Here is a 134,062-nt window from a genome sequence, read left to right as displayed (position 1 = left end):
CCTCCATCTCCCACCCTGTGCTCGCTCGCTTCCCTCTGCCTGGGCTTGATGGGAGCCCGACTGGGTCCCGCAGTGACCCCCGTCGCCCCCGCGCCCCGGGCCGCGCCCTCTGACAGGTGAGCGCGCGCATCCAGGCGCACTCCACGCCGCGAAGTGCCCGCGGACCCCGTGGGGTTCCCGCCTCTCGGCTCAGCTTTGGGGCTTTGCAGGCCTCCCTGGCCAAGCCCCCTGCGATCTGCGCCCCCATCCAAACCTCGGGGCCGACACCCGCCCCGGCCCCCCAACCCCCACCCCGCCCTGCATGGGTGATCTTGGGCAAGGCCTCCATCCTCTCTGACTTCCGTTTCCCCCTGTGGCTTTGTGCGCTGCTGAGCCAGACAACAGCCGCTGCCCCTCCTCTCGAGCTCCCAGAACTGGGCTGTGCTGGGGGTATGGCGGGGGCCCCAAGGCATGCTCCACATCCCCACACCCCGCAGACACTCACCTAAGGGGAGCGTTGATCCTGGCTGATCCTGGGCAAGGTGTTTCAAACCCCGGGTTTTCTCATCTGCAAGATGGAAAGAACTAAGGTTTGAGGAGGCACCAGGGAGTGTGGCCATTGGTGGCCTGGGCCCAGGACACCACTTGGTGGCTGCCCCCGAGCCACAGGACCACTTTCCATTGAACCTACTTCAAAATGACACCAGAGTCTTCTGGGACTACAGGAGGCCAGGCATTGGTGTCTCTGGGATTTATGGCAAAGATTCCAGCTCATCCTGGACAGGGTGACGAGTGAGCATCCCTGGAGGATTACCCCCCTCCAGAGGCCTACGGGGTGGCCCACCCCCCTTGGCACAGTACAGAGGGGTGGGCAGAACGGTGGTGGTGTTGGCCTCCTGGCCCAGAGTTCACCATCCGACCACCCCTTCTGAGACACCAAGTCCACTGAGGCCTTCTGCTTTTTTTATTTCAGATGCTGGGAGACCACCCCACCACCACCCCCTGTCAAAAGAGCCCTGGCACTCATAGAGGCTGGGCTGGGTCTAGCTGCCACCCCGGCCTGGGACCCGACCACCCTCACCCCCAAATGCTAAAGAAGTTGCCACATAGGCATGCACACACAAGAAAGCAGGAAGCACAGCCCAAGCCTCCAACAGCAACTTGGCCTAGGCCTTCCAGGTGAAGCCCTACTGAGTTGGCCTGGACCCTGGGTGTCTATAGGGGCCCTTGGGAAGGAAGGGGGTCCCCATGGGGTATCAGATGGTACCCCCAACTGCCTGTACCAACAACACTCACTGGCTTCCTCACGGCTGAAGGTGGAAGGTACACCAGCATGGGAGGGCATCTGAGGGGGTGCAGGGCAGAGCTGCAGAAGGGAATCCCTCACCCGTGCTGGTAGTTCCAACCTCTGGGGTGGGGCACCTCCCTCCTCTGCCTCAGATCATTTAGACCCACACCCTGCCCTGCGTGGGCCCCTCCTGCCACCACCTGGATGCCCTACCCATCTTCATGAGGCTTGGCAGCTAGTGCCCCTCACCCCAGGAACCAAAGATTCCTGTTAGGTAGGAGCTGTGCAGCCCTCGAGCCCCGACCCCCCCGCTCCTGCCCCCACCCACCCCAAAATGGAAGAGCTCAGAGCGGCCCAAAAAGGGAGACAGATGTGGGGTGGCTGGGGTCTTCCGACCTGCTCCCGGCCTCCCTCAGACTAGCTCTGGGTCTTCTCTGAGCTCTGCGACCGGGGAGGGCCCCCGAGGGCCCCCACCCAGTGATCTGAGGGAGTGCCTGGGATCCACCCTTGCTCCCCAAGAAGGAAAGGGACACCAAGGCTCCATCTGGGAGGGCTGGGGGTGTTTATCCAGAGATACTGTGGTCCTGCAGGAGCCCCGAGGAGGGAGAGGACAGTTCCCCAGACCCAGGGCCCCTCAGGCATGGTCTTCCATGGGTGTGGGCCCCAGGGCCAGCCTGGCTGCTCACGCAGAGCTGAAGTGTGGGCTCCCCCCTCCCAGGGACAGCGGGGGCAGGCTGATCAGGCACCGGCTTGCCAGCCCCTGCCCCCACCCCAGCAGGGCTCCAGGGAGTGTGCTTTGACTGGGGAAGTGGAGGAAGACCAAAGTGGGGTGGCAGAGTGATGGCCTCTGTGTGTGGCCCTGCGTGGGAAACCACCTGCTGACAGTCAGCGGCAGGGCAGAGCAGGCTTCCCCCAGGGCCTCCCCTGGACCAGGGCCCTGCAGGGGAGGACCAGAAACCTCCACAACCTGAGACCCTCGGCCTTCCAGACCCCAAGCTCCCCCTGGGTGCTTCAGTCCACTTTCCAGGGCCAGGAGCCCTGAGCACAGCAGGGAAGGAGCGGGTGCAATTCTGTGGTGCAGGGGAGGGGTGGAGAAGGCCAGGGACACCCACCCCAAGTCTGACTCCGATGCCTCGTCCCCCGCAGTGGCCCTGGGCTAGCCCCCCAACCCAAGCTCCCCTTTTCTGAAAGGGAGGGGGTGGGTGACCCGGGGAGGTGCAGCCACCCCTGGCGAGGTGGGGGGGATGCTCTCCCTCATGACCCAACCTGCTTCTGGCCCTGCCCTTCCCCACGGTCCACCACGCCCCTGCCAGTGCCCCCACCTGCTCCATCTCCTGGATTCTCATTCTTCCAGTTGTTCCAAATCACAGCTGCAGGTCCCATCAGGCCCTAGAACGTGCTCTGAGGGGCCTGCAGGCCTGCCTGTACCCTCTCGCCGGCTGCTGCAGCTCCTGGGTGGGGACTGTGCTCCACCCTCCCCAAGGAGAGAAGATGGATATGGAGCAGGAGTGTCTACTGGGCCCATCACCTTCTCAGAGTCTGATCTCCATTTTCCACCCAGATGGTGGATGGGAGCCAGGCTCCGCCGTGCCACTGTCTCTGAAAATGATCTTGGAAACCTGGAGAGACTTCAGAGGGTCTCAGTGGCAGCCCCCTGGGGAGGATGGTGGGACAGGCCTCCTGCTCCTACGCAGGGCCAGATCTCGGGCATCAGGGAAACTTCCAGGGTCTGATGGGGCCATGCAGAGGCCCCATCCTTGAGCCCTGGGCACCCCCACTGGGCTCCAGGCCCCAGCCGGGCCATTCATCCTGCCCCTGGACTGCCTGTGCCACCCAGCATCGGTTGCCAGCACCCCGTGGACGGGTTCGGGGCCAGCACAGGCTGGGTCAGTTGAAGAAAGCCGAGTCATGGGACGGACATTCTGGCTGAGCCTGGAGCCCCCAGCCCTGGGGTCCAGCTCCTGACCCCACCGTCCTTAGGGACCTGGAGGCAGGCAGGACTGTCGCAGCCGGTCCTCACTCACACCACAGCTGGGCCACACCTCCCATGATTCAGGGTGGAGAGGCCGCCTTTCCGGAAGACTGAGGCCAGTGGTACACAGGCCCCTCCCCAAGGTAGGCCCCTCCCCTTCCTCCCTGCTTGCCCCTCGGCTTTTCCTCAGAGTCAGTTCAGGCGCCCTGAAAAATAAACATATTGACCACTTGGCTGGCCCAGGCTGTGGGCGGAGGTAGAAACAGGCGGCAGAGGCCAGACTCCTGCCCAGCCCAGCCTGATTCACCTGCCCTCCCCACCCAGGGCTGGTGTTGGGCACTGGGGTGAGGGTATGGGTGGGGCTTGGGGCTGTCTGTGGGGGGTGGGAGTGTCCGGGGTGGGGTTCTGTGCGGATATTGGGGTGTCTGTGGCAGGAGTTTGAGGTGTGGCTGGGATTGGGGGTGGGTGGGCTTGGCTTGGGCCCTGGCGGGTGATCCCTCTGATAGCCGTTGGCTTTCCCCTGCGGAACCCGGCTGGCTGCTGCCCCTCGGGCCAAGGTCAGTCACAAGGGGGGCCGCCCCAGCTGCCCACTGCTCCTGACCCTGCAGCAGTCCTGAAGCGAGGGTCTCACCTGGGAGGTGAGGAACAGCAACCCAGCATGGGAGGCTGGGTCCAGGTGGTGGCAGCAGACTTGGGGCAATGGCCCCCCTCCTCGGTGGCCGCAGTGAACTCACCCATGCCACTAAGAGACAGGACTGAGACAGGGTCGGTGCTGCTGCCGAAACATTCAGCACCCAAGGTCAGTGGGGCAGCTGGGCAGGCGTGCCCAAGACTCTTGTCGAGGTGGGGTGAAGGGGCCTAGCAGAGAGGAAGTCGTGCCGGCAGCCCGGGTCAACCCTGACACGCTCTGGCCTCAGTGTCCTATCCGTGAAGTGGCAGTGAAGCCCTCCTGACCACTCTTGGGAGGGTTTGAAAGCTCACCCAGCTCACCTGTTAGGGGTGTCTCCCCAGCCCCATCGTCCAGCCAGACTGGTCGGGGGGGCTCCCATGTGGACAAGCCCCCCCGCCCCACCCACGCCAACATCCATCCGCCGGGCTTCAGATTGAGGCCTGCCCCAGCTCGGCATCTCCCTCCACCTTCCCAAAGTCACCTATCACCCTGCACCCGTCACGCCCACCCCGGTCCTCAACTGAGCTCTGCTTGGACAGCCAGTGAGGGCATCGAGGGTGGGGCACCTGCAAGGGGTGAAAGGGGGAACTTCTTAGGGCCACAGCCTCTGAGGACAGGTAGCCTCTGTCCTGAGGCTGCTGCCACACCCTGTGGCACCCTGTGACGCCCTCGGGAGCTCTCCTCTCCCCCCCCCCCACCCCCATAGATGAAATGGGCCTGGCCTGGAGGAGGCGGGACTCAAGTGCAGACCTGAGCTTAGATGTGGGAGGGCACAGGCAGAGGCAGGGCATGGGGAGCGGGCAGGAGGCCCCTGGCCTGGCCAGGTGTGGATGACACGGCTGTGGAGGCTGGAGACTGGGGGTGCAGTGGAGCAGCGCCTGCCCCGACCCCACCAGGCTGAGAGGCTCCTGGGACTCCTGTCGGCTCTCCTCCAGGCCTCTGTGCCTTTGCACGTGCTATGCCCTCTTCCCGGGGGAGGCCAGTGAGCCTGTGCTGTGCCTTTGTTACCTGGATCGTGGCTCCTCCCCAGGTGAGACTGGGGGCCAGAACTCAGGGGCCAGGTGAGTGCGGGAGGATCCCGGGCAGGTGGAGGCAGGCCTGGGCTGTCCGAAAGTGCCCGGTGCTTAGCCATGACGTCCCTTCTGCAGGATCCTGTCAAAACACTGGTGTCCAAATGTCCTGCCTCCCCCTGCCCACATCTATAGATGTGGAGCCTCGGCTCCAGGGGAGACCCCAATGGGAGAAGACAAGGTGCCTTGTGTCGGGGCCCCCTCTCACCCCCCACAGGCGAGAGAGGTATTCGTTCTCTATTGCTACACAAGAAATCACCCCCAAAACTTAGCCACTTAAAACAGTAAGCATTTATTACTCGCCCTGTGTCGGAGGGTCAGGAATCTGGGGGCGCCTGAGCTGGGTGGTCAAGGTTTCAGGAGGACCCGCTTCCAGGATGCGGCTGTTGGCAGGGGATCTCAGGTCCTCTGCAGATAAGCCTCTTGGGAGGGCTGCTGAGTGTCTCACACCATGGCAGCTGGCCTCCCATGAGTGAGTGGTCCAAGACAGCCAGGGGGCTTTGCGGACCCAGTCCTGGAAATCCAGCATCATCCCTCCTGCAGCTTCCACTGTTAAAGTCACTCTGTCCAGCCCACACTCAAAAGGTGGGGAATTTGTCTCCACTTTTTGAAGGAAGATTAAAGAATTTAGAGGCCCCAGAGGACACCAACCCTTGACCCTGGAAGGAAGGGGTGGGGGGCAGGTGTGGAGCCAGACCACAATTGCTGTCAGGGCTACGACCACTGATCCCCTGGGGAGGGGGCTGCTACTCCTCCCTCCCCACCCCTAGCCCAGAAGTCTCCAGGCAGGGCCCTTTCCAGGTAGGTCTCAGCGGGGTGAGTGGACTTGATATTTGGACCTGAGGGCTATGCAGACTGCCCCCACCCCGCCACGCACCCCTCCAGCTGCCCAGCCCTGATGTTGGGGTACAGGACGCAGCTACAGGTCTGCCCCTTCACCTCTTCTCCTGGGCCCTGGGGGTTCAGGTGTGACGGTTCTCCTACCCTCGGCCACTGAGAACAGCCTGAAGGATGAAGGACGCTGCAGTCATCCTCGTTTTACCTAGCCAGTCATGTTTCTGAAGGCGATGACTGCAGGTAAGGTTTCCGACAGACTCTGAGGTGGAAAGCAGTGTGCAAAGTCGAATCAAAGTAGGTCACGTGATTGCTCTTAGAAATACACACATGCCTCGGGAGAGGTACACGCCCCAAGCGGGATCAGGTAAGGCTACATTCAATTTCTCCTCTACACTTTTCTAGAATTTCCCAGTTTTCCTGCAGGGAATATCTATTAGTTGACTTTTTTTTTTTCAATTGAGGTGATATTCACATAACATGCAACGGATATGTAAAGTGTACAACTCAGTGGCATTTACTTTATTCATAATATTGTGCAAACACCAGCTCTCTCTAGTTTCAAAACTTTTTCATCACCCCATAAAACCCCATAAAAATACCACCCTGTACTCATTAAGTCATCATTCCCCATTCTTCCTCCCCCATCCTCTGGGAACTGCTACCCTGCATTGTGTCTCTGTGAATTTGCCTGCTCTGGGTATATCACATAAAAAGCATCACATGGTATGTGGCCTTTGTGTCTGGCTGCTTTCACACAGCACAATGTTTTCAAGGTCCATCCATGTTGTTGTCTTTATAACTTCATTCCCTTTTATGACTGAATAATATCCCACATTTGGTTGTCCATTGATCTGTCAATGGACATTGGGGTCATTTTTACCTCTTAGAGATTGTGAGTAATGCCGCTATGAACATTCCTATAAGGTCTCTCTGTGGACATAGTTTTCATTTCTCTAGGTCATATACCAAGGAGTGGAATTGCTGGATCATGATAATTCTATGTTTAACTATTTAAGGAACTGCCAAACTGTTTTCTGTTTTCCACCTGCACCATTTTACATTCCCACCAGCAACGTATAAGAGTTCCTGTTTATCCACATCCTTGCCAACACTTGTTAGTTTCTGTTTTTTAAAAATCAAAGTCATCCTCATAGGTGTGAAGTGATATCTTATAGAAGTGGTATCATACTGTCATTTTGATTTGTATTTCCCTTATGACTAATGACAATGAACATCTTTTCATGAGTTTATTAGCCATTTGTATATCTTCTTTAGAGAAATATCTGTTCAAGTCCTGTACCATTTTTTAAAGTGGATTCTCTTTTTTTGGTTGAGATTTTTTTGTTTGTTTGTTTGTTTTTAGCTGTGCGGGGTCTTAGCTGCGGCATGCGGGCTCTTAGTTGTGGCATGTGGGACCTAGTTCCCTGACCAGGGATCAAACCCTGGCCCCCTGCATTGGGAGCTTGGAGTCTTAGCCACTGGACCACCAGGGAAGTCCCTTGGTTGAGTTTTAAGAGTTCTTTATGTGTTCTGGAGCCTAATCAGATATATGCTTCTCCTATTTCCCGGGTTGTCTTTTCACTCTTACATTGTCCTTTGATACAGAAAAGTTTTATATTTGTTTCTTTGGTTGCTGTGTTTTTGGTGTCATATCTAATAATCCATTGCCATGAAGATGTACCCCTATGTTTTCTTCCAAGAATTTTATGGTTTTAGCTCTTACGTGTAGGCTGCTGAGTTTTGAGTGGATTTTTGTGTATGGTGTGAGGCGGGGATCTGACTTCATTCTTCTGCACGTGAAGATCCAGTTGTCCCAGCACCACTTGTTGATCTATTACTTTCATAATTACAAAAATAGGTAAAATATAAGCCTGCTCCTGTGTTTAAATTGAAGTAGGCATTGCTCGGCATGGGCCACCCTTTGGGTCTAGAGGCTGCCCTGGTCTCTCCTTCCTACTCCTGGGGCAGCAAAGCCCTGCCCTAGACCCTTGCCCCCTCCAGCACTCGCACGTCAGTGGGCAGATCACCAGCCTCAAGCCAGAGGCCTTAGTGATGGGCATGGAGTAGGAGGCAGGCTCACCTGGGTGCTGGGGGAGGAGCAGCCCACCCTGACATAAAGGGCATGAGGTGTCTGGAGCCTTGGCTGCAGCAAAGGCCACTGGCTCTGCGGGGCTGACCTGGCCTGGGGAAGCCAGGCCAGGTCGGGTCAGGCCTTCAGAGAGACCCATCTCTCTCTGGGATCAGGCTAGTGATCAGCTCCTCCCCTCTCAGCTCAACCTTTCAGCCTGGAGGCTGGATAGGGCATGGCCCCTAGGGTTTGGACTTTCCCTGCCCCCACCTGCTGCCCCAGGCCCTTTGGATCCAGTCCCCCCAACTTTTCCTCCCATTTGCTTCATTCCACCTGCCCTTGGTCCCACAGGCGGCCACTTGGGGATCTGCCATCTCTGCCCCATCCTGAGCTGTGGGCTGGGGGCAGGAGGAGGGTCAGGTCTCCCTCTGCCCCTCCTTGGAGCCAATCTAGGTCCTGGGGGTGGGATTGGGTCAGGGTTGGAATTGTCACTTCGTGCTTTCCACTGGCTAGAGCCCCTTAACTCCCTCTTTGCTCCTTGTGTCCACACCCCCTCCTCTCCCTGGGTCCTCCCACACCTGTGCCCTCCAGACCCCACAGGCAGCCCTTCCAGCCTTGCTCCCTGTGGTCCCTACTACCCATTCCTCCCTCCCCTCCTCCTGGAGGCCACACAGTCCAGGCGCACAACATACGGCTCCTCTGTCTGCTGCCCGCAGGCCTGTTCTCCCTCTAGGTCCCGCAGGCTTGGGGGCTGCTGCTGTGGGACGTTACCTCCCTGTGCCCCCTTCTGCCTTGCCTGTCGCCGTTTGCCCCCACCTGTGGCCTGAGTGAGGTGTCGCTGAGAGCAGTGGAGTGGCCAGCCAGGGAAGGACTGGTGGCCAGAAGACCACTGGGGGCTGGCGGTGGGAGCCTCCCTGCTGTCGGGTCTGGCACAGCCTCCTCAGACGGGGGCCTGGAACAGAGCTGGCGACCACACAACCTCTGCTGGCAGTGGCTGCTCCCACGGCCTGTGCACAGCCTGAGGGCGGCCGGGCTATACCTGCAACCTCACCTGCTCTCCAGGTGAGGCGAGGTGCCCCTTCACAGGTCGGGGCCGCTGAGGAGGCTGGCTGAGCCCAACACTGCACAGACTCCCGCTCAGTTAGGTACCTTGCCCAGGGGGCATCTGGCAAACGCCCACTGTCCACACTTCCTGTCCAGGTCCCCAACCCCCAAGTGCAGTGGCCGTTTCTCAGACCACAAGCCTCCAGGCCCCCTCTTCTCTCTCTGTCCATCTGGGGGGGTAGCCTCTCCCCTCTCAGGGCCCTCAAGACAATCCTTGTGTTGGTGACCCCAAGGCACCCCTGCAGCCCAGACTCCCTGAGGACCCTCAATTCCCTGGGCCAGTTGGAACTCCCTGCTGCCGCCCCCTGCACCGGGGGCCTTCCTCTGGGGTCCTCTCTTTCCCTCACTCCCACATCCAGGCCTGAGCAAGTCCTGCAATTCCTCATGCCCTAGGCCGTGGACCCCCAAGCCTGGGAGAGCCTTTGCCCACCCTGGTGCCTGGAACAGAGTAGGAACTCCAGGAATGCAGGTGAGTGAGGACATTCGGGAAAGGGCACCTTCACACACCATCCAGCCTCCTCTCCACCCCTGCAGCCCATTTCCCACACAGCGGCCAGAGGCAGACTCCCAAACCACCCCTGGCCCAGGCTTCTATCTCTCTTCCTTGGCTACCATTCAGGTCTCACCTGCTCAGGTGGGCTGCCTGGTGGCCCAGGTAACTTAGCCCTAGCCATGTACTCTGCACCTGACCTTGCTTTGGCTGCCTCTCCCGACCTTACACTCACCGGGGATCTGCGTACCTTCTGGGGGGTTGAGCTGGGTGTGGGCCCGCCTCGTTACTTGATTTTGCTCTCTAGGGCTCAAACTCGGCTCACCTGGGCTGCCCCCTCCCAGATGATACCCGGATTTACAGCTTCCCACTAATACCCCTAATCTCAACTTGGAGCATCTCAGCCCCAGGGGACAGAGGTCATGACCCAACCTGGCACACGGAGGCCCGGGAAAGTTTTCCTGAGGTGGAGGATGGAAGTCTCAGCCTGACCCTGCCCTTGGCCTTCACCAGGCCAGAATGGACGGCTGGAGGACACAGCCAGGCCTTGGCAAGGAACCAGGCCCGGGAACCACCAAGGGGGCCGAGAGAGTGGGCTGGGCTGCGTGCCAAGCTCTAAGCGTCCCTGCAGCCGCCGGGAGGGCGAGGCCTTGCCCAGCCTTCCTGTGCTGACCGCAGTCCTCCTCTTCCGGGTGACTCAGCACAGCTCGGCGGAATGTCTGGGGGCACTCAGGAGAGGGTGGAACGAAGCCAGTCCCTTGCCCCTCAAGCGCCAGCTCACGGGTGGTTTCCAGGGAGGCATGAGGGTGGGTCCTGTCCCTGCTCTGCTTGGCCACTCGAGCCCCCGTCTTCCCTCACCTTGGTTTCCTCACTTTCACTCCAGAGGGTGGACCTCACGGTCTCTGGGGATTCAGTTACTGGAATCCCTCAGCCCCACCGAATCCCCTCAGAGGCCGCAGTGGGCAGCAAAGTGAGGTGGACATCAGCCCCCCGGGCAACATGGCTGTGGGGGTCGGTTGACCTGGCGAGGTGCACCCCCTCTTGGTGCCCACTTGTTGGGCAGCTTGTCCTTTTGACCATGGCCTCACAGGGAACACCGCTCTCTGTCCCGCCCATGTCCATAGCCCTGCCTCTGCCTCCAGGCCTCAACCTCTAGGAAATGGCTATGTTGGGCCCCCTGGTTCTCTTGTCCCTTCCAGGAGCACTGTACTTCCCACCAGAGTCCCTTCCTGGTTGTGGCGCCATGAGGACGCCCTCCCCTGCCCCAGCTTGCCGCCCGGTTCACAGGGCACCCCTTGTTCGGCGGGGGCAGGGACCATCCAGCTGGCTGTCCGTGGCCTGGCACATACTGGTAGCGAGGGGGCGGTGAAGGACATCTCTCCCACTGAAGCCTCCCAGCTGGTCCCTGTTTCCTCAGGACCCCACCAGGGAATTTGCCCACCTGCTTCTGGTGGTCCAGAGGGGCACACAGAGGCCCAGGCAGCAGGTGGCAGCCTGGCCTTTCCTGCCCTGGGGCCTGTGAGCAAGTGGCTAGGTCATTGCAGCCTAACACAGGCACCTTCCTAATCCGAGGGGGAAGTGACTTGCTCAAGGCCATGCAGGTTGATGCCTAAGCTGGCCCCACCCAGATCCCTGTGCTTTTGGGACCCCATGAGAGGCCTGCAGCAGGGCTCTCACAGTGAGGTCAGCTCCCAGCTCTATGAGCCCCACGGCCAAAAATTGAAGGAAGGACCTGGAGTCATGGGCAGTCAGAATGGGGGCCTCGTTGGGCAGCCCCTGGTACTCCCCTGGGGGGCACTGTCCTGGGAGGGCATCCAGCTGCCAGGCCAGGCTGCCCACACAGGGGTCACTTGATAATCACCAAGGTCAGGCTGTATTCTGGGATCTGGGAGCCACAGCCCAAGCCCAGCCCTCTGATGCGTGGCCGTCCTGGTTTATACCACCCCACAACGAGCCAGCTTGCCACCCAGTGTTGACATCTGCTCTAAGCTTAGGTGCTGGGGGCGCCAGTGGGAGCAGGACAGCTGACCACGCCCAGGCCGGCAGACTTGGCCCACTCCTGAGCCCCCTGGCCTCAGTTTCCCCATCTGTAAAGTGGAGAGAGTTCTAGAATCACCCGAAGTGTGGCTTTGAGGGCTTCATGTGATATAGGGACCACCCCACATGACAGGCCGGGAAGCAGGGCCCCCTCAGAGCCCACTGGCTTCTCAGGAAGGTCCAGCACTAGCCCTTTGCTGGCCCTTTAGTGTCCCTGCAATGTTGTTATTATCCCACAAGCATTGTACCCTCACAAGCTCCAGCTGTATGCTTGGCGTGAGGGGGCAGTTTGACCCTGGCTATGCTAGTCACGAAGGGGCTGGGCAGGGTCCCTTAACCTCCACTGTTCTGTAACCACATCTATGAGGGGTGACCACAGGGTGGCCTGTGGGGAGCTGGCCCTGGGCAGATATCAGCCCAGGGAAAGCAGTCTGTAGCAGGTTGAATGGTGGCCCCAAAAAGACGTGTTCTGGTCCCAGTACCTTAGGATGCGACCTTCCTTGGAAATAGGGTCTTTATAGATGTAATTAGTTAAGATGAAGTCACATGGGAGAAGGGTGGGTCTAACCCAATAGGACTGGTGTCCTTAGAAAAGAACACATGTGAAGACAGACACAGGAGGAAGGCCACGTGACGACGGAGGCAGAGAGTGGAGTGATGCATTGATGGGCTGAGGGGCACCAAGGACTAGCACCAGTAGTCACCTGAAGCTGGAAAAGGTGGGTCAGGAGTCTATCCAGGGCTTTTGGAGGGAGCAAAGCCCTGCAGACACCTTGATTTTGGCTTGTGGCCTCCAGAACTGCTGTCTCAAGCCCCCTGTTTGTGGTCATTGTTATAGTGGCCCCAGGACAGACACACGGTCAGTCAGCATTGGCAACAGTGGGGATGCAGTAAGCTGGCCGAAGGGTCACCTGCCTTGCAGTGTGCGCAGAGGGCATTCTGGGTGGAGGAGGGGGTCTGGACAGGATGGTGGGCAGGTTGGGGGAGACAGACTGGGAGAATGTGGGGTCTGGCCTGACCTGTGTGGAGACCAGGCAGAGAGCTGGGTGGAGAGTAGTCAACATGTCCCTCCTCCCCTCCATGGGCATCTACTGGGCTCCCGGACGTGGGGCACAGATAAGGGGCCGAGCTCCAGAGCCCAAGTGGACAAGTTTGCAGACCTTAGAGGGCCTGTGGGGCCCGCCAGGAGTGACAAGGCCCCTCTTGGGGTGGTGAGGCCCTGAGCTCTCAGCAGGGCCCACTGCCGGCCTCCATCATTTTGTGGGCTGTGTGATGTGCAGTGGCAGGTGAGTACCATACCTCTCTGGGCCCAGCACCCCAGAGGCCTTAACTGGGGCTCAGGTGAGGGAATCAGAAGTTCTGGGATGTTGGGCGATTGAAGTGGTAGAAGCTGGCCCTGCCACAGGAATCAAGGCCATGCTGCTCCTGGGCCACCCTTAGGGTTAGTGCTAGGGTCAGGGTCAGGGTTGGAGTTATTGCAGGGACAGGGTTACGGTTGGGTGGGTCAGGATTAGGGGTTAGGATTAGTGTTGGTGTTGTCACAGGGTTAGGGGTTAGGGTCAGGGTGAGGGTTGGGGTTAGGTTTAGTGTTGGGGTCAGGCTCAGGGCTGGGGTTAGGGTTACTGTTGGGGTGATTGCAGGGATACGGTTATGGTGGGGTGGGTCAGGTTTCGGGGCATAGATGGTGAGGTGCAGAGCTCATATTTATTGTTAGGATTTGTCTTTATTCAAAGAGGTGTATCCTCTTGGCCCTTTGGGTTTACATAGATACACCCCAGAGGCCCTTCACTGGGGCTGAACTAGCACCCATGTAGTTCCCATGTTGTTTCTGATCCTCAAATCTATGAGAAATGGAGGGTGTTATCCCTAGTGTATGGAGAAGCAAACAGAGTCTCAGAAAGCTGTAACAAGACGAGTGGAATTGGGATTTGAAGCTGGACTGTCAAGCAGGTTACCCTGGTCTGGAGGCAGTGAGGCTGCCCAGGGCCTATGGGATGTAGGTTAAAGGTCATGGGGACCCTCTGTGGCTCCTCCAGGCAGGCAGGACTATTTTCACGTGGTTTCTGTGCACTGATAGGATCACATCTTTCATTTTCCATGAGGCTTGAATTATTGATCTGCCTGATATTTAATAACCTCTGGACCTCCCTCCAAGAGCTGCCTCCTAAAACAGAGGGTTGGGACTTTTGTCCAGCACTGGCAGGAACAGCTTGGCGACTGGCTCTGGGCAGCCAGAAAGCCATCAGGGTGGAGAAAACACAGATGGAGAGGCGAGGCTGGACCAAAGACTATGTCCCCCCCGCCTCTGTGCCCATCACTGCCTCTGTGCAGCCCGGGCCCCTCCCCTCTCAGGTACAGTACCGCCCCCGCTCCGTGCAGTCCCACATCCCGACCCGTCGGAGCCGCCAACAGCTTCGGGGCTGCGAGACGGGCGGGATCGCGGAGCCCAGCTGGACGAGTGGGGGGGCTGTCGCGCCGGGAAGCCTCGGCCGCCTCCCGTCCACCCGCAACCCACTGATAGTCCTAGGCCTTCCTCCCTCGGCTGCACCTGAGCGCGGGCGGGGCGGGAGGCATCCGGAACCTGGCGTTGGGGCTCGCGTTTCCAGCCGGCGGGACCCGAGCAGTGCACCGAGCCCCCCCCGGATAGTGGCAGACGGACTCGGGTCACCATGGCAACGCGGCGGGACCGGAGGCTGCTCGTAGCAGGCGTTCTGGGTGAGGCGCGGACGCGGGGGCGACGCGGGGGGCCGCCGAGGGACCTCAGGGGCTCGCAGCGCGGGAGGCTGCGGCCTCTCGGCTCGCTTTTCACGGGCGTCGTCGCTTTCCTTGGAAAGACCCGAGACGTTCAAGTCCTGCCAGACGCAGTGCGCTCGCGCGGGGCCCGCCGGCCAACCCCGCCGGGCCCGCGGAACCCCGTACACCGACCCGGGGCTGTTCCCTGTGGGGCTGTTCGCTGCAGCGCCCGTGCCGCCGGCGGGGTGGGAGGGCCGGGGGCGTTCGCTGCCGGCACGCTTTGTTTCGAGTGCTCTAGTGTTTATTCGACCCCTCCAGGAACCTGAAGAGGTGGGCGCTGCAGAGATGAGTTTACCCGGGTTCCACAGCCAGTGAGGACGGGTTCAAACCCCGGCAGCCTGGCCCAGAGTGATTTTTTTTTTTTTTTAATTATTTGAGACTTACAAAAGAGTTGCAAAAGGAGTACAAAGATCGCCTTTGTACCTTTTGCCGGGATTCCCCCAAATGCTAACCTTTTATGTTACCATAGTTCATTGTAGCAAACTGAGGAAACTTAACACTAATACAAAACCACGATCTAATGTATAGGATTTATTCACTCAGCAATTATCCCACGAATGACTTTACTCTTTTACAAGATCCAATCCAGCACCATCCGTGTTTTCTTTGTCTTCTTATTCGTTAATCTGGAGCACTTCCTCTGTCCTTTCTTGACTTTTATGAGTCAGTTATTTTGTAGAATGCCCCTCAGTTTGGGTTTATCTGATGTTCCTTTATGATTACTTTTAAGTTACGCATTTTTATTAAGAAAAACCTTACCAGTGAAATTGTGTTTTTCTCTGCATCTTATTAGGAGTCATCTGATGCTGATTTGTCCCATTACTGCTGATGCTAACTTCGGTCGTGTGTTTTAGGTGATGTCTACAAGGTGTTTCCCTCATCAAGTTACCATTTTTCCCTTTCTAAATAGTAAATATCTTGTTTATAACCATACTGCCAACGAGTAATTTTAGCATCCAGAAGTGAGCATTTTCTGAAGCAATTATAAGTGTTGCATTTGCCACATGGTAATTTTTCCATTTCCATTATTTCTGCTTTTATAAGTTGGAATTGTACTGTAAGGAAGAACTTTCCATATTTTAATTTGTTCAGTTATTTATCTTGGTATAGGCATTTTAATTTTATTTTTATTTCATAGGTTATAATCCATTACTATCATTTATTTTGTTGCACTGTTGTCCAGATTTGGCCCATTCAAATTGGCCTCTGTCCTTTTAGCCTGTCCTCAACATTTTGAGCACACACTTATTTTCTGACACCACAAGATATTCTGGACTCATTTTGTGCTTTCCTTGACCTAGCCTGGAGTCAGTCATTTCTCTAAGGAGTGTTGGTTCCTTTTAGTTTAGATTTTTTTTTAGAAACCAAGATCTGGGGGAGGTATGCTCATTGCTACTGGAGTGTCATTGCTTTTTGGCTTTCTCAAAGGGTGAGCTGGGAAACATATATTTGTGTACACTATATACATCCGTATCTATTTCTGTATCCATATATCTGTACATATTAAAAACTGAGTTTATATTGATACTTCCAATTCCAATCCATCACCACAGGGTTCATTCTACATTCCTTTTCTTCTAACTCTGGCTCCTATTGTCCTCAGTACCTTTACCTTTTTGCTCAATCCTAGACCACATATAAAGTAATTTCAGTATTGCCAATCCATATTTCTGTGAAAGACAAACCTACTAAAGTATAATATTTGCATGTGGTTGTTTTTGTTTTTTTCCTTAGAATATATAATTAAAATGCTGTTTACAAAGTTGTCTTAGTGTGTTTATGTTATTAATTTGTAATAAAATGATGTTCATTTGTTTCTGATTATATTTCACTTTGAGTCCTTATTGATTTTTTTTTTCTTTGTTTTTTTTTTGTGCTGCAGTGCGCGGCTTGTGGAATCTTAGTTCCCCGACCAGGGATTGAACCCAGGTCCTTGGCAGTGAAAGCACGGAGTCCTAACCACTGGACCGCCAAGGAATTCCCAAGTCCTTATTGATTTTAAGTTTTGGTATGTGAAACATTTATGTGGTTCTGAAAGTGAGCACAGTGTCAGCTCTTAACTACAAGACTCTTCAAACTTCTATTTTATCATTTATTTGCTTTTTTGGGGGGAGAGGCAAGGGAATTTGGCAGCTGTAAATTCAAATAAAAAAGCACTCTGTTCCCCTCACTGTAGCAGTATCCCTCACCCCAAGCAAGTACCAGTGATTGAATTAAGATCTATCTGCTGCTCATCTCTCTCAGGTTTTACAAATGGTCATGGGTACTGTTTGGCAGTCAGTGAAGGACAGGAGAAAAGGCTTGGGTCATAGGCCCCTAATTTTCATCCCCTCGATCCCCTTAAAAATTGTCCGTACCGAGTTTAGTTCATGCTGGGATTCCAGAGGGTGCACTGAGTCCCCTGTCCTGAGTGCAGAGATGAGCCACCTCTGGACTTTATTTCAAGTCCCCCCAAAATGTTTTATAAATTCAGCTTATTGAATATATTTACAGAGCACCAGTAAGACAACATGCCTTACCAAAGTAGATTTGGGTTTTCTGCATTAGGAATGATGGTTGAGTGGAAAGCCAAATGTATCTGGAGCCATAGTCCTTCAGAGGAAGGGAATAAAAAGAAACCTCTGCTTTCGGTGTCTCTTTGACCAGCCATTGTGCCTAAATGGCTTGTTTGTGAGCGTCTAGGCACTGACTTGTAGCCTTTACAAACGGTCCTTTTTTGTACATTTTAGAGTTTGCAACTGCTTATGTTTTACTGAGGTGTTTTTTCAGTAAAGTACTTGTCAAGTGTTTATTCTAAAACAATTGCTCCAAGTTTTTGGTCAGACAAACAAAAGTGTGATTAGTTCTACTGTCATATCTGCAATTGGGTAGCCTGTGGGTTCCTCTCTGATTTGGTCATCTTGTCAAGGGGTGAGATTGGCAAGGATGAAGTCATCCTCCCAGGCTCCTTCCTGTATATCCAGCTCGTAGTCACTGCAGCCAGCTTGCTGGAGAGGTGGGGCCCCGCCAGGGCGGGGCAAGCCCCTCTGCAGAGCCCACTTGGCTTGGAAAGCTCTTTCTCTTCCATGGATCTCCTTTTCATATATGGTTTCTTAGGCCTCATCCTTTGCCCCAAACTCTTTTAAGTATGATGTTGGCCGTTAGGAGATGCTTGGCTATAGATCCTCCTTGCAGCCCTGGTCCTGTCGTAATCTGTGAAGACACACCTCAGAGTCTCTCACTGCCTGGACGTGCCAGTTTCTGAGCCTCTTTCTCAATGCTCCGTTTGATCTGACAAGGCTGGGCCTGCATGGTCAGGGTCAACTGCTGCAGACCACTGCTGGGTTTTGGGTGAGAGAGTAAGTGAGTGCCCGAGCTCTTCCACACCCCACTGTATAATCTGTGGTGGCGTCTTGACACCAGGGGTGCATTCGAACTCACTCATGACTGATGTGGTCTTCAGATAGGGCCTCTGCTGCTTGTGTCTGTTTGCAGCCTGCAAATTTTCCATGTTTGGGAAACCATGGCTTTCATGAGGAGTAACTTCCATCTTCCTAAGACCCAGAATTTCCAAGTGCCTTTCAGAACTAACTAACTAACTAACTTTTTTAATCTAAGGTAAATATCCCCCTTAGATTAAAAAAAATAATAAAAAATAAAAAAGTTTAGAAAGGTCAGCATTTTACAGATGAGAACATCAGAGTGATGAGATGACCTAGCACGGTCCTGGTCCATCCCCTGCTGACCCCACTGGTTCTCTTAGAAGACTGTGAATGCTGTGGGCCAAGACAAGTTGACAGTGCGCTCCCCCTGCCCTTCCCGGAGATTTCTCCAGTTGCCCCAGAAGTTTTGTGTGGTCCCTCCTGAAAACTGGGTGCTTGCTGGGGATGCCTGCTGGCTGACAGACAGATTGGGTCCAGATTTTGAATCTGTGACCTTTAATAAAAGCCGATTAATCTCAGCCTTGGGGCTTTTAGGATTTGTGACGGATGCAGGGCAGGCTGTCTGTGATGGGGTGGGAGGGAAAGGAGCATGAGCACAGGGCATGTCGAGGTCCAGCGGAGCGTACACCGTAGAAGCTCGTTTCTCTCTGGGGACCAGCTGGAGGTCCAGAGGGAGCTGTGGTGGGCAAGATGGGCCAGGCCCCATCCTAGGGGTCTTCATATACTGTGCCAAACAGGTTGAACTTTCTTTTGAAAAGGCCACGTGCCATGGGCACAGTATCACGTGGTCAGATTTCTGTACTAGAAGAGTAATTTCCATGGGTGGCTGTGTGACCGATGCATTTAAGAGGCGAGCGTACGGACGGTCCTCAGAGGAGGGAGGCCCGTTGACCTCACAGACCTCCGTGTGCTCTCTCTGCAGAGAACCGCAGTGATGACTCATAGGCATTTCATCAAAGGTCACAGTAGCATCGGCATCATTTAAAGTTGTGTATTTGCTTAAATTCTGATTCTTTGCCTGTGAGTGTGCACAGGCATGCGGGTGGTCTGTGTGTATGCCGATTTCTGTTCACAAGACTATGCCAGACCCCAGAACTCACTAGGCCATGCACCAGCTCGCACTCACGCAGCCCCGCTGTAGTCAGCTGGCTTTGTGCATATGTTGGGGTTTGGGGGACCAGCCATTAGACGTCAGTTAGTGTGGGTGAATGCCCAACTGTGGAGGTCACCGAGTCGCCTTGTTATTCCACTCCGGGCTTTTCTTGAGCTTGGTGGCCAGGCTGACCTGCTGGAAACCTGGTTTCCCAGTGGTCCTGGGAAGCTTGCAGCCAGGGCAGGGGCCACGGACTGAACAGGATGTGTAAGCCTCCTGAAGGCTGAGCAGAGCCCCTTCCTGCCTTTCCCTCTGGGTAGGGCCTCCCTGACCTCTGACCCGAGCAGCCCTGCGTCTCCGGCCACGCTAGTGATGTGGGAAGTTACCTCCTCTGCCCCTTTGTTTCCGTGCATCTCTGTCTTGTCCCAGCAAGGATGACAACCCGTTGGTGTGGGGACCTGGCCCCTATGTCTCCAGCAGGTGAAACAGCACCTGACATGTAGTAAGTGCTAAATAAATACTTGTTAAATGAATAAATGAATAAATTTAAGAAAGTTTGCTATGTCTATGAGAATTGTACATTACTTAGTATCATTTTTTTTCTGGTTACAATGATATACATCCTAAATGGAGTAGTAACAAACATTTGTTATCTCCTTCAAGGTGCCAGGGATTGGGGTACAGAACAGAGTGTGGTGACCTCAGGACATACCTGGGGAATCCCCTAGGCTGTCTACCTGGGGAAAATACTTGGCAACTGACTGAATTGGAAGCCAGTAACTCCAGTTTTTACTGAATTCAAAACTTTTTAAAGTGAATGTCCTTAGTTTTCCTGTAGTTCATTGATACATCCAATAACACACTTAAAGATCAAGTTATTGTTGATCTAGAGTGACCGAATCTGAAGGGAGAGGGCTGGCCATCAGAGTGTGGGGTGCTTGGGTATTTTGGAGTGGGGGAAACCATGGACGGGGTAGCAGAGGTGGGCCAGGCACCTCACGGATGCAGGGCCATCCTCTGTGGTAGAGCCACCTGGGCTCTGAGACCACCTAGCACACAGGGTTGTGGGTACTTTAAGGAAGCCGAGCCTTTGGAGGAGGAGGAGGAGTGATTTGGAATGGCCCTGGAGGAACAAAGATACCTGCCTCCCCAGTTCCTCTGCTGTAGCCCCAGAGCCCCATGTTTATGTGTTGTCATGTGATAGTTTTTACCATTTAGTTATTTAGTACATACTTTTGAGCGCCTCCTGTGTGCTGGAGTTCCAAGTATGGGATACCATGTGGAACGTGTAGGGAAGAATGATAACATAAGTAATAATCCACCCGCTCCTGATAAGTGCCATGCAGAGAATTTGGATAGGGCTATGGCATTGCACCAGCTTTAGTCGAAGTTTAGGGAGGATTTCCTGCAGTGATCCTTGAGTTGGTCTCAGTGACACGAAGGAGCCTGTATGTGGGTTGGGAGGAGCATTCCAGGCAGAGGGGCAGCTGGATTGAGATTGACTGACGGGGTGGGAGGGGGAACCATTCGGCACATCCCAGCCCTGAATGTAGCGATCCAGTTGTAAATGGACCGAGGAATGGGAAGCCCTGCTGGGTGGGGGGCAGTTAGGCTTTTTTTTTTTTTTTTTTTTTTTTTTTTTAAGATTCTTTTGGTGGCTCTGAAAGGGCAAGTATGGAACAGAGGGGCCAGTTCAGGGTCTGGAGTCAGTGAGACTCCAGGTGAGGGATGATGGTGGCTGAGGTGTGGTGGGGGGATGAGAGACAGCAGGAAATCCAGGCTAGTTCCAGGTGTTCAGCTTGGGCAGCTGTGTGGAGAGGGGTGCCATTGGCGAGCTGAGGGCAACGGGGGCGGGGGCGGGGGCGTGCAGAATTGAGGGTGGCGGGCTCAGGGTTTCTGTCAGCACCCTGTTAACTCGAGATGGCAAGCAGGCCCTGGATGGATGCAGCTAAGGAGAGGCTGACATGGCCGCACTGGGCCTATGGGTGCTGGGCGAGGCAGGGTGCGACTGCCTAGCAGGAGAGGTGGTGGAGACCGGGGCTGTGCCCAAGGTCTGCCCCGGCAGAGCTCTGCTCTGCCCCAGAGCCCTGCGGGGAGGTCACCCCTGGTTAGGACAGCTCTATCAGGACACTTGTGGAGTTCGGCCGTCCCTTCTGATTAGGACCCTGCTTCCGAGTTCGTCCTCCCTCCCTGCCCTCACACTCAGAACGCTTGCTTCCTGTCCGATGCCACATGTCAGGGGGCGCTTCTTCCAGCAAGCATTCTCAGGTTCTCGGTGGACGCCGAGTGGGTGTCCTACATTTAACTCAGTTCCCACACTAACTGCCTGGGGTTAGTGCTGATCCCACAAGATGCCCCACTTCTGGATGCCAGTTGCAAGTCCAGGTTGTCACCTATGCTTCTGCCCGACTACTGTAAATCAGGGTTCCCATGACCCTTCTCCTCAGGTTCAGTAATGTGCTAGAGTAGCTCACAGAACTCTGGGAAGCGCTTTACTTACTAGATCACCAGTTTATTATAAGCGGATACAACTCAGAGCTGACAGATGGAAGACACAGGGTAAGGTGGGTGGGAGGGGCCGGGAGCTCCCATGCTCGCTTGCCCAGCACACTGCCCTCCACATCTCCACGCCTTCGCCAGCCCAGAAGCTCTCCAAACCTGCTGGTTCAGGGATTTTTATGGATGCTTTTGAAACCATGCATAATAATTAGTCAAACCAATTCACCTGCCTTCACTAATCAAGGTAGTTTTAAGACTTGCATGTCCTCCGAGCAGCACGTAGCCTAAACAGTAAGATGTTTGCCCGAGTTGTTTTCCAGGAACTTGGAGTCAGCTGCGTCTAGTTCAAGCTGAGCCAGTTAAGACTGGATAGGACCACCAACCCTCCAACTGGGCATGTAGGAGTGTCCGCTTGGTGACCTTTTAACACTGGAGGGTCGAAAACTCCACCCTCAAAACGTGCAGAGGCCTGTAGCCTAGTTGTACCTGTGCAGACCGATTACCAAACCTTTTTTCAATCACCTTTCCTCATGACCTTGCCTCTGACCGCCCTGCTTCTATATTCCTGATCCCATAAATACCCCGAGCCCCTTGCCTCTGGGGAGGTGGATTTGAGATCCATTTTCTTCGCTTGATTATCTTTCAAATAAACGCCCTCTTTGCTGCAACCTCGGTGTCTAAGTGAGGCTTGTTCTGTGGGGGGCAAAGTGAACCTGGTTGCCAGCCACAAGGTAAGTCCAGAGGGACTTTTTGCCTGTGCCTCGTCGGCCCCTTGCCAGTACTGAAAGCCTGGGGATGAGTGAGCAGCTGCCTGGTCTGTTTGTTCCAGGGACCGTCCCCTGGATTTCCCCAGGGAGGTGTTGCTGACCTTCAGTGCTTAGTGTCATTTTGCAGCAAAGAGACAGGTTTTGGGTTTTGAGTTTTTGTGTTCAGAAGATGTCTTTTGGGTGAGTAACCTCCTTAAAGAAACGCACCTGTGCCTGTTGGCAAAAACCTTGGCTCCCTGCGCACCGATGCGGAATAGAAATACGGAGACAGAGATTTGGAGGAAAAGAAATAGAGAGGCTTTTATTTCTCTGCCAGGCAAAGGAGAGACACAGCATGCTAGCGCCTCAAGAACTGTGCCCCTGCTCCTCGGGGAATCAGAGAAGATTTTACATGTGGGGCTTGCAGTCCAGCCTATATGATAAGGATCAAAAGTAGTGAAGGTCTTGCATTCTTCTTCTTCCTGCATTATTTCAAAACAGTCACAGCTGGCGTCAGGCAGCCTGGTAATTGGGTTGTTGGGTCCGTTTGTCTCTTGGTTAATGGCCTGCAACCTTCTTTCTGAAATGCAAATGCTACTAGGGAGTGCAGGATGTCATTCACATAGTGTTAAAGAGTGATAGGTTAGCTTTGTGAAGTACAAACCTAGTTACAGACACTACAGATTAGTAACAGTTAAAACTAGGAGTGATTAACTCTTTTAGGCCAGGTTATGTTTCTTCTCTAGCCTGTTCACTGTTCCCTTTATTTTTGTTGTTCTCAGGAGAGGGAAAACTTCATTTCTGTTTTTGCTGCAACATGCCTAGATTGTTTGCCAATCCTGTCCAGATTGTGGGTTAGAGGCCCACCCGGCAGTATTTTTAAACCTGATTGATTAAACCATTAGCCACTGGTGATTGATTCAGCCTCCAGCTCCTCTCCATTCCCTGAAAGTTGGGAGGTGGAGTTGCAAGTTCCAACCCTCTGGTTCCCCTGGCAACCAGCCCCCAACCATTGGTTATCTAGGGGCTTTCCAAAATCACCTCATTAACATAGACTCAGGTGTGGTTGAAAGAGGTTTGTTATGAATAATGGGAGACATCCTTTCACCTGGAGTTATTTCAGGAACTAGGAACAAAAACTAACTAAAGATGCCCCTGTAGCTTCTGTCACTCAGGAAATAAGGGTTTTAGGAGTCTTGTGCCAGAAACCATGGATGAAGACCAGTGTATGTTACTGTATCACAACACCACAAGACCCTGCGGTCTCCTCCTGCTCTCTCAGCCTCTCGTGTCTGTGCCCTCTCCCTCTGCTCCTCATCTCTGGTGCAGTCACCCCGAGATGGGCTGGGCTGGAAGTGCATGTGCCTCCTCCCCTCCATGAGGCTGGCCTGCACCCCCAGTGGACACCGGGGAGTTGTGGACGGATGTTTGTGTCTAGATTGAGATCATCTCGGACCCCTGAGGATTAGGGGCTGCGAGGACCAGCCTTAAGAAATGATAGTATTTGTCACACAGGTGCTGATAAAAGCGTCCCCTGCACAAGTTTCTGGGGGTCGGCACAGCAGGCCTGTGGGAGAGACTCAGCCTATACTTTTTCTGTCCTCTGTGGCTGCTTTCACGCAGAGTTGAGGGGCTTCAGTAGAGACCCGATGACCCACCAAGCCCTAAATATTTACCGACTGGCCGGTAAAGGGAGAAAGCTTGCCAGGCCCTGTCCTGCACAATTTGTTTCCCTTATAGGAAAAACTACGTAAGGAATTCATTTAGATCTAAATGCCGATGGCTTCACCTGGGAAATTGCCTTACTTTTTCCTTATGAAAGACGCAAATCCTGTGATGGATCCTGTTTTCCTTTGTGCTTTACCTTCCAGCAAGCCCTTAGTCAGATGCATTGCTCAATACTTAATAATTACCTGGCCTTTATTGCCCATTCCTAACGTTCATCGTGTGTTTCTTTTTTTTTAAATCAATTTTATTTATTTATTTATTTTTGGTTGCGTTGGGTCTTCGTTGCTGCACGCAGGCTTTCTTCGTTGCTGCACGTGGGCTTTTTTAATTGCGGCGAGTGAGGGCTACTCTTCATTGCAGTGCACGGGCTTCTCACTGCAGTGGCTTTTCGTGTTGCGGAGCACAGGCTTTAGGCGCGTGGGCTTCAGTAGTTGTGGCACACAGGCTCAGTAGTTGTGGCACACTAAGCTCACGGGCTTAGTTGCTCCGCGGCATGTGAGATCTTCCCGGACCAGAGATCGAACCCGTGTCCCCTGCATTGGCAGGCAGATTCTTAACCACTGCGCCACCAGAGAAGTCCCTCATCGTGTGTTTCTTATTTTACTTTCTGTGTTCTGAGCACTGTTCTGCTGAGCTGTGAGAAACAAATGTCTAAAAAGCTTGTTTCATGTTCCCACTATCTACTGGGGTAGCCCAGCACATAACACGCATCTTCTTCCAGAAAATGCACCCTTATTGTTTCTTTAGTCCTGACGGAATATTTTGGGAGTCTCTAAATACTAACCTAGACCACTTTGACGATTTCTACTTTACTTTTTTTTTCATTTTGTTTCCAAGATGTTAATAGTAATAATTTTGATTACATAGATAATTTTTTGGTGGGGGGTGTGTGTGTGTTTGTTTTTTGGTTTTTTGTTGCTTTTCTCTAGAGTTTTATGTGTTCTATTATTAGTGATCACCTTTCACAGGGCAGAGTCCACAACTCATAAGCTAAGCAAGACTTGGGCTGTCTGAGGACAGCAGTGCTGGTGGCAGCAATTCTGCAGATGTTTGAATTGAGGTCCTACGAAGAGTTCAATCACAGTAAACCTGATGCCATCAAAACGTTGTGTAAAATGAAAAATTTGTTCATTTCTTACCTCCACTGGGTTTTAGAAAGTAAGGTTTCATTGTAGAACTTTGTTTGTTTTTCTTTTAATATTTATTTATTGGCTGTGTTAGGTCTTAGTTGCGGTGCGCAAGATCTTTCATTGCGGCACAGGGGCTCTTTGTTGTGGTTCGTGGGCTCCAGAGTGCGCAGGCTCTGTAGTTGCGTCACGCAGGCTCTCTGGTTGTAGCACGTGGGCTTAGTTGCCCGGCAGCATGTGGGATCTTAGTTCCCCGACCAGAGATTGAACTGGTGTCCCCTGCATTGCTAGGTGGATTCTTAACCACTAGACCACCAGGGAAGTCCCCCTGTTGTTGGTTTTTGTTATCAGTAATTTCAGGAGTGAAATGAACTTCACGTCTCTAAAAAAGTTGTGCTCTTTCTGGTTTAGAGAGTGTTTGCCGTAAATGTAATGTTAAAAATAAAAACAAAAAAAGACCCTCAGGTTCTCCTGTTCCTGTTTCTGAGTTAGTTTGTGGATATTTGCTTTACATTGACCAAGGGGGACCAGCATTGATGCTGATGGTGCCCCTTGGGATGGGCTGCATGGAACCTCCACACCTACAGGGTGTCTTCACAGGCCCCTGAAATCTTGTTCCTCTGTCCAAGAGGGTTTCTATGAATGTGTATTGACCCTGTGGGTTGAGATGGCCTGGGACAGTTTGTCTTTTTCATCTTAAAAAAGACCCACTTAAAATGAATCAGACATTTCAGACTCTTTAGGGACAATGATACACAAAAGTCACTGCTGGACGCCTGCCTCAGACCCCACCTGGCCTTCCTGGAAAATCACTCTCAGAGCCAGGCATCATTCACATGCCACCCTCTGCCCCAGAAGATGCCAGTGGCACCTGTGCCAGCCTTTATGCTTTCTGGGCCTGTTGTGTAGCTGGCGGGGCCTGACCCATGGCCTCGGACCCATTGCATAAGTCAAGCCCAGGAGATCCCCTCCCCCGCCCCCACCAGCGGTTTTGCACATCAGAATCCACCCCATCTCTGCCAGCTGATGGGACCAGGACAGTGGTGGAGGTGCCCCGGTGGGGAGCAACCCTCACCAGCCCTGCCCCTTGTGGGCCATCCTCTGTGGACACGGGAGGCAAGAGGTCTTCAGACACTTGTTGGCAATTTGACAAAGTAGTTTTATGCTGTTGAATCAAATAATTAAAAAATCGGAGTTGCGTGTTATATATCTTCGTTTTTTAAATTTTCATTTGTTTTCTAGCACTTTTTTGTGTTTTACAAAAGTATCAGTGCACGATGGACTGGAAACACAAGAACAGAGGAGCCTGCATTCCAGCTCCGGGAGTAGAGCATGGGGGTGGGAAGGGGCATTGGCTCAGGGGCCACCTGCGGCCAGGCACAGCTCAGCTACTGAGCGGCCTCATTTTTTTATTTGCAAAATGGAGAGAGCACTTTATGAAACTATTTTAAAGAACCTAGCTTTTGTAGGTGAGCAAACAACACTCCCTGTCTTTCCTTCCTCTCTTACCTCGGTGATCCTGCACTTACTGTCTGTTCCCTCTGCTGTAGGGTGAGGATAGGGTAGAAAGAGCCTTGGGGGTCTGGGCCTAGTATGCCCCTGCCCTGCTGGACCCTAGGGGAGCTGCCTTTGGCTCTCCAGAACTCAGGGTGTGACCAGAAAGCCAGTAACTGGCCAGAGCATCCTCCTGCTTTGGTGACAGCGATCACTTAGTTGGGGATCTGAGGTGTGTGTTGTGGAAGACAGGGTCCCTAACGGTGAACCCGTTGCCCGCCTCCTCTTTGCTGCAGCTGCCGACATGCTGCCCCCGCCCACAGAGCAGGCCCTGAATGCCCTGCTGGCTCGCAAGGAGGAGGAGTGGCGAGCACTGCAGGCCCAGCACTCCCAGATGCAGGAGGCAGCCCTGCAGGACGCTCAGCGCCAGCTGGAGGAGACGCAGGGGAAGCTGCGACGCCTGCGGGAGGACTTCGTCTACAACCTGCAGGTGCTGGAGGAGCGGGACCGGGAGCTGGAGCGCTACGATGCTGCGTTTGCCCAGGCCCGTGGGCTGGAGGAGGCCAGGCAGGCCGAGGTGAGCGAGCTCAAGATCGAGGTGGCCAAGCTGAGGCAGGCGCTGGCCGGCGAGGCCCGGCGGGTGGAAGATCTGCAGCAGCAGTCCCAGCAGAGGCTGCAGGAACACCGCCTGGAGCTGGAGCGGGTCCACAGGTGAGGGCCAGCGGACCCCACTCCCCGACCCTCCACACGCCTCCCACCCCACAGCGCTGCCCGGCGCCCACCTGTCCGGTGTTTGTCAAGGGAAGGCAGGCAGGGCCACACCTGGATGTCTTTTTCTGGGTCCCAGTGCGGCTGAAATTAGTGGACATTGGTTCAACTATTTGGAAATTTTCCTCATGATTTACAAATCTATATCATTATAATAAAACATATTTGAGCTTATGATTATTTTAATGGTGTGAAATATATATTAAATCCAAAACTAAGTGAGCTGACTTGAGGCAAGTCGACTGAGACCCTGAAGCTGCCGTCAGGCTTGTGGGCTCCGCTCACGGTGAGAAGGAAGGACAGGCCTCAGCTGCGCGCTCTGCTGCAGCCCTGAAGTGCTGTACACTGTTTTGTGAAGTGTCTCCTCGGGTCTTCTGCCCGTTCTTTTTCACCAAATTGGGGACATTTTCAACCGTTATTTCTTCAAGTACATTTTTGGCCCCACCCTCTTTTTCCTTCCATTCTGGGACTGCAGTGATGACATGTGAGTGTTACATCTTTTGTTACCCCACAGGTCTCTGAGGCTCTGCTCATTTTTTTCAGTCTGTTTCTTTCTATTAACAGGTCAGGTAACTTTGTTTTTCACTGGTTCTCTTCTCTAACATGTTCATTCCGCCTTTGAGCTCAACCAGGGTGTCCTTTGTTTTGGTTATTGTACTTCTCAGTTCTCAAATTTCCATTTGATTCTTTGTTACTTTTTCTTTGCTGAGAGTTTCTGATTTCCATTTGTCCTAAAACTGTGCATAATTGCTTGTTGAAGCATTTTTATGGCGGCTGCTTTAAAATCCTTGTTAGATCATTTCAGCATCTGCGTCATCTTGGTGTTAACATCTGTGGATTGTGTTTTCTCATTCAGGTGGAGATTTTCCTGGTTCTTGGTATGACCAGTGACTTTTGATTGTATCTTAGGCACTTTGGGAATTGTGTCGTGAGAGCCTGGATCCCACGTCACGTACTCTTCTGCAGGCAGTCACCTGTCCAGGTGCAGCGTGTAGGTCCCCTGGGTCCTACCAAAGCCACCCCCGCAAAAGTGAAGCATCACCTGTCACCTCATGTTTGCAGAGGTGACCCTGCAAATGTGTAGTTTGGAGACTATTCAGTGTTACTTTTCTTAACACGGCATTTTTCACACAGTGACAGGAACGGTGAGCTGGACCAGCAGCGGGAGCAGTATGGGAACCTGAAGTGGAAGCTGGAAAGGAGGCTGGAGGAGCTGGACAGTGAACTTGCCCTGCAGCGGCAGGTAGGGCGTGGGGTCCAGTTCCTCCTCAGGTGCCCGCCCTGCCCGCCCTCTCTGAAACCAAAATTGTACCAGGTGGAGAAGACCATTTTGTTAGCCATATGGTATCCTGGGATCACAGATTTCCACTTTATGGTGATCTGTGGGGAAATGTGATGGGGTGTCTAAATCTTCCTCTGTAGTAACTCCCCCAGGGTTCTCTTTCCTTGGAAATAGAATAAACATTTCCTCCTTTATTTATTTTAGAAAAAAGTGTTATGAAGTTAAAGTTTGAGTTATTTACTGTAGAAAAGAGCTGGGAGCTCAAGTTGTGATAATTGTACTTCTTTCAACAAAGCAGTAAATAAGTTTAAATATAGATGTATCAACTGACAGGTGACACTTAAACCTGTCACCAAAATTTCTCCTTGGTGTCATTGAAACTCAGCCTACATGTCTGAGAGACTCAGCTATGTTGGGGTTTCGGTGAAGGATATCCTTCACACTTATGGCTGAAGTCCATGTCTGGCAGGGCTGTGTGTATGCAAGGACATGGGTACCCTTGGTCTCCTCCCAGGATGTGCCAAGCTTGTGTCATCAAAGCAGTGACTGGTGTTTATGGAAACTGCCTCATGGAGCTCCTTGTGCGTGTGTGTGAATTTATCCGCTCAACACAACAGAGACACAATTTTGTTCTACATTTTCCAGATAGGGGAAACATTAAGTAACCTGCCCAAGATCCCCCTCAGTAAGTGGCGGAGCCATAATTTGAGTCCAAGACACTTCCAGTGCAAGAACTCTTAGGTACTGTCATCCTGCCACAGGATAACAACTCACACCTTATTTTTATAAATTTATTTATTTTATTTATTTATTTTTGGCTGCACTGGGTCTTTGTTGCTGCGTGCAGGCTTTCTCTAGTTGCGGCGAGCAGGGGCTACTCTTCATTGTGGTGCACAGGCTTCTCATTGCAGTGGCTTCTCTTGTTGCAGAGCACGAGCTCTAGGCGTGCAGGCTCAGTAGTTGTGGCTCGTGGGCTCTAGAGCGCAGGCTCAGTAGTTGTGGCGCACGGGCTTAGTTGCTCCACGGCATGTGGGATCTTCCCGGACCAGGGCTCGAACCCCTGTCCCCTGCATTGGCAGGCGGATTCTTAACCACTGCGCCACCAAGGAAGCCCACGCCTTATTTTTAGACTTGTGTCTGTGATATTGGAGAGGAGGTGGATCTAGAAGTCAACCTATGTGTCCTCACTTCTGCCCTCCTTGGAGTGATGCTGACTGAGCCATTGAGCTCTGAACTTGGCCCCTAGACTCCCCAGTGGATGGGCCACTGGGCAGATGTGAATGGTGTGCCTGCCTGTGCTGGCTCCTTTTTGGGCCCTGGGGTCAGCGGTTCTCAAGGAGGACAGACTTGTCAGCTGGCGGACTGAGGCCTGACTGCTGGGCCCTCTGTCCCACAGCATAGCGTCAGTGCCCTGAGATAGGACGGCATCCTGATGTGCTGTACCCATCAGGATGGAAGGCGCCCATGGACACAACTGTCCTTTTGACCGAGCTTTCAGGCACGGCTGCATCTACCAACCATGGCTGGTGGAGGAGAGGGCCCTGCCCTTTCCTTCCCCTCTTGGAAGCTTGAATTTTACTGTCCATGATGCCATCATCGCTTAGAACATTTGAAATTTCCTGCAGAGGACTTTCTTTTGGAGTCCCCAGGGACCAAAGAACTTTTTCCATTATGGGCGGGTTTGACTTTTGGAAACAGTCCAAGGTCACTGGGGCCTGAGCTGAGTGATCAAGACGAGGTGTGACTCATCTAAGTCATGAGGTTTCCTCAAGTGGCATTGGAGTCCCTTCCAAAGAAGGAGTTTCAGAAGGGCTCTGGGCAGCGGTGGGACTGTCCCAGTTAGCAGGACAGTCAGTGGCACTTGGAGGCAGTAGTGCCCTGGTGGGAGTTGTGGTCGCTGGGCAGGGTCTGTGGGTGGCTTCCCAGCCTGTCCACACTCAGAGCCCTTGCTGCGACTCAGGCTCGTTCAGGCTTTGAGCCCCCTTGTCCACAAGGAGGGCACCTCCAGATGGGAGTTTTTATACCAGCCCTGTCTCTGGAAGGAAGGAAACTTGACGTCTGGACTCTCCAGCTCTGGGCTCCGTCCAGAGCTGCTGCCAGGAACTTGGGCAGCCTTTGCTGCCTAGTGTGGTTCAGGGACAGCTGTGGCTCACGCCAGCCTCAGGGCTCTGCTGCCCACGCCCGACTCTCTGTGACTGAAGAAAGGGCCTTATGTGCTCACCAGCTTTGTGGGCTTCCTTTGGGCTGGTTTCCCATCTCCTTTTTCTGAAGATCTTTGTGTTCATTATTGACTTGTCAAAGGTAGAATTGATTCAGTGGTAATAGTGATTTTTATTTTCAAAAAAGAAGTATAAGATGACGGGAGTTGAGTTTGTTTAATGTTTATTATTTCTGCAAGCTGTAGACTGTGGACTTAAGGTTTTTCACTGTTGGTTAGCAGTCACAGGATTAGAAGCCACTGGAGGAGAAGCAATGATTTATTGATTTATTCATTCATTTAACAAATAGATTTTGCCAGACAACATCCCAGGCCCTGGGGTTAAGGCTGAGCAGGGGCCCCACCTGCCCTGGGAGTGAGCTGGCCCTTGTGGGGGCGCAGTGGACACCCGAACATTACAGGCTCTGGCTGTAGCATCCTAGGGACATCACCTGCATGACACAGGGAGGCAGGGTGGATGGGGCTGATCTTTTAATAGGCAGGTCAGGAAGGGCACCCTGAGAAGAGGACTTGTGAGCCCGTCTTCAGTTGGCATCAGAGTTCAAGTTCAAGAGGGCTGAGATAGTGGCAGTGTAGGCCTCCCAGGCCCTCGTGAGGATGGCCTTTGCTCCAAGTGAGGTGAGAAACTCTTGGGGGCTTGTGAGCCAAGTTGAGTTTTTAAAAGATCCTCTGTTGTTGGGTTGAGGACAGCCTGTGGGAATGGGGAGGCAGGGAAACACGAGGAGGCTGCCACAGCCCCAGGTGAGAGGTGGGGGGCTTGAGCCACTGGCAGGTTCTGGATACACCTAGACAGCAGAGCCAGTGCACACACTGATAGATCAGATGGGGTGAGAGGCAGGCGCCGAGGACACATCTGGTTTGGGGCTAAGCGCCTGGCGGGACAACTTGCCCTGTTTGGAGATGGGGGAACTGCGCAGGGAGGATGGGAAGGGCGCTTGGTTGGGCTGCATAGAAAGTGGCTCCTGCGCTCCCAGTTGGACAAACCGGGAGGTCAGGATGGAGGGGGTGGGCCACAGGGTACAGAACTGGGAACCTGGGGCATCCCCAAAGGGTGACTGTAGGCAGAGGAGCCATCCAGGCTGAGCCGGGGACATCGGCACAGGGCAGGGGCATGGGTGGGGGACTAGCAGGAGAGGGGCCCCCAGGAGCAAGAGAAGAGGGTGGTCGGGAGGCGGGCCTGAGCTGCATGTCTCTGGGGTGAAGTGGGGACGGGGAGTGGACTTGGACGCAGCAGCGCGTTGCAGGGGTGGTGGGTTTCTTGTTTCCTCACCAAGGACACTAAATGCTTGCCCGCTGGTCTGGGCCAGGCTCTGCCTGTGCAAGGGCTTCCTGCCCCCTGGAGGCCACAGACTGCAGAACTTTGAGCAGAAACCAAGTGCTTCAGTATTTTGTAGCGTTAGGAGTGAATCTCAATGATTTTCATATTCTGATCCCGACAAGGGTTACTCATGTGACCCCTTATACTTCGTCTTGCTTCTCAAGGGATAAAAAAAGTATGTTTTCAGTTGTACTTCTGCATGGTGTCTCTGAGGCCCCCCACCTTCCGAGGAGGGGAGGGAGGCTGCTGTGGAGTTTATTGCAGGGCGGAGGCAGACGAGCCCATTCTTGCCGGCGCGCTCAGGCTGGGTTCAGCCTTCCGCGACTCTTTCCTTCAGGTAGCTGAGTCTGTCCAAGTCTCTTCAAAAGCAGGGGCCTCATTACTTGGTCAGAAACCTGGAATCCTGCTAGTGTGCTGGGCTCTCCATGCGCTGTGCTTTCCAGCACGTGCATTTCAGTTTGACTCTGTCCCTCAGTGTGTGATTTCTGCATCTGTATCCAGACCTCCCGTCCATAGGGCACATCAGCCACGAGTGTCTGCTCTCCTGTCACCACTGTAAACAAGATGATAAAGGACTAAAGACAGTGAGAACCCACAGCAGTGACGGGAGCAGGAGAAGGGCCTCAGCACACGGATGAGTGAGCCTGCGCCTTTCCGGGAGGGCGGGGGCAGCAGCTGGGGAGCGGGCCTGTGGGAAACGCAGCCAGTGGGCCTACAGACTCAGAGAGGTTAGGCCTTGGGCCATGCACGTGCAGGTGGATGTCTGTATCTGGGGCCGCAAACCACGCCCCTCACGTGCAGATGGAGTGCCCAGCAGCCAGGAGCTCCTTCCCCAGGCAGAAGCTCAGCACAGTTTTCTTTACAGAAATTGAACTACCCATGGGGAGAAAGAAGGCGGCTGTGTGGGCCCTGGTGTCTGCAGCGCAGATCTGACATTAGGGAAGCAGCGCCCTCAGTCGGCTCTGCGAAGATTCAACTTAATTGAGCTGTAATTTCCTACAGTCCATGCACCTGTGTTAAGCATGCAGTTCAATAAGGTTTAACACAGGTACTTGAGTAACAGCCAAGACAGAACTTTCCTGCCACCCAAAGTTCCACGTGCTTCTTTGCAGTCAGGGAGCAGCACCCCTGGCACCGGCCCCACTGGCCTGCTTCCTGCCGCTTGCGGTGAGATCTGTCTTTCGGAGAGTCCTGTGAGAATGGAGCCACGCACTGTGCCCCTTTTTGTCTGACTTCTCTCTCAGCATGACGTGTCTGAGGCGTATAGTTGTCATGTAGCTGGCAGCTTGTTCCTTCCCGGTGCCAGTGCTGTGTTGTGTGGAGGTGCCAGTCTCTTTCCGTTCTCTGTCAACGCACATTTTGGACACTTGGGTCGTTTCCAGTTTGGGGCCATTTCGAATGAGGCTGCTGTGAGCATTCTTGGCCGTCTTTGAATGGACACAGGCTACGTGACCAGGAGTGCAATTTCTGCAATGTGTACTACGGCTGTGAGTAACTTTTTTCTTTTTTTAATTTAATTTATTTATTTATTTATGGCTGTGTTGGATCTTAGCTTCTGTGCGAGGACTTTCTCCAGTTGCGGCAAGTGAGGGCCACTCTTCATTGCGGTGCGCGGGCCTCTCATTATCGCAGCCTCTCTTGTTGCGGAACACAGGCTCCAGATGCGCAGGCTCAGTAATTGTGGCTCACGGGCCTAGTTGCTCTGCGGCATGTGGGATCTTCCCAGACCAGGGCTCGAACCTGTGTCCCCTGCATTGGCAGGCAGATTCTCAACCACTGCACCACGAGGGAAGCCCCTGTGAGTAACTTTTTTTTTTTTTTTTTAATAAAGTTATTTATTTAGTTAGTTTTGGCTGCATTGGGTCTTCGTTTCTGTGCAAGGGCTTTCTCCAGTTGCGGCGAGCGGGGGCCACTCTTCATCGCGGTGCACGGGCCTCTCACTGTCGCGGCCTCTCCCGTTGTGGAGCACAGGCTCCAGACGCGCAGGCTCAGTAATTGTGGCACACGGGCTTAGTTGCTCCGTGGCATGTGGGATCTTCCCAGACCAGGGCTCGAACCCGTGTCCCCTGCATTGGCAGGCAGATTCTCAACCACTGCGCCACCAGGGAAGCCCTGTGAGTAACTTTTTAAGAAACTGCCGAGCTATCCTCCAAGATGGTTGTAGCGTCACATTCCACCAGCAGCAGATTAGCATTCTAGTCGCTCCCCGTCCTTGCTAGCACTTAGTGTTGTCAGTCTTTTTCTCTTTAGCGAGTCTAGTGGGTGTGTAGTAGTGTCTTACTGTGGTTTTAATGTGCTTATCCCTGATGATCAAAGATTAAGCATCTTTTCACATGCTTACTGGCCATTCATATATCCTTTGTGAAGTGTCTGTTCAGCTTTCTTGTACTTAAAAAAATTGGGTTATTTGTCTTCACATTACTGATATGTAAGAGTTCTGCATATATATTCCAGAAACAAGTTCTTAGGTATATGTATTTCAAATGTTTTCTTCCAGGACTTCCCTGGCAGTCCAGCGGTTAAGACTGTGCCTTTCCTTTCCCTTTTTGTAACAGTCTCTTATGAATAGCAGGTGTTTTTAATTTCAGCATCCCAGTGGACTTTTTATTGCCTCATTCCTGAGTAGGAGCATATAACTGAGGCAGGATTACAAGACAGAGAAATGCCAGCAACATAAGAAGAGGCCCAGAGGAACAGGGAAAATGACCCGGGGTAGGACAGAGATGATTCCGAGACAGTGATCCTAAAACCCGCCGCTGTGTGATCAGCTCAGGTGTGAGGCAGCACGGTGGGCCGTGTGGCCCTGCCCATGCTAGGCTTGCCCGGGCATGGCGTCTGGTTGTCTGTGTTGGTCTAGCTGTCTGCGTGGGCGGCTCTGGTGCTCTGGCCTCCTGGGCCCCACAGGCGGTGCCAGTGATCCTGCAACTCCTATCAGCCCAGTCCTGGAGGATGGGCCGGGAGAGTAGCCACCTTCCTGCTCCCAGGGCAGGGGCTGGCTATTTCCCTCCTTCCCATGAGGATCTTCCCGCGTCGTTCCCCCAAGGTGAGAACTTGAGCCTCTCGGGAATGGGGTGGTGACAGAGCCAGCCACTCATCCCATTATATCTTCATTTTCAGTGTCTAAGGGCACATTGTGGGGGCTTGCTGAGATCAGTGCCCCCAGGGGTGTATTTTGCATCCATAACTCAGGATGCCAGGAGGAAGGGCCAATCATAACAAGAAAGAATTTTGACAATTAAAAGTATGTATAGAAGGGCTTCCCTGGTGGCGCAGTGGTTGAGAATCTGCCTGCCAATGCAGGGGACACGAGTTTGAGCCCTGGTCTGGGAAGATCCCACATGCCGCGGAGCAACTAGGCCCGTGAGCCACAACTACTGAGCCTGCGTGTCTGGAGCTTGTGCTCCACAACAAGAGAGGCTGCGACAGTGAGAGGCCTGCGCACCGCGATGAAGAGTGACCCCCACTTGCCGCAACTAGAGAAAGCCCTCGCACAGAAACGAAGACCCAACACAGCTAAAAATAAATAAATAAATTTAAAAAAAAAAAAGTATCTATAGAGCCTTCCCTGGCCGTCCAGTGGTTAAGACTCCACACTTCCAATGAGGGGGCCCGGGTTCAATCCCCGGTCAGGGAACTAGATCCCCCATGCCATGACGAAGAGCCCGTATGCAGCAACGGGGATCCCGCATGCCGCAACTAAGACCCAGCACAGCCAAATAAATAAATAAATATTTAAAATTTAAAAAATAAAAGTATATATAAAGAAATTAATTCAGAAAATGGAGACCAAAGCCTCCCATCAAGCCTCTTAGATAGCCTCAACCACCAGAGGGCAGACAACAGAAGCAAGAAAAACTACAATCCTGCAGCCTGTGGACCAAAAACCACAGTTACAGAAAGATAGAGAAGATGAAAAGGCAGAGGGCTATGTACCAGATGAAGGAACAAGAAAAAACCCCAGAAAAACAACTAAATGAAGTGGAGATAGGCAACCTTCCAGAAAAAGAATTCGGAATAATGATAGTGAAGATGATCCGGGACCTCGGAAAAAGAATGGAGGCAAAGATTGAGAAGATGCAAGAAATGATTAACAAAGACCTAGAAGAATTAAAGAACAAACAAACAGAGATGACCAATACAATAACTGAAATGAAAACTACACTAGAAGGAATCAATAGCAGAATAAATGAGGCAGAAGAACGGATAAGTGACCTGGAAGACAGAATGGTGGAATTCACTGCTGCGGAACAGACTAAAGAAAAAAGAATGAAAAGAAATGAAGACAGCCTAAGAGACCTCTGGGACAACATTAAACGCAACAACATTCGCATTATAGGGGTCCCAGAAGGAGAAGAGAGAGAGAAAGGACCAGAGAAAATATTTGAAGAGATTATAGTCGAAAACTTCCCTAACATGGGAAAGGAAATAGCCACCCAAGTCCAGGAAGCGCAGAGAGTCCCATACAGAATAAACCCAAGGAGAAACACGCCGAGACACATAGTAATCAAAGTGGCAAAAATTAAAGACAAAGAAAAATTATTGAAAGCAGCAAGGGAAAAACGACAAATAACATACAAGGGAACTCCCATAAGGTTAACAGCTGATTTCTCAGCAGAAACTCTGCAAGCCAGAAGGGAGTGGCATGATATACTTAAAGTGATGAAAGGGAAGAACCTACAACCAAGATTACTCTACCCGGCAAGGATCTCATTTAGATTTGATGGAGAAATCAAAAGCTTTACAGACAAGCAAAAGCTAAGAGAATTCAGCACCACCAAACCAGCTCTACAACAAATGCTAAAGGAACTTCTCTAAGTGGGAAACACAAGAGAAGAAAAGGACCTACAAAAACAAACCCAAAACAATTAAGAAAATGGTCATAGGAACATACATATCGATAATTACCTTAAACGTGAATGGATTAAATGCCCCAACCAAAAGACACAGACTGGCTGAATGGATACAAAAACAAGACCCATATATATGCTGTCTACAAGAGACCCACTTTAGACCTAGGGACACATACAGACTGAAAGTGAGGGGATGGAAAAAGATATTCCATGCAAATGGAAATCAAAAGAAAGCTGGAGTAGCTATACTCATATCAGATAAAATAGACTTTAAAATAAAGAATGTTACAAGAGACAAGGAAGGACACTACATAATGATCCAGGGATCAATCCAAGAAGAAGATATAACAATTATAAATATATATGCACCCAACATAGGAGCACCTCAATACATAAGGCAACTGCTAACAGCTATAAAAGAGGAAATCGACAGTAACACAATAATAGTGGGGGACTTTAACACTTCACTTACACCAATGGACAGATCATCCAAAATGAAAATAAATAAGGAAACAGAAGCTTTAAATGACACAATAGACCAGATAGATTTAATTGATATATATAGGACATTCCATCCAAAAACAGCAGATTACACATTCTTCTCAAGTGCACACGGAACATTCTCCAGGATAGATCACATCTTGGGTCACAAATCAAGCCTCAGTAAATTTAAGAAAATTGAAATCATATCAAGCATCTTTTCTGACCACAACGCTATGAGATTAGAAATGAATTACAGGGAAAAAAACGTAAAAAAGACAAACACATGGAGGCTAAACAATACATTACTAAATAACCAAGAGATCACTGAAGAAATCAAAGAGGAAATAAAAAAATACCTAGAGACAAATGACAATGAAAACACGACGACCCAAAACCTATGGGATGCAGCAAAAGCGGTTCTAAGAGGGAAGTTTATAGCTATACAAGCCTACCTAAAGAAACAAGAAAAATCTCAAGTAAACAATCTAACCTTACACCTAAAGAAACTAGAGAAAGAAGAACAAACAAAACCCAAAGTTAGCAGAAGGAAAGAAATCATAAAGATCAGAGCAGAAATAAATGAAATAGAAACAAAGAAAACAATAGCAAAGATCAATAAAACTAAAAGTTGGTTCTTTGAGAAGATAAACAAAATTGATAAGCCATTAGCCAGACTCATCAAGAAAAAGAGGGAGAGGACTCAAATCAATAAAATCAGAAATGAAAAAGGAGAAGTTACAACAGACACCGCAGAAATACAAAGCATCCTAAGAGACTACTACAAGCAACTTTATGCCAATAAAATGGACAACCTGGAAGAAATGGACAAATTCTTAGAAAGGTATAACCTTCCAAGACTGAATCAGGAAGAAACAGAAAATATGAACAGACCAATCACAAGTAATGAAATTGAAACTGTGATTAAAAATCTTCCAACAAACAAAAGTCCAGGACCAGATGGCTTCACAGGTGAATTCTATCAAACATTTAGAGAAGAGCTAACACCCATCCTTCTCAAACTCTTCCAAAAAATTGCAGAGGAAGGAACACTCCCAAACTCATTCTATGAGGCCACCATCACCCTGATACCAAAACCAGACAAAGACACTACAAAAAAAGAAAATTACAGACCAATATCACTGATGAATATAGATGCAAAAATCCTCAACAAAATACTAGCAAACAGAATCCAACAGCACATTAAAAGGATCATACACCACGATCAAGTGGGATTTATCCCAGGGATGCAAGGATTCTTCAATATATGCAAATCAATCAATGTGATACACCATATTAACAAATTGAAGAATAAAAACCATATGATCATCTCAATAGATGCAGAAAAAGCTTTTGACAAAATTCAACACCCATTTCTGATAAAAACTCTCCAGAAAGTGGGCATAGAGGGAACCTACCTCAACATAATAAAGGCCATATATGACAAACCCACAGCAAACATCATTCTCAATGGTGAAAAACTGAAAGCATTTCCTCTAAGATCAGGAACGAGACAAGGATGTCCACTCTCGCCACTATTATTCAACATAGTTCTGGAAGTCCTAGCCACGGCAATCAGAGAAGAAAAAGAAATAAAAGGAATACAAATTGGAAAAGAAGAAGTAAAACTGTCACTGTTTGCGGATGACATGATACTATACATAGAGAATCCTAAAACTGCCACCAGAAAACTGCTAGAGCTAATTAATGAATATGGTAAATTTGCAGGATACAAAATTAATGCACAGAAATCTCTGGCATTCCTATACACTAATGATGAAAAATCTGAAAGAGAAATTTTGGAAACACTCCCATTTACCATTGCAACAAAAAGAATAAAATTCCTAGGAATAAACCTACCTAGGGAGACAAAAGACCTGTATGCAGAAAACTATAAGACACTGATGAAAGAAATTAAAGATGATACCAACAGATGGAGAGATATACCATGTTCTTGGATTGGAAGAATCAACATTGTGAAAATGAGTATACTACCCAAAGCAATCTACAGATTCAATGCAATCCCTATCAAATTACCAATGGCATTTTTTTTTTTAATAGCTACTTTATTTTTATTGATTTATTTATCTTTGGCTGTGTTGGGTCTTCGTTTCGTGCGAGGGCTTTCTCTAGTTGCAGCGAGCGGGGGCCACTGTTCATCGCGGTGCAGGGGCCGCTCTTCATCGCGGTGCGCCGGCCTTTCACTATCGCGGCCCCTCCCGTTGCGGGGCACAGGCTCCAGACGCGCAGGCTCAGTAGTTGTGGCTCATGGGCCCAGTTGCTCCGCGGCATGTGGGATCTTCCCAGACCAGGGCTCGAACCCGTGTCCCCTGCATTAGCAGGCAGATTCTCAACCACTGCGCCACCAGGGAAGCCCCCCAATGGCATTTTTTACGGAGCTAGAACAAATCATCTTAAAATTTGTATGGAGACACAAAAGACCCCGAATAGCCAAAGCAGTCTTGAGGCAAAAAAATGGAGCTGGAGGAATCAGACTCCCTGACTTCAGACTCTACTACAAAGCTACAGTAATCAAGACAATATGGTACTGGCACAAAAACAGAAACATAGATCAATGGAACAGGATAGAAAGCCCAGAGATATACCCACGCATCTATGGTCAACTAATCTATGACAAAGGAGGCAAAGATATACAATGGAGAAAAGACAGTCTCTTCAATAAGTGGTGCTGGGAAAACTGGACAGCTACATGTAAAAGAATGAAATTAGAATACTCCCTAACACCATCCACAAAAATAAACTCAAAATGGATTAGAGACCTAAATATAAGACTGGACACTATAAAACTCTTAGAGGAAAACATAGGAAGAACACTGTTTGACATAAATCACAGCAAGATCTTTTTTGATCCACCCCCTAGAGTAATGGAAATAAAAACAAAAATAAACAAGTGGGACCTAATGAAACTTCAAAGCTTTTGCACAGCAAAGGAAACCATAAACAAGACGAAAAGACAACCCTCAGAATGGGAGAAAATATTTGCAAATGAATCAACGGACAAAGGATTAATCTCCAAAATATATAAACAGCTCATTCAGCTCAATATCAAAGAAACAAACACCCCAATCCAAAAATGGGCAGAAGACCTAAATAGACATTTCTCCAAAGAAGACATACAGACGGCCACAAAGCACATGAAAAGATGCTCAGCATCACTAATTATTAGAGAAATGCAAATCAAAACTACAATGAGGTATCACCTCACTCCTGTTAGAATGGGCATCATCAGAAAATCTACAAACAACAAATGCTGGAGAGGGTGTGGAGAAAAGGGAACCCTCTTGCACTGTTGGTGGGGATGTAAATTGATACAGCCACTATGGAGAACAATATGGAGGTTCCTTAAAAAACTAAAAATAGAATTACCATATGACCCAGCAATCCCACTACTGGGCATATACCCAGAGAAAACCGTAATTCAAAAAGACACATGCACCCGAATGTTCATTGCAGCACTATTTACAATAGCCAGGTCATGGAAGCAACCTAAATGCCCATCAACAGACAAATGGATAAAGAAGATGTGGTACATATATACAATGGAATATTACTCAGCCATAAAAAGGAACGAAATTGAGTCATTTGTTGAGACGTGGATGGATCTAGAGACTGTCATACAGAGTGAAGTAAGTCAGAAAGAGAAAAACAAATATCGTATATTAATGCATGTATGTGGAACCTAGAAAAATGGTACAGATGAGCCAGTTTGCAGGGCAGAAGTTGAGACACAGATGTAGAGAATGGACATATGGACACCAAGGGGGGAAAACTGCGGTGAGGTGGGGATGGTGGTGTGCTGAATTGGGCGATTGGGATTGACATGTATACACTGATGTGTATAAAATTGATGCCTAATAAGAACCTGCAGTATAAAAAAAACAAACAAAACAACTAATACTAAACTTTCATTGGGTTATTTGTATGGAAATATGTTAATATAAATGTTTCAGACATTACATAAAAAAAAAAAAGAAAAGAAAATGGAAAAAAGACACAGAAAATCCAAGAGAGAATTTAAGAGACATGGAGGATAAATCCAGGATTCATCTAACAATACAAATTCCAGAAACATACAGCAGAGAACAGGAAGGCGTCAGATTATCAAGTAAACATCATAGCCACTTCTCAGGGTGGGGACTTCAGACTGAAAGGCCCCCAGAGCCATGAGCAAAAGGGGTTTCAGAGAACAAAGAGGAGATGCTACAAACGTCCAGAAAACCTGTAGAGGCAGAGCCTGGCCCAAACTCCTCAACCTCAGCTTGGGACAGAAGACACGTGACAAGGTCTTCAGCGCTGTTGCGGGAAGAGATGTAAGCCCGGGGCCCTGGGGTGTGAGGGTGTGGATGCCTCTGGCTGGGTGACAGCCTCTCAGGAAGTTACTGGAGTGCAATTACTGAGCGAGCCCTGTGCAGCGTGGCTGTGTGTCGGGGCCGAGGGGTCAGCCTTTAGCTGCCTCTGTTTCCCTTCTGAGTTCAGAACATTGAGAACCAAGAGATGGAGTGCAGGAGGCTGCCAGGAGAATGGGGGCCTGAGCTGGGCGGGTCCCCAGGACTGGGTAGCGCCAGTCACAGGGCTGAGCTGGCAGCCTCACCTGGAAGCCCGTGAGTCTGAGAGAGGTGGGGCAGGGAAACCGAGGGCAGCTCCCGCTCCAGCCCCCTGGGAGAAGGCCGAGTGGGGCAGGGGATCGTGGGACTCTCACCCTGATGGGAGCTCTTGAGGTGGGGAAGAGGGTCCTTTCCAGCAGGAGGAAACCAGGAGAGAGGAAGGAGGGCATCCAGGAATACCGAGGACCGCCTGGGGGAGCTGTGAGTCTCGGGCCTGGATGCTGGCTGTGAGGCAGCCCAGGGAGAGACCAGATGGGCATGGAGACTGAGGGCCCTGGAGGGACCACACCCCAGGAGAAGAAAGGATCACATTATAGGGTGTGTCCTGGGAAGCGGACACCACTCAGGAAACAGGAGAGAACCAGACAGAGAAGGGGCGGGAGGGAGAGACAGAGAATTGAAAACTCCGGGAGAAATGATGAGATGGGAACCGTCATAATCGTTCGCTGTTGGGTGAGCCGTGAATCACTTTATTGTTGTAATAGTTTATGGACTTTTGGGTTCAGCCCGTGGGTGAGGCTTACACAGCCAGGGGAGTGGAGCCGTGAGCCCCGTGTCGGGGGTGTGGGGTGGGGCTGCTCAGGAAGCCGGCAAGTAGCGCGGAGGGAAGAGTGGCGTGTTGTTTAGAGACAGACAGAACCAACAACAAAACTGCCGGGAGGGGTAGTTCTGGGCTCATGGGTCTGGTGTCTCTCCTTGTGGGTCCGCTAGCAGCTCCGTCTGTGCAGAGCAAAACCCCACAGGACCACAGGGGAGAGGGACAAACCCACGCCCACGGTGGGAACACGAGCCCTCCGATGTCCTTCATGCAGTGTTACAGGCCCCAGCCCAATCTTGACCTCGTCCTCCACTAGGTCCTCTGCGTCCCTCCTGCCCTCAGCGTGCCTGTGGGTCTCTGCTGGCCCCGCCGTGCTCTTTTCACCACCAGCTCTTTTTGTTCCAGGAGCTGCTCCAGGAGTTTGAATCTGAAATACAAAAGCGGGAGCACGCGTTCCGCCTGCAGGCTGACAGCATGAGCAATGTGGTCCTAGCACACGAGCTCAAGGTAGAGGGCGCCCTCGGACTGTGATCATTTCCTCAGCAGAAGTGAGAAGGCCCTTGCGAGTTAGGGTTCACATGAAGGCCTCCCGCTTTGTACATGGGCCTCGGTCTCTGCCACACAGAGTTGGGGGTGACATGCAGGTGACATGCTTGCCACTGTGCCTGCCAGGGCCCCGGTCAGGAGTGACGGCCACTCTGCCCAGCCAGAGGAACGCTGGTGCCACCAGTCCGGGTCTAGTTACCTGACCTTGAGGAAGTGCCTCCCCCAGGAGAAACCGCCACCCCGCAAACTGTCCTTGGCCTGTGTACTCCCGTGACACCTTGGAATGGGCCTGTGAGGAGGTGCCACTCATCCCCCTATGTTCAGGAGGAGGCCTGTCTGCAGTTGGTGCTCCCAGCCGTGGTGCTGGCACCCCTCCGTGAACAGGACTTCTCTAAAGCACTGGCCCCGACACGGCCAGGGCACACATGAGGAGCACGCGTGCCTGGCCTTTAGCACCGAGACAGGGAGCAGCCTGGAGGGGCGGGGGAGTTGTGCCGGGGACAAGGAAGCGGGGTTGATGCCTGGCCCGGCCCTGCTGCCCCAGCTGGTCACATCCGGGCAGCGTCCAGCCAGGTGTTAGTAGTAAGATCAACACCCTGACCTAGTGGTCAGCAAGGTCCCTCCTCTAGGCCACCAGCCTCCCCACAGGGCTGCAGTCCAGGGGGCAGCACCAGGCCCTGCCTGACCCCTCTGCGGGAGTGTCCCTGACTTTCCCCTGGAGGAATGCACCCAGAGCCAGTAGGACCTTGAGGCTGGGGCTGCCTCACAGTGACCCCCACTCCGAGGCCACTTTGGGGACTTCTGAGCACCAGGGGAGAGAGGGCAGGCGGGATGTGCAGGGCCAACCTGTGCCTCAGTGCAGTGGGCACTCCTGTCAGAGGAGCGGGGGATGGGTGGGTGGGCCAGGGGATGCCCCACTCCCATCTCCAGCTGCCGTGAGTCGGTTCTGGTCCCCTGAACACCTGCCCCTTGAGGGCATCACAGGTTATACACAGAACTGATTTGGGGGCAGCAGTACCATCACCTCTGCATCATAGTCGAGGAAGCTGAGGCCCGGAGAAGCTATTTAAAAATTGAGTGTGTGGCTGGGGTTTGAGTGGGGCCACTCAGCAGGGAGCCACGTTCTTACAGCCTCCATCTGGCTGTGTGATTCCAGTATTCAAATCATGCCCGAGTCGGGTGCTGGGGTACGACAGGGACTCACACGGGGCCCGTGCTCTCAAGGTTGTGGGAGCATGTGAGGAGACTCACTGTTTTATTGCTTCTCAAATTCCAGTTTTCCTTCTCTCCCAGTTCTGATAAAATGGTAAGGCTTACCTCTAACACCTCAGTTTGTTCCACTTATATCCTTATTTTGAATTCTTCTCTTTCAAAGATTAAACTGCTGAACAAAGAGCTCGTGGCCCTGAGAGAGGCCGGGGTGAAGGCTGCGGAGTCCCTGCAGAGCGCCGAGGCGGTGAATGCGGAGCTGGAGGACAGGCTGCAGCGCAGAGGCTGGGAGCTCAGGGACCTGGCTGCCGTGAAGGACGCCCGGTGCGCAGTCTCCCCATCTCCCTGTGGGCGGTGTGGCCAACGCGCCCGATGTTTAGCGTGGTCTGGACTGCAGCCTGGAGGCATCTGCCTGTTCTGGCTTATTCCAGGCCAGCTTTGCTGTAGCCCCTTACCTGCTTTTTCCACTAATATTCGATTCTTTCAGGATAAAAGACTTAGAGGGTAAACTTCACTCTGTGCAGCTCACCAGGAAAAAAGAAGAGGAGACGTTTAGGAGGAAGTGAGTGTTTCTGGCTCCAGTGTCAGCGTAGGAAAAATGTTCCCTGATCCCCTTGGGGGCAGACCCAGCCCTTCTGTGGGACCATTAGCTCGGTCAGGCCTGCTCTTCCAGGGTCTCCCCTCACTTTTCAGTTCAAATGAGTATATTTGTGTGTGTTTGGAGGAATATCATCAAAACACTAAGAATTACAGAACACGCCTTGTAAAATGAATTGCTGAAAGCCGTCCAGATTGACACTTAGAGCCAATGTACTTGACCCGTTGAAACAAGTCTTGGGAGCAGGGTGCACACAGATGCTCTGTGTCCTCACACACTGCGTGACCCCGCAGAGTCATGTGCAGCCCAGGTGGCGTTATTTACGGAGCCAAGATGACAAGAAACCTGTGTTCCTTGGTTCCTTGGTGTGGGCTGGGGTGTCCATGCCCTGGAGTCTTGGTGTTTGCCTTTTGAAAGTAGCTAACCAATGGTCACAGAATAATGCAGTGCAGAAATAACTCCCTCCCTTCACTAGCTGTCATGATCAAACTTTTGTTGTGATTTGGTGAAAAAGAAAGGTATATCCTGCCAGAAACTAATGGGTACAGCAACTGGCATGAGTATAGTTTTTTGCTACTAGAAGGTGGAAAATACTGAACAGTTTGCAAGGTGAGTAAGATGGAGATTGATTGTAATTGGAATGAAAAGTACGGCATGCGACTTGATTAAATAAGGCTTAACCATCTCGTTGAACAATGCTGATGGAATCTGAAAGAAATCATGTAGAATTACCTTTTTGAGGGCTTTTTACTCTTCATCGAAACCAAATAGAATAAAAGCATAAAACATCATGGACATCATGTCAGCTGTCAGCGACACCCAACAGTGTATTTTCGAGACGAATGTTCTGTTGACAGAGTTCTAGTAGGTTTGGCATCTCTAGAGAAGACAGACATGCAGCCTGCATCCCGCGGCCCCCAGTTCTGGGAAGCCTCAGATTCTGGGTTGAAAGCAGCCCAGCAAATGGGGTAGCTGCGAGGTGAGGGCAGTTTACACCTGCCTTCTGCTTCCCGAGTCGGTGCAGGTTCTGCTGGTGGCCCTTCACTGAAGCACATGTTCTGGGGTCTTCCTCCCATGGGCTGTGAGCTTGGGAGGGCTGGGGCCCAGCGTCTGAGTCTCTCAGTCAGTGATTTCGTGTGAGGAGTGAGGAGCCGAGAGAAGCGGGCAGAAGTGCCCTTCAGGAGGACATGCGTGCAGCACTCCTGCAGAATGAGGAAGGTTCTAGGCTCGGGGGTCCTGAGCAGGGCCTATGTGAGCCACTGGGGACCTCGCTGTGTTTCAGGCATGAGGAGCTGGACCGTCTGGCCAGGGAGAGGGACACGGTGCTGATGGCAGTGAAGAGCGCCCATGCGGAGCAGCTGCAGGCGGTAGAGGCCAGGGCCCTGGAGCTGCAGGGGCACTGCGACAACCTCGAGGTGCAGCTCCGCAGGGCTGAGTGGAGGCAGGCGGACACCACCAAGGAGAAGGACGCCGCCATTGACAAGTGAGCTGCGGCTGAGGGCCTGGCTGCCTAGTTACCTGTTTCAGATGAAGGGAAGTGGGCACAGCTGTTGGGAGTCACTCCTGCCGCTCCCGTCACTGTTGTTGTTGTTCTTGTTTTAATTTTATTTATTTATTTATGGCTGCGTTGGGTCTTCGTTGCGGTGCGCAGGCTTCTCACTGCGGTGGCTTCTCGTTGCAGAGCACAGGCTCTAGGGCGCGCGGGCTTCAGTAGTGGTGGCTTGCGGGCTCAGTAGTTGTGGCTTGTGGGCTCGAGCACACGCTCAGTAGTTGTGACGCACGGGCTTAGTTGCTCCGCGGCATGTGGGATCTTCCCAGACCAGGGCTCAAACCCGTGTCCCCTGCATCGGCAGGCGGATTCGTCACCACTGCGCCACCAGGGAAGCCCCCCCGTCACTGTTTTTAACCATTTTCTTTTCTCCTTTTCTTTTATTTGAAAGTATGTGGTTAGTATGTGTAGATGTATGTATGAATGTGTGCGTTTATTTATTTGTGGTAAATACACATAGCATAAAATTTACCATCTTAGCCATTTTTAAGTTCAGTGGCATCAAGTACATTCACAGTTGTGCAACCATCACCCCATTCGTCTCCAGAACTCTTTTCCCTGTAAAACTAAAACTGCCCATTAAACAGTAACTCCCCATCCCCCTCTCCCAGTCCCTGGCACCCACCATCCTACCTTCTGTCTCTGTGAATTTGACTTCTGACTCTGTGAATTTGAATTCCACATGAGTGGAATCCTACAGTGTCTGTCCTTCTGTGACTGGCTTATTCCACTCAGCGTGATGGCTTCAAGGTTCATCCATGTTGTAGCGGGTGTCAGAATTTCCTTCCTTTTTAAGGCTGAATAACATTGCATTGTTTGTATAGAACTACATTTTGTTTATCAGTTCATCCACTGATGGCCATTTTGGTTGTTTCCACCTTTTGGCTGCTGTGACTAGTGCTACTATGACTATGGGTGAGCAAATATCTGCTCAAGTCTCTTCTCAGTTCTTTTGGGTATGTACGCAGAAGTGGAGTTGTGGATCATATGGTAACTCTATATGTTTAACTTTCTGAGGAACTGCCAAACTGTTTTCCACAGTGGATGCACCATTTTTCACAAAGGTTCCAGTTTCTCCATAAACTAGTTTCTTTTTATTTTTTTTAATTAAAAACCATTATTTTAAATTATTTTTTATTTTTTTGGCCGCACTGTGCAGCTTGCAGGATCAGTTCCCCAACCAGAGATTGAACCCAGGCCCTCAGCAGTGAAAGCACAGAGTCCTAACCACTGGACTGCCAGGGAATTCCCAACTAGTTTCTTTTTAAACCTAGTTTTCTTTTTCGGCATCTTAACCAGGCCATGACATGTAAGCCACTCTGTCCCACTGTGCCTGGTGTCTGCAAAGGACCATTGTAACTGAAGTCATAATTGAACTCAGCCTTTTGGCGGCCAGTAAGGAAGTGATCTTTAGAGAAGCTGTGTTTACAGAAGACAATTAAGACAAATAAGTCATTTGTAGAGCCTACTGTTTAGCAACTGGCTTTTCTCCTTTGTTTGGAAAATATTTCTATCTCTTTTTTTTACAGAGAATTCTCTGCCAAGTTATATTTCTATTTAAGGGGAAAATGGCTCTTAAACTATAGAATACCAGGAAGTTAAAGTTTATTCAGGATAGCTTCCTTAGAGTCACACGTTTTATTGTTTGATCTGTTAAACGCAGGTAGCGGTAGCTGGAGGGGTGAGGCAGCTCAGTCTGACGGGCGTGTGTTTCCCCAGCCTCTCCTCCGTTTGGACAGGCTCTCCCTGGGCCCTTCTCACGGACGGCGACTCAGAGCCCAATATCCGGGTGCACAGAGCTTCCTGCGGGCAGGCCTCCTTCCTCTGCTCTCACCTCTTGGCATGTCCACCCTCGCGTTCCTTCCTGTTATTCCGTGGGACCAGTCAAGTGACCATGACAAGCAGCATCAGTGGGTTCCCAGGAGAAGTCTTAGTGTCGTATCAGTGTCTTTTCATACCCAGACATACTCTTTACAAATCAGCAACAAAACGGCCCATACTGTGAGCTTGCCGTGTCTTTGGGCCTATTTGTGATAGTTTTCCTGAGACCATTGGTTTGTGGATGGCGGAGCAGAGAAATGATGACCTGAGACAGCGTTGTGAGAACTGTGTGTGTCCGTGCAGGTGTATAACCTATCACATGGAATATGATGGGGCCACATGGCACTTTAACCTCCTAGTACCCAGAGGTAAGATGCAAAAAGAAATAGGAGAAATTAACTCCAGGAGACTTCCCTGGTGGTCCAGTGGTTGAGATTCCACGCTCCCAATGATCGGGTTCAATTCCTGGTCAGGGAACTAGATCCCACATGCTGCAACTAAGAGTTAACATGATGCAGCTAAAGATCCTGCGTGCCACAACTAAAAAGATCCCGCATGCTACAGCTAAGACCCGGCACAACCAAATAATAAATAAATATTTTTAAAAAGAAAAAGAAAAAAAAGAAATTAACTCCGATAACATTATATCTAACCCAGTATACAGTAAGTCCCCTACATATGGATGAGTTCCGTTCCGAGTACACGTTCCTAAGTCCAATTTGTTCATGAGTCCAACAAAGTTAGCCTAGGTACCCAACTAACACAATAGGCTATATAGTATTGTACTGTAATAGGTTTATAATACTTTTCACACAAATAATACATAAAAAACACACAAACACAAAAAATAAAACATTTTTAATCTTATAGTATGATACCTTAAAAAGTACAGTAGTACAGTACAACAGCTGGCATACAGGGGCTGGCATCAGGTGACCAGGCAAGAACAGTTACTGACTGGAGGAGGGAGATGAGGTGGGAGGCGGTAGAGCTGAAGGATCGTCAGCAATAGGAGATGGAGGGCAAGCTGCAATTTCACCCACACCTGACCTTAATGGCACAGGTTCCAGTTCCTTGCTGGATTCAATTCTATCTACCCTCTTAAAGAAATGATCCAGTGATGTCTGGGTAGTAGCTCTTCTTTTCTCGTCATAGATGACATGGTAGCACTGGATTGCATTCTGAACGGCTGCTGCAACCTTCGTATACCGTTCTACATTTGGGTCCTGTGCCTCAAATACTAACAGTGCCTCCTCAAATAAAGAAAATCCCTTGCCATTTCCTGCGTTGTGAATCTCTTCAGTTCTTCAGTTACTTCTTCATCTTCGTGTCTCTCTTCGTCCTTTCTCTGGGCCTCCAATTCCATCAGGTCTTCATTAGTAAGCTCCACGTTCACATCTTTGAAACTTCGCAACTTGAAGGTTCATATGTAGGGGACTTACTTTAACCAAAATGCCATCTTGTTGCATATCATTAATAAGTAATCAATATAAAGTTATTAATGAAGAAGGATGACTAAACTTGCCTGAAAAAAATATTATTGAGATATTTTGCATTTTTTGGTGCTAAGTTTTGAAGGCACATCTCAATTCAGATTGGCCACATGCCTGGGAGCCCCATGTGGCCCGTGGCCCAGTGCTGGGCAGCGCTGGTCCAAATGCTGGTCGGAGGCCAGGACTCAGTGAGGGCGAGCTCTCTGCTCTCTAGAACACAGGCCTGCTTATGCTGGCTTGGTCTTGGCAAAGTGGAGCAGGAACCAGGATCCCATTCATGGACACATGCAAAGCCCCTGCTGTGTGCAGATCATCTCGTGGGAATTCATTAGAATTAAATATATGGTTCTCGAGCTCCAGCACCTTCTCTTATAGTTGGGGAAGCCCAACACACATGGAATCACGAAGGATCAGATCAGGGACTGTAATGGGAAGCTCAGAATGGATGTCCTGCTTGATGTGTGAGGCCTGGGCAGTCGACCTCCCAGGGCCACCAGCTGCTCCCCTTTCCCACCCGGAAAATCAGATAAGGTCCAGTTACAAAGTACCTCCTAGCTGATGTCCTCCGGCCTCAGAGCAGAGTTGCCAATGAGTAGGTAGAGGGGAAGGAGTGCTTTGGAATTCCAGGGCAGGCCAGGCATCTCGTGTCCTTTCGTCTTCCAGCGACACACAGATCGGAGGAGAGCCTTTCATTTCCCTCTGTCACGTCAGACGTGGGGCACTCGAGGCTCCAAGGCTAAGTGTCTGGTGGGGCACAGCCAGGGTGAAGCCCGGATGCTGTGAGCAACCAGCCCACCCGCACACACTTCCCCACGTGGATTTGGCTCCAGGTCGGTGCCTGAGGTGGGGGCCAGCTTTGTCACGGGTTCCTGGGCCCCCACCTGCTACTTTCTCACCCCGACAACTACATGGGACCAGAGCAGGTGCCGCCCCAGAGAGAGGGTGCTGGGCAGACCCGGAGGGGAGCAGCTCCAGCCCCCATTCTGACACTAGCACTGTGTCTTAGCTGGACAAGTTCTGCAGTTTCCAACTTTTTGTGGCCCCTTGTGATATTATTTTATTTTAGGTAAGAGTCAGTATGACTCTGGACATATTGTGCTAGAAGTAATTTGTTTAAATTATATGGGCTTCCCTGGTGGCGCAGTGGTTAAGAATCCGCCTGCCAATGCAGGGGACACAGGTTCGAGCCCTGGTCCAGGATGATCCCACATGCCGCGGAGCAACAAAGCCCGTGAGCCACAACTACTGAGCCTGCACTCTAGAGCCCACGAGCCACAACTACTGAGCCCATGCGCTGCATCTACTGAAGCCCACACGCTCTAGAGCCCGTGCTCCGCAACAAGAGAAGCCACTGCAATGAGAAGCCTGCACACCGCAATGAAGAGTAGCCCCGCACACCACAACGAAGAGTAGCCGCCCTCGCCGCAACTAGAGAAAGCCCACGTGCAGCAACGAAGACCCAACACAGCCAAAAATAATAAATAAATTAAAATAAAATTTTTTTTTTAATCTTAAAAAAAATTATATTAAGAAAAATGACCTTTTCCCATAGCTAAGACTAATGCTGGAAATTTCATACTTGAAATGTCTTAATCCTTTGAAAGTGTGACACTTTTATTACATGATGTTTCCAGGCAGGTTCAAAGAGGGTGCATTTTCCTAAGTTAGCAATAGAGCTGAAGAATCCTAATGCTTTACTGAGCAGCATGGCTTTCTTCTGGGCTGTGGGGTTTTGTACATTTTCCCATAGTCATTCCCCTTCTTCATTCCCACCTTGGTCTTTAAAGCGTTTTCCCAAATGGGTTTCACGGCAGTCTTTTGTGAAAAGAGAACTCTGCTACTCAGAACGATAATAATCCTGGCTCAACCGCGAGCCATCCCCTGCCCGCTGCAGCGGGGTTGGCCTGTGAGCAGAGAGCCCCACCCTGCCACCGCATGTCTGTGCCGGGCATCACGAGGGCGCTGGGGTGCCTGAGAGAATGGAGAGCACAGGGCTCCTCAGGCGGGGACTCGGGCCTGGGGGTCACAAGCAGGGGCAGGAAGAGCAGAGCAGAGCCATCTCGTTCCTGTGGGGTCAGCTGACCCTTTGCTGAGGGCATTTTAACCCAGCAGTCCCCAATCTGTTTGGCACGAGGGACCATTTTCGTGGAAGAGAGTTTTTCCACGGATGGGGGTGGGGTAGGGGGGTGATGGCTCAGGCGGTAACGCGAGCTATGGGGAGCAGCAGATGAAGCTTCGCTGGCTTGCCCGCCACTCACCTCCTGCTGTGCGGCCTGGTTCCTAACAGGCCAGGGTAACCAGCACAGCAGGGACTTCCCTGGTGGCTCAGTAGTTAAGACTACACGCTCCCAGTGCAGGGGGCCCAGGTTCAATCCCTGGTCAGGGAACTAGATCCCACATGCATGCCCCAACTAAGAGTTCACATGCTGCAACTAAGGAGCCCACGAGCCACAACTAAGACCTGGTGCAACCAAATAAATAAATAAATAAAATAAAAATAAGTATTTTTTAAAAAATTATTTAAAAAGAAAAACCCCAGCACACCAGCCTTGACGTTCAGGCCTGTCTAAGCTGAAATGTTTAAAGAAGCTTCCCACGAGGGCACCTGCTCCCTCCTCCTTCCCATCTCTGCTCATGTTTGGATGGAGCTTTGTCTGAGGCTCAGGGCAGCTGCACTTGGGACTTTGATCCAAGGCCTTATCGGCTGACAGCCATTTGCCTTCCCACGGCTCATCCACCTCTGCACCGCACTCCGTGGCCCACCTGTGGGCCTGTGGCTCTGGGCAGTGGCCAGTGCGTGACCACAGCATTTACCCCACAGCATGCTGAGTACAGATTAGGAGGGACACAGGCCAGGGCTGCAAATAGGGTGACCACCCTGCGAGCTTTGTGTGGTTAATATCATGGCTACTCTAGTCAATATCTTTAGGTATTTTTTCTAAAGTTTTTCTTCTTGGGAGATTTATCAGATTTTTGGTGATTCTACCAAGGAATGTAAAGGGTTTCTGTAGAACCTTATCTTACTGTTCAATTTGGAGATATATGTTGAATGTCTCTATGTGGAAGGGCTGTGCCGGGCATGGCAAGGGGTGCCCAAGTGAGTCAGATGGCACTGGTTCAAAACCGTTGGCTCTGAGAGACACGCCCTGGCACACATTGCCCCACGCACCTGGCATGGGCTTGGCATTCTGCAGGTGTTAGTCGATGCTTGGGTTGGTGGGAGGGATGGGTGTATATTTCTTCTAGGGTAGGACCATTTCTTAATCTAGGCAAGGAAGTCTCTGCCCTGATGAGTGTGAAAGATACCCTGATTTGTAGCATTTCCTTTGAGGGCTGCGTGCATTTCCTTTGAGGGCTGTGTGTGTGTGTATTTGTTGTAAAAGAGAGCTCGAGTGAGAACCACGCCCACATTCACGTAGCTTCCCTTCTTTGTTTAGACTTCGGGAAGATGCGTCAGCTCTAAAATCCCGCTGGGATGCCCAGATTGCTCAACTTTCCAAGGAGATGGTCTCCAAAGACCTTCAGGTTCAGTCGCTGCAGGAAGAAGAGGTGAAGCTGAAGGCACAGCTGGCCAGATGCCAGCAGGACATTGGAAGGTACCATGTGGTGGGGGAGGGGGGTGAAGATGGGGCGGCGGGGTGGGTGGTCAGAGGAGGCCTTTCCCACAGAGCGCGGTTCTCGGTCTGCACTAGGGCTGTAAAAGCGTGTGTGCCATTTGGTCCTGTGTCAGGAATCACCTCTGAGGTCTTTTGTCTGACTGTTAGTGTCTTAGTCTCTTTGCCTATCAGTTGGAATGAGCACTTGGCTAAAGATAATATTCTCTTTCTTGAGAAATCATTGAAGTATAATAAATGTACCAATTTTAACTGTACAATTGATGAATCTCGACAGATATGTACATAAATATGCAGTATAACCACTACTACAGTCAGGATATAAAACCCTTCCATTGCCCGAAGTCCCCTCACACCCTGGCACCTGCCGGGATGCTTTCTGTCACTGTGGGTTTCTCTTGATCTGGAATTTCATCTGCGTGGAATCCTACAGTTTATAGTCTTTTGTGTCTGGTTTCTTTGGATATTTATTTGAATATTCAGGTTTTCTATTTTGTGTGTGTGTGTTGCTTTTGGTAATTTGTATCTTTCAATGAGTTGTCCATTTCATCTAATTGTTGACTTTATTGGCATAAAATTGTTTATAGTATTTCTTTATTGTCCCTCTAATATGTGTAAAATCTGTAGCAGTGTCCTCTCTCCTTCTTGATACTGGTGACTTGTACTGTCTCTTTTTTTCTCCATCAGTCTAGCTAGAGATTTATCCATTTTACACATCTTTCCAAAGAGCCAGCGTTTGGTTTCATTGATTTTTCTCAATTGTTTTTGTGTTTTCAGTTTCACTGATAACCTGCTCTTATCCTTATTATTGTCTTTCTTCTGTTTGCTTTGCTTTAATTTGATGTTCTTTTGATAGCTTCTAAGGCTTTCCCCACAAGGTCTCATCTGCCAGGAAGGCTGGTGGGTTTTTTATTTCAGACATTTCACTTTTCATTTCTCTCCTCATTGTGTGTGTGGTTGCCTTTAATCTCTGAACATATTTACAGTAGCTGTTTTAAAGTATTTTTCTGCTAATTACATCACCTCTCTTGAGGGTCTGTTTCTGTGGCAGCCAGGTCCCCCAAGTAAGTGGGTCTCACTCAGCTAGAATCAAGGTGTCGGCCGGGCTGCCCTCTCTTCTGAGGCTCGGGCTCCCCTTCCCAGCTCATCTAGGTTGTCGGCGGAGGTCAGTTCCAGCAGCTGTGGGTCTGATGTCTCTGTTTCCTTGCCGGCTGTTAGCCGGGGTTGTCCTGGCCACGTGGTCCTCTCAGCACGGCCAGCAGGAGAATCTCCCTGCAGTGGGCAGGACGGAGCCTTACTCGGTGTCCCCTGTAGAAGGTGTTACCATCCCGCCCTGGTCACAGCCCTGCCCACCGGGGGAGAGGCCTTCCAGCGATCTTCACCCTGCGTTGCTCTGCGTGGCTGACGAGAAGCCTCGTGCGGGTCCGGTTCTCTCCCCCATGCACTTTTCTTCCATCCCAGCCGGTGGTCTGTACCTTCCCCATGGCGTCTGAAGCCCCTCCTGTCCAGCACTCGGAAGCACTCAGGCAGAAGGCACACATCCCTCTCCAGCCATGGTGGATTTCTTCCTATTTCCATGGTTATTTCCTCCTTCCATTCTGATTTCTCCCAACCCCCGGTAGATGGACACTGGTCTTCTGAGTTCTGTTTGACCTTTCAGCTCACTGTTGACTATCCAGCTGTGTCTGCTCTGCTGTGAACCCTCTCGCGTTTCTCTAGTGCAACCATTTTCTTGTTTGAGTTTGCTGGCTTTCTTCCTGTCTCCTCTTACTGAGTTTGACCTCCTCTCCCACAGTGCTGGGTTTCTCGGTATTGGGAGACCCGGCCGCCTGCTCCTCTCTGAACCTGGGCCTGTGTGAAGGTGTAAGCCAAGCCCGTGAACACGGCCGGCGTGGGGGCCCAGGAGGGGGCGCCTCCCACCTCAGCTATGTCACAGCCCAAAGGGACCTCAGGAAAACGTTCAAGTTGGTGGTTTTCACCCCCGCAGGTACAAGCAGCAGCTGTCTCTGGCCATAGAGAGGGAGCAGAGCCTGGAGCGTGACAAGGTGCAGTTGGAGCTGGTCTGGCAGCGCCGCTGCGAGGGTGTCGAGCGAGAGCAGTACCAGCGGACTGAGGACTTGATTCAGGGCCTGACTGTGGCCAGAGACCAGGTCTTTGCTCCCCAGGGCTGTCTGACTTCTTTCTGCAAAAGGAAGGGGTGGGAACGTCCACTGCGGTGCGTGGAGCCCGGCTTGGGCCCTCACCGAGTTATCCTTTGCATTTGAAAACACTCAGCCTCACTGAGCAGTTTGATTTATAACAACAGGACTTAAAGTGATAAGATGAGTCCCTGCCCATAGCCTTTCTCTAACGGCCAGTGCAGCTGCCTCTGGAGCTGGATCAGCACTTGCTGTGCTCTGCCGGCTCTGATGGCCACGTATTTCCTGGGGTTTCTCACCCGAGTGTCTGCTGTCTGCTTCCCAGCAGGATGGGGAGCTGGTCTGGACCCTGAAGGTGGCACTGCTTCCTTGTAATCCTCCCAGGATGAACTGAATCTGTGTTTTCCCCAGGTTGCGGCCAAGCTGCAGGAGACAGAGCGGGTGCTGTGTGGCCAGGAGGTGGTGCTGAAGGCCGTGACCCGAGAGAGAGACCAGGCTGTGCAGGCGCTGGGGACACGCGGACTCCACCCTGAGGAGGAGGCGCAGGTGAGGGGCCGCCTCCTGCTGAGCCTCCGCAGGGCTCTTCCTCCCAAGCCCCTTGGAGACACCCACTCCCCCAGCCAGAGGGAAAATATGCCAAATAGAAGCAGCACTGGAGGCAGGTCTTTTCAGCCCTATTTCTTTTAAAATGACTGTTTGCACAAACAAGGGTGAGGCTGAGCCTCAGCCAGTTAACGGGAGTCTACACTCAATCTTTGTATCTTCAGCATCTGAAATATCAAAAACCCCCAAATTCAGATATTGCACCGTGGCAGACAGTAACACAAAGAACCAAGAGGTTAGAGCTTTATCCCAAAACACACTTCTTCACACATGGTGAGTAAGCCATTCAACATGCGACGACGGCCGTTCCTCTCATAAAGCACAGACTTCTGCTTTGCACTGGCCAGAGCCTGATACTGACTATGGGATGCCTGCGGGTTGAATGGTGGCCCCAGAAGACATGTTCCGGTCTCAGTGCCTCAGGATGGGACCTTCCTTGGAAATAGAGTCTTTATGGATGGAATTAGTTAAGATGACATCACTTGGGAGCAGGGTGGGCCTAACCCAATAGGACTGGTGTTCTTAGAAAGGCACACACGTGAAGACAGACACAGGAGGAAGGCCATGTGATGACAGAGGCAGAGAGCGGAGCCTTGTGTCTGCGGGCCGAGGGGTGCCAAGGACTAGCGCCAGTAAAACCTGAAGCCAGAAGCGGCAGGATTCGACTCAGAGTTGCAGAGGGGGCACTTGCTTCCACTGAGGGGGACCCTTGGCGCATGCCTAGAGTTTGGCATTACAGTGAACACAGCCCATGTCTTGCCTTGCCTCTTGCCTTGTCCCCCGTCCATCCAGGGCTCCGGAGGGAAGCCCTGTCACCGGGGTGCTATGAAATCTGGGCAACCCGCAAGGAGAAGTGCCTTCCAGAGCTGCACCAGCAGAGCTTAGCCCGAGTCTGTCTCAGACATGACCTTCCTGGTTCAGTGGCCCATTGTTTCAGTAGCTGACCTCTGTCCATTTGTGGAAAGTCACTTACCCGGTCGTCCAGGATAATGGAGCCACTGAAATCCTTAGGATGTTTCCAGGGGTGCTGGTCTCTTCCCACCTGTCCAGCTGTCCACCTGCAGAGGGAGGATGGACGTGGCACAAGCTGCGTCTCCAGGCGTCCACCCGGCCCTGCTTGTGCCTATGTGCGTGCAGCCAGACTGTCGGGAGTGCAGGTTGTAGCTCATGTGTCCTTGCTGGGAGGATTCGTGCTCACTGCGGGTGAAAGGCAGCCCTGGGGCCTCACTGCGACCTCTGTGGCTGGCACTTGCCCGCAGTTGGTGCTGGGTTGACCTAGCGTTCATGTGATGGAGGTGGGCTCCTGCCAGCCATGCTATGTGGGCAGTGACTGTCCTCTCTGTACAGGTGACTGTGCAGCCCCCAATCTGGCCACCCTCAGAAACCTCGGGAGCTTCCGAAACACACCCCTCTGAGTCCCAGCAGGACCTACTAGGCCCGATGCCTTAGGGGTTGAGCTCCAAAAGGCACATCTGTTAACAAGCCCCCGGGGAGATTCACCGTCAGCTGGTGGTCAGGCTTGGGAGCACCGATGTTCCCAGGAGGAGAGGTGGGGCCGACCCCAGCCTCCAGAGTCACCTGTGGTCCTGGGGGCTCACAGCAGTTAGTCTCTGCATGGGTGCCTTCCCTAGGACACATAGAGAAAACAAATGCCTCTCTTTTTTTTTTTATCAATGAACCCCCACCCCAATTTTTCTTTGTTGTATTTTCCCCCCAGGCTGGCAATTAAAAGAAGTCATTTGTCTCCAAGCACCAGCTCGGCTGGTCAGGGAGGCCTCTCATGGCTGGTTGCCTTGTTAAGTAAACAGGGGCTTTAGAAATGGTCTAGGGGTCAGAAACAAGTGCCCCGCCCATCCCATGCAGAGTGGGGAGATGCACACCTTTGTCCTGTACAGAGGGGCCCGGCCACGGGACCCCGGAGACAAAGCGAGTGGGGAGCGGCAGAGCAGCATCCCAGGCACCTGCGAATGTGAGCTGGCGTGGCGGTCTTGACAGAGAGATGTGGCTTCCAAGCCAGGACCCAGGGTGGGGCAGAATGCTGCACAAGTTCCTGGCTGACCCAATGGAATGAAGTTTTTTGAATCCTGCAGATAATAGCAAAACACTTGTGCTCCCCCTACAGGGCCTTAATACTGGGAACAGGTTAAGGATGTGACCACCTGGTAAAGCGGCAGGTGTGGGCGGACAGCAGTTGGTGCTGAGTTCTGCAGGGGTGAGCCCTTGGCAAACACTAAGGTAGGAGCAGTGAGGGAATCTGTCATACACTGAAGTCAGAAGTAGAGGCCGCCAGGGAGCAAGACACTGTGCTTCCTGGGGAGTGATGAGCCCATCACAGATTCCACTGTGCAGATGGGCAGGCTCTTGGCTTTGGCCACATCTTCTCCCTCGCTTGGTACTAGTTCCGAGCACGGAGCCTCAGCAGAGCCGTGGTGATCGCCCCACGGAGACCAAGGCACCACCGTCGGGCAGGCACTACCAGGGCAGAGACGCAGCCACGGCCGCAGGGACAGAGGATTCGCCTTGCAGCTGGGCTGCACTGCGGCTTTGAGGTGGATCCTGTTGTTCAGGACAAGGAAGCTGAGGACCTGAGAGGAGTGGTCCCTGCCCCACAGGTGGCAGAGGGAGAATGTGAGTAGCACCAGCCAGCTGCACACTCACGGCCCCGACCACACTGCTGTCTGCCTGAGTGGGAGCAGCCTGAGGCTCTGCCACGGAGAAGGTGGGAAATGTCCCAATGGGCACAGAGAGGGAGGTCGGGTGTTTGCAGCAGGAGCAGTGGGGCCAGAGCAGTGGCTGGAAGGAGACAGAGCAGGTGCATAGCAGAGCCAGTGGTGGCTTGAAAAGCTGGGAACTGTGAGTAACAGAAGAAATAGCTTCATTCTGAAACTAAAAGTAATATGTGGCCACTGCAGAAATTTTACAATTTAATTTAGCACAGTGTTCTCTGGAGTCAAGTGGACCCAAGGTTCACCCCAGCTCAACTCCTCCTTGGCCAGACCTCTTGGGTCCCCTGTGGTGCCTTAGTGGGAAGTTGGTGACAGCGTGTGTCATGTGCTTGCTCAATGCCAGGGCTGAGCATTGTGGCTGGGTCAGACCCGTGGAGGCCACGTGCGTGTCTGTCATCAGCGTGTGGCTTTGTGTGGTCGGGTGGCCCCCGAGAGCTCGTGTCTCTGTTTCCTCATCTGTGTGACGGGTACCCCGTGAACGCTTGGCCCACTGCGGGTGGATGTGAGCTCTGCAGATGTGAGCCAGCATCGCTTGGAACAGAGAAGAGAACAGATCGTGTCTGTCCAACACTCAGGCGTTTTAGTGTATTTCCTTCCAGCCACCTGTATCTCCATATCTCATGTATGTTCCTGTGCCCATACTGTGTTCATATAGCTCAGGTCATGCTATATAACGTTAATTCTTTTTTAAAGTTTCCATAAATATTTCTCACATCATTAAAATTCTTCAAAAATGCAGGACTTCCCTGGTGGCGCAGTGGTTAAGAATCTGCCTGCCAATGCAGGGGACACGGGTTTGAGCCCTGGTCCGGGAAGATCCCACATGCCACGCAGCAGCTAAGCCTGTGCGCCACAACTACTGAACCTGCGTTCTAGAGTCCTGAGCCGCAACTACTGAGCCCACGTGCCACAACTACTGAAGCCTGCACACTTAGAGCCCACACGCCACAACTACTGAAGCCCGCGTGCTCTAGGGCCTGTGTGCTGCAACTACTGAGCCCACGTGCTGCAACTACTGAAGCCCACGAACCTAGAGCCCATGCTCTGCAACAAGAGAAGCCACTGCAATGAGAAACCTACACACCATGATGAAGAGTAGCCGCCGCTCGCCACAACTAGAGAAAGCCTGCATGCAGCAGCAAAGACCCAACGCAGCCAAAAAGAGAATAAATCAAAAATAAAATTCTTCAAAAATGTAACTTAAATGGTTGTGTACTTTATTGTATGACCATGCCATGGTTTACTTCATCGTTCTCTCACTAATGGCCATTGGGATCATTTGCACAGATTCTTGTAATGCTGCATGGGCATGTTTGTGCATCTCTGAACTTGTTAGAAGCTCGCGTTGTGTTCACATAGTCTTGGTCTCTCTCAGCAGGACTGGTCAAAGGTCCTCGTGAGCCCGGCTGGTTTGCTTTGCTGGTAAGCAGGATCCAGCAACCAGTCGGAAAGTCAGAAAGTGTCAGGATGGGACCTAGGCCTTGAGTGGGGAGTAAGCATGTGCTGCTTCCTAGGGGAGGACCTTCCTTCCTGCCCATTTGGAGGTTAGTGTGCTGATGGGGCAGCCGTGGAGGAGAGGAGCCTGGTGCTTTCTGCAAGCAAACATCCACAGAGGGCTGGGTTGTGCTGGGCCCAGACACAGAGAACTAGGCAAACCACAGGCTCCCTTCCTCTGTCCCCTCTTCTCTGGCACCCAGTTCTGAACAGGCAGTGTCTGAAGACAGTGGTTTCATAGAATTTGCCTGGTTTCCTAGTTGTTTACAGCCAGAGGGCAAGTCCCGTAGCAGCAAATCCCTCATGGTCAAAGGCAGAAGTCTCTCTTGCCATCATTTTCAAAGGAGATTTTCACTCAGGGTGACAGGTTTTTTTTTCTTTCTGCATATAGTTCCATTGTCTTCTAGATTTCATTGGTTCTCATGAGAAGTTGTCAGTTTCTTGTATTTGTTCTTCTGCAGGAACATAATGTGTCTTTTTTTCCTCTGGTCGCTTTTAAGAGGTTTTCTTTATCATTGTTTTTTAGCAATTTGACCATGATGTGCTCTTTGGTGTGACTTTTTTTGTGTTTATCTTGTTTCAGGTTTCTTGAACTTCTTGGATCTGTGGACTTACGTTTTCATCAAATTGGAAATTTTTTTGCCAACAAGTTCTGAATCCTTTTCTGTCCCCCACAATGATCTGGGTTAGTGTGCGTCTGCTTCACATTATTCCGAGGTCACTAGAGCTCTGTTGTTATTTGTTCTTTTTGGTTTCTTTCACTCTGTGCTTGAGTTTGAATACTTTCTACTGCTATGTGTTTATGTTACCTCATCTTTTCTCCTGTAGTGTCTGATCTGCTCTTAATCCCATCCTAGCCAGTGAATTTTTCCTTCAGACAGTATATTTTCCATCTCTGTAGATGCTATTTGGTTCTTTTTTGATATCTTCCATTTTTCTTTTTATGTTCATTTTTTTTTTTTAAATCCTGGAGTACATTTATGGGAACTGCTTTAAAGTCCTTGACTGCCACTTAGCATGATGTCTTCATGGTCCTTCGCTGTTGTAGCATGTGTCAGAACATCGTTCCTTTTTATGGCTGAGTAATGTTTCACAGTGTTACCCTTTGTTTATCCATCATCTGTTGGTAGACATTTGAGTATTTCCATTTTGGCTACTATGAATAATGCTGCTCCAAACATGTGTACAGGTTTCTGTGTGTATGTATGTTTTCATTTCTCTTAGGTCTATACCTAGGAGTGGAATTGCTGGGTCGTATAATAGCTCTGTGTTTACTTTGTTGAGGAACAGCCAGACTGTTTTCCACAGCAGCTGCACCATTTTACATTTACAAGCCACTGCGTACCTTTACCTTTTACAGTGCACAAGGATTCCATTTTCTCCACATCCTCAGCAACACTTGTTACCGTCTGTCTTTTTTATAACTGCCACTCTAATGGGTGAATGATGGGTTTCTGACTAAAAAGGAAGGGTCCCCAAATTTCTCAATAAAAGTTATCTTTGAAAAACAGTGGTCTTGTCTTTATGAAACACAGAAGAAAAAGTTTTTTCATACTTCTGTCAACATTACCCACCTCCAGGACAGATGACGGGGAGCAGGGACGGGGTGCAGGTGGACGCAGATGCAGCCAGCCTCAGCGCACAAGGGAATCATTGGTTCTTGGCTGTGACCATTTTCTCTTCTTTCTTTTTCTTTTTTTTTTTTTTTTTTTCCCGTATTTGACAGATGCTTCTAAGGCATCAAGAAGAAGAAGCAAGTAAAAGTTTTCCATCTACTGTGATCCAGCAGCTACAAGAGCAGAACACAAGCTTGCGAAATGTTATTGCACAAATGAGGAAAGAAATGGAAACTCTAAGTGATCAAATTCTTCCTTCTGCCCAGTTGGGAGGGGAGACCTCACAAACAAACCAGCCTGACCCGAAGGCAGCCGCTGATTCAGCTGTACCTGGTGAGTGAGGGGGAGCGGGAGAGAGGGAGAGGGAGGGTGAAGAGCCATCTCTCCTGGGTCCAAAATAGGCTTCCCTTGGAGTCTTATAAATGAACATCCCCTTTGATAGATTACTTCAAAATATGACAGCTGCTTTTCCTCCAAGGGAAGGGATCTTAAGTCAAATATTTTATATACAATAAAAACTTTTTATTGGTAAGTGGAGGGAAAAAGTGAAGGATACACACTTGACACACTTAAAAACCAGAGCCAGACTTGGACCAGGGGCTGGGTTGGCGCTGTGCTCTCCTGGAGTGGGCAGGTGGGGCTAGGGGAGCAGGCCCTTCCTCGGGGGAGCATCCAAGCCCCAAAGGTCGCCCAGCCCCATGCTATTTGGAGCAGGGTCTCGAGGGGTGGTGAGTGGAGGGGCAGCGCCTGAGATGGCTGCGCTCAGGATGAGATGGTTGCGCTCAGGATGAGATGGTTGTGTCTGTGCGTCAAGGGTTGCAGGACTGAAGGTGGTTGAGTGTTTGCTCCTGATCGTGGGGCCCCCTCGGAGAACATGGCGAGCTGGTCTCTGGAGGGGAGGGTATCACACAGACAGCACGGGACAGTCATGAGGGTCGGGCAGGGGAGGGCGGGGGTGGTAGATAAAGGGTGAGAGTGTAAACGCATGTGCCTGTGTGTTTACTGGGTTTTTTTGAAGATTATGTTCTGGCCCTTGAAGCAGAAATGCGAACTCTAAAGCATAAATTTAAAACATTGGAGGAACAACTAGAAGATGTGTTAGATCCTTCGAAGACGACCTCGTCCTGTGCTGGCGTTCAACCCAGTGTCCTGGCCTCCACAGACACCACCGGTGAGAATCCTTGTGTCGTGTCGTGTGCTCTGCCCAGTGACTGTCCAGTGACACAGCCCGAGGAGCTGTTGCAAATGTGCCACCCCCGGAGCCCCTTGTCCTCCTCCTGAGCCAGCCACTGTCCTGACTCCTCACCCTGTGGCTGAGTTTTCATATAAGTGGAATTACACGTGTGTACTCTTGTCTGGCTTCTTTTGAGCTGCAGTATGTTTTGGTTGATGGTCAGACTGTCTCCAGACTATTCACACCATTTCCTCTCCCAGTAGCAGTCGTGAGAGCCGTTGCTCTGGTTCCTGCTGACACAGCACAGTTGGCCATCTCCTGTACAATATATCCTTGAATCTTATTTATTTTATACATAATAGTTTGTACTTCTTAATCCCCCACCCCTATCTTGCCCCTTCCCCCTTCCCCCTTCCCTCTCCCCTCTCCCCACTGGTAACTACTAGTTTGTTCTCTGTATCTGTGAGTCTGTTTCTTTTTTTGTTATATTCACTAGTTTGTTGTATTTTTTAGATTCCACATATAAGTGTTATACAGTATTTGTCTTTCTCTGTCTGACTTCTTTCACTTAGCATAATGCCCTCCTGGTCCATCCATGTTGTTGCAAATGACAAAATTTCATTTTGTGACCAAGGAGGCAAGAATATACAATGGAGAAAGGACAGCCTCTTCAATAAGTGGTGCTGGGGGGGCTTCCCTGGTGGCGCAGTGGTTGAGAGCCTGCCTGCCAATGCAGGGGACACGGGTTCGCGCCCTGGTCTGGGAAGATCCCACATGCCGCGGAGCAACTGGGCCCGTGAGCCGCAACTACTGAGCCTGCGCATCTGGAGCCTGTGCTCCGCAACAAGAGAGGCCGCGATAGTGATAGGCCCGCGCACCGTGATGAAGAGTGGCCCCCGCTTGCCACAACTAGAGAAAGCCCTCGCACAAAAACGAAGACCAAACACAGCCATAAATAAATAAAATAATAAATTAAAAAAAAAAAAGACCTAGGCCTAGAACTGCCAATTCATTATTAAACAAAAAAAATAAATAAATAAGTGGTGCTGGGAAAACTGGATGGCTACATGTAAAAGAATGAAATTAGAACACTCCCTAACACCGTATACAGCAATAAACTCAAAATGGATTAGAGACCTAAATGTGAGACCAGAAATCATAAAACTCCTAGGAGAAAACATAGGCAGAACACCCTGCCATAAATCTTTTTTTTTAATAAATAAGCAACTATTTTTTAAAATTAATTAATTAATTTTTTAAAAAATTTTTGGCTGTGTTGGGTCTTCGTTTCTGTGCGAGGGCTTTCTCCAGCTGCGGCAAGTGGGGGCCACTCTTCATCGCGGTGCACGGGCCTCTCGCTATCGCAGCCTCTCGTTGCGGAGCACAGGCTCAAGACGCGCAGGCTCAGTAGTTGTGGCTCACGGGCCTAGTAGCTCCGCAGCATGTGGGATCCTCCCAGACCAGGGCTCGAACCCGTGTCCCCTGCATTGGCAGGCAGATTCTCAACCACTGCGCCGCCAGGGAAGCCCTGCCATAAATCTTAGCAATATTTTTTTGGATCCATCTCCTGAGGCATTGGAAGGTCTTAATTTAAGACAAACTTATCCGTCAGTCTGTTCCTCTGTGGTTGGTCCAGGATCACAGGCTTGTTCTGGTTTCCACTTTCATTACTCTTAACTTCCTTTTCTGACAACGAGAAGCCTGGCTCCCGACCCCCTCAGTACATTACTTCTTCTATCCAATTCCTGGGTGTGAGCAGCCTCCCTAGCACGGAGGCCTTTCCCCACATGGAGGCCCCACCCTTTTACCCAGGCCCTCCCAGGCTCTTACAGCCAAACCAGGCTGCCCTCCACCCTGACACCCTCGCCTGCTGGGCCGCCAGCCTCCGGGCAGATCGCCCACAGAGGGTAACCTCCTGCCACCGCCCATCTGATCGTTTATGGGGTCCATTGTTCAGGAAGGAAAGGAAAGGGCAGGCAGGACGCTCTGCCTACCTAGTCATCTTGTCCCAAATAGTGGACGTTTTATTTTTGTTTTTTCCAGTGCTGATAGCTTTTACTTTTTTCTCTTGTATTATTTCCCCTGAGTGGAGTCTCTAGTATGATGTTGATCATAGCTGGCTTTCTTCCTGATTCCAGAGAAAAACTTTCAACACTTTAAAGTTTAATATTTACTCTTTTTTTATCAAATTAAGAAGGTTTCTTCCTATTCCTATGGTAATACAAATCTGTGTTTTTGTCATGATTCTATCAGTTTTTGCTTAATGTATTTCGAAGCTTTGTTGTTCAATGTATGTACATTTATGTTTTCTTGGTGAATTCACCTGTATATCATTATGTGGTGTTCCTCTTCATCCTGGTCATTTTCTTTCCTCTCAAGTCTACCGTCTGATGCTAATTCAGCCAGTCCAGTTTTCTTCTTTTTTTTTTTTTTTTTTTTGGCCATGCTGCACAGCATGTGGGGTCTTAGTTCCCTGACCAAGGCTAGAACCCTAGCCCCCTGCATTGGAAGCACAGAGTCTTAACCACTGGACCACCAGGGAAGTCCCAGTCCTGCTTTCTTCTGATTGGTGTTTGCATGTATATCTTTATTGTCCATTTTCTTTTAACCCACCTACATCACTGCATTTGAAGTGAATTTCTTGTAGGCAGCATGTAGCTAGGCAGTTTTGAAATCCATCTTGTGATACTTTAACCGATGGGTTTAGAGTGTTTGCACTTGATGTAATTGTTGCTGTGTCAGGAGCCAAGGCTGCCATTTCACATTTGTTTTCTATCCGTCGGTTTCCTCTTTCCTGCCTCCACTGGGTTACTTGAACATTTTTTAGTGTTCCACTTTAATCTAGTTTTTCAGTGTATCTCTTTGGGTACTTTTTCTAGTGTTTGCTCTGGGGATTACAATATCCTTACTTACCACAGTCAACTCGTGTCAACACTGCAATTTCAAGTGGAATGTGGGGATCTTACCACCAGTCAGGCCCCATCACCCCCTTTATTGTCGCAAATACCACCCCTCTGTACATCGAGAACGACATCAGACAGGATCCTCGTTTTTGCTTTCAACTGTCAAACATAATTTTAAAAACTCAGGAGGAAAGGTATGGTCCATTCTTTTCCCAGATCCTTCCCCTTTCCATGACTCTTGATTCCAGGTTCCTTCTGTCTGAAGCACTTCCTTCAGCAGTTCCTTTACAGCAAGACTGCTGGTGACAAACTCTTGGTTTTTCTTCATCCGAGTTGTCTTTATCTCACCTTCATCCCTGAAGAGTATATTCACTGGTATAAAATTATGAGTTGACAGTTCTTTGCTTTCAGCACTTAAAATATACCATTTTCTTCTGGTGAGAAATCAGATGATCATTTCTGATGAGCAGTCCATCGCCTGTGAATCATTTCTCTCTGCCTGCTTTCAGAGTTTGTCTTTAGTTTCAGAAATCTGATTATGATGGTCTGTGCATAGATTTCCTTGGCTTATCCTTTTGACATTGAATCTGAAGGTGTCTCTTTTGCCAAATTTGAGAAGTTTTCAACCATTATTTCTTCAAGTATTTTTTTCAGCTCCACACTGTTTTTCCTTTTGGGACTCCAATGGCAAGAGTGTTAGATCTTTTGTTATTCTCCCACAGGTCACTGAGGCTCTGTCTGTCTGTCTCTTTCCAATCTGTTTTCTCTATAGTTCAGATTGGAGAATTTCTATTATATCTTCAAGTTCACCAGTTCTTTCTTCTGTTGTCTCCATTCTCCTATAGAGCCCATACAGTGAGATTTTTATTATGGTTTCAGTTCTAAAATTTCCATCTTGTTTTTCTTTGTATTTTTTATCCCTTTGCTGAAACTTCCAGTATTCATTTGTTTTGAGAGTGCATCAGATTGCCTGTTGGAGTCGCTTTAATCTGTCATCTTGTTGTTGTCTTTTTCCATTCAAGGTGAGATTTTCCTTGTTGTTGATATAATGAGTAATTTTGGATTCTGTCATGGACATTTTAAGTGTCGTGTCATGAAATCCTGATTGTCATTGAGTCTGTTTTAATTCTGCTTCTGTTTTACCAGCAGCCGTGCGGGTCTCCCTTTTCCTGGGCCTTGGTTCCTGGTTTGAGCTCAGTGGTGTCTCTGAGTCGTGGCTGCTCCAGCACCAAAGTTGGGAAATACAGGAAGGAAAAAACTCCAGGAACTCACTGTGGATCATCCTTTGATTCCCAAGGTCCCCAGCCTCTCTGCCTGCTTTTCCTCCCTGTTCAGAATCTCCTCATCTGGCTTGGTGTGTGGTGTCCAGGGCTCTCAGCTGTAATCAGGGAGAGGAGTGGGGTGGAATGCACACACTCATTTTGTTCAGAATGAGAAGCTTAAATTGGTCTTTGAATGTTAAACCAACCCTGCATTTCTGGAATAAACTCAACATGTGATACATTCTTTTGCTAATATTTTATTGAGAATTATCACATTTATGTTATGGGTAAGATTGGCCTATAATTTTCCTTCCTCTTGATGTTCATGTCAGGTTTTGTAATCAGGATTATTCTGGCCTCATAAGTAAGTTGGAAGATGGTTCACTATCTCTCTGTTTTCTGAAAAAGTTTATATTAGACTTATGTTAATTTTTCCTTAACCAATTGATAGACTTCAACTTTGAAACCACCTGGGCATAGAGTTTTCCTTGTGGGAAAGTTTTAAATTTTTAGTTCAGGTTTTTTTTCACAGTTAAAGGACTATCTAGATTTTCCTTTTTCTGTGTCATTTTTTGATGTTATAATTTGCTAGAAAATTGTCTATTTCATTTAAATTTTCAAAAATTTGGCATAAACTTGCTTATGGGAGTGTATTCTCCACAAGTTTTCACAGCCCCCAGGATCTAAAGTAACAGCCTTTCCATTTGCTATATTGTCTCTGTCCGTTTTTCCTGCTTAATCTCACCAGGGACTTAACTTTGTCAAAGAACCTCCTCTGGTCTTGTTCACCCTCTATTGCACATTGTTTTCTGTTTCCTCAGCATCTAATACTGACTTTGTTCTGTCCTTCCTTCTACTTTATTTGCTTTTTTTCCCTCATTTTTGAAATGGATGTTCAGTTCATTTATCTTTCATCCTTCTTTTCTAAATACGCTTGTATGTCTGTAAATACTTTTGAAAGGACAGCATTAGATGCATTCCTTAAGTTTGATAAGCAGTGTTTTTATGATAATTCAGTTCAAAGTAATTTCTAATGTCCACTGTGATTTCTTCTTTGACCTGTGGATTCGTGGACATTTTCTTAATTCCCAGCCAAATGACTAGGAGGCTACACAGGTTGACACTAGCTGGTAAGGTTGGATTTTTTTCCCCACAAAGACTCCTGCTTTCTTGGCATAAGGACTGTTCTTCATGTGCAGCTCATCTCAGTCTTTGGGGGCACCCAGCTGCATCCACTCAGCTTTAGAACATCTTAACGTCACAGCAGACCAGCAGTGACAGTAGGCATCCTTAGGGGAGGGCAGAGAAGAACACACCTCTGCCCTGGACACCGCAGATGTCCATCTCCTCAAAGGGAGGACAGGCAGTTGGAAGTTCCCAGGGCTTTAGGAGATGTGAGTCTGACAAAAATCACTCTCTCTGCAGGAGGAGCTGTGCCGGTCGATGGTCCATCCACGGGACTGGCTCTCAGGAGGCTTGGAGACAGGGCACATCTCCTGAGCTTCCTGGTGGCACAGCTCAGACAGAAGGTATGGCCGCCCTCTGATGCTAGACTGTGTAGGTCTTCCGACTGAAGGCACTCCTGGGGTGGCACTGAACCCCAGGAACCTGCTGTGGCCTTTCTGTGCCTCAAGTTCCCTGCGAGGAAGGGGTTGTTGTGAGGAGCAGCTGGTTCACCTCTCGTGTGTCCCTAGAAGGCATGCAGTGAGGACCTGGTAGATGAGAGAGGAGAGTCCAGGGCAGGAGGGGCAGTGCTGGCCGTCGATGCGCAGGGCCCCGTCTCTGCCCTCCCAGGACGTGCTAGGCGAGTCCCGGGACCCGTGTTAAACCCAGGCACCAAGCTGTGGCAAGAACGTGTGCTCGTCATCACTATCTGTGACTCTAGATGCCTTGGCCAGTGTCGACCCTTTCAGTCCCCTGGCCCTGCCTTCTTGGGGGACGGGTTGTCACCAGGTGCTCGGCCGACCCACTGCTTCCTGGGGAGGCAGGACAGCTGGGCAAACTCCAGTGCAGTTCCGCCCTGGCCTGATGGTGCTGGTGTCACAAACTGTGCTTTATTGCTATTAATTCATGATATCGCTCTTTTTTTTTTTTTAGTGTTTTTTATTAAATCCTGGTAAAATATACATAACATAAAGTTTACCATTTTTGCGTGTACAATTCAGTGACGTTAAGTATATTCACAGTATTGTGTAACCATCACCAGGGTCTGTTCCCAGAACTCTTTCATCATTTGAACAGAAACTCTGTCCGCGTTAAACACTAACTCCCTGTTCCCCACCCCCAGCCCCTGGTAAACTCTACTCTTTCTGTCTCTATGGGCCTGAGTCCTCGGGGAGCCTCACATCAGTGGAATCACGCAGTACTTTTCCTTCTGTGACTGGCTCATTTCACTCAGCATAATGTCCTCAACGTTCATCCATGTTGTAGCAGGTGTCAGAACTTCTTTCCTCTCGATAGCTGGAGAGTATCCCAGTATTTAGTGTACCCATTCATCTGCTGGACACTTGGGTTTCTTCCACTGTTAGGCTGCTGTGAATGTGGTGGACACATTCTGCCGTGAATGTGGTCTGTCCAAGTCCCTGTTTCAGTTCTTCGGGGTATGCATGAAGGAGTAGAATTGCTGGGTCACAGGGTAATTCTATATTTAACTTTTTGGAGAACCACTAATGTTTCCACAGAAGCTGCACACTTTCCACCCCCAGCAGGTGCACGAGGGTCCCTGTGTCTCACGTCCCCACCAGCACCCGCTGCTTTTTCTGTCTTTTTGACTCTAGCCGTTCTAGTGGGTGTGAGGTGGACCTGACCTGTGGTTTTGATTTGCATTTTCCTGATGAAAAATGATGTTGAGCATGTTTTCATGTGCTTATCAGCCATTTGTATGTCTTCTTTGGAGAAATGTCCATGAATATCCTCTGCCCATTTTTAATCGGGTTGTTTATTGTCTTGTTGTTGAATTGTCAGAGTTCTTTTTATGTTCTGGATACAAGTCTTTTGTCAGATATATGATTTTTTTTTTTTTTGCCACACCCGCAACATGTGGGATCTTAGTTCCCAGACCAGGGATCGAACCCGCTCCCCCTGCATTGGAAGCACAGAGTCTTAACCACTGGACCATCAGGGAAGTCCCCCAGATATATGATTTGCAAACTTTTTCTCCCATTCTCTAGCTTGTCTTTTCATGGACTTGACAGTGTCCCTGGGAACACAGTTCTTACTGCTGGTGCTGGTGGTGTCACGCCACTCTGTCGCCTTGTGACGTTTCTTTCCCATGAGGCCGTTTTCATGTGCCCTTTCAAGTCCATAAGTACATAGGTTACACCATCCTGCAGACTCTGCATCTTCCATGGAACAGAACACCTGGCTGGTGACAGACATTGCTTGGCAATTTCTGTCTTTTGTGGGGAGCAGGCAATGCCCAGAAATCAGATGCCTTGTCTTGGCTGAAAGTTCATTTTTGCTGTTGCAGTGGAGATGAACTGGACCACTTTTCTGTTTCTGGGATTACAGACCTATGTCACATATGAGAGGAGGGGGTCTTCAGATGCTTGCCCTTTCCCAGTTCTGCCCCACCATCGGGATTTTACATCCCCCCACATGCTAGAAACAGGAAATAAACATGTAAATAAGAGCTTTTTTTTTTTTTTTTTTAATAAGAGCTTTTAATCCTGTCTTGGTAATGATAGATGGTTTGATTATCCTGAGGAAAAAAGTTTACCTTGAAGTGTTTTTTGTTTGTTTTTTAGTTAACAGTATATGTTTATCAAATGGTCACCTTTTTTAGTGTATGTGAATAAATAGAATAAAATATTCATTACGAATTCTTTGTAGGAGTCCCTGGAATAGGAAGATATTTTATCTTCCTGAGAATAAAATTGGCAAGTTGAGGGTGTAGAGAGGTGTGTCTTTCTTTCTGCCTGTCCTTTTCCCCTCCTTATGCTGGGAGAGCAGACGTTGTCGAGAGAGGTAGCTGAAGGACGGGGCGGCCCTGGAGCTCTGACCAGGACTCTACTCGGGCACCTCCTAGCGGCCCCACAGCTGCCCCAGGTTGTTCGTGCAGCCAGGACTTCCCTTCCTGCCCCTTCCTACGCCTTCATCCACCTCTGCCTTTTGATAGGCTTGGGCCTCCCCACCCCTGCCCACGGTCACGTGCCCTTTGTCTCCACCTGGGACTAGGGCCCAGGAAGAGGGTTTTAAGGCCCACTGTCCAGACACCTCCGTGCAGGGACTCTCCCCAACCAGCCTTGGGTCCAGTGTAGGCTCTTCTGCAGGTGCCCGCGTCCCCACTCTGGGGGCGACAAGTGGAGCCTCCTGGGAGCCTGGTTAGGTGAGACCGGAAGAGCTGCAGCTTGGCGGTGGGGCTGCAGGTTTGTGGGTGATAGAATTCGGCCAGAGAGGGGAGGCTGACCAGCACGTGTCCTGCTGATCTTTCTGGACGTTCTACCATCTACTGCTGCCCTTCTCTTGCTTCCGTGTCCTCCCTGCAGATCTGTTCCAGACCCCTTCCCAGAGCTGGCCACCTTCCTAACATTGTCTCTAAAACGGCCTCCCAGGTGCTGCGGGAACCCCTGGACATGGACACCATCCAGCGAGAGCTTCCCCACGAGCTGGACCAGGTGCACCTGGAGGTTTTGCAGCTGCGGAAGCAGGTGGCTGAGATTGAGAAGCATCTCAGGTCAGCCCAGAAGGAAGGCAGGGATGCTTCAGGCAGGCAGCAACCGCACGCCTCAGACACCGAGGCTGTCGGGGGAGAGGTGGGTGCCCTGTGGGTGCCCTGCGTCCTGTGCGGGACTGGTCTGGGGTGCAGTCTTGGCCAGTGAGGGGCCCGCCCGCCCTCTTCTTCCTTGACTAGGCTGGCTCTGTCGGGGCTGTTCTCCGCAGACGCTGTCAAGGGCTGCCAAGCCCCTCGTCCTCCAGGTCGCTGAGATCCCCTTAAAAGCATGTAGGGAGGCTGCACATGTGAAGAGGACCGTTCTGTGTCCTCTAACACAGGAGTCCTTGCCTGTGTGCTTCAAGGGCCTGGGAAGCCCTGAAATGGATGCAACATGGTGGATTTTCCTTCCAGAGGACCCTCAGGGATGGATCCTGTGGTTCTCATGAGCTTCTCAGAGTGTTTGAGATGCTGTCCAGAGCACAGGCCACCAGGCCACCTGGCGTCCTGATCCTGGTCAGGCCCTTGGCACCCAGTTCCCCTCCAGTTCCGTGGCTGGGTTTAAGCCAAGGTCCCAGGCCAGGGCAAGAGCTCTGCAGCAGCACGTTGTCCCCACATGTCTGCCAGACAGGCCACCTTCCTGCTTCCTGAACACCGGGATGGAGATGCTGCAAAGAACTGGCTTTCTTCACAGGGTGTCGTGTGACACGCCTCCCGAGACCTGTCAGCTACCTACGGTTATTTGCAGTCACAGATGGTGACCTGCAGTGACCTGTGATTACCTGCATTACCTGCGGCGACCTGTGATTACCTGTGTTTCCTGTGGTTGCACATGGTGACCTATTCATAAGCAGAAGGTTTTAAGGACAGTAAAATGATGTCTGGAGGGCGTCAGGCAGAAGTAGCATCGATCATATGCCCCCCAGTGGTTCTCATCCCATGGGCCAAGTTTTGAGAGTGATACTTAAGGACACAAGAGGGACCAGGCTCCAGGACCTACTCTCGGGGACTGTGAAGGACCTGGAATGGAGAAGATGCAACCCAGGACACTATCTGGCTTAAGGAACATGATGGGGGGGCAGCTGTGCCTTGGCAGGGGCGAACATATGAGGAGTGCCTGCAGAGGGAGATGGGCTGGTGAGGGGGAAGCCGACGGAGCCTGAGCCCCAAGGGGGCACTAGAAGTGGGATACTGAACCCTTGTGCCATCGGTAGGTGGATGCTGTCCCCAAGAGACCCAGACCTCCCCACAGTCCTGTAATCTAGGAGTTAAGTCCAGAGGCTCCGGGCCCAGCTAGGCAGCAAATGCCATTGGTGATGTGTCTGCTCTCCTGCACGGCCACGGCTGTTCCAGGCGCTGCCAGGGGCTCGCTGCAGCCCAGGGACCCTTGCAGCTCTCCTGTTAGCAGCCCTCGCATAACTCTGATCCCCTTGTTTAGAGTGAAGGAGGAAGAAACCATGCAAATGAGTGGAAATTAAAATCGAGGTATTTAATCCCTTGGCAGACAGCCTGGGAGCTGAAGCAACTTGAGGCCCAAGGCCACTCTCCCAAGGTGGGTGTTGAGTGAGCTCTCTGGGCCTTAGTTTCTGCATGGCTATCAGGGTCCCACCTCCTTCCAGGTCTAGGCATCCTGTGACCTTGGTGAGGTCACTCCCAGGGTGAGAAATTGGAGGCACAAGAAACCCTTTGCCCAGGCCAGGCCCACCCAGCCTCTGCTCATAATTGCCCAGCTGTGTGTTGGGTGCCCAGAGAAGAGGATGTGGGCACCAGGCTTCTGAGGCTGGGGAAGAAGGTGGTCAGGAGGGCTAGGATGCCTCTGGGGCTCAGGTTGGGGTTGGAGTCACCACAGTAAACTCGTGGGTTACTTTAAAGAGAGAGGTGTGCACATATCCCGGCTCCGTCCACCGGGAGCCAAGGGGCAGTGGCTCCCCAGGGTGGGTGAGTGCACCCAGTGCCTAGAACGCATTCCCGAACTTCCTGCTCTACTGAGAGGAACCAGGGTAAGTGGCCAATTCCACCACGGAGACATGACAGGGATGCAGGAGCCAGCATAAATGGATCCCACTGACCAGATCCAAGCCAGTCAATCATGAAGTCAGGGTTATCATCTACCTAGTAAAACAGAGTCACATTCACTCTGATGCAAATAAACTGACAAGGAAAGGAAGGAGAGAGGAAAACTCTTCCTTACTTAGAACATCAACCAAGGACATGAAGGGAATGACACAGCCGGGAGGTTGTCATCGGATGCTGAAATTCTGGACAAGCTGTTTATGTGGAATCTCCCCAGAAGTTCTTCTTATTGGAAAGGGAAAACAGTAACTTTCTGGTGCTGCAGCCTGTGGACACCACTTCCGAGAGATCACCTCCCATTGCCAACACTGGGACAGACGGACATCACGAGCCTCCGGACAGGAGAGGGACACAGCCTCGCTCCTGACTCCAAGCACAAGACCTTAGACAGACCCAGACCAAGGGGCACTAAACCCACAGCCTGTCCTGTAGAGAACATTCTGCTGGGGACTTAGGGGACCCAGGATGCAGAAGCCATGCGGGATCCTGGAGCCCGGGCAGGAGAAACAGGCCATAAAGGACGTCCTCTGGGCAGCTGACGGAGGTGCCTGTGGACTGTGCGTTAGGTCATAATGCCATGTCCCTGTGAAATTTCTGGTTCTAATAACTGGTTATTAAGAGAATGTCCTTGTTTTCAGAAAGTACAAACTGAAGTATTGGGGCATAAAGGGGTGCGATGTCTCCAACTCACCCTCAGATGGTTCAGAGAGAGATGTGTGTGGAGAGGGGAGGAACCACCAGCAGTGAGACGGGGGCGTGGGCCTCGGGCCATCCCTGCAGCTGCTCTGTGGGGGTGGGACCCTGCCACACAAAAGGCAGCACCCCAGCCCAGAAGGGACCTGCAGACCCTGGAGCTCCCCGCAGTCACGGGAGACCCTGTGGGGCAGGTGGCTGCATTGTCACACGTCCACGGTTCTCGCTCACCCAGGCCCTTCCCCGCTGCAGGCTGCCCTGCCCAGGCCCCGAACAGACGGATGCTGGGTTTCCCCAGGCCTCCCCACCGGGCACCTCGGGCCGCTGGGGGGCAGTGTTGGCTGGCGATCCCTCTGGCTCTGCCTGGAAGCTTGGGAACCTGCCCCGAGGGAGCCCGCGCTGCCTCTCCCTGGGCCTCAGCCTCCCTGCAGGGCTTCTTCAAGGAGCCCAGGCACTCCCTTCCCTTGGGAACAGAGTCGTCATTAGGATGCCTCAAGCTTTCCCTCTGCTGCGTGGATGTTTCCCTTCTGGCCAAGATGCTGGGACCTGCACCAGAGCAGGCGAGGCAGGTGGATGGGGCCATCACGGGGTGGGACCTTGGGCCCTGAACACAGCAGTGCAGAAGCTCCTGGGCATCTCAGGTCATTTTTAGCATTGTGTCGTTGTGGGATGGGACTTTAGAGTCATCAAAATAAACTTCATCTTACCAGGAACTGAGCTTAAGAGAGGTGGGGCCCAGCTGCAGCACCCGCTCATCGCGTGCAGTCACTGTGTGACAAGAACATGGGCCACTCAAGATCAGGACTCCCCATCCCCGAGCCCAGCCACGCCTCAGGCAGCATCGTTCCTCAGCTCAGGGCAGGGGCCATCTTTGCAGGGTGGGGTCCTGCTTTTGAAGAGATTTTTAAATAAGTGTTCTGAGTTTTGCACAGTCTCTGTTTTCAGAATTGTTCTTTCCTTACTTAAAATAACACAAGAGAATCCCACAGCATGTCCTCGTAGAGGACAAAGCCTGGAGAAAGGGTGGCCCGGCCAGTCCCCCAATCCCAGGGCTACATCCCTGGAGGTTGTGTACCTTTCCCAACGGGTCGGGTCAGCCGCCTGGGGCCTGTGCAGCCCTGTGTGTGAATCCACGCTACAGGTTTCCAAGACACAGCCCCCCACCGGCCCTGGTCCTGTACACTCGAGAGACCCCGAGCCAGGGCTGCGGGGCGGAGGCCTTTCTCTGATGGTCCCTTTGCCGTCTCACCTCCACACCCCGCTTCATGCCAATACGTCAGGCATGTGCTGGAGGCACCGGTGTGCAATCACTGTAGCTCCCAGGCCACAGGAGGGCACAGGTGCTTGCCAGCCCTGGAAAGGCACACCAAGAAATAGGGCCAGGACGGGGCGTGCTGGTCTTTTCCAGGGATGTAGAGCAGATTCCTCGTTCTGGCGCCAGCTCAGGTGGCTGGGACAGCACAATGCAGTTTTTCATAGGTGTCAGGAGCAGCCAGGCCTAAGTAGGCCACCTGCTTCCTTTGGGGCCTTGGACACCACTGGCTCCTCCTGGGCCCCTGCCTGGCACAGAGGCAGCCACACACATTCTCCTTTTTCCCTTTCTCCTTTCCCCACACCCACCCCTTTCCAAATACCCCTCTGGGTGGGACCACACATCTGTGTAGGAGCCACACGGTTGGACCATGAGTCCAGACTGGGATAGCGGGGGCGGTGGTAGGATGTAGGGCCGCGTGGTGCTGCCCGAGCAACGGGGTTCAGACCTCGGGTGTTGGCCCAAGGCAGCCTCCAGGCCCAGAAGCGGAGGCCCCAGGTGGCCACTGCTCCCTCCCTTGGCCTCCTTTGCTTTCTCTCTGGCACCTTCGTCAGAGTCAGGACGGTGGGAAACCTGGGCCGGCCTGCAGGTGGTGGAGGGGAGTCTGAATGGCAGGTAGAGAAATGACTGAGATGGGAGTATGGATGGATGGAGCCAGAGAGGAGGCAGGGAAGGCAAGGGACTGAGTGAATGAGGGCAGGGGAGGCGTTGGAGAAGGGCCCAGGGCAGAGGGGCCCAGCAGTGCAGACGTCCAGGGCAAGGGGAAGAGAGTAATGGAGGCTGGGTTCCCGTCCCAGGCCACCTTTTGGGTCTCTGCCAGCCCCCTTCCACACCAGGCGGGCAGCAGGCACCCAGCCTGTGACCATGGGGCCCTCGAAGGGGGTCCGATCACACGTGGAGCCCTCATGGGTCCCGGGGGCACCTTTGGAGGGAGCCCAGGCCTGGGTGCCAGCTGGCTCCTCATTGTCGTCACTGGAAAGACACAAAGGCATTGGGGCAGGGCACAGAGTAACCAAGCGCAGGCAGGCCTTGGCCTGGGAGCCTTGAGGGCCTTCATTCAGAGCCCACCCCCAGCCCAACCCCGCCCCCCTGAGAGAGAAGGCGGGCATGGATGCATCATGTTGGAGGGACGTCACCCAGCGATGTGGGTTCTGGGACAGTCGTTCTGGCGGTGGTGCCCACCATCTTCACCCTCACTCCCACTTCCCCTTCCCCTCCAGGACTCATCTGATGGCCTCTGCTGTGTGGGTTTGTTCACAGGGCCTGGCACATGGAGGACCCGCAGGGACCGAGGACCAGGAGGCACAGCCCCCTCAGGCCCTGTCTGTGCCCCGACTCCAGAGGAAGCTCAAGGAGGCAGCCAGGAAAATCCTGCGGCTGCGCCTGGAGAAGGAGCAGCTCCTGGAACTGGGGAACCGGCTGCGTGCGGAGCTGGGCCACCTCACTGGTGGGTGTCCCCCCCCGCCCCGCCCCAGCATTGCCTGCACCGTGTGGTTGGGGATGCTGGCAACAGAAGGGCTGCGGTGGGAGGACCGGAAGAGGGCCAGAGGGAGGAGGGCCGGCCAGGCTGGCGGGGTGGGGGGTGTGGGGTTCAGAAGGGAGAACAGAGCCGCCCTGTGGAGCGGCCAGGTCAGGAGTCAGGCACAGAGCTCGGCTTCATCTCTGCAGTGGGAGTTCCGTGAACCCACTCCTCTGGCAGCATCTGTGAGAAAAATACCGCAGGTTAGCAAAGCAGCTGGTGTTTCTATGCGGCTTTGTGGTGACGGCAAAGGCTGCCGGGTTCCCAGGCCGGCTCGGGCCTCGGCTTCCTCGGGATAAAGGCGACAGTGTGTGCGGTGCAGCCGAGGCCGGGGCTGTGGGCCGCAGACACCCAGGCTGCCCGTGGGGGTCTTGGGTGCTGGTTCCTGAGAAAGGGGCCCATGGAACCCACCAGAGCCACCACACATTGGGCCTCTCCTGGCGCCTTGGCACCACCCGGTTCTCACAAGCACCCCCCCGGCTCACCCAGCCTGGCTGAGTGGCGCTCGCGCTGCCTCTGCCTTAAGCCCCTTGGTTTTCCTGCAGCCGAGGCACAGGCCGCTTTCTCACAGCTTACCCCGCACCTTCTGTGGCTTCTGCTTGTCTGTCCTTTTCCAGCAAGAGCTTTGAGTCACTGTGATGATCCCAGAGTCTGGGAGCTTTGGGATTCTACCCTGTTGTCGACTTGAAACGAAGCCATCCCCTCTCTCCATGATGGCTTACGTCCTTGAGGAGCAAGGCCCCGGGCTTGTGTTTGCTGTTGGAAGCAGAGCACCCCAGTGTGCCTCTAAGGAGCTCGGAGCCATGGGGCGTCTGCAGAATGCTTCCTCTTGGCTAACTAGAGTCTTGGCTTCCCTCAAGAGTCCTCCTCACCCCCAACCACTGCAGTGCCCAGAAAGCACTTCCCCCCGAGGGGAAGGAGGTCGGGCGGAACACCCATCCCCGGTCTCTTCCTAGCACTGAGCTGTGTGTACGATAATGGTAGCTTTTAATACATTGATACTTAGCCTCCTGAAATTACCGAGTGATTGGAAGTGGGACTTGGGAGAACCTAGGAAACAGCAGAGCTAAGGGGAGAGGGTGCGAGAGACCCCAGAAAATCTAAGGAGGAGCAGACAGGTCACTTGTGTTTTCAACAGACATCTTGCTGAGTGGCTGCTGTGTGCCAGGCACCTGAGATGCAGAGGTAAACCAAACCTGACTGTAAAATTAGCCCCTGTCATATTTTGAGACTGCTGTAAACATCCGCCTTTGCACATAGGGGACTTGGGAGAGACTTACCTCAGAGGCTTTTTCCTTCTAAGAACCCACCCCCAAAAGAAGAAGGGTGAGCAGCGCTCAGTGTATTTCTAGATACCATCAGTGTGCAAACAGCAGGAGTGGGCATCTTTCTCAGGGAACTGGCTCCATCTCTCAGGACCCGCTTGATGAAGCCCTCCTTCTCTTCGGTCCTCCTGTTTCACAGGTCGAGGGGGAAAGATTGGCTTTACTTGTTCCTCAGGGGCACTTCTAGACCATCTTCTGCCAAGTTCACTAAAAACCCCATTTCTTTTAAAGGCCATGCCATCTACTCGTGCTCCCCTCCGCACACCCCTGTCATTTTATGGCCTTCAGCACTTATGGCTCCATTTCTTAATTCTACCCCATTCCCTCCCACATCTGAACCTTCCTGCTCCTTAACCTTGGCCTCCGTGCCAAGCCCTGCCACTGCCGGGGTTCCCTCTCCCAGCCCTTGAGGCCCCAGACCTTTTTGATCACAACCATGCCTCCCTCTCCCTCTGACCTTTTATTCCAGTGAACTTGTCTTTCCCCCTCATTGTGGCGTCCTATAATCAGCTGGCCTCATGGCCAGATATTTGAGTCATAAACCTACCTATCCATCCATCATCCACCCACCCATTCACCCATCTATCTACCCATCTACCCACCCATCCATCCACCCACCCACCCACCCATCCATCACTCATCCATCACCCATCCATCTAGTAGAGGAGCCCCTGATCGGTGCAGACCCTCCATCGCCAGGCCCAAATCTGACTGAACTCCTCTCCCCAGGCCTGCTCCCTGTGCCTCCCAGTATCAGAGAAAGCCGCAAATCCCTAGTGACCAAGTTTGCAGCCTTCTCTGAAAGTTGGAGCAACCTCAGCAGTAGAACTTTCCATGCCTGGTGTTTTCATTAGTGGTAGACTTTTAACTACCTTTCATTTTCTTCTCTGGTGATTTGTCTGTATGGATTTTCTGCCTCTTCTTGGATCAATTTTGGACATTTACATTTTGCTGGAAATCTATCCAGAGTTCCTAGCCTTTAAAGTACTACCGTAGAGTGGCACATAGTGGCCCATAACTCTCTACTTTCTTCTGCATCTGTGCTTGTATCTCCTTCATTTTCTAAGACTTCCGTATGTGCAGAGATGTGGCATTCAGCTCCAACTGCCCTTTGCCCATTGGCTATGCACACATTGACTCAGTGCATCTTTGCAACAATCCCAAGCATGAGGAAGGCTCCCCTTAAAAAGTTTAAAACCACGTAGACATGGAAAAGTCAAAAATCAACAGATTTGATGTCATTACATCTTTTTTTTAATTTATTTTTTATATTTTTGGCTGTGTTGGGTCTTCATTGCTGTGCACGGGCTTTCTCTAGTTGCAGCTAGCGGGGGCTGCTCTTCGTTGCGGTGCGCGGGCTTCTCATTGCGGTGGCTTCTCTCGTTGCGGAGCACAGACTCTAGGCGTGCGGGCTTCAGTAGTTGTGGCACGCGGGCTCAGTAGTTGTGGCTCACGGGCTCTAGAGCGCAGGCTCACTAGTTGTGGCACATAGGCTTAGTTGCTCCGTGGCATGTGGGATGTTCCTGGGTCAGGGCTCAAACCTGTGTCCCCTGCATTGGCAGGTGGATTCTTAACCACTGTGCCACCAGGGAAGTACCTCATTACATCTTAGTATATCTCTAAGGAAAAGACATCGTAAGCAAAGATAAAAGACAACAGACTGGGGAAATGTTTGCAACATACCTGACAGGTAAAAAGAATCAGTACCCAAAATGAGCATCTGCAGATCACAGGCAAAATGCTGGATGGCACATCCAGGAGAAAATCCACAGAACTGACAAGGGTATGGACGCCACGCGCCTCTGCAGGAGTTTGAGGAGGGCAAGTCAGCATCAAGTTCATGCCCAGACTAAAAAGTCCCACCCTCATTGTCCAAGAGAGTGTGGGGGACACCCTGCCTCCGCGGGAACCTTCACTGGTGAAGCCTTTTTGGAGGGCAGTTTGGCTGCATCTCTCAAATTTTTTAATGTTCATACCCTTTGAATAAGCTACTCTTCCCCTAGAGATCCTTTTAAAAGATTTTCTCACAGATCTGAAAAAGATGTACATACAAGGATATTTTTGACAGCGTTTTTATTACAGTAAGAAAGTAATTGGGAAGGTCCAGATGTTCCTCCGTGGGACATCGGAGTCGGAACTTGGATGCTGCTCAGCCCTCAACAGAACGAAGGGCGCCCGCCTCCCCACCAGGCGCCATCTCCGCACAGCGCTTCTCAAACAAGAGGGACAGACAGCCCGCTTTCCCCATTCAGCTCCAGTCTGCTGTGGATGATTCTTTTGTCAAGTACAATAAAAATGTGGCCCTTCCAAATTACTTCAAAGTTCCTAACGTCCCAACGCGTATTCTCACTTTGTATCCTTTCCACGCGGGCCTGGACACTGAAAGGACCAGCTCGGCCTACTGACCACACGCTGTGTGTGCCAGCCCAGACGCGTCAGCCTGTGAGAGGAGCCGCCCGCCGAACGGTGTGCTTGGAGCCCCAGGTGAACATACCAGAGTGTGTGTGTGCACGCATGCACATACAGGGTGGGCTGCAAGGAAGCACATCCAGCACTTTGAGGAGGACAGTGGAGTGAGAAGAGAAGGGTGAAGGGTTTGAGGTTTGCTCTGTGAACGTCTGTGTCCCTGGTGGTTTGTAAGAATGGCCAGCACACTCCGTTGGTTCCCTTTTGGGAAGGCCACCCTCCCCCAACACCGTGCGATGGTAGGCTTCTACTCTCCACATAGGGAGATAGCAAAGGCTGTGAGCAAGACTGGTCTGTCTGCATTTTTTTACAAAGATGATTTATCCGGGTCATCAGTCATGTGGCTGCGATCATTAAGTGGTGCAGAATGACCAGCTGTGACAGAAGTATCTTATCATCACTTGACAATATTGAAAATGTGAGACGGTACAGCCAAGGCAGAGCCACACCCACTCTGGCTCCCTCTGGTTTCAGCGCCACCAGGCAGGGTCGACCCCAGGGTGGGTACACCTGCCCCTGCCCCAAGGCTTGTCCTCGCCTGTCTGCCTCTGGGAAGGGACCTCATCCCCGCAGGGAGCTAGCAGAGCAGCCCCTTCACTGGCCCTGGCTTCATCCTGCATCCTCCGCGGCCTAGGGTCAGGCTCCTGCGCCAGCCACGTCCCTCCCTCTCAGGTCCGGGCCTTCGGATCCGCATTTACAGACAGGCAGACGCGCGTGGTTGGGCGTGTGGCCCAGAGGTGCCCAGGTGGCCCTTGACTGAGCCCTTCACTCCCCCACCTCTTCTCCAGGCGAGCGGGTGGGTGGCAGTGCTGGGGAGTCACCTGTCCCCAGGTGCCCCGTCCCCATTTGCACTCCTGTCAGCCCAGCTCTGAGTGCTCACCCCTCACTTCTGAGAGGCCGTCACACCATCTGCTGTGGGTGAGGCCAAGACCATGATGGAAGCCAGCACAGCCTGAGCAGGCCTGCACGGTGGAGGGCCAGAAAAGGGCAGGTCATGCAGCCAAACTGAGTGGACTTCAACTTGGCCCACCTCTCTCCTACTTTGTTCTTCCTCCTGCTGCCAATTCAGCTTTTGCCAGAAATTGGAACTGCACATGATGTTTTCCTAATCTATAGTATACAGCTAGGATTCCTTAAAGTGTTGGTTCTAAGGATCTTAACATCTAACAGTTTTGAAAGACTTTATTTTGGGGGGGTAGTTTTAGGTTCACAGCAAAACTGAGCAGAAGACACAGCTTTCCCACACACTCCCTGACCCCGCACACGCACTCCTCCCTCGTCATCCACATCCACTCTAGATGGTACCTTTGTCGTAATCAGTGAAACTGCTTTGACACGGCGTCAGCCAGAGTCCGTAGTTTACATCAGGGTTCACCTTGGTGGTGTACGTTCTGCGGGTTTGGACCCTCTGTGCTCTACCTGGTCATCCTCCCTCCCTCCTAACTTCTGACAACCGCTCATCTTTTCACTGTCTCCATAGTTTAGCCTTTTCCAGAATGTCATAGAGTTGGAATCATACAGTATGTAGCCTTTGATATAGCCAGCATTTCTTTTTTTTTTAATTAATTAATTTATTATTATTAATTTTTTTTTTTTTGGCTGTGTTGGGTCTTTGTTGCTGCGCGTGCTTTCTCTAGATTCAGTGAGTGGGGGCTACTCTTCGTTGTGGTGCGCCGGCTTCTCATTGCAGTGGCTTCTCTGGTTGCGGAGCATGGGCTCTAGGCACGCGGGCTTCAGTAGTTGTGGCACGTGGGCTCAGTAGTTGTGGCTCGCCGGCTCTAGAGCGCAGGCCCAGTAGTTGTGGCGCACGGGTTTAGTTGCTCCATGGCATGTGGGATCTTCCCGGACCAGGGCTCGAACCCGTGTCCCCTGCATTGGCAGGCAGATTCTTAACCACTGCGCCACCAGGGAAGTCCCATAGCCAGCACTTCTTAAAAGATCTTCTTTTATTCTGATTATGAAAAGGCTGTTTGCTCACTATAAAAATGTACATGAATGCTGAGAAATTGTTAACTTATACTGGAAAGCACAAATTACTGACTAGAACTCATCTGCATTTTGGCGCCTGTCTGTCTGTTGGGGTGTGTGTTCGCACTGTCACACGCACCCTCACGTTGGAACTCCACGTGGCCCCCGCCTCGCTCTGCACTCATTCCCTCGCTGGCCCCGCTGGGAGGAGACTCCACGCCAGAATCACATGTCTGTCCTGCGGCTCGGCAGTCATGCTGTAGCCAGCCTCGCAGGAGGGCATGGTCGTGCCCCCAGTCCGCCCCTACCCCCCACCAAAGCGCGTCTCAGGCATTTTTACAACAGTAAAGTGCCTATTTGACCACAGCTTCACAGAAACTAACAATTCATTAGAAAATGGTTTTTGCCAATTTAGTTAGGTAAAAATAGTTCATGGTTTTAATTTGTATTTACATTTCTCTGTGTGTGTGTGTTTTGGCCATTTGTATCTCATTATCATGTAGTTTTCCTGCTGAATTTCTTTTGTCCCTTCCCCCAACTTTCTTCCTGCTGAATTTTTGATTCATCTAGAAATGATTTAGTAAAAAAAAGAACAAATTAGGGATCTACCTTTATTTTTTCTTAAGTTAGCTGGCTGACCCAATGCTGTTTATTGGGCACACTTACATAAATAGTAAAATACCTCTTTACATTTAGTTAATTAATTATGATAATACATAAGGATCTCCAATCCTACTGTAAATGATATTAATTTAGAAGCAGTGATTTTCAGTCACATTTTATGAACTCTTGGCATGTTTGCCCCTCGCTGTCAGCAACCTGCCACACTCTGCTTCTCTAGGACCCTCGGGAGCCCTGGGTAGTGCATGATTTCACGCATCTCTTCTGAGGGCCTGGGGGAGAAAGGAACTGACATTCAGGGATCTAGTCTTTCCTTCAAGAAGAGCCTGTGGGCAATAAACTCTTTGTCTTCATAAAATGATTTTATTTTGACCACTTTCTAGAGCGATGGCGTAGCTGGAAAGAGACCTCTGATTAGCATTTTCTTACAACTTTTTTAAAGACAATAGCAACTTCCCTGGTGGCACAGTGGTTAAGAATCCACCTGCCAATGCAGGGGACATGGGTTTGAGCCCTGGTCTGGGAAGATCCCACGTGCCGCGGAGCAACTAAGCCCGTGCACCACAACTACTGAGCCTGCACTCTAGAGCCCGCAAGCCACAACTACTGAAGCCCGCGTGCCTAGAGCCTTTGCTCGGCAACAAGAGAAGCCACCGCAATGAGAAGCCTGCGCAACGCAACGAAGAGTAGCCCCACTCGCTGCAACTAGAGAGAGGCTGCACGTAGCAACGAAGACCCAACGCAACCAAAAATTAATAAATAAAATAAGTAAATAAATAAGAAAAAAGAATCCACCTGCCAATGCAGGGGACACGGATTCGAGCCCTGGGCCGGGAAGATCCCACATGCCGCGGAGCAACTAAGCCCGTGCACCACAACTACTGAGCCCGCGCGCCTAGAGCCTGTGCCCCACAACAAGAGAAGACACTGCAGTAAGAAGCCCGCGCACTGCAACCAAGAGTAAACCCGCTTGCCACAACTAGAGAAAGCCCGCGCACAGCAACGAAGACCCAACGTAGCCAAAAATAAATAAATTAAAAAAAAAAAAAGACAATACCCTGCTATCTTCTGAGAAGCCAGCATTAGTACAAGCCCCTTCCTTGTGGGTGGCCTCCCTTTCCTCTCTGGCTGCTCTCAGATTTTTTTCCTCTAATCCATTTGTGCTCCTGTTTTACCATCCTGTGTCTACACGAGAGTTGCTTTGCTTTAATTTTACCTGCTCTGGAATCAGGATGTTTTTTAAATCTTAAGACTTGTGGTTGGTTGGGTTTGGGTTTTTTTTTTCCAATTCTTTAAAATTCTCAGCCATTGTTTCTTTTTTTTAAAATAAATTTATTTATTTATTTTTGGCTGTGTTGGGTCTTCGTTGCTGCATGTGGGCTTTCTCTAGTTGTGGCGAGTGGGGGCTACTCTTCGTTGCAGTGCGTGGGCTTCTCATTGCAGTGGCTTCTCTTTGTTGCAGAGCACGGGCTCTAGGCACACGGGCTTCAGTAGTTGTGGCACGGGGGCTCAGTATTTGTGGCTGGTGGGCTCTAGAGCGCAGGCTCAGTAGTTGTGGCACACGGGCTTAGTTGCTCCGTGGCATGTGGGATCTTCCCAGACCAGGGCTCGAACCTGTGTCCCCTGCATTGGCTGGTGGATTCTTAACCACTGCACCACCAGGGAAGTCCCCATTGTTTCTTTTTTTTTTTTTAACATCTGTATTGGAGTATAATTGCTTTACTATCGTGTGTTAGTTTCTGCTGTATAACAAAGTGAATCAGCTATACATTTACATACATCCCCATATCTCCTCCCTCTTGTGTCTCCCTCCCACCCTCCCTATCCCACCCCTCTAGGTGGTCACAAAGCACTGAGCTGATCTTCCTGTGCTACGCGGCTGCTTCCCACTAGCTATCTATTTTACATTTGGTAGTGTATATATGTTAGTGCCACTCTCTCACTTCGTCCCAGCTTACCCTTCCCCCTCCCCATGTCCTCAAGTCCATTCTGTACGTCTGCATCTTTATTCTTGTCCTGCCCCTAGGTTCTTCAGAACCTTTTTTTTTTTTTAGATTCCATATATATGTGTTAGCATATGGTATTTTTTTTTCTCTTTCTGATTTACTTCACTCTGTATGACAGTCTCTAGGTCCATCCACCTCACTACAGATAACTCAATTTTGTTTCTTTTTATGGCTGAGTAATATTCCACTGTATATATGTGCCACATCTTCTTTATCCATTCACCCATTGTTTCTTTAAATACCACTTCTTCCTATTTCTTTTTAATCTCTTCTGGAGCATGTTAGATGTGTTTATTTACGTGCGTGTGTGTGTGTGTGTGTGTGTTTTAAAATTTCTCTGCTACCTTCCAGGGGGTTTCCTCAAAGGTGACTGCTTGGAGCCAATGGGTAGATTCCTGTGTCTTTACCAGAAGTTTCCATTTCATCTTTATTCATTCCTTTCCTTGAGTTTATTTTATTGTTCTTTCCCTAATTTCTTAAACATTTATTTCATTCTTTCTTGTTTAGTAATTGCATTTTTTTATATATATAAATTTATTTATTTGTTTATTTATTTTTAGCTGCATTGGGTCTTCATTGCTGTGTGCGGTCTTTCTCTAGTTGCAACGAGCGGGGGCTACTCTTTGTTGTGGTGTGTGGGCTTCTCATTGAGGTGGCTTCTCTTGTTGAGGAGCACAGGCTCTAGGTGCGCAGGTTCAATAGTTGTGGCACACGGGCTCAGTAGTTGTGGCTCGTGGGCTCTAGAGCGCAGGCTCAGTAGTTGTGGCTCATGGGCTTAGTTGCTCTGCGGCATGTGGGATCTTCTCGGACCAGGGCTCGAACCTGTGTCCCCTGCATTGGCAGGCGGATTCTTAACTACTGTGCCATCAGGGGAGACCAGTAATTGCATTTTTTAAGGTGCGAACTTCCCATCTGAGTATCACTTTGGCCATGTCCCACGGATTTTGAGGGATAATATTATCAGGGTGATTAGTTGCCAGATGTTATGCCCCTATGGGCTCAGGTTTTCTATTTCACTCAAGTTAGATAAGGAGTGTTCACCTAAAACAAAAAAATGGCCAGTTATTTTTCCAGCAAAATGGGTTTATTTGGGAACAGCAAAGAATTGCCATTTAGGACATGCAGCTATGGTGAACCACATGTAAGTCCAGTAAAACAAGAGAGGAAACTTGGGTTTTCTCACAGGTGAAATAGGAGTACCACAGGAACTACTGTAGGGGATAATGAGGCCATGAGCCTTAAAGTCTTCTATTATGGACTTTATACCTTGAAGGGCTTTTTTACTTGGGGAGAGGTTTTGAGGGATCTACTTGAATCTTGATGGGAGGTACACTGTGGATTTTGCCAATACCAATTGGAGAGTTTGCCCATAAGGAGGGTGGTAGCTGATTCAATAGGAACAAATGATCAGTGTTTCCAGAATCAATTCCAGAACCGTTGGAGACAGAGCAAATAAAAGATGTCAAAGGGTCATTTAATTCACCTGGTTGGCTATTTTGATGGCAGCTGTCAAATTTTAGAACTATTTCTCCCTTTTGGGAGAAAGAAGTTCGGGCATGATACTTTTCCAAGAAGTCTCAGCCTATTAAATGAATAAGGACGGAGGAGCTAAGGAGAAGAGGGTGTGTATCTCTTAAAGGGTCTAAGCAAAAGGGAATAGGTTCAGAACAGGACCCTGTTGAGGTTCATTAGAGATCCCCCACTATTTGGACCATTTTAGTATTTTGAGGCAGGGGCTCCTTTCTAGCAGTGAGGCTGAGTGCTGAGAGTGTGGTCTGGTGTCTGTAAGGAAAGAGAGAGATTTCGTTCCCAATCTGGAGAGTGGTTTCTCCAAGCTGATTCAAGGAGAGGATTGGGAGAGCCTCTGTCATTCCTTGGAGCCCCTCATTGGGAGTTAAGAGGATACTGGAGAGGCTGGTTAGAGGGCTGAAGATGCCCGAAATGCTTAAACTTGTAACAGTCTTTCCAGTGTCCTGGCTCTTTACAGTAATAGCAGAAACTAGAAGGTTTTGGGTTTCGTTAAGGGGCCTTCATTTTCGGGAGTTGAAGATTAAGAATTTAGTGGTCTTTCTTCTAGGTGACTCATCTAGGATTCGAGTGAGCTAATTTGCCAAGTTAACTAAATCTAGAGTGGACATAATTTCCCATTCCACCCTTGTCCTTTTAAAAGAGAAAAAGAGAAAGATGCTGGTTCAGCCCATTCATAAGTATGGAGATAAGGGGTATCTGAGTGGTTTCAACATCTGAAGGAAGACCAGAATTTTCTTTAAAAACAATGTGAAGTCAATTATAATAGTCATGAACAGGTTCATCAGATTTTTGTGTGAAAACCTGAATTTTGTTCCCATCAACAGGCTTAGGAAAGACGACTGTAATTGCTGGTGGAGGTTTTCAGCGCGTTCTGACCTCTTGCCAGAAGCTAGGGGTTTGTTTTTCTAAATCCCCTCCAGGGTGTTTCCGTCGGGCTAATTTCATCCAGTGTTTGGCTTGCCCCTCAAAAAGCATGTAAACTAACTGATATAAATCTGAGAAACCAGACTGGTAGGTTTGAATAACTATGCTAAATTCTCCAGCAAACCTATGGGGGCCCTCAGTTACTTTAGGAAAGTCTTTAACTGCGTCTGGCAATTCACCCTTCCTCAAGGGAACATAAGTAATCTGGGGTCTCTTTGAACCCTCAGAATATTTCACTTTAAAGGGCAGGTTCTGATAGGTTCAGAGGGTGGCAGAGCCTGAGACAAAGAAGCAGGGGTGGGAGGATGAACAAGATGACACCAGGGACAGAGAAGTTGGAGAGTTGAGCATGAGACTTCAGAGCCATTTTGTCTTTCTTTGTTTGTTTGCCTCAGTTAATGCAATTATTGTATTTGCAGGGAAGCAATTTTAAATTCTTGATAATGTTTGGAAGCCTCAAAATAGCAACCAAAAGAGGCACCCAGTTTAATTTTGATGATTTCAGAGCTATGGCTAATATAGTTTTAAGAAAGGTAAGTTTGGGGAGCCTGAAATTTCCCCGTAGAAATGTGCAGGAGGAGGGGCTGTGGTTTTTAAACATAGAATCAGACAGGGTCCTTGAATGTGGGGTGCCCTCAAGACATTTAGATAATTGGGATCCCATTTTCGAGAGGTTTTTTTGTTTTTTTCTCTAAAGCAAAGCGGTAATTCTTAAACAGCCTGCAGGCCAAATAGCAGCACAGTTCCAGTACGGACAGCCTGATCCCAGCGGAATCAGGCCAGAGGCTGAATGGCACAGTTCCAAATAGGAACAGCCCAGTTCCAAAAGGAACTGGACCAAATGCCAGCACAGTTCCAGTAGGGACAGCCTGATTTCAAGTCAGGCTGAAGTGCCAAATGAGTACTCACAGACAAAAGAAGGCCTTAACAAAAAAGGATGAAGCCTTTGAACAGATCCCAGATAAAGCCTAGAGAGCTTCCAAATGCAAAAAGAGTGGAGCTCAGATCCAGGAGAAAAACTTACCCTCAAACTCCAGGGGTGACTAGAAAAACAGTGAGTTCAGTGGGCTCTGTTGGTACCACACCTGTTTGCTCACCAGCCTTGGGGTTGTCAGGGGTCTGCTCTGGATCTCGGTGGGACCTCCTTGTAATGTTAACCGAAAACAGTTATTTTTACCAGCAAAACGAGTTTATTAAGGAGCAGCAAAGAATTGCAGTTCAGAGCATACAACTATGGTGAACCACGTGCAAGTCGGGTAAAGCAAAAGAGAGGAAACTCTTTTATAGAGGAGAAGGGGACATTGTGAGGAGCCGTTATAAACAGTCCATTGGAGGAAACTGGGGGTTCAAAGTGTAGTGGTTTTTCATTGGCTGAGCTGTAATGATCTCTCATTGGTTGGGCTGCTGCCAGGCAAGGAGAATATCTTCCTCCCACAGGCAGCAGTAAAGCAGTGTCACTTCCGTCTGGAGATGCAAGGTAGTCTCTTCTGTTAGAATCTGTGTTGATGTGAGTGGGACATGCATAAGGGCTCCCCTTCTGGTCTCCCACTCCATCTTAGTGAGATTCCCTTGGTTAATTTTCACAAGAGAGAGTTTCAAAATTCCTTTAGTGGGCTTCCCTGGTGGCGCAGTGGTTATAAGAATCCACCTGCCAATGCAGGGGACGTGGGTTCAAGCCCTGGTCCAGGAAGATCCCACATGCCGTGGAGCAACTAAGCCCGCAAGCCACAACTACTGAAGCCTGTGCGCCTAGAGCCCGTGCTCCACAACAAGAGAAGCCACCACAATGAGAAGCCCGCGCACCGCAACGAAGAGTAGCCCCCACTCGCCGCAACTAGAGAAAGCCCGCGTGCAGCAACGAAGACCCAACTCAGCCAAAAATAAATAAATAAATTTATTTTAAAAATAATTCCTTCAGTTATTTTTAAGCATGAGTTGAAGTCTACTTTTGATTCTGTTCTATTAGGCAGCCTTGTTAAATATATTTTTTTCTTATTGGAAAAAAATTACAGTTTTATTAAAGATGCTAAAGAAGACCTAGATAAACAGAGATATAGTATGTCCACTAATACAGAGAGTTTACTTTTTTGAGGACGTCAATTCTCAAACTGATCAAAATTCCAGCATATTTTTTTCAAGGAGCTGGACAAACTGGATTTTATGTTCACATGGATGAACAAATGAGCAAAATACCAAAGACTATCCTGCTGGTCTTGGGGGGTCTCCGAGGAGGTGGGAGGCAGCTGCAGCTCACTGTGGGGACAAGGACACTGGTGGCAGAGACACCAGGGAACACCCACTGGCGTGAGCTCTCCTGGAGGCCACCACCCTGGCACCAAGACCCAGCCCCACCCAACAGCCTGTAGGCTCCAGTGCTGGGACGCCTCAGCTTAAATATAATTGTTAACATTCTATCTAAACTTCTTTATACTCATCAACTTGAAATGCCAAGAACCATGATCTTTGTGTTAAAATCTTGCACTGCTCTTGTATTTCTGTCCACTTCTCCTCCTCACCATTGTGTTGTATCAATTTTCATGCCGTGTTACTTAGAGCAGAAGTGTTCATGACAGTTAATAGCTTATCATGGTTCATATTATTCAGTGTCCTTTCTGATGTTTAATAACATTTAATAATATTTCTTTAACCAGGTTTTAAAAAGTAATTTTCAGAAAGAAGTAAAATATGGCTCTCAAACAGATATGAAAATGATCCCGTGTTTAGAATTTTCTTCTATTTATTAAACAGTGAGGAAACCAGTCACATGTTATAAGCAATTACAAGGAAAAATCAAAAGAGCACAAATTTATATGGAGTAAAGGAATTGAATTGCAAATGGAGGCAGAACTGGTTTCTCTAAAGGGGAGAGGGGGGGCCCATGAAAACTCCAAGGGACAAGGTGTAGTTTGCGTGTCTGTCAACTTCCAGAGTTGTAAAGTAGTTCAGGCACAATGAGAGGCAAGAACCTGATAGCTCCTCAGGGTGTACAGTAGGCAATGCAGTTTCCATTGAAACACAGTTTTTTCCCTACAGTTTCTTTTTGTTTAATTAATTTATTTATTTTTGGCTGCATTGGGTCTTCATTGCTGCGTGTGGGCTTTCTCTAGTTGCGGTGAGCGGGGGCTACTCTTCGTTGCAGTGCACAGGCTTCTCACTGCGGTGGCTTCTCTTGATACAGAGCACAGGCTCTAGGTGCACAGGCTTCAGTAGTTGTGGCACGCAGGTTCAGTAGTTGTGGCTTGTGGGCTCTGGAGCGCAGGCTCAGGAGTTGTGGCGCTCAGGCATAGTTGCTCCACGGCATGTGGGATCTTCCCGGCCCAGGGCTCGAACCCGTGTCCCCTGTTTTGGCAGGCGGATTCTTAACCACGTGCCACCAGAGAAGTCCCTCCCTACAGTTTCTCAGCTTTTGATAGAAAAATAATCTCGGGGAATTCCCTGGCGGTCCAATGGTTAGGACTCTGCACTTTCACTGCTGAGGGCTTGGGTTCAATTCCTGGTCGGGGAACTAAGATCCCACAAGTCGCACAGTGTGGCCAAAAGAAAAAAGGAAAAGAGAAAAATAATCTCAAAGACTATTCTTGATCACAAAACAAGGCTGGTCTCATTTGGCCTGATCGTTTCCATAGGCGCAGCAAGAGTGTTAATTCACAGTGTTAGCCTTCTTGAGTTTGCTTTGCTGGAACTTTCCACCACGATTTCAGATTGGACTTTTGAAAGCTTCTTGTTTGTTGTCCTGAATCCAGGAAGCCAAGAACTCACCATGTTTCACCTGCTTGGTGATTTTGAGAAAATTCCTTTTTTCTTGAGGTTTCCAAAATATTATGAGGTTCCTGGACCTGCCAGGAGATGACCTTCCTTAACCCTCTGTGAGCCTGGCACCTGGCAGTTTTCCCGGGAGGGCTTTGTGAGCATCGCTCCATGAAGTCAACCACAGATCCTTACAGGCAATGGGTCCTGATGATTAAATGGGTATCATTCTCAACTCTGGCCACCCAGGCAGGGCCTTGGCTGCATAATCCACATTTCCAGTCAAAACCAGGTAAAAACAAGGACAGATTCTCTTTGAACCTATGCAAATTATGAATACTCAACAGGAGTTTCTGAGTTCTGGAGGACTCAGGCAGGGAGAACAAGATACCACTTAGAAATGTTTCATTTCAGTTTACAAAACCAGAGACCACTAAATGTATATGGACTACAGACAGCTTAAGGGGAAAAAGAAAGAGTTCCTTGCATATCTAGAAAGGAGAGCATTAAAATCACATCTATAGTGTTCCCAACAACAGCTGTGTCGTCCCTCATTGGTTCCTTCAATCCTAGGTGGTTAATCCTTGTTCCTCTCAGTCTTGGTTCCGAGGTCTCAACGGTCCATCTGCTTCTTGACTAGAGTTCTGGAAATCCTGAGTCAGTCCACTGGGATGGCCTCACGGTGGTCTAAGCAATGCCTGTAGCACAGTCTTTTCCCACTGTGCTGACCTGACTGTAAAGCTTTCTCTCCTTTTTCTTCTCTTTCTTTCTTTTCTTTTTTTTTCCATTAAAGCAAACAAACTCTTTGTAGATGTTCGCTGAAGAAAAAATGCACAACCTAAAAGTTGAGAATTATGTTTTATTCAAGAACATTACTGAGGACTGTAGTCCGGGAAGGTAGCCTGTCAGATGGCTCTGAGAGACTGTTCCAAAGAGGTCAGGGAGGAGACAGAATATGTAGGAGTTTTTGCTGAAACAATATATATGTAGCCAGACATCAAAAGATCACTGCTAATCACAAAAAGCAGACATCTCGAGGATGTTAGTGCCTTTCTACGTATGGGAAGATGCAAGACCTTGGGCCCATTGAAATCATTCCTTTGATATGCATCTTAACTATGTAGGGACAGTATCCAGTTTTTCTCCATCCCAAATCCCCTCAGGGTGCACAGTTGGGGTGGCTGCAGTGGCTGATAGCTTGGTGGCAGGCAACATTCTTTGTTTATTGAAATGGCAGACAACATTTTTTTTGTCCACGGAGATGACAAAGACTTAACATGGCCATGGTTAACTTACTAATAATTTTCAAAAGTGAAAGATCTGATGAGAGTTCATAGCAAGAACAGTGCAACTGAGAAGTTACAGTTGGTTGTTTCTGTGTCATGCAAAACAAAGTTAGTCCCCCCCACCCCGCAAAAAAAAGTTTTAGATAAAGTTAATCTAAGATGTTTATGCCTATTTTCAAAGAAGACTGCTGAAGCATTGATTACAAGAATAATCCTCAAGTGTATATACTTAAACTTTTGCTTCTTATTTTTCTCTGCTGCGGAGAGGGTATGTCTTTGGGTCTCTTAATGGATGGCTCGTGACTGCCACTTTGAGAAGCTGCATAAGGGGTATGTGCCGCTGTGGAAGGCTTCTGTGTGTTCTGGAGTCGCTGAAATGCTGGTGTGTGTTGTACAAGTCACAGGTGTCCACCCCCCAAGTTCTCTTGAAAGAGAAGTGACTTTGGTTTTGAAGAGGTACATACTGTTCTTCTTGAGTATTTGTATTCAGCACGAGAGAAACCCAAGTGATGTGCACACAGAGGACAAACCATTTCCCTCATCTCATTTATAGGGAAGCCACCTCATCAACCCGTTCCTACCCCTGAGGCCCAGGGCTCAGGTGAGGCACCTGATGCACGCTTGGGACCACTGCAACCCCGTCTCACAACTCAGGTAACACTCCTTTACGTAAGAAGCTTATTTTTAATAACTTTTTACTGATTGCTTAAATACTTCATTTCATAACAGAAACTTCAAAATACAGTAAACACAATTTTAAAAGTTTCCAACTTTTAACATTTCAACATAGTTACCAGTAACATATCAGTGTGTTTCCTGCTATTTTTCAAAATTACAAAGTATAATCTATATATGTTTTATTATATAGCTTTACCTACCTAGGTATTATTTTCTAAATCTTTACCAACATAATAGTTTAAAAAATGCGTCTTTTAAAAATGTCTTATATTCCAAGCAATGTTAAAATTTTTAATCTATTTATCAGCCATTTATATTTCTTCTTTTGTGGGTTATTTATGCATGTTTTTAGCTAATTTTCCTACTTTTGTGTTTGTATTTTTCTTGTTAGTTTGTAGGGGTTCTTTATGTGTTAAGGAAATTGCTCCTTCTCTGTTACACATGTTTCTCAAACTTGCCATTTGCCTTTTAATTTTTCTTTTTTTAAAAAATCCACAGATAACTTTTTTTTCATCTAATGAACCCTGTCAGTCTACTTTAAAGGTTTATTTCACTGTTTTCTGGCTTAAAGGTTTTTTCTGTATTTTGAGTTTAGGTAAATATTCATCTGTTTCTCTAGTTGTTCTATTTTACTAATTGTCATAGTACCCTGTAAGTAATTATCCTCCTTTTTCTCACTGATTTTGAATTGACATTTTTATCATGTACTAAAAATCTATACTCTTGCTTATGTTTGTGTTTAATTTTTTATTTTGAAATAACTTCAAATTTACACAAAGTTGCAAGAATAGCACGTATACCCTTCACTTAGATTAACCAATTGTTAACTTTTTGCTACATTTACTTTATCATTCTTTCTCTTCCCTCCCTCTGCTTCCTCCACATTTTAGAGAAATAGGTAGATCTATCTAAGTTGCAGACATCAAGCCCCTGTATGTCAGAATACAAGGACACTTCCTGACATATAGCTGCAGTAAAATATAAATTATCAAAATCAGGAAACATAACATTAATGCAGTCCTAGAATTTAATACATATTCTGTGTTCAGATTTTGCCAGTCACATCTTTTCAGCCATCCTCCTCCACCAAGCAGGCCGTCCAGGACCTGTGTGGCATCCAGCCCACACGTGTATGTGCACATGTCTCCTTCAGCCTGGACGACTTCTCAGCCCTTCTTTGTCTTTCACAACATTGGCATTTTTGAGAAGTTAGGCCCTTGCTTTGTAGGCGATGGGCCTGATGCTGCAGCATTGTTAGGTTCGGGTTCTGCATTTACTTTCTGTACAGTTCCAGTGAATTGTCTGCTCCTGAGCGGGTGCTGTCCTGCTCTGAATACCGTAGCTTCGTAATATTTTAATAAGTTACAAATACATATAACAGCTTGCCCTTGTTTCTGTTCCTTTACAAAATTTTCTTGGTTGTTCTTTCCCATTTATTCTCTGTTGGGTGGATATTGTTATTTATGTATTTATTTTTATTTTAAGTATTTTTAGACTTCTAAGATAAAAAGACTAATATAATGAAACCTGTGTGTACACCATCCAACTTAATAAGCAAAATGTTGTAAGTTAAAACCCCTTTGAGTGTTCTGCCCCCAGTATCCATGGTCCTTTCAGACTTTCCCGAGTCTGGTGTTTCTCTCTCTCAGCAGATATTTGAAGAATCTGTGTAAATCACAGCCAGCTGTGTGTACATCGTTCTGTACACATGCTCTCATTCAGCACTGTGTTTCTGATGTACACAGTTGACCCTTGAACATCGTGGGGGTTAGGGGCACGGACCCCCCACCAGTGGTCGAAAATCCACGTTTAACTTTACAGTCGTCCCTCTGTATCCGTGGTTCTGCATCCGTGGATACAACCAACTATGGATCATGTAGTCCTGTACTGCATATTTATTGAAAAAACTCTGCATATAAGGGGACCCACCCCGTTCAAACACGTGTTGTTCAAGGGTCAACTGTGTATATGTTGGTACATGTACCTCTAGTTCAGGAATTGGCAAACCTTTTCTGTAAAGGACCAAATAGTGAATATTCTGGCCTGTAAGGGCCAGAGTCTCTGTTGCAACTTCTCAACTCTGCATTTGTCCTGAATGCCAGCACAGTAGATATGTAAACAGGTGGGCATGGATGTGCTCCAGTAAAAGTTTATGGACCTTGTAACTTTAATTTCATAATTTTCATGTCATGAAATATTTTTCTTCTTTTTTGATTTTTTTCAACTATTTAAAAATGTAAAAACTATTTTTAGCTCATAGGCTGTACCAAAAAATGTGGTGGGCAGGATTTGGTCTACAAGTTGCGCTTTGCCGACCCCAGGTCTAGACACAAGTTGGTGTATTTTCTTTCTATTTTGTGAATACACGAACATTTACTTATCCATTCTTCTATTGATGGGCATTTAGGTCAGTTACCATTTCTTTGGTGTGAACATTGTTACAGATGTCCTCATGTGCAGAAGTTTCTCGGGCATGGACCTAGGATCAGAATTGCTGTGTTCTAGGCTGTGTACATTTTATCTTCCTTAGATATTGTTGAATGACACTGTCAAGTTGTTATACTGGCCTATACCTTCAGACAATGCACAAAGATCCTTTACAGTGTGTCACATATAGGTATTTCAGAGGTCAACAAAATATAGTCATCTGTTTTTGTTGCTATCAAAATTTTTTTAATAAATAGGCTTCATTTTTCAGAGCAGTTTCAGATTCACAGCAAAATTGAGCAGAAAGTATAGAGAGTTCCCGTGTACCTCCTGCCCCCACACATGCACAGCCTCCCGTGTCATCAGCAACCCCCAACAAAGTGGTTAATTTGTTAGAATCAATGAGCCTGTCCTAACACATCATCACCACAGTCCACAGTTTACATCAGGGGCCACTCTGGGCATACTTTCTACGGGTTTGGACTAGTGTATAATGGCACGTGCTCATCATTATAGCATCACGCAGAGCACTTTCACGGCCCTAAAACTCCTCTGTGCTCCACTATTCATCACCCTCAACCCCTGGCAACCACTGATCTTGTTCCTGTGGTCATGGTTTTGCCTTTTCCAGGATGTCACAGAGTTGGAATCAAACAACAAGTAGCCTTCTCAGATGGGCGTCCTTCACTTAAGGTTCCTCCATGTCTCTTCGTGGCTTGAGAGCTCATCTTTTTATTGATGAATAATAGTCTGTCTAATAGCTGTACCAGTCTGTTTCTCTTCAACATCCCTTTAAACTTACACTTTCCTGCTGTTGCTGGTCATTTGGAACAGAGTTGACTTTTGTAAAATGATTTTGTATCTATTAACTCTTCTGAACTGATTGATGCCAACACGTGTGTCAGTATTTCTCTTTGCTTTTGTGTGTTGATGGATGTAGCGTCTGGGGTAAGGACTGGACTGCTTCCTTTTCTGGCCTCACACCATTCATCTTTTCTCACCGCACTGTCCTGGGCAGGACCCCACACAGCGTGGAGGAAAACTGAGTGGCTGGCACCCACACATTCGTCCTGGTTTAGAGAGAATGCATTTCCCATTTTTTATCTTCAGGTAGTATGTTTGCTGTAGGCTTTAGTATTATGTTGAACCATACAAAATTGCCATTTTATAGGTCAAAAGTGGTCAGATACCAGCAATTTCATATAATTTGACCTAATACAGACTCTTCATCAGTTTAGATAAGTTTTTTTGTTTGTTTGGCCACACTGCGTGGCTTGTGGGATCTCAGTTCCCTGACCAGGTATTGAACCCAGGCCACAGGCAGTGAAAGCACCAAATCCTAACCACTAGACCACCAGGGAACTCCTAGAGGAGTTCTTTCTCCTCCTACTTTCCTGAGTTTTACTCAGAGTAGGTGTTGAATTCTGTCTAGTGCTGCTTCTGACTCTACCCTGACAACCACGTGTGGGGACCCCATTCCTGGCTGGTTGGACGTTGACTGTCCTCCCGCCAAGTCACACTCTGAGTAGGTGTGCACGCTGGTCTTGGCTGGGGTTTAGCCTGTGTTTCTGACTTGGGGAACATTCTTACTTTTCTGTTCTTCACAGGAGTTTCAATACAACTGGAAACTTCCGCCAGTTGGTTATTTGATGAAATGTATCACATGTGTGCCTTATAGCTGTGCATGTGTGTCTGTGTGTTGTTTTAAATTACTAATGTTCAGTTTCTTTAAAGGATATGGGAGTTTTATAAAGTCTGTATACTAATCCTTATCTGTTGGATGATTTGCAAATATAGTCTCCCAGTGTGTAGTTTGTCTTTTCAGTTTATTTAAAGTAAGTTAATAGAGAGTCAGGTAAGAGATGGACGGTCTGTTATGCCATGAGGTGACACGAGTTCTAAGTTCGCTCTTAGTGACAAGCTCCATCCTGGGTGAGAGGCACAGGTGGGTGAGGGTGGGAGCAGGGGCTGGTGAGGAGGAGTGAGGCTGGGTGGGGACTGGATCAGGATGGGTAGGGGGTTGGGAGGGCACTGAGGAAAAGCATCAGATCTGGAGACATTGGGAGCCAGGATTCCCTAAAGGGTTTGAGGCCTGGGCAGCTGGATGGGCGTGGAGACTCGATGGGCGGGCTTAGATTTGAGATGCCTGTTCCCCATTGCCATGCCGACATCCGGTCTGAGCTTGCACATCTAGATGTGGAGTTTGAGGGAGAAGCCGGATGGGAGTCTTCAGCAAAGGGCAGGAGTCTGAGCCACAGGACAGCACGAGCTCAGCCAGGAGTGGGCCTTGGGGAGAGAGAGGCCTGTGGAGGTCTGTGTGCCAGACCAGGAGACACTGGCCTGAGAAACCGAGAAGGGCTGACCCTGCGAGGGGCCCAGGAACCACAGTGCTTTCAACCAACAGACCCCTCCCCTGAGAGGAGCCTGTGGAGGACGTATCTGGGGAGAAGGAAATAACCCAGAAAGAAGAAATGAGGGATCAGTTGAGCCCCAGGCACCATGGCTTGGGCCTCAAATGCATGGGCCTGCTGGAACCTGGTAGGCTTTGTTCCAGACCCCTCTCACATGTGTGCATGTGCACACACGCACACAGATAACTTAGAGTCCTTCCCGCTTCGCTGCTTGTGGGAAGTGGTGTTAAAGCATCGAAGGGGCTGTCTCTGTGGGCTGCTCATAACTTTCTTTTTTTTTTTAAATATATTTATTTCTTTATTTGTTTTTGGCTGCTCTGGGTCTTCATTGCCGCATGCGGGCTTTCTCTAGTTGCAGCGAGCGGGGGCTACTCTTCATTGTGGTGCGCAGGCTGCTCATCGCGGTGGCTTCTCTTGTTGCGGAGCACGGGCTCTAGGCACGTGGGCTTCAGTAGTTGTGGCTCGTGGGCTCTAGAGCACAGGCTCAGTAGTTGTGGCCCACGGGCTTAGTTGCTCTGCGACATGTGGGATCTTCCCGGCCCAGAGCTCGAACCCGTGTCCCTTGCATTGGCAGGCGGATTCTTAACCACTGTGCCACCAGGGAAGACCAATAACTTTCAAGTCATCTGCATTAATTGCTTAAACTTCTAAATGTGTGTTATTAGAAGAAATCTCTCCCAAATCGTCAAATAAATGTGCCTGTTACCTGTTGTGGTAAAACACATATATTGTCACCTAGACCTCCACTTCTTTCTAGTATATTAAATAATTTATTAAACTTTATCAATCACTTTCAAACTACAAAACTATCATGTATTCATTATATCCAGTGAAATAACTCATCTGAAAACTCAAGAAAAGAAGACTCCATGGCGCCCCCTTTTTGGTTCCTCTTTATTTCCAGTAGTAAATGGTGCTACATAGGAAGAAACAGGAAGAACATACATAAAAGAACGCCTGTAGATCAAGAAGAAAAAGACGGATAACCAGTAGAAAAATAAGCAAAGGAAACTATCAGAAGCCATTGAGGAAGAAACTCATTGAGTCAGTCAACAAACATGAGAAGGTGGTCATTGTCACTGCCACACAGGCACTGAAAGTTAAAACGAAAATGTATGAGTGCATTACTTGGCTGAAAATTCAAAACTTAACTAAACTTGAGCCAGAGAAGCGGCAGCAGCAGGTGGCCCTCTGTGCAGGGCTCTGCACAGTGCAGGGCTTCGGTTCTCCTCGGTGCCCCCTCCTGACTGCTTTTCCACAGGCTTCCCCTCAGAGGGAAGATGTCAGTGTTTAGGCTGCAAGGGGCCAGGGTGGCCTCAGTTGTGCACTGAAGATGTGTCACAAACAAGAGCTGCAGGGCCCCTCGTGTGCCTGGCAGGGCCCAGGGTGCCCTCCCTGGGCACCCCAGGAAGGTTGTGTGACTCTCAGGTGCTTGGTTGCCCTCGAGGGCAGGGAGGTACTCAGATTACCATGATGAGGCCTGTTAAATTCGTCCTGGCCGGTGAACCCAAGCAGGTTCCCCACTTTGGCTTGTCACAGAGCCGAGTAAGTCCCTCATATCAGAAATCTGGGGAGAGCGTTTCTCCCTAATCTTGAGGGAAAACTCAGTAAGGTACCCCATCAATGACCCACGAACACTGAATTTCTTTTATTTAAATTTCCACGACAGGACTCTAAGAATGCCAAGAAAGAATGTTTCTCCGAACGCTCAGGAAAGAGCCAAGCCCGCTTGGCACAGACAGTCTGCAGAAGGGATGCTGAGCCAGGCTGCAGAGCGGGGCCAGGGCTGGTACGCAGGATCCACCAGGGCCGGGTCTTCATGCCACATCCCGGCCCAGGGAGCACGTGGAACCGGAGTGCTTGGTGTCAGAGAGGGTGGCCGCTGCCCAGAGTGACAGGGCTTCACCTCAGGGCATTGGCCCTGCTCCCCAATCCCACCTCCCTCGCCTCCCTTGGGATTGTGTTTCATGTTTTCTTTTTGGCTGCACCATGCAGCTTGTGGAATCTTAGTTCCCCGACCAGGGATTGAACCCGATTGAACCCGGGCCTTCGGCAGTGAAAGCACAGAGTCCTAACCACTGGTTCGCCAGGGAATTCCCCGTGTTTCATGTTTAAATGTCCAGAGCCCCTCCTCGGGCCCCGTCCACTGTCTTATCACCCCAGGAGGGCAGGGAGAGAGGGTGGCTTTCAAGGATAATTCTCTTTTCTGTCTTTCACAGAGGCAACACAGAATCTCCGCAGTGACTTGCAGATCAGCTCCTCAGAAAGAAAACCAGTCCCCAAAGCCACGCCTGGCTCAAGAATTCCAGGAGGATAATGGCCACCACACCCAAAGGTCCTCATCACCTGCCAGCAGTTCCCTCCAGGACACATGGAAGTTACTGGACCTGGGATCCAGCCCTTCTGGCCTCGCCTCCCAGGATGACTCGCCTCCAGGTAGGTGAAGACGTACATCCCAAGGCCGTTGCCCCATCGGTCTGGGTGCTGGCCATGAGGGCGGCTGTGGTGGCCACTCGCAGGCTGACACACAGAGTGAGCACGGCGTTCTTCCTGCTGTGGTTACGGAATCTGTAGATTCTGCAGTCCTGTCCTCTGATTTGGTGCCTGAGCGTCCCCCAGGGACAGAGGGTGTCTCCCAGCCCTGCGTCCAGCTGACCACGTCTCCACGTTTACCCAGAGTAGAGCCCACAGGTCACGAGGACCGTCACTCCACAAGGGTGGGGGCACTGTGGTCAGTCTGTGAGTCTGGGGCAGGCGGGTGTTCTGTGTTCTGCTCAGCCTCACAAGGCCAGGGCAGCCCACGAAGAGGGTGTCCTCCACCCCCGGGAAACTCGCTCACTGTGAGGTTCTCCGGAAAGTTCATTTGAAGGGCCACCTTTGGGGGAACTGCGTGAGACCAAGATGTAGTAAGCAGGGTGGGCGGAGGGGAAGCTGTTTGAAGACCGGGGTTGGGGGAATGAACTTGGAGCCCCTTCCGGATCAGCTCACAGCAAGCGCCCTCATTCTCGGCTCTCAGCCTCAATGCATGAATGCCTCCTGCTGTGCCCAATGTGCCAATGGGCATTTTAGGTTATTTCCAATCTTTTGCCGTCACAAATAACGTTACAGTGAATTACCTTGTACATGCTGTAGTGCATGCATAAAAGCATAAATGTAAATTCCCAGAGGGGGTATTGTTTTGTCCAAAGGTATGTGCATGTCCAGTTTGGGAAGATGTTAGTTGGGCGCCATCAGATGGTACCAGTTCACACCCACCCAGCAAAGGCTGAGAGGGCGTCTTTCCCCAGACCCTTTCCAGCAGTGTCATCGAACTATAATCTTTGCCAGTCTGTTAGGTGTCATTTTAATTCATATTTCTCCAGTTAGGAGGTTGTGCATCTTTTCACATGTTTGAGTCATTTCCGTTTCCTTTTCTTCAGTTCTCTGCCCATTTGTATATTGGGTTTATAATCTTTTTCTTATTGATTTGTATGAGCTTATTATATATAATGGAAATCAGACCTTTTCTGAGATATGAATTGCAAATATTTTCCCACAGTTTTTCGTTTGTTTTTTGACTTTGCCTATGGTGGTTTTTGTCATGCACGTATTTTTTATTTTTATGTAATTTAATTAATGTTCTTGTTTTTAATCCTTTCTGGGTTTTGTGCCATACTTGGGTTTTTTCCACTCCAAGATTGAAGATTATTCTGCCATGATGTCTTCTAATACAGTTATGGTTTCCTTTTTTCATATTTAAATCCAGGATCCATTTGGAATTTATCACTGTGTAGGTTATGAAATAGGAACCAAACTTTTTTTTAACCCCAGGTGGCAATCCAAATGTCCCCACACCAGTTTTTTTTTTTTAATATTTATTTTATTTATTTATTGGCTGCGTCAGGTCTTAGTTGTGGCATGCAGAATCTTTCTTTGCGGCGCACAGGCTCTTTGTTGAGGTGCGTGGGCTTCTCTCTAGTTGTGGCACACGGGCTCCAGAGCACGTGGGCTCAGTAGTTGCAGCACCTGGGCTTAGTTGCCCCGCAACATGTGGGATCTTAGTTCCCCAACCAGGGATGGAACCAGCGTCCCCTGCATCGTGTAACGGATTCTCAACCGCTGGACCACCAGGGAAGTCCCCTCCCCATACCCGTTATTGAATAACTCACATTTCCCCTCTTGTTTGAAATCCCGCTTTCACTATCATGTTAGATGTTCTGTGTGTACTTGAGTCTGGGTCTGGAGCTCTTGTTCTGTCCCTTGGTTCGGCAGTCCCCAGCCTTTCCACAGACGGGGTGCGCGGGGGTGCAGATGGCTCAGGCGGTAATGCGAGCGATGGGGAGCGGCAGATGAAGCTTTGCTGGCTCGCCCCCCGCTCACCTCCTGCTGTGCGGCCTGGTTCCCAATGGGCCGCGGATCGGTACCAGTCAGCTGCCTGGGAGTTGGGGACCTCTGCCTTGGTTTATTGGTCTTGGTCTGTCCACGTGCAGTGCTGTTTGAATTGTTACTGCTTCCTGGTCCCTTGTAATGTCTACTGACTTAGGATCTCCAATTATGCTTCTTTCTCAGAGTTTTCCTGGTAATTCTCATTTGTTTATTTATTTTTTTCCAATACAGTCTTTAGGCCCAGCCCCAAAACTCTGTTGTGGCTTTTCTCAGGATTTGTTAAACTTGGGCTCTGCCCCCGGAAGGAGCCCCAGCCTCCCAGTGGTGCGCATTCTGTCCCCTCCGGCGGCAGCATCGCCCCTGTGAGGCCTCTGAGTAGTATCCTCAGATGCAGACTGGTCTGTTCTCCTCACACCTCCTGCTTGAGCTCGTTAATCTGAGAGGCTACTGCTTCAGTACATTTTAAATTCAGGAACGTTTTGCTGTATTTTTCATCGGCTCTGTCGGAAGTTTTTGGTGAATGTTCATTGTCATTTTGCTGGTTTCCTTCCTTCTTTTTTCTCGTAGCACTTTTGTTCCTTTGTTCCCCCTCGTCTTTAAAAGAGGTGATTTTTCCTTGACCAGGTATTTGTAGGAAACTTATAAGGGAAATGAGGCCAGGGCCATTGTCCAGTCTAGCAGTTTTGTTGGTGGTTTTTAACTAAGTCTGGCCTTGACCTATCTCTGCCCGTTTCCACAAAGCCCAGCTTCTCTCCCCTCCCACGCTGCCTCCAGGGGGTTCTGCTCCCACCTCCTGGCTCCTCCTGAGGCCTCCCACCGTGCCTGTCCTTCCACACACCCCTGCTCATTTCCACCGCCTTCGGCAGAACCACCATTCTTCCCATCTGGAATTTTATCTCTAGTTTTCATGAAAATTTTTTCTTTTTGGGGATGATTTACAGGAAGAGTAGGGGAGAAATGCTGACTCGATGATGCCTTCTTCAGGCCACGCGTCCATCTTATTTCCTGATAAATGCACTTTCCTCCAGCTCTGCTTTGCTTTAGCCCCACAAACCTCGACATACGATTTTCCCTTTGTCATTCCGTTACGCTACTTCATGATTCAACTCATGTTACTTTTTTTCTTTAACTTAAATGGCTTTTTTTTTTTAAGTTTCCAGAGTTATGAGATTTTTTTTTCTTTTTTTAGTTGTCTTTTAGTGATTTCTAATATTTTTACATTTTGGTTGGAGAATAAGATCACCATGATGTCAGTTCTTCTGAGAGTATATTTCTGCTCCAGCTGCAGTTACTGATGTGCCTGCTTCTGCCGGTGGCGCCTGCTCGTCTCCTGTAGAAAGCACCCTCGTGCTTTTTGTTTCCCTGAGTCTGAAAGCCTGTGTTTCTGTTTAGTGTCTCCTATGTTTCCACTACCATGCTCCTATATCAGTGCTGTCCTCCGACAGCATATTGTGTTTTGTACTTAGGTGCTTTTAAAAGTTTTTATTTCCTCCAGTCTCATTGGGTAGATCACATTTCCATTGCCTTCTGCCTGTTTTTAAGTTACAGTCTCTATTTTTATTCTTCCTCAATTATTAAGACCCTGCTTATTTTCATTTTACCCATCCATTTCTTAAACTTATCAATCTCTGTATTCTTCTGGTTTTTCCATTGGTATCAATTAAAGTGTTAGCTGTTGGGCAAGGGGTGATTGTCTTTTAGACAAAAGTAAATTTGACTAAGTCCTTTATAATTTATCCTATTTGTTTTCCAAATCTCTCTCATAGTAGCCTCTTAGATATATTTTTCTTCTTCCAAGATAATTTTAAAAGCGAATTTTTATATGGGAAACTTTTTGAGGCCTATATGTGAGAGAGTATTTTTATTTTTGTCTCACATTTAAATACACTTCAGTCGAGTATAAAACCCCAGGCTTCCATTTCTCTTAATGTAGCAGGCTAGGTACCTAGATTGACACTTTCACTGAAAACAGCTAAAACTGCTGAATAAAAAATAAAAACACACTTATGGGGCATCAATAAACAGCTCGAAGGTAAAGAATTCTCAAGCAAAGGGTGAGAGAAGGAGCAGCCTGAAGCTGCCTTTGACCAAGAGCTTCGTCAGCCTGGGTGGGCTTGAAATCTGGTGTCATCGCCTCTTGGGCTTCAGAAAACAGGTGACACTGACGAAACTCAGGGCCCACCCAGGGCAGGAGTGTGATGGTACAACACCTCCCCCTCAAAGCTGGAACTCCAAAGGACCACAGCCTCCGTGTGCAAGTGGACCAGATAGACACCCCACCGGCAGAAGGGGCCAGGGCTGTGAGGACTGAGGATGTGGCCTGGTACTGCGTGGCAGCGGGAGGATTGTTACGTACTTATAATTTGCCACCAAGAGTCAGCCCTCATGGTTTAGTCCCAGTTAAAACCCCTGGGTGTCTGAGAACTTTCATATCGAGTGATTCTGAGCTGGTGGCATCCCCAAGAACTAGCAACAGCAAGTGCGGGTCACTTCAGGGGGAAATCACCTTTGTTCCAGGCCATAGCAAATTTGCACAGATCAGATTCCCATGAAAAATAAGATCCCACACACAAGGAGCAAGGCACCAGGAATGAGGCCAGCAGAAATAGACCTGGGAGATCAGGGTATAAGTAACTGTGTTTCATAAAGAAGTAAAAAACCAGCAAGAAAATATATCCAAGAAACAAGGAAGGGCTTCCGTGGTGGCGCAGTGGTTGAGAATCTGCCTGCCAATGCAGGGGACACGGGTTTGAGCCCTGGTCTGGGAAGATCCCACATGCCGCAGAGCAACTGGGCCCATGAGACACAGCTACTGAGCCTGCGTGTCTGGAGCTTGTGCTCCACAACAGGAGAGGCCGCGATAGTGAGAGGCCCGCACACCGCAGTGAAGAGTGGCCCCCGCTCACCGCAACTAGAGAAAGCCCTCGCACAGAAACGAAGACTCAACACAGCTAAAAGTAAATAAATAAATAAATAAATTTATTTTAAAAAAAGAAAAAGAAGAAACAAGGAAATATAAAGAAAGACCAAGCAGACTTAAGAAAGAACCAAATAGAGGTTTAAGAAATGAAAAATTGTAATTACTGAAATTAAAAACTCAGTATACTGCAGAATTCATGGAATGGCGTTATATATGAATAAATTACCCAGACACACACAGATTTTTAAAAAAGAAGTAGAAAAGAAAGAAAGAAAAACAGGTCAGGAGCCTGGAGAATAGAGCAGGAAGGTCTGACCCGTGTTGGTCAGAGCCTCAGCAGGAAAGAGAATATGGGCAGGGGCCACATTTGAAGGGACAGGACTGAAATTTTATGACAAGATACTAATTCTCAACCCCAGGAAGCCTAGCGAATCCTAATCCAAGTAATTAAAAAGAAACTCACACCTGGATGTGTCCTAACAAAGCCCAGGAGCACCAGAGGTAATGAGATTATTTTGAAAGCTGTCAGAGGGAGTAGACAAGTTACCCTCGAAGAGTCGCGGCCTGACAGATAGCCAACTTCTCACCAGCAGCAATGGGAGCCCAAGACAGGGAGACAGTATCTGTCTGAACTGAGGGAAAACAGCTGTCACCCTAAAACCCACTAAAGAGGGCAAAACAAAGACTTTTCAGACAATAAAAACTGAGCAACTGTGCCCCACCCGTCCCTCACTAAAAAAAAATTCCAGAGTAGGCGTCGGCAAACTTTTCTGTGAAGGGCCGAATAGTGAGTATTTTCGGCTTTGTGGCCCAATGGTCTCTCTTGCAACTACTCATCTCTGCCTGCAGCTCAAAAGCAGCCGCAGACAATGTGTAAGTGATCGGTGTGGCTGTGCACCAGTAAAACTTTATTGACAAACACAGGCCGTAGTGATGCTGTTTCTCAAGCTGAGTATACAGGTTTTTGTTTTATTCTTTGTTTTATTTTTTAACAATTCTTTAAACGATACATGTATGTTATATGTGCTTGATGTAGTTTGGGTATATTTTATAATGAAAAGTTTTTAGAGGGAGGGAGTGGTCAACTGGGTGGAATGCTGCAAAGAGGTCAGGGAAGGTCAGGGCAGAAGAGTGCTCTGCGTCACTATGGCCTTCTGCTGGTCTCAGTGGAGTGGTGGACTTGTCATCCAGCCTTCCCAGTTAAAGGGGCTGGAGAAGAACGGGTGGACAGCTTAGTCAAGATGTCTTGCTCTGAAAAGCAGCAGTTAAAAGAGCGACTGGGGACTTCCCTGGTGATGCAGTGGTTAAGAATCCACCTGCCAACGCAGGGGACACAGGTTCAAGCCCTGGTCTGGGAAGATCCCACATGCTGTGGAGCAACTAAGCCCATGCACCACAGCTACTGAGCCTGCGCTCTAGAGCCTGAGAGCCACAACTACTGAACCCGTGTGCCACAACTACTGAAGCCCACGCACCTAGAGCGCGTGCTCAACAAGAGAAGCCACCGCAATGAGAAGCCCGCGCATTGCAACGAAGAGTAGCCCCTGCTCACCACAACTAGAGAAAACCCATGCGCAGCAACGAAGACATAATGATAGCCAAAAATAAACAAGTAAACAAACAAACAAACAAATAAATACATTTACATTTAAAATACTTTTTAAAAAAAGAGCGATATTGGAGGAAGTTGTGGAAGTGCAGCCTGTCTATATGCAGGTTGGGAAGATGGGCGAGATGTGATGCTTGTGGCTGGGGAGGAGGGCAAACCCAGGAGAGAAGGGGGTGGGGGGGCTCAAGGGGCTGGGATTTGATAGCACAGGCCAGAGGCAGGGAGGTGATGGGCAGCCAGAACTGGGAGCTTACTGGCCACACCTGACAAGCAAGCTGCCACAGCCTCACAGGCACCGGCAGAAGACACAGAGGACTCATCACTCGCAGCACAGCAGGCAGCCAAGGGTCTCCTCGATGCCTGTCCCACGGGCCAGGGCAGGAGTCTCAGCTGAGTGACCCCAGACGTGCAGAACCCAAATCTTTCATAGTGGGCTGCAGGCATATCTGCCCTTTTCCCCTGAGGGAGTCGTGCTGTCTTCTTCTGAGGCTGTTGGCCATGCAAACACCCAGGCAGGAGAGTCAGGAGCAGAAGCCTTCAGTGGCCTGAGGAGAACTGTCCCAACAGCAGGTCTGGTGGTGGGAAAACAGGTGCCGGTCGGTTCCCTTTATTTCCTCCTTTCAAGTATGAGGCAAAGCCACGGACTCTGAGAGGAGGAGGTGGAGGAAGAGGTAGAAAGAGAAGTGTGAAACGGTCGTCTGGTATGTGAGGAAGCAGGGACAAGTACGGGTGGATGGTGCCATCAGCCATGCAGGTCCCCATGGATAGCAGGGCCTGGATCAGGGCGAGAACAGCCCACTGGTGGCTGGAGGTGGAAGTGGGGACCGTGCTGGCGGGGGAGGGAAGGGTCACTGCAAACACTGCCCCCAGCAGTGGAATTGGCTTGGGGGGGGAAGGTGGGGGTGGTGTGTATTAGTTTAAATGCTTTTGACTACAAGTCACAGCACAGCCTGATGAAAGTAACATACGGGAGTTTCCCAACCTTTATCTCATCATGGCACCCATAGAAAATCACACATGGTCACTGAATGAGGAGGAGAGAGCCAAGGTGGCCAGCATCATGGTAGCCTTCCCGACACACAGTGTGCATGCACAGCAGCAGGACACGCTGACCAAGAACTTGCACATCAAGGCCGAGGTAAATGAGCTTACGGCTAGCTCCTCTGGGACTCTTTCCTCCTAAGGTTCCAAGATGGCTGCAGCAGATCCAAGCATCACGTCAGAAGGCCAGAGATGGAAGGCATACTTCTCTCCTCCTGCTTCGGTTTCTTTTCATTGGAAAGGGAAATGTTTCCCCAGAGCTCCCAGACTCCCTTTTCTATCTCACTGGCTGCCAGGGTCACATGGCGTCCCTTGACCAGTCACTGGGAGATTGTCTTAGACCCTGAGAACCTGCTGCCTGGAACTAAACGGTGTTGGGGTTCCTTGGCAAGAAAGCTGGGGAAGGGCTGTGCTGTGGGTGGGCCTGCAGCAGGGTCTATGCAGGGGAAGGTGGTGAGACACCCATACAGAGGGGTTGAAGCTGCTACTTCTCAGCAGCACTTTGCAGTAAAAAAGTAGGAATGATACATCGCTGCCTAGGCTTTTGGTTCGCCCCGTGAAAGATTTGGTTGGGAAGAAAGGTTGAAATTAATGCAGTTTAGTTTTAAGTTCCCGCAAAGCTTCTTTATGCTCTCCTTGTATCTTGAATATTTGAGCATGCATAACTGAATTACCTGTCTGATATTTCTACTTTGTGTAAGAGTACTTTTTAAAACTTTATTGGTGACTCAAATGATAACCACAACTCTGGTTAAGACGTAAGCATGTTAGTATTTATGATAAAGGATTGCGTGGGCATCAGTCAGCAGTCAAGCAGTCTGGAAGCTCCATTCTGGAAGGTGGGATGTCTTATCCTCTGCATTTTTTTTACATTTTCGGCGCATTTTGAGTAGCAAACTGTGAGACCTAGCAGTCATGAACTGAGTTAAAAGTGATAACGAGAGAGTTTAACAATTTGTGGCATCTGCATTAATAACATGAATAACTACGTGGTATTTCTCAGGATGGAGGGAGGTTTTCCTGCTGAAAGGCCACACTCCTCATGGTTTTGAGGTGGGGCCAGAGCCGTCCCTCCCACCTCTGCCCTGACCCCACCACCACCTGTCCCTGCTCCTCCTACTCACACCCCGCCCCTCCTACCTTTGCCCCGCCCCTCCCTGACGTCCTCCCCCATCCTCCCACACGCGCACAGAGCTGCCGCTTTGCCGGCCTGACCGAGTCGTGCTGCAACCTGGTCTTAAGGCAGGGCCGCAGCCTGACACCCTCGGCCCCGCCGCACCCCGATCCCAGGGCCACTATAGCCCCCTCCTCCATCCTCCTGGATCTGTGGTTTGCGGGGTGTGGCCTCTCCATGCCCAGCCTCCTCTCACCTTAATTCTTGCTGCATCCGGACAGTACCCGGTCCCTCTTCTCCCCTCCCCTCCCCCCTCCCCCCGTTTCCTGGCAGCAGTGGCTCAAGGACTCCGACCCCGTCTCCCCTCCTCCCCAGACACGTGCAGCCCAGCTCCCTCCACCTGTGGACTGTGGACGCACCCCCACCCCCACCCCATACCTGCGGACCCCTGTGCACATATGGGCACCCTCTACCTTCCTCTCCCTAGCACCTGCCTGTTCCTTGAATCCCTCCCTTGCCAAAGTTCACCCCCTACCTGGCTTCCTTCCCCCTTAGCACTAGCCTCCAGACCACGTGCTGTTTTTCTCATTTATCTTGATTCTGTTCTGTCTGCTGGAAGAATGTAGGGGTGGGGGCATCTTCCTCGATCCTTGACCCCTGGCCAGCACAGACAGGTACACAATAGGTGCTCAATCAGGATGTGCAGGAAGATAACTGGGAAGAATGGGAGCCCAGCAAGGCCTTGGGTCCGCAGCTCAAGGATTTAGAGGCTCAGGAAGCGCATGTGATTAGAGAAACTACTAAGCATTGTCTAAAAAGTATAAGATTTGAAAGACAGACTCTTCCTGGATGGAGTATGAAATATTATAAAGACAGCTGTTTTCTCCAAATTGAAGTAACCAGTTAGTATAATTCTAACAAAATATGGACAGAGTTTCTCTTGAAGCTAAAATAAGTGGATTTTCACGTTCTAGAGCAATAAAATGCATGGGGAAGGGGGAGTAGCAACACCCAGCCTCATGGCTGGGTGGCAGGCGCAGAGCAGAAGCCCTTCCCCAGCAGAGCCTGCAAATCAGAGCCCAGACACGGCAAGGTGGGGACACAGCATGCTTCCATCCTCACTGCCCGCATCCAGACCACACACTAAAACGCAGCCCAGGCACAGTTAAATGCCTTAAAATCAAACCTAAAAATATGCACAATTGGAACTATTTACCAGTGACTAGAAGGTTATAACCTTAGATGTGACTTAAAAATCACAGATTTCTAAGGTATTCTTTCTTAACCTCAAAAATAACCCAACTAGAAAGATATTCTGAAGCAACATGACAAAGGTCAGTCATAAATAAATAACTCATCCAGGTTGACCAGATGTACAGGGGTGGAAACACTCAGCCAGGGCAGTACCAAAAAATATGAGTGTTTGACCTGCCAGCAAAGCAGCCCTTGGAGAGCTGATCCTGGGCCTAGAGGGGGCGGCCCAGCCGCTTGGCCTTCTTGGAGGGCATTTATTGGTGAATCTGCCCCAGGGGTGGTTGGAGTCATCAGCCTCCCTAGTGTCCGTGCTGCGTGTGCAGGCGGCCCAGGTTGGCACGACATGGCGCGTCCATTGGAGCAGAGGCGCTCCAGACCTCGTCCAGCATGAGTGACACTTCCTTGTGGCTAAGAAATAAACAGCGCAGAGGGTTTTCAGTGAAAGTCTTCTCCTCCGTCTCCGCTCCCCTGCCCACCTGGCCACCTGTCCCCTGCTCTTCTCCGGACACGCTCTGCACTCCATGGCTACGGAAGCATGTATTTAAATGTGTGTGCGTTTCCTCTTCCTGCTGTGTAAAGTGCTGTCTGCGGTGTTTCTCCATTTTGGTGGACACAGAGCTCACAGATCTTTTCAGTAGTTCAGTGGTCCTCTGCGTAAGTGCTTCCTTTCACCTGTCTCACATTCACGGACACTCAGGTCGCTTGTAGTTTGCAGTACTTCAGCAAGTCTGCTGGTGTGGGTGGTTGCTTGTGGGAGTGTGTGGTCAGGTGAGTGTCTAGGAGTGAAATCGCTGGGTCAAAGGTGTGAGTGGTCTGAGCTCTGGGAGGTGTTACCAAATCACCCTCAAAGAGTTGGTGCAATTCATGTTCATGGCCACAGGGTGTAAAGCATCTTTCCTCACTCCAATACTGGTGGATTTTTATCAAGCATTTTCTTTTTTTTGCCAATCTGATAGGTGAAAATATGGGTTTTAATTTGCAGTTTTTAAATGATGGGTAAGATTGGCCATTTTATGTGTGGTTTGTATGTCGTTCAGGTTTGTACCCTTTTTTAAGGTGACTATGAAAGGTAGCAACAGAAGAAAATGCATATTCGCTGTGGTCTTGAAGTCAGGACACAGAGGGTAGAAAAGTGCTCTAGAAGGGGCTGTGGCCCCTGCTCTGGGAAGAGGGCTGGGCGTGGGAGGCGGGGAGGGGCTGGACATGACTTTTACAAATAAATGCAGCCTGAATGGGTTTTTTAAAAGAGAGGAGTCCAGCTAGAAGCTAGTATTTGTTGAGTGCCCACCTGTGCTAAGGCAGCCACTCCCACAGTAAACCAATGCCATCCAGCCACTGGGTCCCGTTTTCAAAAGAGGATGCCTCACCGCCCAAGGCCAGAGTTCCCAAGTCCCAACCCTCGTTCCACCCCCTGGAGTCCCAGAGGGGAGAGGCCTGACCTCATCCTCAGGGCAGAAGGTCAGGAGGGGCCAAGGTTGTCCCTGGGGTCACACAGATAATGGGCAGAAGCTCCTGAGGAATGCGAGCACTCCTTCAGAAAGAGAGGCACCCTGCTGGCCCTGCCCTGGGGGCCGGACACACCTTCCCCCATTTCAGTGCTCTGAGCACGGCCCAGCACCCCTGTGGCCCGGCTGGTGCTGGGGCTGGCATGGAGCGAGGTCCCTAGGTTTCTGCTGCGGGGTCTGAGAAGGCCCTGAGCAGTCCGGCCGTGCACCCTGCTTTCTCCTGGGTGGAGACTCTTCCCCCCTGGGTGCTCCCCACCCACTGAGGATGAGGGAGTGAAAGGGGATAAAGTTTTTAAAGGGTACAATGTTAGTGTTGAGGCTTTTTTCTTTAAATTTTTATTCTTCTGAAAATCGTATTAGTTTCTCCTGAAATTAAAAATTTTTCCTTTAACGAGGGTTGCATAAGATTTTAAGATGGAGCATTGCATGAGCCTGTTAACTGGTTGCTAATCCAAAGTTATTTTTAAGCCCTTTGTAGTGAGAACATTTCTATGCAGATCTCACTGTAGGGATGACACCTAAATCATAGTTGCCAGGCTGTTCTGAGGATCCAGGAAGCCAACAAACAACCACTTCCTGTTCTCAGCCCAGTGTTTGCTCACATAGTGCCCGGTATCACCATTAGCCCGGATCTCACTCTGCCCGCCACAGTGGATTCCTCTCCCAGCAGCTCCTGGAGGCCGGGGCTCGACATACAGATGAAGAGACCCAGGCCCAGAGATGCTAGGCTGCTTGCCCAAGGTCACACAGCCCCCAGTTCATGGATCAGGATCAGAATCCAAGCTGCCCGACTCTAGCCCATGAGCCTACCTGGCTGAGAAGGGTCCCAGACACCAGTGCCCCGGCACCAGGCAGCAGGTGGCTGAGTGAAGGCGGCAGAGCCGTGCGGACTGCAGGGCAGTGCTCGGTGGAGGCGGGTGGCGGCCCGGCCATCTGGCCTGTCCGGCAGAGGCAGTTGATGACTCCACTCCATGGCTGCCCTTCCTTGGCAGTGTGGGTCCAACAAGCCAGATCTTCCAGTTTTTTATATAGAATGTTTCAGTTTTTGAATATTGGCAACTAATTTAAAAATCAAAGTAGGGCCAAATTGCAGCTCAGTCTGTGAGCTACAGACCCCTGGGAGCCAGATCCAGCCATGCCTAGTGGTACGTGGTCTGTGTGGCCTCCAGCCCCAGGGGACTTCCTCCAGCAAAGCACCTTCCCAGACCGGGAATAAAATGACTGCCAGGTAAACTGAGATTCTCCTATTCTGAGAGTCACACATGATTGACTGCGGATCAAACGCGCCAAATCCCCCAGTCTCGTCTTCGTGGTTGGTGGGCCATTCTGCAGGGTGTCACCAGCCTATGAATAGGGCTAAATGGGCCCCCAGGACACCAGCTCACCCTGGTCTTGTGTGTTTTTGAGTGGAGACTGTTCCAGACCTTCCCTGAAGGATGCTTGGACTCAGAAACAGCATTTGGGGCCTTTCTCTGAAGGCAGATTGTGATTCAGCCACGGCTCTGCCGGCCCAGCTGTGCTCTGAGGACATAGAAACATACTCTGAACACAGGACCTTAGAGTCACCTAGTCTGCACGCCCTCAAGACCAGGAGTATCACCATCTGGCCTCCCCACACGTGCTTTGTGTTTCTCAGTAAACCTAGAGGCTAAGCACAGGAGAGCAGATTCAGATGCCCCAGCGCTGCGTTGAGTGAAAGATGGAAGGAGCAGCCGCTTGTGGTTGGACTTGTGATAAGAAAAGGTGAAATCTCACCTCAGAGAACAGTCTGTGATTCCAGGGTAAACACACCTGGAATATTACATTCCCTTCTCCCCATCTGTGGTCCTCATACCTGTGTGCAAACCAAAGAATTCTCCTTGGGTCTGAGACTCTGTCCTAGAAGGTGGGCACCAGGCTCCTGGTGCGTCACAGTGAGATGGCAGACCCAGCTCGGAGACTGGCAAGCCTGACCCAATGGGGAGGGAGGCCAGCATGAGCCTGGGGCGGGGCCGTCCTCCACACCAGACACGTGTGAGGGTGGAACACGAGCCATCAGAAAGGCTCAGCCCACACTCCCAGCAGCCGCTGTCCCAGCGGCCTCATGGGGCGGATGGTAATGGGAACTGCCCAAGGGAGCACAGCCAGAGGCTCACTGAGCAACGTGACCAGAACTGTTCCAGGATCCGGGGGGACGAAGGGGTCCTGCCCTGTTTTGCCAGCATCACGTTTGTCCTTTTGGCTCTGCCCATTACTACTCTCAAGATGGGACTGAATGAGAGCCAGGTTCACCAGTGTGCACCCCCTGTCAGTATCCTCTGTAACTGCAGCCAAAGAAATCTAAGAACCAGTGTTCTGGTCAAAGGAGGGAGCAGTGCAGTATCTTGAATTAGGTGAGCAACTCCAGCTTCCTGCCTTTACTGATTATTATAACCTGAGACTTTTTAGGAAGTACAGAGTATCCTCTAAACTTTTTGAGAAACAGATAGTCAAATAGATCTTTGTTAGCTCTTTTCTTGAAGCTGTTATGATGAAACAACTTTTCCTGCCACTTAGGAAAAAACTTGTGTTGAAATAACTTTTAAAACACAGTAAATACTTTAAGATATAGCCAAATCAGCTTATACTTTAGTGATGTTTATTCTGGGGCCACAGCATGACCAGCAGTCACTCCTGCTTCTGGCCAGGCTAAGGACTAGACATTAACATCCCTCCATAAACAAAATATATGAAACAACTGTTTTCAGACATTGGAAAATAAGTAGCACAGGAGTGTGCTTCTTGAAAGAAGGAAAACAAATGAGGCACCTTTCGGGTTCCCCTGGCTTTCTGCTGCAGGCACAGGGAGGGGAACACCGGGCAGGGTTCAGTGCCTTCCTGGGTGGAGGAAACAGGAATTGGAGTTTGGGGAGCCAGAGGGGCTGGAAGTTGCAGGGAAGAGTCCAGAGACGCGCGGGGAGGGATATGCAGAAGAGAGCTCCAGAAGTCTGAATAGGGGTTGTCTTGAGTCCTTACTGTGTACTAGCCCATAGATGTACAGAATAAAACTCCACAAATCCAGGCAAAGGAAAGACAGCTTATAAGCGCAACCATTTCCAGAGCTCTCATGGGGTGGGTAGATATTCAAGCTCCAGCCTTCATTCAGTGGAGACCCAGAGAAGTTACACCTTGGTCGTAGAGCTAACTGTCTCTGAAGTGCAGGCCCATCTAGACTTACCCTAGAAAAGCTTAAAAACAATCTTTGAAATGACCAAATGAGGAACCTAACTGCCTACAAAACAAAGCCCAACACTCTAAAAAAAAAAGTCGAAATTTCAACACAATACGTAAAATGTCCAACAGCCAGTTAAAAATTATGAGACTTTTGAAGAAACAGGAAAATGTGATCCAAAGCCAAGCGGAAAACCATTCAATAGAAAGAGGTCCAGAAATGACAGAAATGAGGAAACAAGCAAAGACATTAAAAGGACTGTTACGACTGTTTTCAGGTATTTAAAGGAAAATACGTACATAATGAGAAGAACTGAAAATATAAAAAAGAACCAAACAAAACTTCGAGATGAAAAATACAATATTTTATAAAGAAAATACATTGGATGGAATTAACAGTAGAATAGAGATGGCAGAAGAAAAAACAGGGAACTTGAAGACATAACAATAGAATCGACCCAAAATGACACACAGAAAGAAAACATGGGGGATAGAAAACAGCCCCAGCAACCTGGAAGATAGCATGCATTAGTCTTAACAGAGAGGAGAGAAAGATGGGCAGAAAAAGTGTTTGAAGAAATAATGGCTATTTTTTTCTAAATTTGATGAAAACTCTTAACTCACAGATCTGAGAAGTTTGTCTACCCCAAGCATCAGGATAGACACATGGGCACAAATGCAACCCAGGGAATATCATAATCAAGTTTCTGAAAGTCAGTGATAAAGTAAAATCTTAAAAGCAATCAAAGAAAAATAAAAGACACATTATATGGAGATGAATGAAGATAAAAATTATGACAGGCTTCTCTTCAGAAACTGTACATGCCAGAAGACAAGGGATCATCATCTCTAAGCCAAAAGAAAAAGGAGCTGCCAAAATAGAATTCTATATCTAGCAGAAATATCCTTCAAAAATGGAGGCAAAATAAAAACGTTCACAGACAAACAAATCAGATAGAATTAATCACCAACCGACCTATGCTACAAGAACTAGTAAAGGACGTTCTTCGGGCAAAGAAAATGATAGCAGATGAAAACTGGGGTCATCAGAAATGTAGAGGCAGCAGGGTGGGTTTGTGGGTAGACGACAGAAATAGGCTTATGTTTTTCTTTGAAAGATCACTGGCTGTTTAAAGCACACATGATAACAGTGTATGATGGGGTTTGTGATACATGTACAAGCAAAATATATGACAAAATGGCATAAATGGTGGGAAAGGGAAAAGGAAGTACACTCCTGTAGGGCTCTCATACGTGAAGTTGTATAATGTTACTTCAGCGTAGAATGTGATAAGTTAAAAATGCATAAACCATAGTGCAACCATTCAAAAACAAACACACAAAACCCACAAAGAAGTATAGCTAATAGAGCAGTAGTGGAGATATTGATAAAATGGGATAAAAAACATAAATTCAAAAGTAGGCAGGAAGGGACTTCCCTGGTGGTGCAGTGGTTAAGAATCCGCCTGCCAATGCAGGGGACATGGGTTCAAGCCCTGGTCCGGGAAGATCCCACATGCCTCGGAGCAACCAAGCCCGTGCGCCACAACTACTGAGCCTATGGACTAGAGCCCGCGAGCCACAACTACTGAGCCCAAGTGCCACAACTAGTGAAGCCCACACACCTAGAGCCCATGCTCCGCAACAAGAGAAGCCACCTCAATGAGAAGCCCACGCGCTGCAACAGAGTAGCCCCTGCTCGCCACAACTAGAGAGAGCCCACGCGCAGCAATGAAGACCCAACGCAGCCAAAAACTTTAAAAATAAATAAATAAATTTTTTTTAAAAAGGGAGGCAGGAAAAGAGGAACAAAGACAGATCAGATAAATAGAAAACAATTTAGCAAGAAGATACATTTAAAACCAGCCATGTTAATAATAACATTAAATGTAATGGTCTAAACATTCCATTAAAAAGCCAACTGGGGGAAAAAGGCAAGCCTCCCGTACTGTCTACAGGAAACCCACTTTATTTTTTTATTTTATTTTTTAAAAATAAATTTATTTATTTATTTATTTTTGGCTGCGTTGGGTCTTTGTTGCTGTGCGCAGGCTTTCTCTAGTTGCGGCGAGCGAGGGCTGCTCTTCGTTGCAGTGCGTGGGCTTCTCATTGCAGTGGCTTCTCTTGTTGCGGAGCACGGGCTCTAGGCGTGCAGGCTTCAGTAGTTGTGGCGTGAGGGTTCTAGAACATAGGCTCAGTAGCTGCAGTGCACGGGCTTAGTTGCTCCATGGCATGTGGGATCTTCCCAGAGCACGGCTCGAACCCATGTCCCCTGCATTGGCAAGCGATTCTTAACCACTGCGCCACCAGGGAAGTCCCGAAACCCACTTTCAATATGAAGACACAGATTAAGAAAATCGGGCAAAGCAGACGTCCCAACAAGGTATGTTACCAGAGATAAAAAGGGACATTTCATGATGATATAGAAGTCAATTAAGCACTTCCCTGGTGGTGCAGTGGTTAAAAATCCGCCTTCCAATGCAGGGGATGCGGGTTCTATCCCTGGTCAGGGAACTAGATCCCACATGCATACCGCAACCAAGAGTTCGCATGCCACAAGTAAGGAGCCCACGAGCTGCAACTAAGGAGCCCACAAGCTGCAACTAAGGAGCCTGTGAGTCACAGCTAAGGAGCCTGCCTGCTGCAACTAAGACCCAGAGCAACCAAAATAAATAAATTAAATTTAAAAAAAAATCTTCACAGAAACATCCAGATTAATGTTTGACCACAGATCTGGACACTGTGGCCCAGCTAAGTTGATACATAACATTAAACATTAAAACAAAAAAGTCAATTAATCAGGAAGATATAACAATCCTAAGTGTGTATGCTCCTCATAAGAGAGCTTTAAAACACATGAAGTGAAAACTCACAGGAATGAAAAGAGATATAGACACATCCATAATTATAAGTGGAGAGTTCAGTGCTTCTCTATCAGTAATTGACAGAGCAAGTAGACAGAAAATCATTGGGGATAGAAAAGACTTGTACCTCACTATTAACCACCATGACCTAATTGACATGTTTAGACCTCTCAGGACAATAACAGCAGAATATACAATCTTTTCAGGTACACATGGAACAGTCAACAAATTAGACCATATACTGGGCCATAAAAACCGGTCTCAATAAATTTAAGAGGATTGGAATCATACAGAATATGTTTCCTGACTACAGAGGAATTCCCCTGGAAATCAATAACAGAAAGATATCTAGAAAAATATCCAGAAATTTTGAACATAAACAGAACACTTCTAAATAATCCATGGATCAACAAAGAAATCACAAAGGAGTGCTTAGAAATTTATACCTTTAAATTCTTACATTACAGCAGAACATTGGTCTGAAATCAGTGATCTCTACACCTTCACCTTAAGAAGCTAGAAAAATAAGGAACTTTCCTGATGGTCAAGTGGTTAGTACTCTGCACTTCCATTGCAGGGGGGCACGGGTTCAATCCCTGGTTGGGGAACTAAGATCCCACAAGCCGTGCAGCATGGCCAAAAGAAAAAAAGAAGATAATAATGTAATAATAAGAACGACTACATGCCAATAGTTTCACAAATTAAGTTAGATAAAATTGGTAAGTTCTCTGAAAGACCCAAGTTGCCAAAACTGATTCAAGAAGAAATAGAAACGTGAACGTGCCTGTATTTATTCAAGCATTTGAATGTTTAACTTAAAACCTTCCCACAAAGAAAACTCCAGGCCAGGTGGCTTCACTGGTGAAGTCTATAAAACATTTAAGAAAGAAATATTATTAATTCCACCCAAACTCATTTTCAAAAAACAAAGGATGAAAGAAGATATTCAATTCATTTTATGACACCAGCACTACCCTGATAACCAAGACCAGACAAAGACATTACAGGAAGAGAAAACTCTGGACCAATATCCTTAATGAATATAGACCCAAAAATCCTTAATAAAATACTAGAGTATCAAATCCAATGATACGTGAAAAGCATAGCACATCCTGACCCAGTGGGTGTTATCTCAGCGATGACAGGTTGGTATAACATTAAAACATCAATATGCTATGTTAACAGATTAAAAAAGGAAAACCATATGATATGTCTCAATAAATACAGAAAAAGTATTTAACAGAATTGAACATCCACTCATGATTTTCTAAACCCTCAGCAAATTAGGAATAGAAGGGAACTTGTTCACCCTGATAAAGGGAATCTATGAAAAACCTGCAGCTAGTATTTTACTTGATGGTAAAAGGCTGATCCCACTTTCAGCACTTGCATTCCACACTGCTGGTAATCCTAGTCATGTAAAAAAGCAGGGAGGCTGGACATACAGAATGCAAAAGAAGAAGTAAAACTGTTTCATTCACACACTGCATTATCTAGTACATAAAAATTGTAAATAACCTACCAAAAAAAAAAAACCTACTAGACCTAAAGAGTGACTTTAGCAAAGGCCCAGGATATGAGATCAATATACCAAATCAATTATGTATCTAGCAATGAAAAACTGGAAATTGCAATAAAAATACCGTTAACAATAGCATCCAAAACCATGAAATACTTAGGGACATACTAAACCAAATACCTGTACACTGAAAAAAAAAAAAATCATTGCAGAGAAAATTAAGACCCAAATAATGGAGAGATGTAGCATATTCATGGATCAGAAGACTCAATGTTAAGATGTCATTCCTTACAAAATTTATCTATAGATTTAACACAATCTGAATTAAAATCCCAGCAGGCTTTTAAAATTGAAATTGAAAATTAAAATTTACATGGAAATGCAAAAGATACAGAACATCCAAAGCAATCCTGAAAAAGAACAGTTGAAGTCACTTAAACTACCTGATTGTAAGACTTACTATAAAGCTCTAGTAAACATGACAGTGTGTTGTTGGCATAAGGACAGAAAAAATAGACACACACACACATGTGGTGATTGATTTTTCAATTAATGTAACTTAAGAGGAATGGATTGTTTATGCAATTAATCGTGCTGGAACAACTAGATATCCATGTGGGGAAAAAATAAATCTCAACTCTTTTACCAAATACAAAAATTAAATCAAAATCTATCATAAGCCTAAATTTAAAGTTAAAACTATAAAACTTCTAGAAGAAAGCATAGGAGAAAATCTTTGTGACTTTGGGATAGGCAAAAATTTCTTAGGATTAAAAAAAGTTCCAACCATAAATGAAAAAAAATTTGATAGATTGGACTTCATCAAAATGCTCAAGTTCTGCTTCTCCAATGACACTGTCAAGAAAATGAAAAGGTAAGCCACAGGCTGGGAAAAAATATTTGAACACATATCAAGGACTTGTGTCCAGAATATTCAAAGAACTTTACAACTCAGTAGTAAATAAATAGCCCAATTTTTAAAATAGAATACTAGAAAAGACCCTTTACAATAGAAGAGATGCAAATGGCCAGCAAGCCCATGAAAGATACTCATTGTTAGTCATCAGGGAAATGCAAATTTAAACCACAGCAAGGTGCCACTACACGTTCACTCAGATAACCGAAAACATACAAAAACATGACAGTATCAAGTGGTAGCCAGGATGTGGAGGAGCTGGAACTCATACTGCCTGAGGGAACACAGGATGGTCAACTGCTTTGGAAAATAGCTTGGCAGTTTCTTAAAAAAAACTTTCTTACTACACAACCTAGCCTTTCAATTCCATGGTAACCGTGGGAGAGAAACAGAAACATCCACGCACTGGAAGGCCTTAACACGAATGTCAGACTGGGAACAACACAAATGTCCATCAACACATAAATGGAAAAGCAAATTACTGTGTAGCCGTATGACGTACTACTACTCCACAAGCAAAAGAACTACCGATACATATGACAACAGGAACTCAGAAACATTTCTTTGATCTCTGGAAGAACCAGACATCAAACAGTACCTAGTGTACTCTTTTTATGTGAAATTCTAGAAACGACCCATATAGTCAGTAATGACAGAAAGCAGATTGATGGTTGCTTAGGGCCGGGGGTAGGGATGTTTGGAGTGATGGAAATGTTCCACATACATGGATGTATACATTTTCTACAACCCATTGAAATGCACACTTAAAATGGGTACATTTTACTGTTTGTAAATTATAACTCAATAGAAGTTATTTTTTTAAAAAAACAGCAAAGGATCTCCTGTGTTTAGCATCACCCAGACAGCAGCTGGGAGCAGCAATGGACCAGGAAGTTCTGGAGAATGCTAGCCTTCTGCTGTCTATGTTCTGTCTCTCTCCTGCCCCATGGTCCCTTCCAGTCTCAGTTTCTAGTCTAGGAGATCTGCGTCTGTCATAGGCAAAACCAAGAAGGGCCAAAGTGAGAAAGACACCAGTGTCAACTTGCCTCACATTTGATGGCCGCTGCAGGTCCTTGCAGAATTCTTGTAATTCCTATCAATTTACTCAGGCTCTCTTAATTATCCTCCACTGTGGCACTCAGGACTCCTAGGGGAGGTCATTACTGTCAACAGTGCCCTCTCAGCGGGCCCCAGGGCCTCTCAGAAGGGCCTCGAGAGCCCTGGGGGGTGGGAGGGATGAAGGAGCCTCTGGCTTCCTACCCTCATCCCAGCCAGAGCTGCCCTTCCCTGCAGGCCTGCACTCAAGATTTTGTTTAAAGAAATAGTACCTCAACTTTAAAAACCATTAGAATCAGTGTATAGAACAAACCCACTTCTGGTTTCTTGATTCATAAGCGGTCATTTGCTCTCTGGAGAACACTGCAGATTTCACACTCACTTTGTAAAGAGAGGGTGGCCTAGATCCTCCTTCGCTGAGGGAAGGCCCCCAGGTGCTGGTGGCAGAAGCAGCAGTGGAAACAGTGGCCACCCTCTGGCCACAGACAACGATGGCAAGGCATCCGGCTGCATCCCAGTGAGACGTCATTTACAGAACAGGTGGCAGGCTGGCTTAGAGTTTTCTTGCTATTTCCATCACTTTATCCTATTTGCTAGATGGTTACAGTTCTGTAGAGAAGTGCTCTGTAGTGAGCAGGCTGATCTGTCCACCCGCCTTGCTGAACTTCCACATTAACACTAATAGTTTGTCTTTGGTGCTTTTTTCCCTAAGTGGATGATCTTGCTGTCTTCAAATAGTGAGTGTTCCTTCCCTTCAGTACTTATAGTCCTATTTAGTTTGCTTTCCTTACAGAGCTGGTTGGGGCCCTGGAACCATATTAACAGGAGTGTCATCATGAACATCTTGTCTCATTCTCTGACTTGAAGAGATTGAGGCTAGTTTTCCACTAAATAAAGTGATTGCTATGTGTTTTTAAAATATAACCTCTATCAAGTTAAAATTTTCCTTTTTTTTTTTTTTTTGGTTGTGTTGGGTCTTAGTTGCAGCAGGCAGGCAGGCTCCTTAGTTGCAGCTCGCCAGCTCCTTAGTTGCAGCTTACCGGCTCCTTAGTTGTGGCATGTGAACTCTTAGGTTGGGGCATGCATGTGGAATCTAGTTCCTGGACCAGGGATCGGCCCCCTGCATTGGGAGTGCGGAGTCCTAACCACTACGCCACCAAGGAAATCTCTTCCCTTACATTCTTTTTTTTTTTAATATAAATTTATTTATTTATTTATTTATATTTGGCTGAGTTGGGTCTTTGTTGCTGCGCATGGGCTTTCTCTAGTTGCGGCGAGCGGGGACTACTCTTCCTTGCAGTGTGCGGGTTTCTCATTGCAGTGGCTTCTCTTGTTGCGGAGCATGGGCTCTATGAGTGTGGGCTTCAGTAGCTGTGGCTTGCAGGCTCTAGAGCGCAGGCTCAGTAGTTGTGGCGCACAGGCTCAGTAGTTGTGGATCGCGGGCTCTAGAGTGTAGGCTCAGTAGTTGTGGCACGCGGGCTTAGTTGCTCTGCGGTATGTGGGATCTTCCCGGACCAGGGCTCGAACCCATGTCCCTTGCATTGGCAGGCGGATTCTTAACCACTGGAGCCACCAGGGAAGCCCCTACATTCTTGATTTACTAAGCGTTTTCATCATAAGTAAGTGTTAAACCTCATCAGGTGTTTTTCTGCATTGATTATGATAATCATATTTTTTTTTTTGCTTATTGTGGTGAACTATAGTGGTAGATTTTCTGATATTGAAACAGCTTTGCATTACTGGGATAAACTATACTTGATAATGATATATTTTTAATACTTATTTGATTTGATTTGCTAATGTTTATATACAGTTTTTATAGCTACATTTATGAGTTAAATAGGCCTGTAATTTTTTCTTGGGTTGTCTTTATCTGGTTTGGGAATGTAGATTACTTATAAAATGAGCTGGGTGGCTTTCAATCTTTTTCTACTTTTCTGAATAATTGGAATAAGATAGAAATTGACTATTCCTTGAAATTTTGGTTTCTTTGAAAATTCAGTAGAACCTCCTGTAAAGTCATCTGAGCCACAGGTCTTTGGGGAGGGAAGTTTTTGATCATCATTTCAATTTTCTTAATAATTATTGGACATTTCAAATGGTTTTGTAACTTTCCATTTCATCTAGATTTTATTAACTTACTCATGAATAGGTCTTTATAACATTCATTTTTACCCAGTTATTCCCCTGCCATGTTCGTTTTCTCTCCCTTTTTTGGATCAGTCTTGGCAGAGGTTAATCTTATTAATCTCTGCAGATAGCAGTTTGGGTTCTGTTGATACTCTGCGCTGTTTGTTTTCTTGAAGATTCTGTGTCACTGAAACTTGCCTTTAACGCTGTGACATCCTTTTTCCTGTTCCCAAGTTTGTTCTGTTCCTTACTCTCCGACTTCTCCCATTGGAGGCTAGCTCATCTCCTGGTAGTTTTAACTGTTAGTATTTCCAGATAAGTGTATTTAAAGCTGTTTCAGCTCTGTCCTACAAATTCTGAGATTCACTTCTAAATATTTTTTAATTCACTATTTGATTTCCTGTATAACTCAAGGATTATTCAGTAATACATTAGTCAGTTTCAAAGCAGAAGAAATTTGGGGGGATTTTGATGTTGGTTTCTAATTTTATTGTGTTTTATTTGGAATGAATTGAGACTTGTTCTGTGGCCTGATATGTGGTCTGATTCTGTGTGTGGTCTGTGTTTGGCAAAAAAAAAAAAAAGTGTATTATCTGCCTAGTAGTTTAGACGTCTCTGTGTCTTAATAACTCAAGGTTAATTAATTCCATTGACTAAGTCTTTGCCATCTCTGTGTGGGTTTGTGATCAACAGGGGTGATTAAAACATTCACCTACCGTTTTGGATTATCTATTTTGCTCTGCAGCTCTGTCAGATGTCATTTGATATGTTTTGAAGTTGTCCCTTCACCAGAGCACAGAGTTCTTCTTTGCCCCTTATGACACTTTGTGCCTAATTCTATTTTTTATTTTGTTTTGTTTTCAATTTTTATGTTTGTTTTTTTTTGGCCTCACCACATGGCTTGGGACATCTTAGTTCCTCAACCAGGGATCAATCAAACCCAGGCCCCCAGCAGTGGAAGCACAGAGTCCTAACCACTGGACACTGGACTGCCAGGGAATTCCCTGTCTTTTGTTTTAAATGGGTCTTCTATACAATATCTTGTTGGCTCTTGTTTTTTTTTTTTTAATATAAATTTATTTATTTATTTATTTTTGTCTGCATTGGGTCTTCGTTGCTGCATGTGGGCTTTCTCTAGTTGCGGTGAGCGGGGGCTACTCTTCGTTGCAGCGTGTGGGCTTCTCATTGCGGTGGCTTCTCTTGTTGCAGAGCACGGTCTCTAGGCGCGCAGGCTTCAGTAGTTGTGGCATGCGGGCTCAGTAGTTATGGCTCGCAGGCTTTAGAAGGCAGGCTCAGTAGTTGTGGTGCACATGTTTGGTTGCTCCACGGCATGTGGGATCTTCCCAGAGCAGGGATCAAACCTGTGTCCCCTACATTGGCAGGCGGATTCTTAACCACTGTGCCGCCAGGGAAGTCCTGTTTGTTTTTTTTAATCCAATTTGAGAATTTTTTTCTTCGTTGGTGAACTTAACCCATTTATGTTCATTTAGTTCTTATCATTGGGCTTAATTCTACATATTATTTACTTCCCATTTATTTACTTTCTGCTTTTCTTTTCTACATTCCTGCCTTTCATTGGAGAAATCAAGTTTTCTTCTGCTGCACTGTAAGTTACATATTCTACTTTTGCCCTAGGATAATTTCACTCACTCACACCCGTGTTCACGCAGCCCTACTGATTTCTCACACTTGTTACCACTTTCCTGTTCCCCCACCATAGGCACGTTCTTTACACACTCCACTCCTCCCCATGACCGGCCACCCCACCCCATCACAGCCACAGTGTCTGGAATTCTCATTTTGGGTCGTTGTGGGTCTGTATGGGTTTGATTTCTCTGTTTCTAACGTCTCTGGAAGCTTCTTCTGGATTTGTTTTTCTCCTTCTGTAAGCACTCCTCCCAAGAGTATTCTCAACGTGGATCCTTATACTGAACCAGAATTTTTATCCCACTTGTTTGAGAACCCCTCGTGCCTGTATTCCTGTAGGGATTTAAAGTTTGTGTTTGACAGAATTCAATACAAAAATGTAGAAGTTTTTGTATAAGTTTGGCCTCATCCAAATTCTGTCCTCCATCAACATCCTGTAAGAATGCTGTTCAGTCCTCAAGTAAGCATACTAACAATGTAACTAATCCTGGGAAATGAGGGATTTGTACTTTAACTTGGGAAAGACTGTAAAAGATTTCCTGGGCTTTGCACATGTGGCTCTCGTGGCCAGGTTTCTTGTGATTCGAAGGTTCAGCCCTGAGTGCTTTTGGCATCATTACACGTGCTACTCCATTTATATTTTAGTGTAAAATAGAGAGCCAGTTACAATCCTGAACTACAGATGTCACACACAAGTGAGCAGGAAATCTCATAGCGTAAAATTCTGTATTTAGCTCTCCACAGACCCTGCTACAAACATGTGGGTTTTGGGGTTCACTCTACGACCAGGGCTGAGCCTCCCTGGTCCACGTGGGGACTGAGGGAACTCTGCAGTTGGGCAAAAAAGCCCAGCCATCTACAGAAGGGGCTCCCAATTCATGGGGTGGGACGTGGCTCAGGCGTTCAGAGCTGCACAGGCGCCCTCCTCTTCGCAGTGCCCAAGGGAGGCCTGACAGAGGGGCAAGAGTTGCATTCTTACTTCCAGCCCAGCAGCTGCAGGTTGATGATCCTGGACTTTTGCTCTTGGCCCAGCTGCACCACCTCTGTGTCAGGATGGGGGTCTCACTGCCCCCGTGTAGGGGCCAGGCGTGAGGCGGGTGTGTGCCCGGGAAGCTTCGCCTAGAGCCATGCCTGGCACCGTGGCGGCACTCTGCAAATGCCACACTTCTGCTCACACGGTCAGTCATTCCGGCGGCCCAGGCCCGTGGAGAGGCCTCCTGGCCCCCTTGCCAGCCTCAGGCCTCCCACTTGGGCTGAAATCAGACAGGGAGCAACAGAGAAGCTGTGGGGAGCTACCGGGCACGCAGTAGGTCTGCGCAGAGCTCACTCCCAGCCCTGAGCGCTGGCTGCCTGCCCTGCAGGGCACGTCTGTGGCTGGCCTCTCCTCCCGAAGGGGGTGGGGGGTGGTGTTTGCGGGGGTGGGGACCCAAAGCGGCCCACAGGGTCCTCAGGCTCATCACCTGGGGCCTGATCCGGACTTACAGGGCCTGGAACAAGACAGGCAGCCAGTGTGCTTGTGGCCAATTGGCGGCCCTCCCGAGGGGGCACGTTTCTGTGGAAGAGGAGAATGTTGCCTCACTCACAGCTGTACCCCCGCCAAGAAGGAGCAGAGGGCAGCCCTTCGAGGCGTGTGGCCTGCCGGTCTGCACCCCGGCTGGGTGCAGAGGTGGGCAGCCCCTCCCCATGAGGATCTCCAGCGATGCTTGGGTGCCCGGCCTGGCCTCCCTGGGGGCAGAGCCCCCACGGGTCCCTTTGAAAGTGTACCTTTCATGAATGTCATCTTGTTTATCAGGTTTTCAGGCTTTGATCTCTGTGGAAAGAAGGCAGATCAGAATCTACCCCACCCGATGTGCTCATCTGTGCCCTCCCTGCTGTCCCCACACATGCCTTACAGAGGACACAGGCTCTCTGGGTGCAGCCTGGGCGCTCGGCTCCCCCCCACCTCCAGGCAGCCCCGCCAGCCCTCTTCCCTCCAAAGGGGGCACCCAGCCAGGCTTGGTGGCCCAGCCTCTGCTTTCTGCCGCCTGACCCCAGCCCCCACTGTCCTGACCTCTGTCCTGGCGCCATTTCCTCCTTCCCCACGCCTGCACCCATGCGCCTGCCGCCTGCCCACCTGACCTGGCCTCTGCCAGCCCCTCTCCTCTGGGGAGCTGGGGCTCAGACAGGCCCCGAAAAGGGGTAGAGTCACCATGGAGGCGGTGCCAGCTCTCCTCACGTCCTCTGCCACAGAGTATTTCTGCTAAGTCCCCTGCCCAAGTCCTGGCACCCTGTGGCCCGGCAGCCCTTCCCAAAGCCCAGGATGGAAACCACACTGGGCCACACTGAGGGACGCTAGCAGACAGTCCTGGATGAGCCCAGAACCAGGGAGGAGGTACCCCCCAAAATGATGGTAAGAAGGAGCAGTTAGGGGTTAGTGTCAGGCATTAACTTCAGGAAGGGGGTGGGAGGAGTGGTGATGCTGGTCTGTTAACAAGGTTGGTCTGGGCAGCGTCCCCAGCCCAAGGCTGGGAGTGGCTGCAGGGCCCTGAAGGATCTGGCGTTTCCTGCCTGCCCCTCCTCCACCCTGCTGAGTAGAGTCGGGCCTGGGAGTGTCCTCCCAGAGCCTCTGCACCGGGGGCGAGCAGCAGCTCCCGGCAGGGCAGGGCTGCTCAGGGTCCAGGTCATACCCACCACCCACACCCATCATACACTGAAGGCTTGGGGCTCTATCCCAACCGTGGTGGGAAGCCTTGGAAGGATTTGGGGGTGGGGAGTGTAACGGAATCTAACTTTTAACCACTGATCCACAAGGAGGCCCAGGGTGAGGGTGAGGAGACCTGGGGGTGTGATTCCCCCAATTTGAGAAATGTTGAACTTGGGGGCTTAAGGGGCTCCCAGGGAAGCAAGAGAGAGGTCTCGACAGAAACAAGGGGCCGTCAGCATGCAGAGGTGGTCACCCAGAGAGGAGAGGGAAGGACTGGCTAGAGCAGCTGAGGCTGAAGTAAGCCTGAGAAGGCCTTGTCCCCTGTGGCCAAGGCCACAACTGGTACCTGCGTCTAGAGCAGCCGCCCAGCTCCAGGGAAGGCTCTGGAGAGCCAGGGCAGACATGGCTCCATATCCCCTTTCTCAGGAGTGCAGCTGAGTCCCCAGCCCTTCCAACTGCCCTTAGAGGCCTGGCAGGCGTGCTCAGGGTCACCCTGATAGCCAGGCAGCCTAGAAGCCAACGCAGAAGGGAGCTGAGCAGGAGCTCCGAGCCTCCAGAGAGCTGTGCTCAAAGAGCACTAGGAGGCCCTGAGACAGGAGACTAGCCCACTTCCCCCGGGGCGCTGGTCCACGAGAACTTCCAGGCTCAAGGTCATTACAGGCTCCAGGAAGGTTGCGGGGAAGGCCACCCACCAAAAGTGCAAGCCCACACCCCCCTTGGCACTGTCAGCCCCTGCAGGGCCCCCAGTCCTGCTCCCGGGTTCATACTGGGAGGTCTTCGGCATCTCGCTGAACCTTCCTGAGAGCTGGAGCTGGACCAGCAGCCCATGAGAGGCAAGTGCTGTGCCCCCCAATTTCCCTGAAGCCTGATCAGAACCAGTGCAGAAAGACAGCAGAACAGGTCAGGCAAGGGAGAGAAGGCAGAGAGCACGGTGGGAGCCTCGCTTCCACACACCAGCTCCTGGTCTGAGTGAGGGCGCAGATTAATCAAGCGGAGACCATGGCTCGGGCACAGGGAGTGTCCTGAGGAGAGCAGGCCTGACATGTCCAGCTTCATGGCTGAGCCAGGACTGCCCTGCCCTGAAAACCTGTCCTGGAGGAGCCAGTCACCCCCTCCGGGCGACACTGCAAGGAGAGGGACAAAAACCAGAGGCTGCAAGGCCGGCTGTGCCATCCTCCCGGCCTTTTCTCACCCTCGGCTCAGAGGCCCTGCCCCCAGGCAGATGGGTGGGTCTGCCTGGCCTGTGCTCCCAGCGTAAAGTGGAACCACCTGCCTGGCATCCGGCTGAGCTGGCAAACAGCTCCTGACAGCCGGCCACAGGGAGCTTGGCCTCCCAAGCAAAGGTCTTGGGGCCTGGGCTGGCCCTTCTCCCTACGCCTCACTTTCTCCAGGAGCCTCCAAGTGGAGACTCTGGGATGGACTCAGGTCACGCCCACAGAACCCCTGAAGGGGCTGCTCCCTCGAGTTATAGGGGAGGACCCCCAGCATCACAGTGGTCAGGGTCCTGACCCTGCCCCTCCCCAGTGGCCGCTGCATTCCAGAAGGAAACCAAGTGAGCAGGATGGAGCTGACCAGAGATCCCTTTATAAGTACTTGTAAAGGCATCTGGGGTGGGAGTGTCTCTGTGTAGAGAGGAGGAATTCATCTGGGGTTTAAGAACCAAAGACACAGGCGCTTTCCCAGAGAGGGAGAAGCAGTCATGGCCAGAGGAAGCAGAAGGGAGCCTGGGGACGTCCAGGGACGCACATCCTCACCCCACTCCAGGACCCGGCGCACGGAGGCACTGGGCAGGAGGAGAGCAGAACCTGGCCCAGCTTTGGGGCTGAGGGCTCTGGGGAGGCCACTGGGTGCGACCCCTGGAGGCTCCGGGAAAGGAGGAATGGTTCCAGATGTCTCCAGAGGCCAGAGGAGCAGAAAGAGCACAAGATGAGAGAGGGGACCAGGGCCTGGGTGCTCGTGGCAGACCCCCAGCTCGTGGTGCTGGAGTCACTGGAAGAAGCCCGGCACACAGCCCTGTGTGTGTGCTTTCAAAGCCCAGGCCTTTCCCATCTCCCAGCTCCACACCAGCGCTGTTGTTTTCCTCCAGAGGCTGTGCAGCTGGCCTGTCCTCGGCCTCAAGTCTTTCCCAGGTTGGTTCCTCTCATCCACCTGTGCAGCATGCGGCCATGCGCTGGGCAGGCCCTCCAGACCTCTCCCCACAGTGTCCCACCACCAGACCCATGGGGGTGGGCTCGGTGACACTGGGTAGACGGTGTGCGTCACTGCAGTGTGTGTCACACGTGTGAGATGCCAGTGCCAGTTGGCCAGGCCCCACCTACCATGTCTTTACACCCTGAGGCAGCATTCTCTTTTATTTTATTTTATTTATTTTTTTGGCCGCACCACGTGGTATGTGGGATCTTAGTTCCCAACCAGGGATAGCACCTGTGCCCCCTGCACTGGAAGCATGGAGTCTTAACCACTGGACCGCCAGGGAAGTCCCAGCATTGTCTTTTAGTGCAGACCCTCCTGGAGCTCCAGACCCCGGCCCTGCCTGCTAGGCCAGCCCAGGAAGGAGAGCCGCCCCTGAGCTTGCATCTCACAATTGCTTTTTATTTATTTTTATTTTTTACTTTTTATACAGTTTTTAAAGGGTTACACTCCATTTACAGTTATTACAAAACATTGTCTCTATTCCCCATGTTGTACAGTACATTCTTGTACGTCTTCTTGGTATTTTTTTTTTAATTAATTAATTAATTTATTTTTATTTTTGGCTGTGTTGGCTCTTCGTTTCTGTGCGAGGGCTTTCTCTAGTTGTGGCAAGCGGGGGCCGCTCTTCATTGCGGTGCACGGGCCTCTCACTATTGCGGCCTCCCTTGTTGCGGAGCACAGGCTCCAAACGCGCAGGCTCGGTAGTTGTGGCTCACGGGCCTAGTTGCTCCACGGCATGTGGGATCTTCCCAGACCAGGGCTCGAACCCGTGTCCCCTGCATTAGCAGGCAGACTCTCAACCACTGTGCCACCAGGGAAGCCCTCTTCTTGGTACTTTTAAAAAAGAAATACATTCTTAGTTCTAAAAACTAGGAAAATAGAGAAGAGCTCAAAGAACTTTAAAAAAAATCACCTATGGTGCCCTAGTGCAAAGACAGTTGTTGCCAATATTTTGGAAGGGCTGCCCTGGAGCATTGGCCCATACCTGTGACATGTGATGCAGCTCCCGGGTCCTTGGCCTGTGCCTGGCCACACGTGTCAGGGCTGCTGGGCAGTTGGAGATGCCCGGCAAGCATGGCCAGAGGGCAGGGGGTGGTTGACAGCCTGGGAAATGCCTGGGAAGTGTCGTGAGTCAACCATTAACCTTGGTACCTCCGTGGGACCTATTGCAAAATGAGCACGACAGGAGATGTCGTTTTCAGGGCCAAATGTCCTGAGTGCCCAGTGGAGGAGCAGGCCCAGGCCCTGCAGAGCATCTGGAGAGCACGTGCCCACACAGACCTTCTGTGTGGGGACACCAGGGCCAGGACCCTCAGGTACAGCTGTTGCCCCAGCAGGACACTGGCCTGCATGGGCCCACGCAAGGAACCAGGGAAGGCATGGGGTCTCTGGTTCTTGCTGGCAAGCAGCTCAGCCACTTGCACTCAGTGAACCCAGCTCTCTGTACGCACCGCGTCCTGCCCCTTCCTGCCCCATGATGATGCACCCTCCTTTCTCTTTTCTCTTCACCTGCTAGAGCACCCAGCACCTCCAGCAGCCTACAGCCTCCAACACCCCAAGGGAAGCCCCGTGGCGCCATGCGCGGCCTTTGCCGTCGAAGGGATGAAGATGAAAGCCCAAGCAAGGGGCAAGCCTGCCAGACACCCCAGGGCTCATCCTGCAAAACCTAAAGGCTGCCAGCGGCCCCCCAAGATTCGTAACTACAACTCCAAGGACTGACCTCCTCGAACCACCCCTCCCCGCCCCTCCTCCTCCCCACCCCTCCTCCTCCCCACCCCTCCCCCTCCCCACCCCTTCCCCTCCCTCCCCTCCCCACACCCTTCCCCTCCCCCTCCCCCTTCTTCTCATCCCCTCCTTCCTCCTCTTCCCCCTTCCCCCCTCCCCTTTTCCCCTTCCTCCTCCCTTCCAATCCATCTCTCGGTCTCTTCCCCCTCCTCCTCCTTGGTGGCTTTATCTCCATATCAGGGGTATGTGTGAGTGTGTGTGTGCATGTGTGTGTGGGTGTGTGCGCACACGCATGGGTGGGAAAAGTGAACTGAAGAGCAGCCTCCCCAGTGCTGCTAAGGCACCTCATGGACTGATCGCAGAGCCCCGAATTGTTCTTTTAACTTGGGAAGGACAGTAAAAGATTTCCTGGGCTTTGCATGTGTGGCTCTCGTGGCCAGGTTTCTTGTGATTCAAAGGTTCGACTGTGAGTGCTTTTGGCATCACTACACATGCTACTCTGTTTATATTTTAGTGTAAAATAGAGAGCCAGTTACAATCCTGAACTACAGATGTCACACACAAGTGAGCAGGAAATCTCATAGCGTAAAATTCTGTATTTAACTCTCCACAGACCCTGCTACAAACATGTGGGTTTTGGGGTTCACTCTACGACCAGGGCTGAGCCTCCCTGATCCACGTGGGACGGAGGGAACTCTGCAGATGGGCAGAAAAGCCCAGCCATCTACAGAAGGGGCTCCCAATTCATGGGGTGGGACGTGGCTCAGGCGTTCAGAGCTGCACGGGCGCCCTCCTCTTCGCAGTGCCCAAGGGAGGCCTGACAGAGGGGCAAGAGCTGCATTCTTACTTCCAGCCTAGCAGCTGCAGGTGACGGTCCTGGACTTCTGCTCTTGGCCCAGCTGTACCACCTCTGTGTCAGGTCGGAGGTCTTGCAGCCCCCGTGTAGGGGCCAGGCGTGAGGCGGATGTGTGCCCGGGAAGCTTCGCCTAGAGCCATGCCTGGCACCGTGGCGGCACTCTGCAAATGCCACACTTCTGCTCACACAGTCAGTCGTTCCGGCGGCCCAGGCCCCTGGAGAGGCCTCCTGGCCTCCTTGCCAGCCTCAGGCCTCCCACTTGGGCTGAAATCAGACAGGGAGCAACAGAGAAGCTGTGGGGAGCTACCGGGCACGCAGTAGGTCTGCGCAGAGCTCACTCCCAGCCCTGAGCGCTGGCTGCCTGCCCTGCAGGGCACGTCTGTGGCTGGCCTCTCCTCCCGAAGGGGGTGGGGGGTGGTGTTTGCGGGGGTGGGGACCCAAAGCGGCCCACAGGGTCCTCAGGCTCATCACCTGGGGCCTGATCCGGACTTACAGGGCCTGGAACAAGACAGGCAGCCAGTGTGCTTGTGGCCAATTGGCGGCCCTCCCGAGGGGGCACGTTTCTGTGGAAGAGGAGAACGTTGCCTCACTCACAGC

At 49.7% G+C, this 134,062-nt stretch overlaps 1 protein-coding gene across 17 annotated transcripts; it reads left to right on the top strand.

Moving 5' to 3' along the window:
- The first annotated feature begins 13,970 nt into the window (after positions 1-13,970).
- Positions 13,971-133,029, top strand: CCDC57 (coiled-coil domain containing 57). 17 transcript variants are annotated; one of them, XM_082442015.1, is made up of 21 exons: positions 13,971-14,230; positions 15,102-15,162; positions 16,191-16,316; positions 26,714-27,128; positions 28,320-28,428; positions 42,902-43,003; positions 44,418-44,575; positions 44,739-44,813; positions 46,132-46,332; positions 53,150-53,308; positions 55,314-55,476; positions 55,876-56,010; positions 62,014-62,236; positions 62,922-63,074; positions 68,668-68,771; positions 71,730-71,996; positions 77,232-77,418; positions 93,917-94,017; positions 100,549-100,668; positions 101,099-101,315; positions 132,401-133,029. In XM_082442015.1, exons 4-21 carry the CDS (start codon positions 26,722-26,724, stop codon positions 132,601-132,603), a joined length of 3,084 nt encoding a protein of 1,027 aa, XP_082298141.1. In that variant the 5' UTR covers positions 13,971-14,230; positions 15,102-15,162; positions 16,191-16,316; positions 26,714-26,721; the 3' UTR covers positions 132,604-133,029. The 17 variants fall into 17 exon arrangements, with proteins under 17 accessions (XP_082298141.1, XP_082298139.1, XP_082298138.1 ...); XM_082442013.1 differs by having other exon boundaries at positions 15,102-15,176; XM_082442012.1 differs by having other exon boundaries at positions 15,102-15,217.
- The last annotated feature ends 1,033 nt before the right edge of the window (positions 133,030-134,062 follow it).

Source organism: Balaenoptera physalus (genome assembly GCF_965194825.1).
Source record: "Balaenoptera physalus genome assembly, chromosome: 20".
In the NCBI taxonomy this organism is placed as follows: Eukaryota; Metazoa; Chordata; class Mammalia; order Artiodactyla; family Balaenopteridae; genus Balaenoptera; species Balaenoptera physalus.
Note: the sequence above shows the minus strand (reverse complement) of the source record. Positions and strands in the feature narration are given on the sequence as shown.

Excerpts from the sequence above, each read along its gene's own strand:
- CCDC57 (XM_082442003.1), top strand. The coding sequence starts at position 26,722 with ATGCTGCCCCCGCCCACAGAGCAGGCCCTGAATGCCCTGCTGGCTCGC. Across the intron at positions 27,129-28,319 it reads GAGCTGGAGCGGGTCCACAG|TGACAGGAACGGTGAGCTGG; the intron begins GTGAGGGCCAGC and ends TTTTTCACACAG. Across the intron at positions 56,011-62,013 it reads ACCCTGAGGAGGAGGCGCAG|ATGCTTCTAAGGCATCAAGA; the intron begins GTGAGGGGCCGC and ends CGTATTTGACAG.